The sequence below is a fragment of the Aquarana catesbeiana genome, linkage group LG10 (genome assembly GCF_042186555.1).
Source record: "Aquarana catesbeiana isolate 2022-GZ linkage group LG10, ASM4218655v1, whole genome shotgun sequence".
NCBI lineage: Eukaryota > Metazoa > Chordata > Amphibia > Anura > Ranidae > Aquarana > Aquarana catesbeiana.
In genome coordinates, this window is record NC_133333.1 from 15,849,046 (window position 1) to 15,993,224 (window position 144,179).

The following is a 144,179-nucleotide window of genomic DNA, read 5'->3' on the forward strand; positions in this document are numbered from 1 at the left end:
GCTTTCTGTGGGGGCACTGAACAGGAGGGAGGGGCCAGCAGCACAGAATAGGCACCCGAGTAGAGGAGGATCTGGGCTCCTCTGTGCAAATCCACTGCAACAGAGGAGGTAAGTATAACATGTTTGTTATTTTTATAGGAAAAAAACAAGACTTTACAATCACTTTAATCAAGTAGCTGCTCTTTACAGACAACCTACAGCCCAAATTAAAATCAATGGACTGCTTAGCGACTCTTTCACCTTGCACAGGACAGTCCTCTTTCCCCCTTCTCTTTGCCCTGTCCCTCAAACCCTTCCTATCCAGCATTAGACTTAATCCAGACATCCATGGTATCATTGTAGGCTCACGAGAACACAAATATGCTGCATATGCAGATGATATTCTTTTTTATATTTAACAACCTAAAGTCTCCCTACCCAACCTAATGTCCACATTCTCAGCTTTTGGTTTGGTTTCCAATTTTAAAATCAACTTCACTGGCCTAGTGCATTATCCAACATACATTTATTGAAAATAGTTAAAGTAACATAAAACTACTCACAAGTATAGATAGCAAACTCACTCATCAAGCCACTGCAAGTTGCTACAATCTCCCAACTTTGTCAAACCTCTAGCTCAGGGAGGACCTCACCAGGGTCCCTGCCAGCTGATGCGTTTCAAACCCTTCTTCATCAGAGCCAGATAACAACTGATTATACAGCCTATATATACACACATGCTCTCTAATTGCTGACCCTCCTACAACATGAGAGCCAAAGTTTCCTGCCATATTGAGAAGGGAGGAGGGGTGAAAATAAGAGGAGTACTTCCTTTTGTGTAAAGCCATGTTTTTAAAATGGAGCAATTGCTACATGTTCATACTTTAGAAATTTGCATTATAAAATAAGTAACTAGGGCTTACCGATATGTAGTCCCAGCACTGCAGTGGCTTAATGAGCGAGTTTACTACTTACACTTGTGAGTAGTTTTGTGTTATTTTAACTATTTTCAATAAATCTATGCTGGATAATGCACTAGGCCAGCGTGCCCTCTGTTTTTATAAATTTTTCACAGTTAGAGCTCTACTCTCTCACATAACTGGAGTTCCAATACCTGGTGACCCTTGGCTTGTGCTTTTCCACTTCTCCCCAAAAACCAATAAAAGGTATAAGTGTTCCATCATACCCCACATGTTAAATCTCCGTTTCCGCTGTTGTGGAAAAAGCCACAAATACCCACCTTGAAATTATGGTTGCAAACACTTGACCATACCTACGACATGGAAGATCTCACCTCAAAGCTCTGTAACACCCAATCAGTCTTCACCAAAAAATAGGCAAGTTGGCTGGGGTTCAGGTCCTCCCCTCAATATACAGAGATTATATCTTCAGCTTAGAGTTTATTTTGCTAGGATGTTATGCCTATACTTTGGCCAAATCCAGTTTTTTATCTCACTTATACACATAAATCAGTCCTAAATGTGTTGTTAAGTTACATATAGTGACAAATAGGGACACCGTTTTATAGAGATAAACCGGGACAGCTGGTTTATCTCGGCACCCTTCCTTCTCCCCTCCTTTCCCCCTACTGTAACTGTGTTTTTCTTTCCCACCTTTCCGTTCTTCTTCCTCCTTTGTACCTTCCACTCTGCTCTAGAGTAAATATAACTGAGATGATTTATTATCAATTTCAGCCCGTCCATTAGGGGCGCCACCCCCCTAATCCATGCACCCGGCCCCTAATCTACATGCAGGGTGCCCGAGGCATGGATTTTAATTTTTTTTTTTTAAGCATATGATTAGAGCCTGAAGCCAAGGCACAGAGCACTGCGCCCTGAGCCCTCCCACTTGTGTGACAATAGCAAATTAATATTTTCTATTGTCTTCCTGACTCTCCTCCCGGCCAATCAGGAAGCCGGATCGACCCGATTGGCCGAGAGGAGAAGCAATCGTATTGGCCGCCGAGGGAAGGAGGAGGGTAGCTGCCGAGGAGGAAGCCACCGTGAAGCCGGAGACGCCAGGTGAAACCTCCAAAGAGAAAGCTGTCACTGAGGAGGAGGAGACACAGGAAGGAGCAGAAGCTGCCCGTGACCTAGATGGGGTAAGTGTGGGGCTGGCGGGGGGACAAGCGAGCTACGGGGGGGCGGGAGTGGAGGGTTTGACTGAGCGACCGACTGACAATGTCTTGTTTGCCACCCCCACCCCCCCCACCCCAATTTTACATCACCAGCCGCCACTGTTTATCATACCTTTTCCCCTTGTATATGCTAATGGTAAACTTCAACTTTCTGTTATTTTGATTGTGTATGTATTGTTTCACATTATATTTCATCTCAATAAACATTTACTAAATAAAATTTAAAAAAAACACAAACTCTGCCTTTGCCCGGTATGAACTAATGTTGGTATCTTTTTGTTTAATAAACAGGTTGATAACAATGGACTGCTATCTTTTAACGCTTCAATTTCAAGATTTACACCCCGACAACTCCCTATAAATGAAAGTAATCCGTTCCTCGCCGTTTTCTGGGCCGATGTGTACAATGTGATCTCAGGGCAAATATATTACCTGCAGAGCACAGATCCAAGTATTTTGGCCCCGGCTACATCAGATATCAGAAACTACACCGCTGATCTGACCTTCACAGCCACATGGGTGTTTGTGGCCACCTGGGATAAAGTTCCGTACTATGGATCCTCATCAACCAAGGTATAGTAGCTCAGGTTCATGATTTCTGTGTTCTGTTGTAAAAAATCTACAGGTCCACTTGCGAGGGATTCAAAGAAGAACATAGAATAATCACAACTGAACCTTCTACAGAAATTTAGCAGGATTAGAAGCTCCAGTATAAAATAATGGGGCGGTAAGTCAGCTATGTGTAAGAAACGGTCTTTCTGCCACATTTCTCACAAGAATTTATAGATCTTTCATCAGCGTTGTTGTTTGATAAGCAGAATCAATGATTCAAAAATATTTAATCCATGTGAGGTCTCATCTAAAGGTAATCAAGCATTTTGGGAATTAATTGTATTGTTCTCCACAAAAGGACAATTTTACATCTACAGTATATAACTGGGTGCCTTTAACCACTTCAATACCGGGCACTTATACACCCTCCTGCCCAGACCAATTTTCAGCTTTCAGCGCTGTCGCACTTTGAATGACAATTGCGGTCATGCTACACTGTACCCAAACTAAATTTTTATCATTTTGTTACCATAAATCTTTCTTTTGGTGGTATTTGATCACCTCTAGGATTTTTATTTACTGCTAAACAAATAAAAAAAAAGACCAAAAATTTTGAAAAAAAAATGTTTTTTTTGTTTCTGTTACAAAACTGTAAATAAGTAAGTTTTCTCCTTCACTGATGGGCACAGATGGGGCTACACTGATGGGCACTGATAAGGCGGCACTGATGGGCACCGATGAGGTGGCACCAATGAGGTGGCACTGATGGGCACTGATAATGGGCACTAATATGCGGCACTGATGGGACACTGATAGGCGGCACTGATGGGCACTGATAGGTGGCACTGATATGCAGCATTGATGGGTACACATAGGTGGCACTGATGGGCACTGAAAGGCGGCACAGATGGGCACTGATAGGCGGCACAGATGGGCACTGATAGACGGCACAGATGGGCACTGATAGGCGGCACAGATGGGCACTGATAGGTGGCACAGATGGGCATGGATGGGCACTGATAGGTGGCACTGATGTACACTAATTGATGGTACGGATGGATGCCACTCCATAAACATGGTTCTCTTTTAAACTAACTTTTAGAACACTTCTCCCATAAACAAACACCACCATATTTTAGTTTTATCCTGTCTTTCTGAAAAAAATATTAAAGGCAGTAATATTATGTGGCCAGGCACGATTCTGCAATACAAAATGTGCTCTTCATGCATTAACCGCTTCACCCGAGTTCACGTCATATGACGTTAGGGAATTGAAACGGCGATAGCTAAATGCAGGCATCATGGAGATATCATTATTTTCAGCACAGTAAAAACAATAATATCGGCTGTTTCACCGCTTGATTGTTTTTACAGGCGGCAGGAGGGGGACCATAGAGCTGACCGAGGACCAGATGGTCCCCGATCCTCTCTATGACTCTCAGAGGCCAGAAGCGACGTCATGACGTCACTTCCGGCACTGGCAGATGTAAGCACTGCCTTTTTTTGTTAGCCTGAGATTGATTTATTTATTTTTTTATCTCAGGCTTTCCAGCCTAGAGGAGAGATGTGGGGTCACTCCTGTGCATGCGCACGGGAGTCACGGGATAGGCACAGGGCCCTGAAGGGACAGCATGAGTATGCCGTCTTTTCAGAACGGATGCGTTGGTGATGTCACCGGCTGCTGCTCACTGGAATATCTCCTAAACAGTGGACGTTTAGGAGATATTCATTTTACCTACAGGTAAGCTTTTCTATAAGCTTGCCTTTCATTAGTACATATCTACAAACCAAGGAAAGTATTCATTATAGGAAAACATGAGAAATGACTAATTAAGGTTCTGATAAATATGTACCATTGACTTGCATTGTTTTTTTTTTGTTTGTTTTTATCATTCCAACTCAGGTCAACACATTCCAGGTTGTATTGATCACTGATGGGAAGTCCACGTATGTTTTATATAACTATGCTGACATCCAGTGGACAACTGGGACAAGCAGTGGTGGTAATTCCAGTACGGGACTTGGAGGGGTTCCGGCTCTGGTAAGTAAATTTAAGTTGTTCAGCTTTGGGTCTGGTTATTTAAGCTTTGCTTATGCTTCACATGTTCCTTCATTATTTTACATCAATTCACAGCAACTAAATGGGAGAGTCCACCATATTTAAATTCAAACTCCAGTCAAAATGTTTGTGATTTATGCTTTCAATAGAGCAAAGAAGGTTTAAATCCCCAAGTTTTTATTGCTATTTTCCCTTGTGGAACTATTTGACTGACTGACAACAATAATAAGGGAACCATTCCCCCTACTGGCACCATCAATGGGGCACCATTCTTCCCATTGATACTATCACTGGGACACTATTCCTCCCATTAAAACCAACGATGGGGCACTAATGCCAGGGCATTTTCTACTCCCACTGACCACAGTCTGGCCCAACTAGGGCCTGAAGGACAGTAAACTGGCCCTTTGTTTAGAAAGCTTGGAGGCCCCTGGTCTAGAACATCTGACAGCGTTTTATTGCTATATATGCTTTCCTGTCCTGTTGATGACCACTTCCCCCATTTCTTTTATGGGTGTCACAAGGACTGGAAGTGAGAGGAAAATCTCTCCAAAATTATAATATAAAGGTTCTATCAGAATTATAATGAGCCAATCCGCTCATATGCTGTCAAAAAGCAAGCTGAGTGACAGAGGGATGAGCTTATTACTTTGCTGTTTCTCCTTTCCCCATCCAGTCGCAGGCTGGGGGTGGGTCCATGACATCCTGTGAGCTGAATGATGCCAGCTGTCATTCAACCCAGTGGAGCACCTAGTGGCGGAAAAGAAGTACTGCATGAAACAGCTCTGGTTTGGAACTGCTTTTTTATTTCATCTTTTAATGGACTACTCCTTTTTTCATTTTGGCTGGAGTTATGCTTTAAGAATGGAGATTCTTTTCAGATGGCTAATCATGACCATTTTGACTTAAGGGCGGATTCACACTGCATGCTGTCAGATTTGCCCTGCAGTGAGGAGGATTGTTTTCTATGTTTCCTTTTGGTGACTGGCATTTTCCCAGTGCAAAAAAACACCAGTCACCGCCAAGGCTTTTTTTCTCAGAGAATAGGTGCAGGAACTCCCCCTTTCAGAGTCACCCTTGTCTCCGCCCCCCCGACCCACCTCCGAGCACCGTCCCTTGGTTCCAACCCCTACCAACCTCCCAATACCGTCCCTATTGGAGAATACAGAACCAAGTAACATTTGTGGTGCCAACTAATTTGTATGGAATTTGTCAATGATAACAAGAAAAGCAGTAAAATAGATCCCCTGTAGCCAGCAACAATAGACCCCACCATCAACAACAGATCCCCCCCCCCAGCAACAATGGACCGCTTGCAACAATATACCCCCACAGCAAAACTAGACCCCCCATCAACAATAGATCTTCCCAACATCAATGGACCGCTGAAACAATAGATCCTCCCAGCAACAATAGAGGCCCAGCAGCAGAAACAAATCTCCCCACAGCCAGCATCTATAAACCCCTCCATCTACAGTCAATCCCTCCTAGCAACAACTGACCCCACAGCAACATAAGCCCACAATAGATCCCACCCCAACAACAATAGACTCCCTCCAGTGACAATAGATCCACCAACAGCCAGTATCAGCAGACCCCGCAGTTATTGGCGGCCCATATATTAGGAGCGTAGGGGAGCCACACCCCCCCTTCAATCCATGCGCCTGGCCCCTAATCTCCATGCAGGGCACCGGATGCATTGCGCCCCGAGTCCACACACTTGTGTGACATTAGCGAATTATTATTAGCTAATGTCTTCCTGCTTCTCCTCCCGGCCAATCGGGAAGCGGGTCCTGAGACCCGATTGGCCGGGAGTCTTGGGACGGGTCTCAGGACCCAACTCCTTTTTGCCAGCAGCCGTCTCTTCTAGGAGCCCTACCCCAGATTCAGCACCTCTACCACAGTATAAAGTAAGGCTATGGATCGCTGGGGGGGTGGCGGTAGTGCAAGTGGATCGCTGTCTATCGAGCACTGGGGGGGTGTAGTGCAAATGGATCACCGCTGTGATCTTTCGATCGAGAGCTGTGGGGGGAGGGGCAGACTGCTAGTGAGGGGACCAGAAAATTGCAGGGACGGAGGGGGGAGAGGTGAACCGCGGAGCCCCGAGAGGAAGTCGGAGCTGGGTGCCTGTAAAAACAGGGTACCTGCTCCTCCCCCCCAAAAAAATTACATGCCAAATGTGGCATATCAGTGGAGTCACCTGCACTTAAAGTGGGAGTTCCATTTTTGGGTGTAACTCCGCTTTAAGTTATACAAATTTTTCAAAACACATCCTTTAAATATTTCCAACAAACAAAAAGCTGGTGTTTGTTTTATCTAAATGTACTTTTTATTACATTTTGTTTCCACTTGTGCTTTTATGCTATTATACACTACACTAGGTGATATAGTGATTTTACACCCCACAGGCTGGATTAAACAATGCAAATGGCAGTGATTTCTATACTATCCCTGGTTCACTTACCCCATCTATAATCAATATAACATCCACGAGCAACGTGAATCTGCCGGGACGTTGGGCTTTTAAGGTGGATAAGCGAATCAAAGTGCTGGGTAAGTGGAAGAATTCGTTTTATCCATAGTATTTATACTAATACAAAACAATTTTTTTTCAATGCTCCTGCACAGTTGTCTTTTGCATGCTGTTCATTGAAAAGATTATGATTTATTCATGCATATGGCTGACTGTTGACTTTGGTTTAAACTAGGGCTGTCTTTTGGCTGGTGTTTTATCAGGTAGATACTTCCTGATATATATGTAATGATATTGTGAACTGTGCATAGCTGACTGCTCAAGCGCTTGTCAGTTACCCTGGAAATAGAACATGAGTTCTAGGAAAATCGAGACTCAAATAAAAAGTTGTTCGAAATTGGTTGAGTCTCTGAAGCCACCATCGAACGGTCAGACAAATTTTTATACTCGCTCATCCAAGCGGTCGAATAAATTTTACAGCCGTAAGGCCAACTAAAGTGGCATAGCGTGAATCTTACATAACAAGCATTATGTAAGACACGGAAGAGTGAGTGAATATTCACACATAGGGTTTCAAAAAACGTCTACTTTACATGTCTGGATTTACTTGTCTGGTTGCCCTCAAGCAAAATGAAACATGATATGAGAATTTTCTCATTAGAAGAGTGCTAAAGCCACAGCCTCTGCCTGTCAATCACACATTTCGCTTTATTTCAATAATAAAAGTACATTTGGTAAAATGTTGACGTCCTCTGCTGAAGTGAAGATATTTGTGAGAAATATGGCTTGCTGATTGTTCACATTCTGGTTCTTTCCCCATATGGGTCTAGAAGACCTAATCAGAATAGACACAATGTAAAAAAGGGATAGTTTGTGCATGTAACAGAGAGCAAGCACTTCAAAACACATTGACATGTGCACATTATTCGCAGTCCTTGGGTGCTGTGGCCAAGTTGTTACTTGCCTTCATGGCCTACATGAAAAAGTTGGGAATCGGTAACAGTGGTTCATAGCTGGTAGTCAATGTCATTTGACATTGCACACTTGGTTAGCACTTAAAGCAAACCTGTGCTTTGACCATTAAGGGCAAAGAAGGAGGTTCAGTTCAATGGTGGACCCCACTAGATGTCTATACGTACCTTCCTTTTGCTTCTTCACAACTCTCTTCAGCCACTGGGAGCAAAAAAAATTTAAAATACTTGGTACTGCTCCCACATGAGAATATGAGAATGTTTGGTGATCGGCCAACACAAACATCAGTTATGGTCATACAGGGTGGGGAAAGAGTCCTTCGCAACAAGTAAGCCCACAATTTATTGTTTACATGGTGCCTCCTCTTTTTACTCTCAAAAGTCGTTTTAGGGAAAGCCAACATGGGTAAATATAAGTAGCTGGTGGGACCATCATTGACTTGAACCTAGTGCTTCTCCCTTTGTTGCAAAGCAACGGTTTTCTTTAAAGTAGAACTTCACCCAAAACTTTTTTTTTTGGGTGAAGTGGGACATAAGTAGATTTTCTCACCTGACCCCACCACTACTTTACTTAAGCCATGGTCTTTGAATGTAGGGAAGGGAAGGGGGGGGGGGGTATTTCCCAACATCATGGATCAGTTGTAACTGGAGTTCTGCTTTCATTACACCAAAATAAATATGTTTGTTCCATGCACTTTCCAAACAGAATTTTTGAAGCATTCAAGACAAGAGTAGGCCAACAAAAACATTGAAATATTTTAAGAGATAACTGAAAATAAATTAATTAAAAACATTTTATTATTAATAGTATTGATATTTTGCTCAAAATCTCAATAAAGATCTGTGAAAGAAATAATAATGATATTTTATATTGAAATAATAATAATTATAATAATAATAATAATAATATTACTAACAATGATAATAATGATAATAATAATTTTAACCTACACTTTAAGCTGATCAATACAATATATTAGAAATAAACTATTTATTCGAATTTACAATGGCTACATTTTGTATCATATGAAAATATAATGAGTAAGTATTTAAAATCAGTACAAATACACCTTTTTGGTGGATTTTACACTTTGGATTTTTATTCTGTTTTTGTGCCTCTTTAATCTTTTCTCTCTGTTTATCTAATATAACGTTGTCCTGCTTACACCCCTAAGTCTACAGTGTCACTACCAGAAACAAGAATCAAAATTGTTTTAAATTTCTGATATGATATTTTTTTGGGTTTATCGTCCAACTGTAAGTAATCAGTGTTTATCTACTGTTTTCAATACATATTATTAAGGCTCGGTTCACACTATTGCGGGTGGTGAGGCTCACGTTTTCAGCAGCCCATTTACTGGCCCCTCTTTGAAAAACCCAGCCACATGGAATCACACAATGCTTTGGTACCATGTGTTCTCACGCACCTGAACACGCTCTGTATTTTCCAATGCATGGGAAATAAAAGTGCAGTGCGTTTTGGCTGCAGGGGAATTCAGGTTAAGAGAACACGTGTGATTTACATTCATTCCCACACCCACAATAGTGTGAACCTAGCCTAAAGAATTTTTTCAAATGTTTCTGTTTGATTATCACTGACCTGAAGTGTGAACAGCACCCAGTGTGTTTTGTGCCCTGGCCCAGCCCTATCAATCTCTGTGTCCCTGCTTTGCCCTGAAAGGTTGGTATATTAGCTGTTGACCTCAGTAATCACTGACCCAGTGACTTTATGTGTTGGAGCAGGATTATACCAGGCAAGCAGCCAGGACAGAGGTCAGCAATAGAAGCCTCCGTTCACTTCAAGGGGAAGGTTCCCCTGATATAGATTAGAATTTTTGCAGACCCCTTAAAGGGCAAAAGGGATTCCAGGGACAGGTGTTGTGGTGGTAAAGTACAGAGTGCACTAGGTGCTTTTTTCTTATGGGCTTTGTTGTTTCATTAGCTTTGTTTGTTGTTGTATTATGTTACCAGGAGCAGAGAAGAGCTCCAAACACATTTTTCAACAGACTGGGAAGGACCTTGCCATGGTTCTGTTGCTCACAACCTGCTGACACCACTGCAGAGACCTGACTGCACATTCTTAAAATTATATAATTAGGGGTCAGCTTCAAGTGTAGAGTTTGCAGAGAGGTAAAGTGCATTTAAAGGCTTCCCGACCATGTTTATTTATCACCATTGCATCATACACAAAGCAAAAGAGTTTCCCATACATGGGGTCTTTTTGGCTAGTTATGGGAAAATGTGGGTGTGCTTAGACCTGCAGGCAGTTCCAGCACAACCTTCATGCAGTTTCTGTACTTCTCCCTTACTCTCTCCCTCTCTCCCTCTCACTCACCCACCCCCACTCCCTCCATCACTCCCTCGCTCCCTCTTCCTCTCTTCCTCTAACTCCCTTTTCCATGCCCTCTTTTTTTCCTCTTCCTCTCCCTCTCCCTCCCCCTCTCCCATTCTTTACCTCTCTCCCGCTCCCTTTTCTCTTCCTCTCCCTATCTCTCTCTTCCTCTCCCTCCCCCTCTCCCATTCCTTCCCTCTCTCCCGCTCCCTCTTTCTCTTCCTCTCCCTCTGCCTCTTTCCCACTCCCTTTCCCTCCCTCTCTCTCTCTCTCTCTCTCTCTCTCTCTCTCTCTCTCTCTCTCTCTCCCTCTACCTCTTCTCCCTTTCTCCCTCCCCCTTTCCCTCCCTCTCTCCCACTCCCTCTTTCTCCTTCTCTCCCTCTCACTCCTCTCCCTCTCTCCCTCGCTCCCTGATACTCTCTCCCTCTCCTTTTCCCTCACTCTCTTCCTCTCCCTCTCCCTCCCTCCCTCCCTCTCTCCCTTTCCTTCCTTCTCTCCCTCTCCCTTCCCCCCCCTCTCTCTCTCTCTCTCTCTCTCTTTCTCTCTTTCCCTCTCCCTTTCTCTCCTTCTCTCCCACTCCCTCTCTCTTCCTCTCCTTTTCTCTTTTCCTCCGCTTCTTCCTCCCCCTCTCCATGCCCCTCCCTCTCTTCCTCTCCCTCTTCCTCCCCTCTCCCTCTTTTTTTCCTCTCCCTCCCTCTCTTCCTCTCCCTCCCTACCTCCTTCCTCCCTCCTTCCTCCCTCCCTCTCCCTCCCCCCTTCCTCCCTCCCTCTCCTTTCTTCCTTCCTTCCTTCCTTCCTTCCTTCCTTCCTTCCTTCCTTCCTTCCTTCCTTCCTTCCTTCCTTCCTTCCTTCCTTCCTTCCTTCCTTCCTTCCTTCCTTCCTTCCTTCCTCCCTCCCTCCCTCCTTCTTCCCTTCCTTCCTACCTCTCTCCCTCTCCCTCCCTCCTTCCTCCCTCCCTCCCTCCCTCTCCCTCCTTCCCTCCTTCCTCCCTCCCTCCCTCCTTCCATCCTCCCTCCCTCTCTCTCCCTCTCCCTCCCTCCTTCCTCCCTCCCTCCCTCCCTCTCCCTCCTTCCCTCCTTCCTCCCTCCCTCCCTCCCTCCCTCCTTCCATCCTCCCTCCCTCTCTCTCCCTCTCCCTCCCTCCTTCCTTCTTCCCTCCCTCTCCCTCCACCTCTCTCTTTCTCTAAAACACACCACCTCTAGTCAACCCAGAGAAGACTTAAACTATACCCCAGGTAGGGGTAGGAGTGTGGCCACTACTTAACTCCTGCATACCGCTACCCAGCCCTCCCATTACCACCATCTTATCTCATAAAATGGAAAAGTCTAGGCGGCAGGTAAACCTCATCCGTTAAGCTGCCCTAGTGGGGCTGTTTGTCACAATACATAAACTAAAAAACTATAAAATAGCAAAATTCCTTCTTTGGTCTCTTTGCAGTGGGCTTCCTGGTTGTGCCAACGCTTCCCATATAAATATATGATGTAACAAAAAGACACAAAACAACAAAGTCATATCAGTGTAATAATAAGAGTAAAATGTGTTCTTTATCTTTTTTAGTCAGATAAGCCTCATGTGTGCCCCTCTCTGATTTAGTTTCACGTCATCCCTTGTACAGTGACAGTGCCTTCCCTGGCCACTGATGTTTCCTAATTATCATATCATAAATGTTTACATTTTATGCTAAATAAAAGTTCAAATGATCCCATGTTGTGACCTATTTTGTGTGACATTCTAGTATTATAGCAGGTTTTCTCTACTCTTTGTTCTATTTATGGTATACATTCATTAAGTGTTTCATGTTCATTTGGATATTTGGAAGGAGGACCAATGAGAACATAACATGATCAACAAATCTGATGTTGTGAAATTACACACTCAAGATGCATAAGGGACTTTCTAACCTGCAAAAAGAGTTTTAAAGTGTTACTAAACCCACAACAGTAAAATCAGTCTGTATATGTAGTAAAGCATGCTTGTTATACTCACTGTGGAACCTAAGGGGTTAACCCTCTGCATTGTCTAAAAAGGCTGTTTGATCCTGTCTTCTCTGATCATTTCCTTCCTCCATTGTTCCCAATCCATCTGCTGATATTTACAGAGCATGTGCAGAGAGGCACTCTGCACATGCTCAGTTTGGTGTGCATTGTTGGAGAGTTTGTTTTTTCTTGGGAGGGTACATGTGATCAGCACAGTGCCAATCAGCACTGTCAAGACAGAGGGTCAGAGGTGTTGCATTCTCATAGGACAATCATGGGAAAATGAAAACCCCTCCTACAAGCTTTAACCAGACACTGATAGAAGTCACTGCCACCGCCGTGTTTCACTGTAGGCACCATGCATTTTTCTTTGTACTCCGCACCTTTGTGACGCCATACAGTTTTGAAGCCATCAGTTCCAAAAACATTTATTTTGGTCTCCTCACTCCAGAGTACAGAGTCCCAGTAGTCTTCTTTTTCAGCATGGTCCCTGGTAAATTCCAGGCAGGCTTTTTATGCATGGGCGTTAGGAGAGGCTTCCTTCATGGACGACACCCATGCCTGCCATTCCTCTGCAGTATACACCGTATTGTGTCACGGGAAACAATCATCCCAGTTTGGCTTTCTATTTCTTTAGCTAACTGCAGTGAATTTGCATGGCGATTTTCTTCAACCCTTCTCATCAGAAGACGCTCCTGTCGAGGTGATAACTTCCATGGACGGCCTGGACGTCTCTGTGAGATGGTTGCATTTCCACTTTTGTTACATTTTTGTATCACTTTTGCTCCAGTATTCTGACTGATAAGTAAAGTTTTGCTGATCTTCTTGTAGCCTTCACCCTTCTTGTGTAAAGAAATGATTTTCTTTGTTAGACCTTGTGACATTTCTTTTCCATGTGGTGCCATTGCTGACAGCAAAAAATGGGAGGGGCTCTCTTCGTTAGGTAACGTCCTTTTAGAATCAGCTGTCTGCTGGACATCTGTTTAATGAATAAATAGACTCACCTGTAGCTGAATTTTTAGGATTTTGTTGTCTAAAGTGTAGCTTTGCTCCTAAGACTTTCATTGGGGTGTATCAATTTTTGCAACATGGTCTTGAATGAACTTCTTAGGAAAAATACTTTTTTTGTGTGTACAAATGAACAAATCTTGGTTGCAATCAATGGGCCGCATTTGTGGGAGTATTTTGTAGTATAGTGTCCTATGAAAATAAAACAGTTGAAAGTCGAACATTTAAGATTATCGTTTTTCATTGTTGTGATTCATTGTTCTTCGTAATCTCTTCAAAAAGAGGTACAACTAATGGTCATTTATTTTACACTTTGCCACATCACAGGGTGAAAAAAATTGTGGTGTTCTTCAATAGGTAACTTTTCATTTCAACTGTTCTCCTATTCAAATGGCTCAAAGCATTTCAGATAATAAACCTTGATGGTAGACAGAGAAAATTATAGTAATAGTACATTCTTCCTTGAAAGAAAAAGCCTTTGAAACTTCGTTTGCAATAACTCCATCAGTATCACCAGCAAAGCAGCTTCATTATTATCCCATTAAAGAAGAAGAGAATTGTGCGGTACATTTGGAGATTTCATAATTTGCCACGTCACGAATGTTAATTCTCCATTACGAACGCTAGTTCACAAGACCGACCGCTTCTGCTTCTGAGCATGGGTGAACTTTTGTGCGACGGACTTGTGTACACACGATCGGAAATTCCGACAACAAAGCTTTGTTGGCGGAAAATTTGAGAACCTGCTAGCCAACATTTGTTGGGGGAAAGTCCGACAACAATTGTCCGATGGAGCGCACACACGGTCGGACTTTCCATCAACAAGCTCACATCCAACATTTGTTGTCGGAAAATCCGATCGTGTGTACGGGGCATTACACTTCGCATCCCAATTATTATCTTAATTTAGGAGGTTTTGCTGAAATTTTGGCACATATGGGAACATTTTGGTAAAATTTCACTGGTCCAAAAAGAAGTATAGAGGTCGATGAGATTGGATGTTAAGGATACAATGGAACTTCAGGTTGCTTCTGAGGCTCAAAAAAAACCCTTTTAACTGTCCTAGACCTGCACCAAAAACATTACTTTATGCTTTAACAATAGCAATGCCTATTGATGCAAGGGATTTGGAATCATATTCCTTATGCCGTGTACACACGGGCAGACTTTTCGACCGGACTGGTCCGACGGGACGAATCCGTCGGACAATCCGACCGTGTGTGGGCTTCATCGGACCTGCAGCGGACTTTTTCGAAAATCACACGAACTTTAGATTTGGAACGTTTCAAATCTTTCCGACGGACTCGAGTCCGGTCAAAAAATCAGCTCGTCTGTATGCTAGTCCGACGGACTAAAACCAACGCTAGGGCAGCTATTGGCTACTGGCTATCAACTTCCTTATTTTAGTCCGGTCGTACGTCATCACATACGAATCCGTCGGACTTTGGTGTGATCGTGTGTAGGCAAGTCCGTTCGTTCGAACCTCTGTCGGAAGTCCATCAAAAGTCCGTTGAAAGTCCGTCGGAAAGACCGTCAGACCTTTGATGCCGAAAAGTCCGCCTCTGTGTACACGGCATTAGTTCACATGAGGGCTGCAGGGCTTACCCATATGGAGTACATGCAAAATAAAAAACACAAAAAAAATTTACATGGTGCTCTGTGCTAGACTAAAGTGTATTAGTACAAACAGATGTACAAAGTAGATGGGTATAGAGATAAGTAGCCTTAATCTAGCAACAGGAAGAGCTTGTGGTACAAACTGACTGATTGGTGAGCCAAATGATAATAGACCATTATTATTCACCGGTGAAGGAGAAAATTTAAAAAAAAATGTTTTAGCCAGATGTATCAATATAGAATTTATGAGGAATGCTACTTATTTATCTAAAGTAGGAAATGGGTGTACGACCTGAGAACAATATTTCTATGGGTGAAGCCGGTTGTTTCTGAATTTAAAATTTTATAGAAAGAGATTTTGAATAAATGGTCTACTTACATAGAGATAAGAGTAATTTCTCCCAAATAGTGGGATGTCCCTGGAAGGAAATATTTTTGAAGATCCTCCATCATCTATCTAAGGATGCAATTGGTCTTTAAGTTGCTCCTGAGGTCTAGAAAAGCAGCTTTTTTAAAAATCCTGGACCGGTGCCAAACAATGTCATCCTAATGCCCCGTACACATATTTCCGACGGAAAATGTTCGATGGGAGCTTGTTGTCTGAAATTCCGACCGTGTGTAGGCTCCATCGGACATTTTCTATTGGAATTTCTGTCACACAAAATTTGAGATCTGGATCTCAAATTCTCCGACAACAAAATTGTAACTTCCGATCGTGGATTATTATTATACAGGATTTATATAGTGCCAACAGTTTATGCCGCGCTTTACAATATAAAAGGGAGACAATACAGTTATAATACAATAAGATACAGGAGGATTAAGAGGGCCCTTCTCAGAAGAGCTTACAACCTAATAGGGAGTGTGTACACAATTCCGACGCACAAAGTTCCACGCATGCTCGGAATCAAGCAGAAGAGCCGCACTGGCTATTGAACTTCATTTTTCTCGGCTCGTCATACGTCTTGTACGGCACCGCGTTCTTGACATTCGGAATTTCCGACAAGATTTGTGCGACCGTGTGTATGCATGACAAGTTTGAGCCAACATCCGTCGGAAAAAATCCATGGATTTTGTTGTCGGAAAGTGTGTACAGGGCATAACTCTGTAAAAAATATCTCTATTGCTGCAAGGGACACAGTTCCACATTTCTTAGCTCACGGTAGTCTCCTCCACTACCCATTGTGTGTACACGCAATTAAAAAAACAAAAACAAATAGGTATTAAGATAAGTAGACTTGACACATTTTATATACACAAAGTTTTTAGTTATTAGATTGGAGTACTTGATTTGTTAGTTTAGAAACAGAGCAATGGACTGTTTACATGGCTTTGCTTTTCAACAAAGTCATTGATCACAATTTCATCAATAACATGGTTACCCATTGGTCCATTGATAAACACAGCCATGTGATCACAGCTTGTAAATGTGTTTTCTGACAGTGACTATATCATAAAATGTTACTTCTTTAAACCCCTGAGTGAATTCAAAAATGTATCCTTTAGGAATAAAGAGTTCTGCTCAAATGAAAACAAAGTCATTGCTAACATAGTGAACAATAGCTCAGTAAACAAACAGCCATGTGATCACAATTTGTAACTGTGTTTCTTTATAGTGCTTAGCTCATGAAATAACACTTCTTTTAGACCCCTGAGTGAATTCAAAAACTAATAGTTAGAAATAATAAGATCTGCTCACCAAGGCCAAAGGTCCATGTTGGTAGTAAGCATATGCATCAGTGGCGGTGCGTCCATAAAGGGCGCATGGGCACGCCCCCTCTCTTCTGTCACCTCTCTCTCACCATAGATAGATGAATGCATTGCATGAATCTATCTATGGTCGCCGCTGCCGCCCCCTATTCAGGTGTCCAGCCCCTTGTCGTGCGCCGGGCAGCTGAATTACAGCAGCTGTTTTTTTTTTTTTTGGAAGTGCCTGATTAGAGCCGTAGGCTCTAATAGGCTTCCAAAATGGTAAACAGTGGGCTCAATGCTGTGCATTCGTTGTTTACTCAGTGTTGTGTTAGGAAAGCGAATAAATCCTTTTCCTAACACTGACCCGCCTCTCAACCAATCAGGTGCTTGGGTCTGGTTACCTGTCACCTGATTGGCTGACACAGCAGGCACTGTGATCGGACGCCTGATAGAGAGGACCGGAGACAGCGAGGAGCGTGGTCGTGGAGGACGCCACCATGACTGCATGGTAAGTCCCGACTCCCGGGTGATGCACACTGGCAGCATTTGATGGGGCACAGTAGCGGCAATTGATGGGCACACTGGCAGTAATTGATGGGGCACAGTAGTGGCAATTGATGGGCACACTGGCAGTAATTGATGGGGCACAGTAGCGGCAATTGATGGGCACACTGGCAGTAATTGATGGGGCACAGTAGTGGCAATTGATGGGCACACTGGCAGTAATTAATGGGGCACAGTAGTGGCAATTGATTTGCACACTGGCAGTAATTGATGGGGCACAGTAGCGGCAATTGATGGGGCAATAGCTGTAAGTGTGTGGAGCCTGGATTGGTTGTTTTGACCGGAGACTCGGAAAGCTCCACCGAAGACACCGAAAATTGAAGAAGTCAGAATTGAAAGGTCCACACATCCACACAATACAGGGAAGAGTCTAAATGGCATGGCTTTAACCACTTAAGTGGAACTATACTCCCCTCCCCTCACACCCCCGCCGCCATCAAAATCCAAAACCATGAGGTCAGACTGAGTGCACCCTCTACGCCTGCAGCCGTCCGACAACATAGCTAGACAGGTAATCTCCTGAGACAAGCAGCTGCAAGAGGAATGCAGAAGTACTGGGGGGCATTCCCTCTGCATTCCTCTTGTCACCATTTATCTCAGGAAAGTGCCTAGAACTGAGAAAAGTGGACATTTCCTTGCTAGGCATGTTGTTTGGGAGAAGTGTGGGGGCACCAAGCCTGACTACATAGCTAGGAAGGAGACAGGAACTCTCTGGAGACAAGTGGCATGTCTCAGAAAAGTTCTGAGGCTGCGCTCAGTCTGACCTCATGACTAGTCAATCAAGATGGCTGAAGATCTGGAACCTAGAAAGACAGTGAAGTGAAGATTTCGAGGGTGGCGGGGGGGTGAGCGGAGGAGAGTATAGTTCCACTTTAAGTGGTTTAAGGCATGCCATTTAGACTCCTCCCCCATAGCCCGCTCCTCCTCCACATTTCCTGCCCATTGTATGTGCAGCAGTGACTTTGGGAGTGATTGGGATAGGTTGCTCCCTGGAGGGGTGGAGTTTGAGATCAGACCTCAAATGACAAAGGGGGGGTTTTGCCTTCCTCTGAATCATCATAAGGTTTAGGGTTTTTGTAAAGGCTTCATCTCTGAGGAGTCAGAGATAGATAGATAGATAGATAGATAGATAGATAGATAGATAGATAGATAGATAGATAGATAGATAGATAGATAGATAGATAGATAGATAGATAGATAGATAGATAGATAGATAGATAGATATGAGATAGATAGATATGAGATAGATAGATAGATAGATATGAGATAGATAGATATGGGGAGTGCGTGATAGATAGATAGATAGATAGATAGATAGATAGATAGATAGATAGATAGATAGATAGATAGATAGATAGATAGAAATGGGAGGGTGGTCCTGGGTGAGTGATAGATAAAAAGATAGATATATAGAAAATTAAAGATAGATAGATATTAGATACATAGATAAAAGATAGATAGATAGAGATATGGCTAGATAGGAAAGCTCCAGTGGCCTAATGGTTAAGGCACTGGCTTCCTCGGCTGGGGATTGTGGGTTCAAGTCCCACCTGGGGTGATATCTTGCTTGTCTCTTATACCAGGATGTAGGGAGGATAAAAAATAAAACCATCAATTAGGAGATCTTCTCCTCTGTATTCAAGCTTCTTACCTGCCTGTCCATAACCCCCAACATTGGTATTAGTGGGGACAGTAATTGCCCCAGTTTAAGTGATCAATTGCAGTAATAATAACCCCCAACATTGGTTTTAGAGGGGACAGTAATTGCCCCAGCATGAGTGATCAATTGTTTTAATAATAACCCCCAACATTGGTGTCAGTGATTGCAATCAGAGGAAGTTTGTCTTACCTGTAATTTCCATATCTTAGAGTGTTGTTTCTCAACCTTTTGCATGACCTCTGCATTCCTCTTGTCACCATTTGTCTCAGGAAAGTGCCTAGAGCTGAGAAAAGTGGACATCCCCTTCTTAGGTATGTTGTTGAGGGAAGTGTGGGGGCACCAAGCCTGACTACCCAGCTAGGAAGGAGACAGGAAATCTCCGTAAACAAGCCGCTGCAAGAGAAATGCAGAAGGAGAGGGGGCATGTCTCCTGCATTCCTCTTTTCGCTGTTTGTCTCAGGAAAGTACTGAGGGTGCGCTTAGTCTGGCCTCAAGGCTAGTCAATCAAGATGACTGAAGAGCTGGAACCTAGAAGACGGTGAAGTGAAGATTTCGAGGGTGGCGGGGGGTGAGGGGAGGCGAGTATAGTTCCACTTTAAGTGGTTTAAGGCATGCCATTTAGACTCCTCCCCCATAGCCTGCTCCTCCTCCACATTTCCTGCCAATTGTATGTGCAGCAGTGGCTCTGGCAGTAATTGGAATAGGTTGCTTCCTGGAGGCGTGGAGTTTGAGATCAGACCTCTTTCTTAATGGCCTTCTGGATTGTGGGCCCTTGACGTTGGGGTCCCGTCTCTACATCCTGAACAATGTACAGGGAGATGAACTGGACACCCTAGACGGATGACTCAGGGATGATCCGACCGCCTCATGGGGTCAGGAAGGAATTTATCCTCCTTTGGCAATAATATGACCAAGGGGGGGTTTTGCCTTCCTCTGAATCATCAGAGGGTTTAGGGTTCTGAGAAGCCCTCACCACTGAGGAGTCAGAAGATAACACTGACCGACCTCTGGTGTCCATCAAAGCCCTAGAATATTCGAATATGTCATTCTATGGATTTATCTCAGATAAAAATTGATAGTACATTATTTTGTAAAATAATAACCGTTCCCCCAAAACAAACAAACAAACAAACAAACAAACAAACAAACAAACAAACAAACAAACAAACAAACAAACAAACAAACAAACAAACAAACAAACAAACAAACAAACAAACAAACAAATAACACAAGCAAAGCCCTGTGGCATAACGGGTAAGGTAATGGCATCCTAGGTCAGGGTTGTGGGTTCAAATCCCACCTAGGGTGCTCGCTTCTTTTTTGAACATAAAATACAGACAGAGAACTGAAACGCAGCCTGAGAGCTTCATTAAATAATCAGAAACCATAAAGACAATTAACATCTTGGTCAGGAGTGTACAGTACAGTATACAGTATATTGTATAGAGTATATATTGTATAGCGTGCAGAGGTAAGGAGCAGGGCTTTTTTTCAGCTGGAACTTGGTGGAACTCAGTTCCACTACCTCCGGCTCAGACCCTCTGCTCCCTGCTCACCATTATCACTTGGCTTCTGTGTTTACATGTGACAGCTTGTCTCCCAACGGCTCCCACAGATCTGATCTCCGGAGTGGATCCCACTTAATGCAGGATGAGGACAAGGAAGATGCAGGTGTCTGGGGTGCAGTATAGATGCCAACACCCCCCCCCCCACACACACTGGATGATCTCCCTGCAAGTGAGAGAGGCGGAGACACCTACAGTGTGTCAGGAGATACTAGAGTTGGCTGGGCACTTCGGGTTAATACAACAATAAAAGTAAAACATGTGGAAAATGGTGGCGCTTTTATAAGGAGCGGGAATGAAAGTGAGATATGGATGGGGGATGCAGAAGTAAGCAGCTGTGGAAGATGGCTGAACTCTTCACTCTGTGTGCAGCACATCCCTGAACTCTGCACTCTGTATGCAGTGCACCCCTGAATTCTGCACTCTGTATGCAGTGCACCCCTGAATTCTGCACTCTGTATGCAGTGCACCCCTGAACTCTGCACTCTGTATGCAGTGCACCCCTGAACTCTGCACTCTGTATGTAGTGCACCCCTGAACTCTGCACTATGTATGTAGTGCACCCCTGAATTCTGCACTGTGTGTAACCCCTCTGCACACTGTACATAATGCACTCCCGGTGTTTAATGCCTCCTACTGTTAGTGAAATTTGACCACACCCACTATTTGATGCGGTTTGGAGGGTGTGTGTGGAGGGGGGTTTAAGGAGTTGTGGTTCCAGCACCTATTTTCTGAGAAAAAAAGCCCTGGTAAGGAGTATATCATGTATAGAGTGCAGAGCTCAGGAGTATATAATGTATAGAGTGCAGAGGTAAGGAGTGTATAATGTATAGAGTGCAGAGGTAAGGAGTATATGATGTATAGAGTGCAGAGGTAAGGAGTGTATAAGGTATAGAGTACAGAGGTAAGGAGTATATGATGTATAGAGTGCAGAGCTCAGAAGTATATAATGTATAGAGTGCAGAGGTAAGGAGTGTATAATGTATAGAGTGCAGAGGTAAGAAGTGTATGATGTATAGAGTGCAGAGGTAAGGAGTGTATAAGGTATAGAGTACAGAGGTAAGGAGTATATGATGTATAGAGTGCAGAGCTCAGGAGTATATAATGTATAGAGTGCAGAGGTAAGGAGTGTATAATGTATAGAGTGCAGAGGTAAGAAGTGTATAATGTATAGAGTGCAGAGGTAAGGAGTATATAATGTATAGAGTGTAGAGGTAAGGAGTATATGATGTATAGAGTGCAGAGCTCAGGAGTATATAATGTATAGAGTGTAGAGGTAAGGAGTATAGGGTATGCAGGGATCAGGATGTGTGTCAGTGTCTGTGAATGAGTCTCTATGTATGTCTGACCATTTGTCCCCGGGCATCCCATATTTAAGTTGAATACAAGAGTTACGTTTCCAGTCTCCAAGTCCTTACTAGGAAGACTTCAGTATCATCAGAACTGAGTCCCTACATGGAAGCTGAAGATATGGCTTTTCATAAACTGTCTTAAAAGATTGAATAAGGTTGAAAAACTTCTAAGAATGACAACGCAAACTGTAATCCTGTTCTGTAACGTGACTTCACAGGTCAAAGGTGACTTGGCTACAAGTTTCTTTCTCATGGTTTTAACAATGTATAAAAGATAATATATAAATATTTAGCAAATACAAACAGATGCTATTAATTATGACTGATAATACACTAATCCTAACTAACAGTATTTAAATAAATAAATTTATTCTTTCATAGATTCTGTCTATTCTTGACTGCCAAGACATTGTACACGCACATGAACTTTAATGGCATCCCAGTCTTAGTCTGTAGGGTTCAATATTGAGTTGGCCCACCCTTTGCAGCTATAACAGCTTCAACTCTTCTGGGAAGGCCGTCCACAAGGTTTAGGAGTGTGTCTATGGGAATGTTTGACCATTCTTCCAGAAGCGCATTTGTGAGGTCAGGCACTGATGTTGGAGGAAAAGGCCTGCTTCGCAATCTCTGCTCTAATTCATCCCAAAGGTGTTCTAGGTCAGGTCAGGACTCTGTGCAGGCCATTCAAGTTCCTCCACCCCAAACTCGCTCATCCATGTCTTTATGGACCTTGCTTTGTACAATGGTGAGCAGTCATGTTGGAACAGGAAGGGACCATCCCCAAACTGTTGGGGGCATGAAATTGTCCAAAATGTCTTGGTATGTTGACGCTGTAAGAGTTCCCTTTACTGGAACTAAGGGGCCAAGCCCAACCCCTGAAAAACAACCCCACACCATAATCCCCCTTTCACCACCAGTTGAAGCTCTTAAAGCTGCAAAGAGTGGGCCAACCCAATATTGAACCCTACGGACTTATGCCTCGTACACATAGTACGATTGTTGGCAGGGGGTTTTCTGTTGACAGACTGTTGTCCTAAAATCTCACCGTTAGTAAGCTCCTTTTGACAATTGTTGTCCAACTTTCGGCCAACAAATTTGGATGACAGGCTAGTAAATTTTCGGCGGACAACGGTTTGATGTCAGATTTTCGTATGGTCAGTACACAAATCCGTCACACAAAAGTCGAAAGTACAAACACGCATGCTCGGAATCAATGCTCACCAAACATGAAATTAACAGGGGCAGCCAGAGGAACACAGGAGGACGCACCGCGGGGGGTGGAGGAAATGTGGGAACAGTTGAAATATCCATCCCCGGGCGCCAAGCTCGCAGGTTGTAACAGACCTTTCTAATGTGCTTAATCTTTCTGACAGAGAACTTACAGATGGAGAAGTATCCCTTTTATCTAAAGGACTAAACTTTTGTCCCCAGAGACACTTCAATCTATTTGATACAATTGTGGACATTAATAAGTTTGTGAGGAACCTTACAATAAAAAGACATTATCATTCAGTAGATGACAGTCTATATCTGCACCTGTTGATGTTGTACCGGCAGATGATGAATTTTCTCCATGTGCTATTTTGCTATTTTGTGCTATTAGAGATTTAGAAGAGTTGGCAGCTGAAAGTGATAGTTTCAAAGAAAGTGAAAGTTTTAAAGAAATATTGAACGGGATCTGACGGCCCTAGCACACCAGACACAGCAGGGTGAGACAGTATGGTATGATAACATCACGAGGGAGGAAAGGCTGGCTCTTAAAAACCTGAGTGAAGACAATACCATTACCATCCGTAATTCAGACAAAGGTGGGTTAATCGTGATTCTAAACACAGAGCAATACAGACAGCTGTCTAAACGGTCTACATATGACACATTAAGTGGGGACCCCACTAAAAAGTTTAGAGGTGTGCTTGTGGAATTGATACGTAGGGGTACAGGACTAGGTTTATTTAACACAAAGGAGGCAGTGTCTCTAGTATGCAGAATGTCCCGTCCTCCCCACGTTTTATCATTTGCCAAAAAACACATGTAGCGCTGGTAGATTTCTAATCTACCGCTTATATGTAAATTTAGTGGGTTATCTGTGCTGTACAAATTTAATCTAGGGCTAAATTAGCCTCTGTTCCAGCATTGGCTGTGTTGCGTGCAGTTCCGCACTGTTGCCTGTGGGTGTCGTTGTCACTATAGGTCAGTGTTGGAAAGCAACAAGCTGAAGTATATTGAGTGCTCTTCTTTCTCAGGGGCAACTCGGCAGAGGTGGTCCGCTGCTGTGCCTTCTGGGAGTAGGTACTTAAGGGGCAGACGCCATTTTTCTTTCTCTTTCACCTGCTGGCCCTCCTGGCCTAAAGGTATGTGATGGGAAGTTTTACTTCGTGGCCCTCCACGCCGGAGGGTTGCGATGCTGCAGCCGTGCAGGTAGGCCCAGAAGCCTGTCTGGGGCCTACTACTACGGGGATGGTCCTGTGCTGTCTGTCCTGCGGGAAGAAGCCGGACAATTTAGAAGACCCAGGGGCGGACCCGTCTTTGGAGAGGATCGAGCGGAATGCTGGTGTCTCAAGGGGGGCCTAGTGACTCGATTTGAGGACGCATCTTAATCTAACCTATCACACAAGTACTGCCGGGTCGGCTTAAAGGTTCTGGTACTGTGTTGTTATTCATCTAAAACTACTACGTCCTGTGGCAGAGGATCGTACAGTTAAGTTGTTCTTCTAAAGTCTGTGGCAGACTTTCTCAGGGATTTTTTTCTCAGAGAATAGGTGCAGGAACTCACTCTCCCCACTCAACTTCCCGCCCCCAACCACGCCCAAACTCCGCCCCCAGCCACACCAGCCACACCTTGTTTAGAGGGGAGAAGTACTGCGGCATCAAATAACTGTAATAAGTTAAGGATTAGAACTGCATATCACACAAGGCACGTTGTTCAGGAATGTGTATTGTGCAGTGGTGAGACGTGAGTATCATACAAGGCACAGAAAAAAAATCAGCAAAAAGGACAGTACTTACATTCAATCCAAAGCATCCCCTGTGCTCAGGTATATGCAGCATATAGTGTACAGAATGCAGGGGTCAGGAATAGGTAACAGAGGGTATCACACAGAGTGCAGTGGTAAAACTTATGTAATATGCAGACCAGCATACAGAAAGCAGGGCTCAGGAGTATATAATGCAAAACCCATTGTACAGAATACAACATGCAGTAGGACCATCCCGAGGCCTTTAATATGTGACACACAGCCATGCATTACATACTCTTGCTCACTGAACTCTGCATGTGTTACTGTCCCCCATCCCTGGTCTTCCCCAAGCAAAAATCCCCCTTCCTTCAAATATCCTATCTCTGTGTCCCCTCTTCCAAAGCTCACCTTTGGCCCCCCATCAACATCTCACTTCTGCACCCCTATAACCACAGCTTACACCCCCAGTCCACATATTACTAAACTCACCTCTGCACCCCCATCCACATATTATCTCTGCACCCCCATCTAAAGCTCACCTTAATCCACAGCTCTCACCTTTGCCACCCCCCATGTTCCACTTCTGCACCCCCAGCTTCCCCCATGGCTCTCACCTCTGCACAACCTGCCCCACCCTCCACAGCTCTCACTTTGCACAACCTGCCTTCTGCAGCTCTCCCCTCTGCACAGAGCTCCCCCTTCCCAGTTCTTCTCTCCCTCTCTGCACAAATCCACCCCCCCATCCACACTTTCCCAGTTCTCCTCCTGCACACATCCCCCCAGCTCTCCTCCATGTACAAATCCCCTTTCTGCACACATCCCCCCGCTCTCCTCCATGTACAAATCCCCCCCCCCCCAGATCCTCTCTCTGCACACATCCCCCCAGATCCCATCTCTGCACACACACTCCTGCTCTCCTCCATGTACAAATCCCCCAAGATCCCCTCTCTGCACACATCCCCCAGCTCTCCTCCATGTACAAATCCCCCCCAGATCCTCTCTCTGCACACATCCCCCAGATCCCATCTCTGCACACACACCCCCGCTCTCCTCCATGTACAAATCCCCCCCAGATCCCCTCTCTGCACACATCCCCCCCAGCTCTCCTCCATGTACAAATCCCCCCCCCCCAGATCCCCTCTCTGCACACATTCCCCCAGCTCTCCTCCATGTACAAATCCCCCCCCCAGATCCCATCTCTGCACACATCCCCCCAGAACCCCTCTCTGCACACATCCTCCCTAGATCCCCTCTCTGCACACATCCCCCCAGCTCTCCTCCATGCACAAATTCCCCTCAGATCCCTTCTCTGCACACATCCCCCCAGATCACCTTTCTGCACAAATCCCCCCAGATCCCCTCTCTGCAAACAAATCCCCCCAGATCCCCTCTCTGCACACACATCCCCCCAGATCCCCTCTCTGCACACATCCCCCCCAGATCCCCACTCTGCACACATCCCCCCCAGATCCCCTCTCTGCACACATCCCCCCAGATCCCCTCTCTGCACACATCCCCCCCAGATCCCCACTCTGCACACATCCCCCCCAGATTCCGTTTCTGCACACAAATCCCCCTAGATCCCCACTCTGCACACATCCCCCCCAGATCCCTTCTCTGTACACAAATCCCCCTAGATCCCCTCTCTGCACACATCCCCCCCAGATCCCCACTCTGCACACATCCCCCTCAAATCCCCTCTCTGCACACAAATCCCCCCAGATCCCCTCTCTGCACACATCCCCCTCAAATCCCCTCTCTGCACACAAATCCCCCCAGATCCCCTCTCTGCACACAAATCCCCCCAGATCCCCTCTCTGCACACATCCCCCCAGATCTCCACTCTGCACACATCCCCCCCAGATCCCCTCTCTGCACACAAATCCCCCAGATCCCCTCTCTGTACACATCCCCCCAGATCCCCTCTCTGCACACATCCCCCCAGATCCCCTCTCTGCACACATCCCCCCCAGATCCCCTCTCTGCACACAAATCCCCCAGATCCCCTCTCTGTACACATCCCCCCAGATCCCCTCTCTGCACACATCCCCCCAGATCCCTCTCTGCACACATCCCCCCAGATCCCCTCTCTGCACACATCCCCCCAGATCCCCTCTCTGCACACATCCCCCCCAGATCCCCTCTCTGCACACATCCCCCCAGATCCCCTCTCTGCACACATCCCCCCCAGATCCCCTCTCTGCACACATCCCCCCAGATCCCCTCTCTGCACACATCCCCCCAGATCCCCTCTCTGCACACAAATCCCCCCAGATCCCCTCTCTGCACACAATCCCCCCCCATCTCTCCTCTCTGCCAATATCCCCCCAGATCCCCTCTCTGCACACATCCCCCCAGATCCCCTCTGTGCACACATCCCCCCAGATCCCCTCTCTGCACACATCCCCCCAGATCCCCTCTCTGCACACATCCCCCCCAGATCCCCTCTCTGCACACAAATACCCCTAGATGCCCCCGTGCACACATCCCCCCACATCCCCTCTCTGCACACGTCCCCCCAGATCCCCTCTCTGCACACAAATCCCCCCATCTCTCTGCACACATCCCCCCATCTCTCCTCTCTGCTAACCCCCCTTTCACTGTTCTCTCTGCACAAATTGCTACCCTGTCTTCTCTCAGCACATATTCCCCCTTCCCCCACACCTTTACAGTGCACTTCTCTGCACAACTTCAGGCTTTGGTAATCCCTCACCTCTACCGAAGGCCACCGGTCTCTCTGGTATGCACAGGCTTTTTTTTTTTTTCAGCAGAGTACAGAGATCTCTGCCTGCTGTAGCAAAGAACCGAGGAGGAGTTTCAGAGCTCATCGGCTCCATGCTACAATGTCTCAGTAGCAGAAGCGTGCACAAGGGCTCGAGCCTCGAGGGCTGCAGCACTGAGTGCCCATAGCTAACACAGAAAAGCCAGTAGAGGAAGTGAGCTGTGCAGGAAAACTTCCTTTACTGGCTATGAGTTTACATGTCAAGTCGGAAAGGAGAGGGCTGCCAGAGGTTCCGGAACGCAGTTTCGGTGTCTTGCCGAGAAAGTTCCCCCGGCAGATAGAGACCCCCCCCCCAGCGCTTGCTCATTAGGAACAACAAGGGAGCCGCCGAAAAGAGCCGAAGCTGAACACCTGAGTCAGCTGTACACAGCGCCTGCGCACTACATTCTACCCTATGTCTACGTTAAAGCCCCACCATCTAAGTGGACATAGAGTTAGAATAATAATATGCCGAGCGCCGCAAGGCCGTGCCCGAAGCGTGGCGAGCGCAGCTCGAACACTATTAAAATAGTGTTCTCTTCAGGCTCTTTTCGGCGGCTTCCTTGTTGTTCCCACTGCGCAAGCGCTGCGCCTGCGCAGTAGAGGGGGGGTCCTTATCCGCCGAGGGGAATTTTCTCGGCAGAACACCGACAAGTTCCAGCTGAAAAAAAAACCTGCACCCTCTACAGGAAACCGCTCTCAGGTAATTCTCTCTTACTTGCCCAGTCTGGCCACCCAAGACACACTATCAGGGGCATCCTTGTTGGCCAATTTTTACGTGTGAGGCGCATTTGCAGTGACAATGACCAATTCGAAAGGGAAGAGAAATTGCTGCTCCAAAAGCATCAAACCTTTAGGAAAACCCACCCTATGATGAACTCGGAGGTGCTGGCTCTGCACAAATTTGGAAGGAAGGGAAAAACAGCTGATGAGTTTCACACCATGTGGTGGTGACTAATCATAGCTATGTTTAAGCACCACCACATGGTGTGAAACGCGTCAGCTGTTTTTCCCTGTTTCTCCTGCATATGAAGTGATTGTATTGGACTTTAATTTACTTTATTCATAAAGATGCCCTTAGCGGTGTGCGGCCGTCCAGGACTTTTTTCTTTCTCCCAATTCGAAAGGGAGGCAAGGTCTCTATAAGGGAGGTTTTTACAGCGGGGGTATCCCAGGTGGATGCTCGACAGAGTACTCACAATAGCCAGACATAAAAGTAGATCTGAACTAAAAATTAGAGTGAGGAAAAACAGTAGGAACAAAATAAGTAATCAATTAACACTGTCTACCCCCTTCAGCAGTGAATTTAACATGTTTAAACAGATCTTCAATAGACATCTGCATACTTAATTCTCGGGCGATACTTGTTCTGAGGTATTAAAGGGGGGTGTCAACAATGTGTCGTGTAGAGCCCTCTCTCTAGGGTTTCCACTGTCACCCAGCTTTTTTCAATACCAAAGCTCCCGGGTCGGTTACTTGGTTACACTGTAATGCCTCGTACACACGATCAGATTGTTGGCCACAACAAAACCGTGGAATTTTGTCCGAAGGGCGTTGGCCCAAACTTGTCTTGCATACACACGGCCACACAAATGTTGGCCGACAATCACGAACGTAGTGACGTACTAGACGTACTACGCTGTTTTTCAGCTCCTTAGTGCCACCCTTTGGGCTCCTTCTACTAATTTCGTGTTCGTAGAAGTTTGGTGAGTGTTGATTTGCGCTTTTTTTTTCGCGTTTTTCATTTGGCGCTTTTCATTTGGCGCTTTTCAGTTCATTTCTGAACGCCCGTTCCTCAACCAGCCATGTTGCGGAATTGGAGAAGGCAACGTGTTATTTATTATTGGCCATTTCTTTGACATTATTTTTTTGGTTGACTAATGATTTGATTTGGTATATTTTCTATATTTTTGGATGCATAGAATGCACTTTTTGGTTAAGTTCTATTGGCAGATAGCATGTCTAATTTTATTTTTTTTTAATGCACAATAAAAAAAATTGTGTAGAATAATACTAATATTCTAGCACTAGACCTCCTCTGTAACTCTAAACTGGTAACCTGTAAAAATTCAAAAATTCAAAGCGTCGCCTATTGAGATTTTTAAGTACCGATGTTTGGCGCCATTCCACGAGCGTGCCCATTTTTAAAGCGTGACATGTTAGGTATCTATTTACTCGGCGTAACATCATCTTTCACATTATACAAAAAAAATGGGCTAACTTTACTGTTTTGCTATTTTTTAATTCATGAAACCGTTTTTTTTTCCAAAAAAAAGGCGTTTGAAAAATGAATACGCAAATACCGTGCAAGATATAAAGTTGCAATGACCGCCATTTTATTCCTTAGGGTGTCTGCTAAAAAGACATATATAATGTTTGGGGGTTCTGAGTAATTTTCTAGCTAAAAAAATTATGAATTTTACATGTAGGAGAGAAGTGCCAGAATGGGCCCGGTATTGAAGTGGTTAATACCAAAATGGGGCACTATTCCTCCCATTGAAACCAATGATGGGGCACTATTCCTCCCATATGCCCACTGATGCCGGGGCTTTTTTTTTTTCACTGCCCACAATCTGCCCCCCTCCCTCAAAGCTTGAAGGACAAACTTTTGAAAGTTTGGAGACCCTGGCTCTAAGCCCTGAAAAATGACATAGGAACCTGTGAGAACAATGCAAGTTTACATATTCAGCTTATTTCAAGAATGTCTTGAAGAAATGCATAACAATAGCTTTGTCTATTTTTTTTTTTTTTTTTTGGTGAGCTGAGACAAAATACATCTGTAAAAATAACCAGTGAGGTCATATTTGTTTTTTCAAGGTGCGTCATTAGATGCTTTGACAATAACGACAACCTAAGAAAACTCAGGTCAGCAATAAAAAACAATATTACAAATGATATGAAAATTACACTGGGAAGGTTGGAAACCAAAAACAATTTGATTGATTTTCTAAACTTGCGGCATACATTGTGTGATCTTAAAGACTCCCCTCTGATCCAACGATGTTCACGATAGCCTTGGCTGGATGGGGACTCTCCTTCATCATTGGCCGAGACAGCAGCAGGAGCTCATTGGCTCCCACTGCTGTCAATCACAGCCAGTGAGCCAATGAGAAGAGAGTGGGGGGGGGGCAGCCGCCGCTCTATGGGGTTTATTTACTAAAGGCAAAAAAACTGTGCACTTTCAGAGTGCCATTGCTCTGTGCAATTGCTCAAGAGCTTAGTAAATGAGCTAAGGCTTCACTTTGCAAAGAGTACCCAATCCCATGCAAGAAAAATTAAAAAACAGCATTTTTGCTTGCACATGATTGGATGATAGAAGTCAGCAGAGCTTCTGCTCATTTACCAAGCTCTGGAGCAACTGCTCTTGAAGAGGGCAACTGCACTTTGCAAAGTGCACAGTCTTTTTCCCTTTAGTAAATCAACCCCTATGTGTCTTATGGACGCATAAAGCAGCAGCTGTACATGTGGGGTTCATTTATTTCCGAATTGAAATTCGGATAAATTTTCCGTTATTCGGACTTGTAACCGAATTTGCATATTACAATAGTAACTAATCAGAAATAATGAATCAAAATTTCGGACAAAATTCGAATTCAAATATTTTTCAAATCAAATTCGAATATCTTTTTAAATCAAATTTAATAGTTTTAAAATCAAATTTGAATTTCTGAAGAGAATAAAATAGAATAGAACGTAAAGGAATAGAATTGAAAAAAATAGAATAGAATAGAAAATAAAAGAATATAATATAATAGAGTAAAACAGAAAAGAAAATAAAAGAATAGAAAAAAAATGAATAAAAAAAAAAAGGGATAGAATAGAAAATAAAAGAATAGAGAAAACAGAACAAAATAGAATAGAAAATTAAAGAACAGAATAAAAATAGAATAGAAAATAAAAGAATAGAATAGAAAATAAAATAAAATAGAAAGAATAAAGCCATCTTCTAAAATTCGAATTTCGAATAGAATAAATTCAAATGCTAATTGAATAGAATAGAAAATAATAGAATAGAATAAACAATAGAAAATAATAAAACAGAAATAATATAATAATATAACCGTTTTCCGAAATTCAAATTTCGAAACAGAATACATTTTATTTAGAATAGAATAGAAAAGAAAAGAATAGAATAGAAAAGAATATAAGAGAATAAAAATAAAATAATAGAATAGAATGGAATAGAAAGCATTTAACCATCTTCCAAAATTCAAATTTCGAATACAATAAATTTGATTTCGAATGGAATCCAAATGAAATTCGAGGATTTGAATTTGAATAAACAAAACGAATTCCAAAAACGAATTGAACTAATTTAACTATACAAACTAATGTAACTAACAAATCTAAACAAAACAATTTTTTTCCTTCTGCACATGTCTAGCAGTGGCTTGGGAGCAAGCACGTAGCAGTGCCCCCAGGGCAAGTAGCTTTCTAGAGTTACTCATCCCCCTCCCGATCTGATTTGCTCAGATAGGAGGATGCAGAGTTTCAGTTACAGAGAGATTGTCAATCAAACATGGGATTTATCGGCAGTTTAAGAGGATGAGCACTTGTTAGAATCATATTTTTAAACATTCAGTTTAAGAAAGCTACTTCCATCAATCATACTGTAAAGTTTCCAACTTTTTACCAAATACATTTGTTTTGTTGCATGAAAAGTTTTTAGTAAATCGACCATTGAATACAGAAAATAACCCATATTCATTTTTTTATTTTTTTTTTAAGGCTGGATTAAACAGTGTACATCTCGGAGTACAGGAGAAAAGAAAATGGCAAAGAAGATTTGCTAAATATTAAAGGCTATTTTTAAGACAAAGATCATAGAAAAGATATAAAACAACAGTTTAAAAAAAAAAACTCTGTAAAATAAAAAAAATGAAAAGATTTTTTTTCTTTTTAAATTTAAAAAATAAAAAAATACATATCATTATCATTTCCATTTATTATTATTATTTTTTTACTTTTTTTAAGGCTGGATTAAACAGTGAATATAAAACTGGTTCTTACCAAGTTCCAAATTTTGTAACTTCAAAAAAATCATCAATATACAGTATATTCTACAAGGGATTATAGGGTAAGTTAAAAAATATCATTTTTTAGAGTATGTTGAATGTAAATTGGTGTTGAACTTGGCTACTTCTGTTACAGCCCCTTATTTGTTTCATGTAATTTTGAATTTAAACATGTTTATGCAATTAGAAAAATATTTTTTGAAAATCACGTTTGACAAAGTGTTTTGTATTCATACAATTTTTTTTTTTTTTTGTAAAATATGAAGGTTTTTCTTTTCCTTTTTTCTTACCAAAAATGCTCTTAAAATGCATTACAATAAAATGCATTACAAAATGCATTACAATATAAAATGCATTACAATACAATAAATGATTGTACCTTGGGCAAGGGAACTAAAGGGACAGTCAAAAAAATACATCTCGGAGTACAGGAGAAAAGAAAATGGCAAAGAAGATTTGCCAAATATTAAAGGCTATTTTTAAGACAAAGATCAAAGAAAAAATATAAAACAACAGGTTAAAAAAAAAAAAAAAAAACAACTCCTTCAATAAAAAATGAAAACTTTTTTTTCTTCTTTTTAAAAAAATTAAAAATAAATAAATAAAAACAAATACATATCATTATCGTTTCCATTTAATACATTTAGTCATTTTTTTGCTTTGCAATTATCATTGATGATACTTTCAAAGACTGCATGTAGAAAAAAAAAATGCCTCTATAAAAGTCTCACACATAATATGAATTGCTGTTTATTATTTCAGAGGAAAGATCTATGCAGGTTGTACTCAACCCACAAAGTTATACATGACAATGCACAATACAAACATACATTGGTAACAACAGGGGTACGAAAACATTACTGATTATTTTGAAATATTTTTAAAGTGGTTGTAAGCACTCCACTACAACTTTTGCTCTTTGTAATGTATATAGCACAGGCAGCTGATTGCTGCCTGTGAAAGTTCACTCGCTGTTTTTGTTGCAATAGAAATCGTCCTTCAATGTGCAGTGACGTCAGCCGCGCTTGCGCATTGCGTATATCGCTTAACGGCACACAATGTGTGCCGTTTCTGTCTCCTCTGCATGCCGGGTCATTATCTTACACTGAGGACGGCACAGAGGGAAGCCTCGCAATAGCGCCTTGCAAGTGATTTGCCGTCATCATTGTCTTAGCTCTGTTGCCGTAGTAACGGCAATCGAGCTAGAGGCTTGGTTTCGACGCTATGGCGCATTGCGCGAGATTTGGACAGGGAAACGAAGTAAGGGCGGAAATTACGTCCACAAACGATTCAACATACAGGAGTAAGAATGGCGCGGCCAATACCCGGCAGACACCAAATAATAAAAATGCAAAATAATGTATTTGCAAACCTCGTTTTTGAGAAATTTAAATGTGTGTGGTTTAGCAATCATTTACAGCATTTATATATTTTTTAAAAAAGAAAAAAGTTACGGGGTTTACTTCCTTTTTAAATAGTTAGCGTGCAAAAGCACATTAAAGCTCTTTGACATTTACATTCCTAGAAGGAAGAAGTCATCCAACCGTGTCGTATCTCGTCATGTTACTTGTAACGGACCAATGAGAATAGTGAAAAGGAATGAAGAGAAACAGGAGTAGCATGATACTTATATATATATAAGAGAGGCTGCTGAGACAGATTGTAGTGCGATTATCTTCGGATGTGCAGGACATGAAGCTCAGGTAGGATGCTCAAATTTCTAAAAGGAAAGTGGATTGCAAAAGAACAGCTTATTTGTGTTTGATTTTAATGTTCGGAGAAAAATACTTCCTTAAAACTAGAATGAAACTTTATAAATAATGACTTTTGATGACATTTGTTAAAAGGGAAGCATCTAACCGATTTTTAAATTACGCATTTGCTCTTGTTAATCCCTCCATGGTGGTGTGTTTCTGCTTAAAACTCCGGCTAGAAGCTTTTTTTTTTTTTTTTTTTTTTAACATTGGATAGCATGGGCAAGGGATAGTACCCCTCTTGGGTTTGTTGCTGTTGTCAATGTGCAGATTTGGCAGCATGAGCAAGGGGTTGTTCCTTTCTTGGGTGAGTTGCTGTTGTCGGTGTGCCGATTTGGGAGCAAGGGCAAGGGGTTGTACCCTTCTTGAGTCTGTTGCTGTTGTTGGTGTGCAGATTTGGGAGCATTGGCAAGGGGTTGTACCCTTCTTGGGTTTGTTGCTGTTAACGGTGTGCAGATTTGGGAGCATGGACAAGGGGGTGTACACTTCTTGGGTGTGTTTCTGTTGTTGGTATGCCGATTTGGGAGCTTGGGCAAGGGGTTGTACCCTTCTTGGGTGTGTTTCTGTTGTCGGTGTGCCAATTTGGGAGCATAGGCAAGGAGTTGTACCCTTCTTGGGTTTGTTGCTGTTATCGGTATGCAGATTTGGGAGCATGGGCAAGGGGGTGTACACTTCTTGGGTGAGTTGCTGTTGTCGGTGTGCCAATTTGGGAGCATGGGCAAGGAGTTGTACCCTTCTTGGGTTTGTTGCTGTTATCGGTATGCAGATTTGGGAGCATGGACAAGGGGTTGTACCCTTCTTGGGTGTGTTTCTGTTGTCGGTGTCCAGATTTGGGAGCATGGGCAAGGGGTTGTACCCTTCTTGGGTGTGTTGCTTTTGTCAGTGTGCAGATTTGGGAGCATGGGCAGGGGGTTGAACCCTTCTTGGGTGTGTTGCTTTTGTCAGTGTGCAGATTTGGGAGCATGGGCAGTGGGTTGAACCCTTCTTGGGTGTGTTGCTGTTATTGGTGTGCAGATTTTGAAGCATGGGCAAGGGGTTGAACCCTTCTTGGGTGTGTTTCTGTTGTCGGTGTCCAGATTTGGGAGCATGGGCAAGGGGTAGAACCCTTCTTGGGTGTGTTGCTGTTATTGGTGTTCTGATTTGGGAGCATGGGCAAGGGATTGTACCCTTCTTTGGTTTGTTGCTGTTATCGGTGTGCCGATTTGGGAGCATGGGCAAGGGGTTGTACCCTTCTTGGGTGTGTTGCTTTTGTCAGTGTGCAGATTTGGGAGCATGGGCAGGGGGTTGAACCCTTCTTGGGTGTGTTGCTTTTGTCAGTGTGCAGATTTGGGAGCATGGGCAGTGGGTTGAACCCTTCTTGGGTGTGTTGCTGTTATTGGTGTGCAGATTTTGAAGCATGGGCAAGGGGTTGAACCCTTCTTGGGTGTGTTTCTGTTGTCGGTGTCCAGATTTGGGAGCATGGGCAAGGGGTAGAACCCTTCTTGGGTGTGTTGCTGTTATTGGTGTTCTGATTTGGGAGCATGGGCAAGGGATTGTACCCTTCTTTGGTTTGTTGCTGTTATCGGTGTGCCGATTTGGGAGCATTGGCAAGGGGTTGTACCCTTCTTGGGTTTGTTGCTGTTATTGGTGTGCAGATTTTGGAGCATGGGCAGGGGGTCGTACCCTTCTTGGGTGTGTTGCTGTAGTCTGTATGCACATTTGGGAGATTTCTCCTTAGTGCCTGTCTTTTGGCAAGGTGTCAGACAATATCTAAGGTTCAAACCTTCTGTTCCCTGGCTGTCAACAAATTCAAAGTATAACTGAAGGCAATTTTTTTTTTCTTTTATATAGAGTATAGAGGGCTTAGAACACCCCTCATTGCTGTCTGTGCCTCTGTTAAGGAGATCCACCCTCTGTATTTGTCCTGGTGAACGTTATCACTGAAAGTGAAAAAAAAAATCCCAAATTTTGATCACCAGATCAGGAATAGACAAGAAATCTTGCAATGGGGAGGGGAACCAAATTCTGGTGACTACAAAGAGATTTGTTCTTGCTTTCTGTTCTAACACCCATTTTTTGCAACATTTTTGTTAAAAAAAAAAAATCCTTGTAACATTGTATATGAATATATATAATTTACTGTATTCTATATATTCTATTGGAAAAGTTGTTTTTATTGGTGTCTGTGTCCCCATTGGGGAAATTGCTTAATTTCATGTTGTGTCTGACAATTAAAAAAAAAAACAGGTAAGGAGAAATTTCCCAAACAGTAACAGATTGCAATAAAAAAAAGTTGATTGATGCTCAAACTCTTCCTAAAACTAAAAAAAAAAAAACACACATAAAGTTACAGGACTGTTCTGTATATATATATATTTTTTTAAATAATATTTATTGAATTTTTCCAGCATAGTACAATATAGCAAGGATCGAGGAATTCAAGTGTGCTGGGTCAATAACCAAGACCAAACATATCACAGAAAGTACATGGTGTATGAAATAATATTAGAAGAAAGAAAACTGTAAAAAAAAAAAATCTTTTTTTTATATTTCTAAAAAGTGATCTAATTTAAACAAATATTTGTACCTTGATGTCAGATAATGAAATTTTCATTCCTCGGTTGTTAAGTCTTGTTTTGTTAGGTACTGGAATTTTCTACAACCCAGACAAATGATGGACTTTTGCCTATCATGTTCACATTTTATATGAATGGCATAGTTTGAATTTTTCAGGATTTTATTTTTTTATCTCACAATTTCTGATTTTGACCTCACTTTCCGCCCTTATGATGGCTATCCAAGATGTAAAAGGAAGCAGTTGTCAAAGGAAAAGAAATGCACGGTCAGAAAACAAGTTATTGTCAGATGCTCTACCCTTTCTGCTCCCCTGTCCAGTGGCGGCTGGTGCTCAAAATTTTTGGGGGGGCGCAAACAAACTGAAAAATTCAGAAAAAATAAACATTTTTTTTGATTATAGTTACCTAGGTGGATGCAGCATCGGACCAATGTTGCATCTGTCCCTCGCCGGCTCTAAGACTGAGAACTGAGCGATCAAACACTGCTGATCACTCAATTCTCAGTGCTCTGTGAGTAGAGAGCTAGTGACTGTCAGTCACTGTCTCTCTGCTCTGCCCCCACCCCACGTGCTCACTGGAGGGCTGGGCTGTGAAGGGGCAGGAGCTGCTGGCTCAGGCTCTCAGCAGGTCGCTGAAGAGCCTGAGCCGAGTGGCCAGTCCAGGCATCTGGGTGGATCCCGACCATATGCTCGCAATCTTTTCCCAGCCTGGGCTGGCTCTGTGATTGTCAGCCAACAGTTGTCTGCAAAAACTGGAAGGAGAGAGCCTGAGAAGCTGATTAATACAGAGGGAAGGTTCGGTTCTGGCAGGAGAGGATTGCCTAGGAGATGTCCTGATGCTCTTCCACCACTCTGCTACCTGGCCAAGTTCTTCCTGTGTTAGCACCTCCATGGTGCAAGCCCCAGGAGCTGTGCACCTGCTCTTCATTCCAGGTCAGAACCTGCAGAAATCCCCATTGTACCATTCTCAGGCTCTCTCCTTCCAGTACTTGCAGCTCCGCCAGTTATCTTCCTGAACCTGTCAGTCAGACACATCAGCACTCTGAACGGCATTTCAAATAATTAACCCTGTGCCTGTCAGCTCCCTCGCTGCTTTTACCCACCAGCCCTACACCAACATTGTGGCCAGCAGATCAGCAGAGGACATTTAATTACTATTGTTACTAATAAGCATGAGTGTGCAAACTATTTCTTGCACAGCTGTACCTATTATTCCTCGCACCATGTTTTCATATGTTTATGTACTTACAGACCTTCCCGCTCCTGTGCTGTTCACCCTAAGGCTGCTGGTTTAATAAAAATATTTTTTAGTACACTAAACTTTGGTTTGGCCCTCCACAACAGTACTAGTTTCTCAACAGGTTGAGAAAATGAATTGCCCACCCCTGTTCTAATTCTATTCTATAGGAATAACCTACTAATAAGTAAAATAAAAATAGCAGTTTTTGCTTCAATGCTCACCTCCAATCTGGAGCTGCCTCATGCAGTTACATATAGTTACATAGTAGGTGAGGTCGAAAAAAGACCTTCAAGTCCATCAAGTGTGATTATATGTCAGTATTACATTGTATATCCCTGTATGTTGCGGCCTTTCAGGGAATTTTCCTTCCTATGGGTAAATTTCCTCTCACTTCCTGTTGTCTCCCTCTGTTTGTAAGTAGGAGTCCTTTGTAAGTTGGATGTTTGAAAATAGGGGATCGCCTGCATATACTATACGGCCTGCCCTATACACTCTGTGGAAAAGTGGGCCTTTGGTGTGTGTTGGTGGTACCAGAACACTGTAAGCCCTCACAGTTACTCTTGGTGGCGCTGTAACGGGCCCTGCTGTGAAACATTATATCAATAATTGTAATTACATGCCCCTGTTAAACAAGGGCAGAAAAAATGGGCCTTAGGCACTGGTGGTGGTGCTCAGAACCAAAAATATTCTTAGAAGCTATCAACATGAACATTGAGGAGGAATAGGATAGTCACTCAGCATAACAGGATAGTCACTCAGCATCAGCATAGGCAGTCTTGAAGGGATCTCACATTCATAAAAAAATGAATCGGTTACATCAGCATCAGGTGCTTGGTAGCTGGTGATCCAAGACTGATTCATTTTTATAAAGGTGAGCGGATCAACCGAGTCGGTGGACAGGCGCACTCTGTGATCGGTTACAAAACCTCCAGCAGAACTGAATGTGTGTTCCGAAAGAACGCTGGATGCAGGACAGACCAGTAGCTCAATTGCATAATGTGCAAGCTCTGGCCAGTGATGCATCCTCAAGACCCAGTAACCCAGCGGATTTTCGGTTGGAAAGGTCTCCAAGTCTGATCTTGTCCCTAGGTATTCCTGCACCATGTACAACAGACACTGGCGATGGTTGCTGGAACCGATCAGACCTTGGGGCTGCGGACTAAAAAATTGTCTGAACGCATTGGTCAGACGGCCACATTCTCCACCGCTCCTTTTGTAACTGACCAAAGCCTCAGCAACACGTTGTCCAGGAGTACCAGGAAATTGTACCCTCCCAGGCTCTGGAAACGCATTGCACAAACCTTTCTGCAAGGCCTCCCGAAGATTTTTCATCCTCTGCTCCCTCTGCGATGGCTGGATAAGTTTCGCCACTTTACCCTTGTACCCTTCTTGGATCAAGAAGGGTTGCCAGCCAGTACCAATCCCTCGCCTTGATACCACGAATCCGAGGGTCCTTTCGCAGGCTTTGCAGTATCAGGGAGGCCATGCAGTGTAGGTTTGCTGAGGCATTCAGTCCGGAGTCCTCTAGGTCACTAAGGACGACCTGATCCGCAGCCACCTCCTGCCAGCCACGTACAAGTCCATGGGTTTCTGGGGACTGGAAATGATCCCTTGAAGACTGCTGCTGCTGCTGCGTGCCAGGCTCCACCTCCATGCTGACACAATCCTGCTCCTCCTCCTCTTCCTGTGTGATAGGCGGGCCTGCAGGAATACTGTCTGGATAAAGGGGGCCTTGAGAGGTAAGAAAGTCCTCCTCTTCCTCCCTCTGTTCTGCCTCAAGTGCCCTGTACATTATTCCACGCAGCATGTGCTCCAACAGGTAGACAAGAGGGACAGTATCACTGATGTATGCACTGTCACTGCTCATGATCCTCGTGGCCTCCTCAAATGGTGACAGGACAGTGCATGCATCCTTGGTCATGAGCCACTAGCGTGGCGAAAAAAAGCCAAGTTCCCCTGACCCTGTCCTGGTGCCATACTTGCACAGGTACTCATTGATGGCCCTCTGCTGCATGTGCAGCCACTGCAGCATTGCCAACGTTGAGTTCCACCTGGTGGGCATGTCACAGATCAGGTGGTTCTTGGGCAGGTTGCATTCCTTTTGGAGGTCAGCCAGCCGAGCACTGCCATTATATGACCGGTGGATATGCCCACAGACTTTCCTGGCCTGCCTCAGGAGATCCTGTAAGCCCGGGTACCTGCACAAGAACCGCTGCACCACCAAATTAAGGACGTGAGCCAAACAGGAAACATGGGTGAAGTGTCCCTGTCGGAGAGCAGAGAGGAGGTTGGTGTCATTGTCGCAAACCACCATTCCTGGCTGAAGCTGGCGTGGAGTCAACCACCTCTGAGCCTGCCCTTGCAGAACTGACAGAATCTCTGCCCCAGTGTGGCTCCTGTCCCCTAAGTAGACCAACACAAGCACCGCATGGCATCTTTTTGCCTGAGTGCTTGCGTAGCCCCTAGAACGCCTACAGGGCACCGCTGGTTCCGAGGACAAATCTGCACAGGAAGAGGCCATAGAGGAAGAAGAAGAGAAGCGGGTGGAGGAGAGAGGTGTGGCAGAATCACCACTACCAGCATTTCGGAGGCGTGGTGGTGGAAAAAGCTCCAACAATACTGTACCCTGTCCTGCATCCTTCCCAGCTGCCAGCAGGGTTACCCAGTGCGCCGTGAAAGAAAGGTAACGTCCTTGTCCATGCCTGCTGGACCATGAGTCAGCGGTAATATGCACCTTACCGCTAACCGCCCTGTCCAACGAGGCCAAGACATTGCCTTCCACATGTCAGTAGAGAGCCAAAAAATTGGCGTTTGGGAACCTGCCACTGAGGTACCGCAAATTCCACAAATTCTCGAAAGGGGGCAGAGTCTACCAGCTGAAAAGGCAGCAGTTGGAGTGCTAGCAATTTAACCAAACTAGCATTCAGCCGCTGAGCATGTGGATGGCTGGGAACGAATTTCTTTCGGCAGTTTAGCAACTGGGGTAGGGAAATTTGCCTGCTACAATCGGATGTTGGTGTACCACTAGCAGATTGCCCGGAAGTGCTTGGGACACCTAACTCTACACCTTCATTCCTCTCAGTGCAGGTCTCTGAGAGGACTGAAGTTATAGTGGGGTTGGAGATTCCAGCTGATGAGGAGCAAGGAGAGGTCCGCTTTGTTCTTTGGTGTGGGTCTTTTAAGTACTGTTGCCAACGGACTGCATGGGAGCTCGACATATGTCTGGTCAATCATGTGGTGCCCAAGCGGCTGCTGTTTTGGCCACGCTTGATACGCTTCAGACATATGTTGCAAACAGCAACGGTGCGATCCGCTGCAAACGTATCCAAAAAGGCCCACACCAAAGAACTTTTGGAAAAACGCGTAGAGTCAGCAGCGCCCTGCACATGCGGAGCTCTGTGGTGTGATGCAGTCGGTTGCCTGCCCTTAAGCTGGCCCCTGGAGGGCATCCTACCTCGCTGGAGATGTGCCTCCTCCTCCTCCTCTCTTCTGTCTGGCATCCATGTAGAGTCAGTGACCTCATCATCCCCTCCCTCCTCGCCACTGGAGCAAACCTGGCAGTATGCTGCAGCTGAGGGTACATGACTGCCAGTATCTTGTCCTTCTTGGGCACCCTCTCTCTCTGGGCTTACGTTACTACCTTCATCCTCAACCTGGGTACCATCCTCAGAGCCTTCAAAACTCGAATTTGGCGCGAACGGCCCATAATGTTCGATCTTCGTCAAACGATCGAGCAGCCGATGTTCGAATCGAACTCATGTTCGACTCGAACAGACAGCCCATCCCTACTCATAACTAACATCCTCCAGACCCTTTATTAGCTTTGTTGCCCTTCTTTGTACTCGCTCCATTTCCAATATATCCTTCCTGAGGACTGGTGCCCAGAACTGGACCAGAGTCTTGTAGAGTGGGAGAATTATCATTTTATCTCTGGAATTAATCCCCTTTTTAATGCATGCCAATATTCTGTTTGCTTTGTTAGCAGCAGCTTGGTATTGCATGCCGTTGCTGAGCCTATCATCTACTAGGACCCCCAGGTCCTTTTTCAACCTTGATTCCCCCAGAGGTTCTCCCACCTTACCACCATAAAATGTCAGTTTTCCAGGTTGATTGGCAATCAGCATCAATCAATTCACTTCCTCTGAGCCCAGACCATCATGGACCTTTCCCCAACCCATGATTGGACAGTGAAGGAGATGCAGCATACAGTAGTAATTAGCTAATCTCTCTGTCAATCAGCTCTCTCCTCTATCACTGGTTGGCTCTTTCTGCTGTTTGTCCTTTACTAGAGTAGTCTGAATCCATCATGGCACCAAAACTGTGCTTTGAAAACCTTTGGTTTCTTTGATCATTTTTTTCCACAAGTATGTTGTTCCTGTGTATGTAGAAGGTTCTAATGCAGAAAAATGCATACAATCTATCGATCTATCGAATCTATCTACCCTAGATGACTGTACGGACCTGGAATGCTGAGAGTCAAGAATGCAGACAGGAATAAAGAATGCATAGCAAAAAAAACACGCTAGACTTAGAATTTTGTTTTGTCTTCCTAATTCAATGATGACAATAATTACACTTTAAATAAATGCATTCCACAAGTTGTGCTTTGTGCAGTGTCACTATTACTATACACACATATACAGTGCCTTGAAAAAGCATTCATACCCCTTGAAATTTTACACATTTTGTCACGTTACAACCAAAAACATAAAAGTATTTTATTGGGATTTTATGTGATAGACCAACACAAAGTGTCACATAATTGTGAAGTGGAAGGAAAATGATAAATGTTTTTCAAAAATGTTTACAAATAAATATCTGAAAAGTGTGGCATGCATTTGTATTCAGCCCCCTTTACTCTGATACCCCTAACTAAAATCTAATGGAACCAATTGCCTTCAGAAGTCACCTAATTGGTAAATAGAGTCCACCTGTGTGTAATTTAATCTCAGTATAAATGCAGCTGTTCTGTGAAGCCCTCAGAGGTTTGTTAGAGAACCTTAGTGAACAAACAGCATCATGAAGGCCAAGGAACACTCCAGACAGGTCAGGGATAAAGTTGTGGATAAGTTTAAAGCAGGGTTAGGTTATAAAAAAATATCCCAATCTGTGAACATCTCACAGAGCACTGTTCAATCATTCATCAGAAAATGGAAAGAGTACGGCACAACTGCAAACCTACCAAGACATGGCCGTCCACCTAAACTGACAGGCCGGGCAAGGAGAGCATTCATCAGCGATGCAGCCATGGTAAGTCTGGAGGAGCTGCAGAGATTCACAGCTCAGGTGGGAGAATCTGTCCACAGGACAACTATTAGTCATGCTCTCCACAAATCTGGCCTTTATAGAAGAGTGGCATGAAGAAAGACATTGTTGAAAGAAAGCCATAAGAAGTCCCGTTTGCAGCTTGCGAGAAGCCATGTGGGGGACAGAGCAAACATGTGGAAGAAGGTGCTCTGGTCAGATGAGACCAAAATTTTACTTTTTGGCCTAAAAGGAAAACTCTATGCCTGGCAGAAAACTAACACTGCACATCACCCTGAACACACCATCCCCACCGTGAAACATGGTGGTGGCAGCATCATGTTGTGGGGAGGCTTTTCTTCAGCAGGGAAAGGGAAGCTGGTCAGAGTTGATTGGAAGATGGATGAAACCAAATACAGGACAATCTTAGAAAAAAACCTGCTAGAGTCTGCAAAAGACTTTAGACTGGGGCGGAGGTTCACCTTCCAGGAGGAAAATGACTCTAAACATACAGCCAGAGCTACAATGGAATGGTTTAGATCAAAGTTAGAATGGCCCAGTCAAAGTCCAGACCTAAATCCAAGTGAGAATCTGTGGCAAGAATTGAAAATTGCTGTTCACAGACGCTCTCCATCCAATCTGACAGAGCTTGAGATATTTTGTAAAGAAGAATGGGCAAAAATGTCCCTCTCTAGATGTGCAAAGCTGGTAGAGACATCCCCAAAAAGACTTGCAGCTGTAATTGCAGAGAAAGGGGGTTCTACGAAGTATTGACTCAGGGGGGCCGAATACAAATGCCCCCCCACACTTTTCACATATTTATTTGTAAAAAAAATTGAACCCCATTTATCATTTTCTTTCCACTTCACAATTATGTGCCACTTTGTGTTGTTCTATCACATAAAATCCTAATAAAATACATTTACATTTTTGGTTGTAACATGACAAAATGGGGAAAATTTCAAGAGGTATGAAAATTTTTCAAGGCACTGTATAGTGCCAACAGCATACAAAGTGCCAACAGTTTACAAAATAGAGGAAAATGGCACAGGTACAAAACAATTCAATACAAGTGGGATCAGAGGGCCCTCCCTTCAGATATGTCCTGGGGCACAATTCAAAAAGAAAATGCTCCAAGTTGGATTTTAAATGTCAGCTGATATTTTTTTTTCTCTAAAAAGTTACAGAAAGTTTAGTAGGATTATTTTTGCTTCACTGAAAGGGTTGTGCAAAAGATCTTGTCCTTGTGCTATATCCTGACGTGGCTGTCTTTTGATTAGGTGAGGAACATCTGGGGTGCGCGCCCAATTATTGGCAATGGGAGAACCCAACATTTTTTCGAAGGGCCTCTACACTATTATCTTTCTTCTTGCGCTAGGTAAGTCCAAATTTATCCTGCAATATCTCTGATGATGTCTCTTTTCTAGGTTGATCTCTCTTAATAATCCACCCTTTTTTTTGTTTTTGTTTTTTTTTGCTCTGTGCCTCATATGAGTAGTTTACCACCTTTTCAACAGAAAGTGCAATCTCTCCAGGGCAAAGTAAAATCTACCCTGAGGCAGTTGTTAATAGAAAGAGCGTCACCAATAACTGATTCCTCTTACCTCATGTTCTAGTGACAAGTGTAACATTTTGTGTCATCATTTGTAGTTCCAGTGGCAATGGTCACCAAGACAAGAGCCAAGAGATTGTAACCCACAAGTAAAAGCTCCCTTAAAGTAGAACTAAGGGCAAAACTTTTTTTATTTTATTTTGTGCAAAATAAGGTGGGTTATACCCTGCTTCAGTTATTCAGTTCTTTTTTTTTTTTGCCAACTGAGTCCCATTAGAACGATTTCTCTTTAATTCCTGTCCCATAACCAAAAAAAGAAAGTGAGAGGAAATCCATCCAAAGTGAGGGAATCCCTGGTTGTCACCAGAACTAATCTACTCCTGTTCTGGTGAAATCCCAAAATTTGTTTTTTTTCTTCCCCTTCAGTGATAAAGGTAAACACGATAAACAGAGAGGGTGAATCTCCCCTCACCGACAGACAGCAATAAAAACCCAAAGAAAAGGGAGGGGGGGTAAATTGGCACTGCCAAACTCTAAGTGATTGTATTTTATTTATTCATGCAGGCATAAGTGACTTTGGAAGCTACTATATAAAGAAACAAACTGTTTTTTGAACTGTGATTTTTTTTTTTGTTTACACCAGAGAACTTTTTGTATCTTTTATGGAGTTTACTCAAGTTTTCATGTATTGAAATACCTTTATGGACACCTTTTTGCACTATAAGCACATTGCACTTTTTTCTATCTAAAATTACATGTTATTGGTATATTTTATTTCATGAGCATATATGGAGGATCATTTACATTGAGAATGCATAGGATTTAATACCATTTATGTATGTTACTTTAAGGCACAACACACATTTTTTTAAAACGATCCCTTATCGGAGTTTGGCAACGCCAATTTACCCCTCCCCCCCACATTTTTCTTTACAATTTCCATTAACTTTACCCAGTGGAGTTTCACCTATATATACCTATGACATAGCGCGTATTTAACAATTTAATTTATTTTAGCAATAGCAATCCTATGCTCACTGTTAATCCAGAGGAAGGCAAAACACCTCAATAAAGGATGATCTAATCTGTTCCAAGAGTCAATTGGATATTCCCTGGATCATATAAATATTTGTCATTCTAATCCTTCTCCACTTTATTTAAAACTAAAAAAAAGTTTTGTCTTTAGTTATACTTTAAGTATGAAGTGGATCACTCCTTTGGCTAACTGCAGATGCCTATAAGGGGCTCATCCTCACATCAAGCTATCAACACATTCAAAGAAAATCAGCTAGCGGCACACCATAACGTCCAAAACTTGTAAAACTTTATTATTTAAGGACATCAGTCTAGAAGCCCCTCCTGGAACCTCCACCACGGACCTGTATCACCCAGCACTGGGCTTAACTGTAGAGAATGATTACGGTGTGTTGTCAGCTGTTTTTCTCTAGTGATTATAATGCCCCAGGGACATCTGTTCCAAAAGCTACTGATTAAGAGGAAATCTCCCCCAGCTTTGGAGACGTTGTACACATTGTTTGTATTTTTTTTTAATATCATTTGTTTACATTTTTTTCTTTTTTCTTTTTTTTTTTTTATAGATGACTTTACCAAACGCACAACTTCAACATCTTCAAGTAAGAACCATAAATCTGCATTTGATATCTTTTTTGGAGAAGCGTTTTAAGATTACGTAAAGAAGATGAACATCTTTCTATATCAAAGAATTTGTGCAAAAAAATATTATTTTTATTGGTAGCTACATTTATGCATTTGTTATCTCTCTGATCTGCAGGTCTTTTGTATCCATATGGGAGTCTGTCATATGATACCATTGCTCCGCCATCGGATGATGGAGTAAATGGCCCAATAACACTTTCTACCAAGCTTACTCTCTTTGGAAATGCATCTACCATTATCTACGTGAGTGCTCTCTGTTCACTGTTATATGTACATTTCTTTGGCTTGGTCTCTTCCCTGCAATTTCCTGAGCCTCTCTATTCTTCAGAGTCCACCATCACTTTAATAGGATTGTACAGAGGTATTGAAAAATCATTTCTTTCTATATTTTAATTAAGTCTCATTTAATTAAATTCCACTTAATATATTACATTCTCCTTTTGAACCACCATGTAGGGTAGGCGGGTGGCACTTCCTCCATGTTCCCCTCTTTTATGGACGCCGAAGTGTGTTTCACATAAGAGACCTACCCTGGGGTGGGTTCTTCTGGGCTACGCTGGGCACCTCGAATAGGTTCACTGCTTTGTACGTGGGGTAACTTTACTTGAACAGATGACTGAACTGTAGTTAACTCTCTTGATGTTAATGTATACCACTACAGTCATTTTTGAATTTAGGAGGGACACACAGAGCTGATGCCCTCTCCAACTGTGCAGCGCATCTCCGCTTCCTTACTATCAGTAGTCGGCCCCACTGTGCACATAGCGCAGGGGGCCCCGCCATGCACCTGGTGCAGACTCTATGCGTGCTCTCACTTAACTCTTCCTCCTCCATGTACAGCCCGAGGACCTTTGCAGTGCTGATCTGCTCCTGTTGCTATGGGAGATAGACCGCTCACCGAGGCTTGCTCTCCAAGGTTGAAATCCTCCCCCCTCTCTCTTCTCTGTAAGCATCTGGAGATTACATGCTGTGGTTTGTTTGTGTCTTTGCTATGCAACAAATTGTGTCAGGGCAGAGCCCTCCCCCCTTTTATTAGAGCTCAGCAGAAATGACAGGAAACCAGGTTAACTGTTTCCCTCCTGGCTGGGACAGCAGCTATCTCACTAACCAGCATTTCATCCTGCTTACAAGCAGCCAAAGCTTCAGGGTCCTTTTCACACTTTCCAGGCTATCTCTTTGATGTAAAAAGCCTGTTACTTATAGAACTCAATACTCAAATGTAAATGTACGCATGCAAGCGAATGAATCGTAGGGGTTGATTTACTAAAACTGGAGAGTGCAAAATCTGGTTTAGCTCTGTATAATAATTAATCAGCTTCCAGTTTTTTGTTTTTTTTTGTCAAGGCTTGATTAAAAGTTAGAAGCTGATTGGCTACCATGCACAGCTGTACCAGATTTTGCACTCTCCAGTTTTAGTAAATCAACCCCTATGAATCAGTCCCTTGCATGTGTAAATTTAGGTTTGAGCATTGAGTTCTATAAGCAAGAAGGCTTACATCAAAGTGATAGCCTGGAAAGTTTGGGGGTATAGTGGGAGAAAGGACAGAAGACTTCAACTAAGACAGCAGCTTCCAGCACAAAGGACAATTCTCATGTAAGTACTGTGCCTTGTGCAGATTTAAAAAAAAAAGACCTAAACTTAGGTTTTAACATAAAACTAAAAGAAAATTGATCTAAAACCTTTTAGTTTCCATTCAAAGGACCAATAAGCTTAGAAGCTGGATTCAAGTTTGATTCGTACAGGAAAAGTCCAGATCTGCCTATAACTTCAGCTGCCTGTGCACTTGGCTGTACTCATTGTTTTGTTAGCTGCCCTACTGAAGCTTTTGCTTTCACTATACTCTAGCAGCAGTTTTAGAATGCTTTTTAAATTTTAACCAGTTGATTTTATGGAATTAAGTCTTATTTTACTATGTTATTTCATGAAGGTATTTCATTTGTTTTTTAGGTCGATAACAATGGTTTACTATCATTTAATACATCCATCTCAGCGTTCACACCCAATAAACTCCCAGTGCTTGGTGGCAGCAACCCTTTTGTGGCTCCGTTCTGGGCAGATGTGGACAATGCCATAGCCGGTGACATATATTATCGACAGAGCACTGACACCGACCTCCTAAGCCGCGCAACGAGTGATATCCGTTCTTACTTCAGTCTTCCCACGTTTTCAGCGACGTGGGTATTTGTGGCCACATGGAGTAATGTGGCATATTATGGATCTACAGCCGTATCTAGCACGGTATATCTATTTAAAGTATGCTGAATTAATCAATAAGTGCAGCATTCCACCATGTGGAAGAAATGCAAATTTCCCTTGGACTGTAGATATTCACCCTACTAAGTGGAGCAAGGAATGTGAATTGTTCCATTGTTTATTTCATTCAGTAAAGTATATTAAAGTGGTTCTAAAGTCAGAAGGTTTTTTTTATCTTAATGTATTCTATGCATTAAGATAAAAAACCTTCTGTGTGCAGCAGCCCCCCTAATACTTACCTGAGCCCCATCTCGATCCAGCGATGTTGCATGAGAGTCTCAGCTGTCTGGGACTCTGCCTCCTAATTGGCTCCATTGGCTCCCACTGCTGTCAATCAAAGACAGTGAGCCAATGAGGAGATAGAAGGTGCGGGGCCGAGCCGCAGCTTTGTGTCTGAATGAACACACAGAGCAGCAGCTTGGCTGGGGTGTCCCCATAGCAAGCTGCTTGCTGTGGAGGCACTCAGCAGGAGGGAGGGGCCAGGAGCACCGGCAAGGGAACCCAGGAAGAGGAGGCTCTGGCCTGCACAGAGCAGGTAAGTATGACATGGTTGTTATTTTTAAACAACAAAAAAAAAACAAAAACAAGACTTTAGTATCACTTTAATGCCCCGTACACACGGTCGGACTTTGTTCAGACATTCCGACAACAAAATCCTAGGATTTTTTCCGACGGATGTTGACTCAAACTTGTCTTGCATACACACGGTCATACAAAGTTGTCGGAAAATCCGATCATTCTAAACGTGGTGATGTAAAACACGTACGTCGGGACTATAAACGGGGCAGTGGCCAAAAGCTTTCATCTCTTTATTTATTCTGAGCATGTGTAGCACTTTGTCCGTCGGATTTGTGTACACACGATCGGAATTTCCGACAACGGATTTTGTTGTCGGAAAATTTTATATCCTGCTCTCAAACTTTGTGTGTCGGAAAATCCGATGGAAAATGTCCGATGGAGCCCACACACGGTCGGAATTTCCGACAACGCGCTTCGATCGGACATTTTCCATCGGAAAATCCGACCGTGTGTACGGGGCATAAGAAGGGTTAGGGACCCTTTGGCCTAAGTTTTTATTCTTCTCAAGTCTATCCAAAGCAAAAAAAAATTTCATTAATATGCACCAAAATAATTTGTCAAGGTAGGTTTATTGAAGCCAGGGACTTGCCAAACCAAGGAGTAATGTTGAGCTAACAAGGTTGCCAAACTTGTATTTTAATATTAATTTCATGTTCACTGAAATTTTTCCAAAAGCAGTCCCTAATTTCATCATGTAGCACTTCTGGGCAAAATAGGCTCAAGCCCTGGTTCACATTGGTGCAAATCGCATGCCAAATCGGCGTCAATGGCCCCGTCCTAATCGGTGAGATGCCGCATTTGCGGCGCCGCACCGATTTCCACAAGTAGTTTCTGTGCTACTTTTGGCAATTCCGGGGTGTGAGTTCCATTGACATCTGTACAGAAACCCGCACAGATGTCTCTGAAATCGTCCCCCGAATTTGGGACTGACATGCAGGTATGAAATTGTGCGAGTTCAGCTGAAAGCTGAGTTCCAGGTATGGCTATTTTTACATAACTATAGTGGTTGTTCTCTAACCCTCATGGGTGACTTAAAGCCAATATCCTCCTTATAATACCCTTGTCCAGCGTACGTTTTATCTTCCCCATGAGTTCCAATGCATTTTGCCAAAATGGCAGCTTTGGCATGTTGCCAAATTTTAGTTGAAACAAAAAAAAAAGACTCTTTTTTTTTCTTTTCTAAATTCACAGGTTAACACATTTCAGGCTGTTCTCATCACAAATGCAAGCCTCACTTTTGCGATGTTCAACTATGCCAGTATTCATTGGACGACAGGGACGTCCAGTGGAGGCGACAGTAAAGGAACTGGAGGAACCCCAGCCCTGGTGAGAATGCAGAGCAATGATCATCTTTCAGAGGGCTGAGCAAGCCTATATGCATAAACAAAGTTTTTTTTTTTTTTTTTTTTAAGTGAAACTCCACTATGGTTAAACAGACAAAAAAAACACTTGACCAATTATGCATGTTTTAAGTATTTTAGTAAACTTCTGGTTCTTATCTCATTCTTCTCTGTTGGTACTAAGAAAGGCCATTTTAATAACTTTCTCAAACTGAAGTTGCTGGAGGGTCTGCCTTCTTTGGAAATATGATCCATCCCAGTTTTGCAATAAGAAAATTGAAAAGATGGAACGCCACACGTAGCTCGTACAGTCCATAAAAGATTTATTTTGGCATCAAAAGCCAATGCATTTCAGGGCAAAACACTCCCCCTTTATCAGGGCTTGTAAAGCAATCACCATGGGGTGAGGGATACCTTAGGCTATCTTTTTTTCTGTGCAATAGATTTTATTGCGTTTCCAATCGATAACAGGCTGAAGTGGGCCTAGGCAGGGAGACAATACAATTACACAGAATGTGAAGTAGACAGAACAATAACAATAAGCATATGATCAACCATACAGTATACATTTAACTTGTTCGGGATCTTGGACCAATGGTATAGTGGTCCAAAGTCAATAGGTCTTCCAGAGCCAAGAATCCTGGCGTAGGCCATACCCAAGAGATAAGAAAAAGCCAAAAAGAAGAGAAGAAGAAAAAAAGAGAGGTAAGGGGAAAGGAGGGTAAGTGGTGGGGAATCCCCCGCCGACTCGGGGCCACCACAGGCATTGCATCATAAATGGCCTAAACTGGTTGGATGTAGAGAAGGTAGGGAATATTTAATCCAAGTTTCCAAACTTTAAATCCTGTACTATACTGGACATTTTTTCATTTACCATTAAGGTGGTCAAGTGGTCCCTGTAACGGGGCTGGTGGTTTCTTCCAGGCCTGAGCAATGGTCAGTTTAGCTGACAGAAATTAGTACGATGCTTATTTCTGTTGATATGCAAAGAGGCCCGGGATAGGGAAGGGCAAAAGGGCCTGTTTGGCATCTTTATGAATCGTCAAGCGAAATAAGGTGTGTAGCAGGCCAAAGACCCTGGACCAGAAACCAGGCAGTCATGGGCAAGACCACCAGATGCAATGCTTTTCTGCATTGACCAAAATTCCTGAAGCAACTACGAGGGGGTCTCCAAAAAGTTCCCTCACTTTTTTATATTTAATATAGTTAAAAAAAAGGGCAGAACTTTTTGAAGAACCCCCCCTGCATCACTGCACCCAGGATGTATATTGGCTAATCGAGCACCGAGCAGGAACCCAGGACCATCACATAAGAACTTTGTATATGGATTTTAGGGTGTTAAAGGAACATTATGAAACAGTTGGCCAGGCCTTACTCCAAACCTTAGGCTATCTTGTTCAAGCACCTGCATGATCTGTACTCACCTACTTGGGTTCCGACTTACAATCCAGGATGGTATCACCTTACAGTTATTAATTGACAAGCCCTGATGGGGGGGGGGGGGGTGTTGAGCACTGAAATTTGTTAGATTTTCTTGTAGAATAAAATATTATACACTGTATGATCAAGATTGGTGTTCCCATCTTTTCAATTAGGTTGGTGGGCGAGCTCCAGGACCGCACACTACATAAGACATTACAGCAAATAACTACAAGGTTCAACACTCCTATCCCCCAAAACAGACAATCACAAAGTAGGAAATGTTACTGTTTTTGGAGGCTTCTGTATAGAGTGCCCCGCTTGAAGCCATGTTTGCAGGGGGGGATGTGTGATCGCTTATTTAGAAAAATATTGGTTCCTAAACTTTAGAGCAAAAGTATATATGTTTTCTTTTTTAAATATACAGTGCCACAGTGGGCTAAATGTACTTATGCTACTGTATATAGTATGTGATAATGTTTATAAAAAAAATTTTCCCTGCATAGTTTGTATTTATATATGTATGTGGTAACAGTCATATTTTTAGACTCTGCTTCCTGCTAAGTCGTATTTCGCTTAATTTCATTTAATAGCATTGCCTAAAGCAAGCCTGACCTGATTCTGTCCTAAACACGGGTAAACATTGGTACATTTTAAGTTACCCCTTAAAGGTCTTAATAACACTTCACTTCTATATATATACTATCTATGTATATTCTGTTTTCTATTCCTTTTTTTTTTTTTTTTTTGGGGGGGGGGGGGATAAATTCTGGAAAAAAATATATATTTTTTAAAATACAATAGATTCTGTATCAATGTATATCTTGCAGGCTGGGGTCAACAGTGGCTATAAAGTCGGATACTATCAAATACCCAGTTCCCTGACTACTGAGATCATCAACATATCATCTACAAGTAATGTCAATTTCCCTGGCCGATGGGTCTTCAAGCTGGACAAACTGTATCCTGAGGATCCCAGCGGGATTATAGGTAAAAAAAAATTGACAAAATTACTGTAAGTGTTATTATTTATTATGTAATTATTTATTCATCTCTGTTATGCTTCAGCTTAGTATATTATATATTTTTTTTCCTTTATGTGTTATTTTGTTTTATGTCTTGTTGCCACACAAATCCATAAAAAATAATTCTGTAAAACAATTCTACATTAGAAATAACAGACATATTCTTTTGGCTGGTGTTTTATTAACCTAATATAATTGTATTATCTTCCTATAAAGAATATATATATATATATATATATATATATATATATATATATATATATATATATATATATATATATATATATATATCCTTTGCCTATTAAATATGATGTGTGTGTGTATGTGGAACTAGAGTGTTGCTTGAAAGATTTTCAAAACTGATACTAATGTTTATTCTTGAGTTTTCTTTGTTGGTTTGCTTGTTTGTTTGTTTCAACATAAAGATTGAGTTAAACTCAAACCAGCATTGCTCACACACATTAGGAGAAAATTCAATAATTTACCAAAAAGAAACACCCAACACAACATTTACACAACATACTTTGTTTTCCTAACCTGAATGATTGTTTAAGCTCCGCCCCCGAGGAACAAAAGGGGAAAAACACTTTGCGTCATAAGCGTGCGTATTTTAGATTGGATATGATCTTTATGTCCTTACATCAAGAATTCTGGAACTTTTTGAATCTAACCAGGAGAAGCAAACTAAGAGAGGTTTACAGTTAGTTCCTGAATGTGATCATCTTAAGGGTCTATGGCATTGTACTTTTTTAACCTCTTCTTTTGATATCTACTTCTCTACTTTCTGTAGTATGTACTTTTTAAGTATGCATTATCTGTCCCCTGACTAATATTTTACCTTCTTCTTTTAATTACTTCTACTGTGGCCTATTAAGCCCATTTAACATCACTACCTTACTTCTAATAGTGGCTCCTACCTAAAAACCTAATTTCATACTAATTCCAATATTTAAAAGTTTTTTTGTTTTGCCTTTATCATGTTCAAGTCTCAGTCTCAGAAACTAAATTGCTATGAATTCTTACAGTCTGTCACCGTTTTCGCCATACATTGACCGTTTCGTTGCATCTTTCGTCAATTTGCGTCAAGCCTTCTCAGATGAGTAGTTCCTTAGTAAATGTAAAAATGAAACCTTTCCACAATAATTCAGAAACAGGAAAAAAAATGCTCTCATCATATACACGACACAACAGATTTGAAAATATCTGCATATTCTTCAACATCTTTTTTTTTTGTTTTCAAAAAGATACATTGCAAATACAAATTCACAAACACTTTAACATAAAAAAAAATGTCTCATAGTTTCCTCATAGCTCCTGCTATTCAGTTTGTATTTCTAGTAAGTTACATTTAAAAAGAAAAAGATCACAAATATAAAATTTGTAAAAAAAGAATAAACAAAAAATGTATGTTTTAGCCACTAAAATATTAAAAACTTTAGGCTACTTTCTACACTGGCAGCGCTGGCCTTTAGCACTGAAGCTCCTTTTTGCTTTAGCGCTGTTTTATTGGCGCTTTTGCTGCCCTTTTTTTAGCTGCTAACGGGGCGTTTTTTAGCCCAAAAAAACTGTAAAAACTCCCGTTTTGCGGCGCTTTTAAGGCACTTTGGAAGCGCTGCCCATTTATTGCAATGGGCAAGGCGTTTTGGGAGAGCTAAATACAGCGCCCCCAACCCGCTCCCAAAGATGCTGCTTGCAGGACTTTTCGTATCGTCCCTCAAGCGCACCGCCCCCAGTGTGAAAAGGCACACTGGAAAGTATGGGAGGCAGTTTTCAGGCACTTAGCGGAGGCTAGTTCTAGCGCTAAAGAACTTGAAAACCGCCCCAGTGTGAAAGTAGCCTTAGTGTTTACGAGTGAAAGTATTGTGCATTTAAATATTTCGACTAAATATCTCTTTTTTTTTATATATATATTAAAAAATTTATTAAATAGCATTTTCAGTTTGCGGTACTGAGATACAGTTAGGTTCCACATTAACAACATACAGCATTGATACATACAGACATTTGTCTTTGGTTAGTACATTTTAACCTTTTGAAGCTTGTATTATTTTGTATTATTTTGTTATGTTTGACAACACTTTACTGCAGATTAATTATTTGTGACATCAAGTGTGATAAGTAAAAAGATGTCCATCCATATTGGATTTTACGACAAGGATAATGGGGGAAAAAAAAGCTATGCCTTGTCTCACAGTAAGTATCCTATACAAAGTTGTTTGTCCATTTAGAAAATGTATTTAATCCATGTATAAGCACGTCCCGCAAAAGGGGGCACGGAGCAGAGCAGAGCTCCACCCATATTTTTCAACAGACACAGGAAGGACCTTGCCGCGGTTCTGTTGCTCACAATCTGTGAACTTCACTGCAGATGAAATGGAAGAGTTCTTAACAGAGAACTTTAGCCAAAACTTTTTTGTCTAGTTCTAGAACATGTGGACCCCCTGTCAAGTTTTTTTCAACGTAAGGGAAAAAAAAACGCGCTAATATATCAATAAAAATTAATCACTAAATAACCGAATGAGCAGCAGCTTAATGTGAGATATACACAGATAAAACATAAAAGGAAGAACCCGTGCTAATAAGTCCAATTTATAAAATTGATTGTAGAAATTAATATCATCTCTCATATGGCAAAAAAAATTGTTGAATAATATTCAAATTTTTCTAGTAATAACAACCACAGTGAGTTTGTTCAACAAAAGTGTGCGACCACCTTTAGAAAAAATCGCTTACCAGATGGCAAGCAAAACCAGGCATACGGCTATAGCCCAGCCAAGGCCTTTGCTTGCACAGAAGATCGTGGAGATAAGCTCTGGATGGATGGCTGCATAGATATATCCAAACACCGATGATACCGCTCAATCCAGGACCATTAGTTCAGCAACCCACTCAGCAGCAAACCCAGAAAGAGAGAACTACCATAGTGTAATATTGCCTAACTTGTTATTTATTGTGTAAAAAACAACATTGCACTTACATTGTACTCAATTTAAAAATTGCGCATAAAATAGTAGAGCCGGACGGATACAAACAAACTCCCATCCTCCTAACGAGACAGCATAGTGACGTCAACGCATATCTTCTTCCAAGACGCGTTTCGTCATATGTGGCGTTGTCAATGCTGTCTGTGTTTCCATTTGGGGGATTTCTCCTCACTTCCTCACTTCTGAGGAACCTCCCAAATTTCTAAATTTTAGAGCAGAAACCTAAAGCTCCAACTGTAAATTTGAAGACTTCTCCGATGGAAGTAGAGACAACAGTAAATACCAGATAGGTTTTGTAACCCTTTCCTTAATCTATACAAAACTAGAAAAAAAAGTTTTAGTTCTTCTTGAACCCACTTGCAGTATGGTATAAGCCTTCAGGACAATACTGTTTCTAAGACCGTGAGACTGCTGCGTCGTATACAGATTGTGCTAACGCTTCCTGCACCATTGCATAGATATTATATCTGAGCACTATCACCAGCGTCGCCGGGTTTTTACTTCTGTCTATGCCGGTGATGAGATTTCTGCTCACTTTCTTAAAGGACATGATTTCTCGATGGCAAATCTCTCCAACCAGGACAAAGATATAAACAAAACCCATTTTATTATAGTGAGAAAGGATTCGAATTTTGAAATTGCTCTTGTTGATATCGCTGCCTTTGTGCCCCAATGATGACTGCTCCCTCTCCTCCCATTTTCTGTATAGGCATGATAAGAATAACGAGCAATCAAAAAAATCCCCAATGAGGTCAAGGACAGAAATAAAAGCCTGAAACTTTATCCAAAAGCAAAAAAATAAAAATTTGACTTAAGACTGATTTCCACAAATTCAGCTACTTTTTAAAAACTACAGGCATACCATGAGTTAGGTCTAATGAGGTGTCTGCCGCCTTATAAACTTATCTCTATTATTCACATCTGACAAGTTTATTCTGCTCCCGAAAGATAACTGCAGGAGCTCAGGCGTGGCTTACTGTGGTCTCAGTTCCTTAAAGAGCAGATTCACTGGAACTGTTATGCCTGACCCTTCCCTCTTTCTGCCCATTCACAGAAGGCTTTGCATTATGTGAATTAATTCACAAAATACAAAGGCTTCTGTGAATGGGCAGCAGGGGAGAGGGATGGGCATAGCTGCTTTGTGTGCTTCTCTCCTCTTTATACAGTCTTGAGCAACCTGTGTGCCTGTATTTTTTTGCAAAGTTACTGAATTCTTGGAACTCAGCTTTAAGTTAGACTTTAAGCTAACCAAAATATTTAACATTGAATATCTCACCGTCATAGGGTTTCGGATATTTGCACTCTTTTTATGTCATTGTCCATAATATAAAATATATTATGGGCCTGTGTTGACAGGCTTTTTTGTCTGCATGGGAATCAGATGGGTTTTGCATTTCCACACAAGTCTATGGAAATGCAAAACCCACTTGAAGCACATCAAAAGGAGGGCAGTTGCAGGTAAATGTACCTGACCATGAATACTGAAAGATCTCAGAAGTATCTCAAACTGATGCCATGAAACAAAACCCAAAGCCCATTGACAAAGGCCCTGAAAACCTTACAAGGAGCATAAGTATTCCTTAAAATGGGCACAGTAGGGGTACAAGCCTGGAAAGATACACAGAGCTCACCATAAAAGTCCTTGAGAGACATAAATATGTGGTAGGTGATTTAACTCTTTAGAATCTACAAAAAAAGGAAATCTCATACAGTCATCAATATATCAAACTAAATTATGAGTTAGCATTAGCCCTCTTTAACCAATAAATTTAAAACAAGTGTACAACGTATTTGACAAAAAATGACAAAAACATGATATATTTGCTCTATGATTTTATTGCTTTAATTTTTTTTTCTTTTGACACAGAATAGTGCATTGGGTTTCTAACTTACAATGGTCAACAGCACTGCTGGCACCATAACAGTAAGATAAGCCAAAAGTCCTTAGTGCTGTCATTTTGTGTATTGACCTTCCATTTCATGAAGGGTTTTCCAAAACAAAGGTGTGAGTTGGGTCTAGAGGTTGTTGTCACAATGCCATTGGAGGCTGTGTTCTTTCTTTGCTGAGTGATTTATGCATAGAATGTATGAATTTGATGATTTGTCAACTTATCCCGGGTGATATTCCCATGGGATGAGCTTAAGCAGAAGATCACCATTCAATTAAAAAGCACTGTGCTGATCGAAGGAACGTTGTTTATTGAAGGCAGTCACCTTTGGCTATGGTCTCCTGGATCCAGTTTAGGTAATTGCACACTCTAGTGTATATTCCCGGGTGATTGGGCTCTCCACATGGGATGTGTCCCCAGGATGTGACACCATAGAGTTTAGAATTACACACCAAGGGCCCACCAGAGTCACCCTGCAGGAACATAGATTGAAAGTTTACTTCTGAATTGGAAACACAAGGACTAAAAATATTAAAGCTGAACTTCAGGCAAAGAGCTAACGACACACGGTAAATAGATATACACATATGGGAGTTGTTTGGTTTGTTTTTGCAAAATCTTTATTTATATAGAGATGTAAGAACAAAACAGTTGAGGCTTTCCACTAAATAAAGGCCATCAATTACAAGATACGGGAGAAAATGACAACCCCATAACCCCAATGTACTTAAAGTTCCCAGGATATACTAAGGAAACACCAACTTATACAAGCCAAGTGCAGTAAACATGTGTGCAAAAGAATATAAAGGCCAGTCAGAATGAGGTTCCACCACAGGCAGTGGTTTGTTTGTTCCTGGGGGAGACACCAAACCTCATGCTACTATGGCCTATTTATGGCCTGTTTAAATATACCTATGGAGCCCATATGGTTATACTGACTGTGGGCAGGTATAGGAGAGTTTGATATATCCAGTTTGGAAGGAATACATATCTGTCCATATGGATTATTGCTGAAGCCCTTGTTACTGTGGACTGATAACAGGTGGAAGGGTGCTGTTTGTTCTACCCTTCTCCTCTCTATTACTCTCCCCCTTTAATTATTTGGATACTCACGGTGTATCTCCTTCCTCCCTCGGTGAACCATATGAGCTTATATTCATATTTATATATCCTTACGCCATCAGCCCTATACACGGTCGCTGGTATTAATAAGAAACTGCCTCCTGCTTTACATGGTGATTCCTGGGTGATCATCTGGGAGCTCTCCATGTGGAGATATTTCTATGTTGACAAGTGAGACCTGTTCCTTTCAACTACCACCAAGTGTGTCCTGACGAAGCAAAACAGCGAAACGCGTTGACGCACAGGGGTTCACTGTCATTTATTTGGTGTCCACTCTCTTGTTTACACTCATACTCATTACTATCATATGCCTATCGCATGTTTTTAATTGTTTTTTACTTGACCTGTTTGACTTATTGTTAATAAAATATATTTTTTGCCTGTAAAGTCCGATTTAGGGCCCTGTGGCCCTTTACCTTTTCTCTCTTCAGCTTGGTCTCCTACCCATGGGAGAACCCTTTCTAATATGTTTCGTCCAGTAGGGGCTTAATCATAGAGGCCTCTGATGGCCGAAACATGTTAGAGGGGGTTTTCCCATGGGTAAGAGACCAAGCTGAAACCATTTTTAAACTAGGAGGAATTAACTACATGCTGCGGAAGTGTGCAGAGGGGCGCCATTTTGTTGTAGTCCTTTATGGGTAACATGTATTATAAACTCTGTCCATGAAAATTAAAATTCATGACATTAAAACAGATGGGTATAGACCAGGGGTGCCCAACCAGTGGCCCGGAGACCACATGTGGCCCGCGGAGCCCTCTGATGTGTGCAAACTCATGTCTGCTCTGGGATGGCAGGTTGGCAAGCCCAGACTGCAGGTCACCTGCCCGCCATGTTAGAGCATCAGTGTTGTGAATGAAGCCAGTGGTAGAGGAAGCAAGCAGCTGCAAAGCAGAGCCACTTAAGTCGATGCTTCCTGTATAACACCAGCTCCTGTCATAGGCGGAGTGATACCAAATGCACTCTGCCTGGGACAGCAACAGCCAGCGATAGCTGAATGGAAGACTGTTATTAAAGGTAAGTTTATTACTACAATCATACTGTATATATGGGCATATCTGTTCTGCAGTGGTTACTGGGCTGCTTTCAAACGCAGTGCACCTGTGGCTTACCTGCACTGAGCCATAGACTTGTGGTTTTATCTTTAGGTTTGGTGCACCACACCTGCAGGATATAATAGGATTCTAAGGCAAAGTACAGCTAACCTGCAGTAAAGCCACAGGTGCACTGCGCTGCACACGCAGTGTGGGTAAACCTCAAACCATCAGTGTAAAAGCAGCCTTAGGCCCCTTTCACACAATAGGTCTTACCCAATCGGACCTTCCATTCACCTCAGTGGAGCGGCAGATGTAAACAGACTTGTGTCCGTTTACACTCGCCTAACTCCAATCCGATCTACTAAAAAAAAAACAGAAGTTCATTCGTCCTCTTCCATCTGATCGGATCAGAGGGCCCGTTGAGTAGAGTGGGCTGTGTCTGCTATATGTAGAGTGGACGCACACCTGTCATCCGCCCACTCCACTCATTTTGGCCAGCGATTGGTTACTAAGTCGCTTAAGTGGCCCTCGCTCCTCAAAAGGTTGGGCACCCCTGGTATAGACCTTTATATTCATTAAAGCAAGATGGTTCAGTTTTTGTGGAAAAACCACGTTGACATTAGTGTACGGTCTTATCTTTAAATGGAACGCTTTCATTTATTATTTCAGTGTGATGGTAACTATTACCTGACAGGTGTCCTTGCCTCCTTCCTGGATTCCGGCACACAGCATGTTGTCTGTTATCACATCGTCTGGATACGCATCCTTGCAAGCAGAGGCAGAAACAGTCTTTACCCCTACACATTGCAGGATAGGGGGATAGTTTGCTGCACATACAGAAAATTTGTCAAACATCTATGGCATCCAAGACCGATTAAAGATAAAACATAATACAGAATATCCAATACAAGAGTACATTTTGTCATTATCTGAGGGCAAGGTGCTCATTGTTTATTCACAAAAGTAGTGGTACATGTTTGCGATAGCTGAAATGGGATGTGGCCATGGTGAAGAGAATGGCAAAAGAGGGACCATAAAGACTAGAAATATAATAGAGTCCAAAAGGACCAACTATTGTGGAGGTCACTTAACAGGCTAAGAAAAACGGCACTTAGGTAACAAAAACAAAACTACAACCAATGGAAAACTGGAAGTCTAGAAAAATGTGACACCTGGTCTCTCCAAGTCCTAGAAAATTGGAACAATGACAACTGAAGTTTAAGAACAATGACACACTCATAGCAGAGGTTTCAGATTAATACCCCACTGAGGGCTGAGGGTCTCATAAAAATGGAACGCTGACCATCCTGGTCTCAGAACAATGATTTACATTGATTACTGAGTTCCGATAATGATGTTCTACTGGCGTCAGGGAGCCAGATGAATAACATAATGACACTTGGTGTGTCACAAGCATAACATGTTTGCATGGGACATATGAAAAGCAATATTCAGCCAACTTAAACGCTTTCAACTGGCCTTTGATTACAAAGTTGGCCGGGTTGATGAATGTGACCTACCACCAACGGTTTCTATCTACAACCAGGATTAATCTAAACTGTTGGTGTAGGCTTCCTTTTTTCATTTGGATGTTTTTGGAATTTAATGCTGGTTAACAGTGATTGAAATTGTCTGAAAATTGATGCATGGTCCTCATTGCATCTCAAAACCAAATAATAGTGATTCTGATCCTAGAACATTTATCCACTGGCACCTCAGTTCCTAAAAACTCTGAGTTGGAGATCCATAAGAAGTGCATACTGACATTTGGATCCAAGTGAGAAATTGAAATTTGGTGAGCCTACGACACCTGGGTTCCTAGACCACCAATACGGCGAAACCTGAGGATCAGGAGAACTGTATAATGGAATTTGGCTCTGGAAAACTAGCACACTGAATGTGGGGTCACAGAATATAAAGACCATGGGGCCCAAGTCAATGGTCTACAGAAACATTATTTCTTTGGGCAGGAATATTAAGTTGGAGATTCCTATAAAACGTTTGTTATCTGATATTGTTCAATGACATCATTATAGTAGTTGGGGTTATATATACCAGAGCTCATTTTTTAAACATTATGTGTGTTAAATTTTAAAACAATTTTGTAACTAAAAAGTTGTATTTGCTTTGGTATACCAGTTTGATTCTTTGCTACACAAAAGCCCTTGGGAGTAATCTATTGTATTTGTAGTATGTAATTAGGGCGAGCAACATTGTTTCTACCCAGGCTAGTGGGTATTTTTTGCTGTATTTACTAAAACTGGAGCACTAAGAATCTGGTACAGCTGTGCATGGTAACCAATCAGCTTCTAACCTCAGCTTGTTCAATTAAGCTTTGACAAAAAAAAAAAAACTAGAAGCTGATTGGTTTCTATGCAGAGCTGCACCAGATACATAAATATATATTAGTAAATGTGTACTTTATAGTCTTATGACCATTACCTGCTGGACTGGTGGTGGTCCCCCATCCAGACGCAAGACATTGGGTCCCATCAGGCAGGGCAGTGCAGCCAATGGGAATAGTTTGAACGTAAGCATTCAATGTGACCGGCTTCGGCAATTTCAGCAACATGATGTCGTTAACATATGTTGTTTGGTCAAAGTTTGGGTGAGCACATATCTTATCAGCATAGGAGAACTGCTCGGTTCCGTCATAATTTTTTATGTTATGATCCCCAAGTTGAATCTCAAGGCTTCTATATCACACAATGAAAAGAATGTAAATAGACATATCAAATGTGGTTAATTCATCTATCTATCTATCTATCTATCTATCTATCTATCTATCTATCTATCTATCTATCTATCTATCTATCTATCTATGAAGGCTCATTAAAAACAAATTGTTATTGTTTCATTGTACACCTGTACACTTTGCTATCGGAAAGTCTTGTTGTATATTTCTTTTCATGAAAAACAGTAAAAAACTATTGCAATAAAAGATTCATTCAAATATTTTTTATTGTGCTTATGCAGTCAAACAAAAGTATTTTGTTGTCCATGGGTCTACACTCCAATGCCATAGAAACTGCTAAAGATCTCACTGCTGATCTACGACAGTTGCAAAGAATGGAACGTAATGGATTATGTGTAGGGCATGTTTAGGGGTGAGCAAACTTGAAGGTCTTAATTTCTCTGAACTTTCAACAAAAATCTGAAAATATTCACAAAATATTGCATTTTTGCTACATTGAAGTCAATGTAAAAGGCACAATTAAGGTGTTTTTTGGTGTTTTTTAAGGGGACAAAGAGCTTCAATTGCCCTCTAAAGGGTTATGGAAGCTCATTGTTAGCCCCATTATTTAACTTTTTTTTTTTACAAAAATGAAAAAAGGCAAAATATTCTTCTAACTGAAAGAACTTATCCAACATATTTTGTCTGAACGACATAGGGTATATAGTTATCTATATATGAGCACAAAGGTAATTTAATATGAGAAAATCTGATTGTTTCAGGTTACCTGGCCATTTACATGCTTGAGAGTCTATGGTCAATCAGGCCAGTTTGTTTCTTCTGATAGTCAGACTAGAGCAGTGTTTCTCAACCTTTTTTCAGTCAAGGCACCCATTAAAAATTGGACAATCTTGAGGCACTCAATACTAAAGTGTGAAAAATCGAAACTAAAAGTTTTAGATAGCACAGCACCATCCACATAGGACACCCAACGTTGGAGGTTGTTTATTCTTTCAAGGAAATACACCTTTGCACACTAGTACTGACTAGTATTCCAATGTTTCTCTTCTCGTTCAGCTTCTGTCCCACCTCACTCAGCTAATATGACCCAAGCAAGGGCCAGGACAAGGAGAGGGCAGGAGGGGCAGCTGCTCTGGGCAAAGTGGAGCAAGGGGGCAGAGAATGGCCAGAGGGCAGTAAACCCATTCTACAGCATGCATTAACAGTATGGGAAGGGGAGCAGATCAACTTGCCCTGGACGCTAGCTCAACCTGTCCCGGTACTGGACCCAGCGCTGATGGAGAGGGGCAAACAAGGATGCTGTGCAAGTGCCCAATGTCCTCCTAATCAACCGATAATGTCATTAATTATTAGGATGCCAGGGGCTAGAAGGTTGTAATGGTGCACAATGAATATCTGTGGCTTTGTGTAACTTAAAGGCAAGCTTGATCCACCTGCTGGCTTGTATACAATTTTGGGGCAATTTTTAGGCATTTTGCCAAGGCACCCCTAAAAAAACCTGAAGGCACCCCAGGGTGCCTGGGCACCCTGGTTGAAAAAGGCTGGACTAGAGCATGTAAGGGTTGATTTACTAAAGGCAAATAGGTTGTTCCCTTTGCAAGGGAAGTTGCACTTTGAAAAGGAATTTCGCCTTTACCTTAGTGAGTTAAATGAAGATCTGCTGACTTTCATCATCCAATCACGTGCAAGCAAAAATACTGGCTTTGAATTTCCTTGCACGTGATTGGGTATTATTTGCAAGGTGAAATTTCTCCACATTCACTGAACTCTGGGGTAAAGCGTAAGTTCCCTTGCAAAGTGAACAGCCTATTTGCTTTTAGTAAATCAAATTCATAGAGTTGTCCACCAGCACCTCCTAATACATTGTGGAAAGGCACATGCCTTGAGGGAAAAAGGAGTGGAGGTTGTTCATTTCCATGCATCTAATAAAAGAAAATGGTCAAATTCTGTTCTCTTTTATGTCAGTTTATCACTTGGAGAGTCAAATAAACTTTTAATTGATGCATACTAACCAGTTATTTCTCAGCATCTATGGAACATTAATTGCATTTACACTTACGGCAGTTTACAATGTGCTGCTGTTAAGACCCATTGCTTATCTATTAGAACTCCACCGCATGCGTGGTCACCAAAGTACTGAAGGGTAGCTTGCCAAGGAACGGAGTTGGCTTTGCAGTCATGTCCACCAATGATCTTGATAGAAAAATGACTATTTACTGTGGGGGAAAAAAAAACAAGAGTACAGAAGGTCACTTGGAAATATTAGGCTCATTATGTTTAACCCTATGATCGAAACATAAAAAATGTGCATGTTGTAATGAAGGTAGTTGTTTGGTTGGCAGCTTTAGATAAATAGTTCTACATGCTAAAAGTAATTAAGATCATTTTGATATCCATATTGGGGCCTGGATAGTGCCTCCTAATTAGCCTCATTATAGGTTTTTCAACATCATAAAGAATTGGTCAAAAACATGTAACATCCACTTAGTTTAGTGGAGATGGTTTTGAGTGTGGGGGTGCTATGACTGGTCTTGCTCCTTCCTTTCCTACACCCTGCCCTTTGCCCCCACCCCTCTCCTTCCCTTCTTCTCTGCTTCTCATCTTTTCCTGAATAATACCACTTTTGTCACTTTTCTCAGCAGAGTTGTGGAGGAAGGGTTCCAGCTATTGGGGTTCTCAAATTGTAATTATGCTGTGTTGTCTCTGTCTTCTTCTTTGCACATCGCACAGAACTTTATGTACTCTGATTCTCTTTGCATTTACATGTATCAATGTTGGAAATGTTTTTTTAACTATAAACCCATTCAAAATGAAAACATTGTATATGGTGGGAGTGCCTGAAGTTGCGGAGTTTCTGGAATAAGGTATTTGCTTATAAGGGTTCTGAGATTTCGGTCCCCCAACAACCCCGTATTGCTCTGTTAATTAAACCAGTTGAGGACCTTTCCTTCTCTAAGCACCGATTCATCTATTTTATGCTCTTGGCAGCAAAACTTACAATAGCAGACCTCAGTGTGTAGCTCATTTCATAGACGAAAAGGTGTCTTGGATAATGCTCAATGAATAAATTGCCAGTGTGGTCAATGACTCTACTAAGCGATTTGAGGCTATCTGGAGACCGTGGGCTGACTATGTTCATGTGAACCTGTAGGGGATTCGAACAAGCTAAGTTCACCTCCTGGGAGCTTCACTTATTCTTCTCCTCTTTGGGTTTCTAGAGCTCCTCTCTTTCATTCCCCCTTTTGTTCTCTTTATTCCATTCTTCTCTGGCTTTTCTGAGGTTCCTCCTGCATGAAACTTCTTGTCTTTTTGATTGGTTGCAGTTGGAACTCTTGACACTTCTTTTGTGTGCGTCTTGCATAGTGAAATTAATGTTTTCTCACTATTGTCCTCTACATGAGCTTTGAAACAATTCTTTTAGATGCTTCGTTTTGTCACGCCTACATTCTGGATGGACATAGTTTGAGGCTACTTAGCTTTCCAATGTTTGTTTTTTTTATCAAGTGCTCTAGTTATGGACAAGTGTATTTCATTTACTGTATTTGAAAAGCCTGAGCCAGAGTCCTGGCTGTTGTAATGATCACGGTGATTTCTATTTGTCTGACTTTAAAATTTGAATAAAAATGATTGAAAGTAAAAATAAAAACATTGACTTTTTACTAAATAATGGCTTTACATGTCTTAATTGGTGGAAGTGCAAAATTAAAACAGGAATGCCCCAAAATGACCAAATGGATCCAAACTGTACTGGAAGTTGACACTTTCAAAAGTAGCATTTGAATTGAAATGGTTACATAATTACATAGTGAAGTTGAAAAAAAAGTCCATCTAATTCAACCATTAGAAAAAATAGAAAGAATAAATAGATCCCTCCAAAAGGCAATCAGATATTCCCTGGAACAATAATCTCTAGTGTTATTACATCACCTATATTTTGTGCACTTAGGAAAGCATCCAGCCCCTTTTTTAAAACAATCTACTGTGCTGATCAGAACTGGTTCTCGAGGGAGTGTAATCTACATTTTCACAGCTCTTACTGTGAAGAAGCATTTCCGTATGTGGAGATTAAAGCTTAATTCCAGGAAAGGGTGCAGGCACAATATCAGTTAAGTCCAATTAGGTACATGACACCTCCGAGCCTTATCTCTATTACTTACTGTATATGTGACAGGTTTATTGCACTCCCCGGAGGACACATTCTGGCTGTGAGAACAAAGAGGCACACACACAGCAGCTATGCCCGCCCCTCCCCTCTGCTGCCCATTCACAGAAGCCTTTGTATTGTGTGAATGAGTTCACACAATACAAAGGCTTCTGCGAATGGACAGAAGGAGGGGAGGGGTAGCCAGCGACTTGCTCTTGAACAAAGACCACACTTAGCAGCGTTGGAGATCCAGAAGTCATCTTCCTGGAGCCCCAAAATACAATATATCTCCCAGCAGCCAGAATCAAGAGACCCTTCCCTCAACAGTAGATCCCTCCTAGCAATGATTGCCCCCCCCCCCCAGCAACAAAATCCCCCAGGTGTGAATAACAGAGATAAGTCTATGAGGTGACATGCATCTCGTTAGACTTAACTCATGGTACCTGCAGTTTTTACAAAGTAGCTAAAGTCCTATAATTCAGCTTTAAATCTTCTCAGATGAAAAGAATGCCCCCTTGTCCTTTGTAATGACCTTACAAAAGTAGCATTTCTCTTTAAATGGTTGATCTGGAGCAGTAAGGATCATCCCTTATTAACCTTTTATCCCTTGAGAAATCCTAAAAACTATTATACCTACAGCTACATCTCCCACTCTCTACAATAATTTGTTTTCAGTAATAGATATGAAATTAAAGAACTAATAATAATGACCAGAAAAGAAAGGCAGATAATGAAAATCATAAGTCCACTTTACACTAGAGGCCAATGTAGGAATGACCTCCCTACATTGGTGGTTGTTAAGGATCATCACCCAACATTGGTGGTCAATGTAGGCAGGAGATTGGTTGACCACTGCTACTTATCCTAGCAACCTGTGGATTACCTCTGGGGTTCTATGAAACTTTGGTTAAAAAGGGAAGTTTAGACAGTGAAGGCCAGGGCTTTTTTTCTCAGAGAATAGAAGCAGGTACCCCAATTCCAAGTAACCCCTTGCCTCCACCCCCTACCCAACCCAGAACAGTGTCCATTGGTTCCACCCCCTATCCACCTCCCAGTCCTGCCATTTTAAGAGAATACAGAGCCAAGTATCAATTTGTGGACTTTGTGGTGCTAAGTAATTTGTTAACGAAAACATGAAAAGTAGTAAAATAGATCCCCTGCAGCCAGCAACAATAAGACCCCTAACAACAATAGACCTCCCACAAAAAAGACCCCCACCAGCAACACTATATCTCCCAGCAGCCAGAATCAAGAGACCCTTCCCTCAACAGTAGATCCCTCTTAGCAATGATTGCCCCCCCTCAGCAACAAAATCCCCCACCAAGAAAATCCCACAGCAGCAACAATAGATTTGACCAGCGACGATAGATCCCCACCAGCAACAATAGATCTCAGCAACAATAGGATCCCCAAGTTGCCACCATCAATAGACCCTCCAGCACACCCCATCATGCCAGTACATACATTCAGTGCGGGAGGTGCCAGAACTGCATTCCCCTGCATTCCCACTGAAAAAATGCCCTGGTGAAGACTAAAGGGCTGTACACATTGACCAAATATTGGGTGGCCGACACAGAGCGGCTGAGAGAGCTGACCAGAATGTTTTGGCGGGGGGGGGGCAGTCCCCTGTCAGAATACAATAGTTCAGTGGGGGAGATCACTGTACTAACATCGCATAGTTAGTACAGCGGCTCCTGCACAGCTCTTCAGGTTTTTTTTTCGTTCAGCTCACTGGGTTGAATGAAAAAAAACTAATATTCTGTACTAGGTTTAGGACTAAGACTAAAACTAAGGCTAAGTTTGAGCTTGCAAGATAAACACTTGACACATTAGCGCTAAAAACTCAGAGAGAAGCTGGATGTAAACGTATTTCCAAATGTGACTGGACTGGATGACACTAGTGTTTCAGCCCTCTTAAGATTGAGGAATCTTTATCTGTACAAACAAAAAGGCAAAAGGGTGCAAATGCACTAAAGCACTTTATTAAGAGGTAAAAGGTGAAAACATACTCACAAACCCACTGTGAATCATCGCATTTCATAAATTCAGATACAGAAGTCAGCACTTGAACCTCATAGATCCAAATGGGTAACGTTAACAGCTGACGCGTTTCGGGAGACAGACCCCCTTCCTCAGAGCAGAAACTGGTTTGACACCCTCCTCCATCTCCTTTATCAAGATGACTGAAAATGTATCCCACCTCCACCAAGGAGGGGAGCGGAGGGGGAGAGGGAAGAGGTCAAAGGGCAAGGCCGCCTCTGATGGTCCTTTAGGCCAGGGGTCTCAAACTGGCGGCCCTCCAGCTGTTGAAAAACTACAAGTCCCATGAGGCATTGCAAGGCTGACAGTTACAAGCATGACTCAGGCAGAGACATGATGGGACTTGTAGCTTCACAACAGCTGGAGGGCCGCCAGTTTGAGACCCCTGCTTTAGACCCATTAAAAAGTAGCAGTGGCACAAATCATACAATACAACAAAGCAGCTAAAATACAAAAAGAAGCAAACAAAAGGACAGGCACAACAATGCCCAATAAAGGACTTCCAATACATTTCACCAAATATATTGCCTATGTACAAATATTATAAATATGTCTCTCTCTCTCTCCATATACCTTACCTTCCAACCACTTCACCAAGGGGGTCACATTGCTATCTTTATATGCGGTCATAGTGGATGCTTGTGTTCATGAAATGGCAGGTGTACAAAGCAGAGAGCTTTAAATAATGCTCTAAGCATTGGCGCCCTTTTTGTGTTTTTGTTTGTATATATAAGGTTAAGTTTGCCCTGAAGAGATATGAGAATATTTTCAGGAAATACGATGTAAATAATTGAACCAAAAAATGAAAATAACCAAAGAAGGAATTTGGCAACTGTTTCATCAACTAATCAGAAACACTGTAGTTGAGTAGAATTGACGGGGCACAGAAAACTGATCCTACAGGAAACTTCAACACAATGTGTCATCTTTCATTGAGTTTGTTAAATTTTACATTGCATTATTATGTTCTGCTCTAGACTTTCTATGTTTTTCTATATAGCCAAAAGACTTTTCACACTTCCCTTATCCATCTGGCTAAAGGTGTGAGAGCAGAATTTGCTATAGAGGAAGAACTTGGCAATCAGCAGAATATAACAAACAACCGCACCCTAAATTTAAAAAAAAATTAGTTGACGGCACGTCTTATTTAATTTTTTTTGACCATCAAAACCTTAATTGTTCTTTAACGTCTAGTCATAGTAAATCCACTTACCTGCTGTTACCAGCAGTGCTGCAAGAAGCAGGAGGAACATTCCGAAAGTTTGGAGTATTCAAAACTTCCCAAAGCGAGCTCCTTCTTCCTAGACTTCGATTAGAGAGTCAATTATTAACCTGATCAACCCAAGCTTCAGAAGACTCCAGATTATGGAGAAAGCTGGCAATTCTAAGTTGTGTGCACAGTAACTGCTGCTTGTACAGTACATGCAGAACAACACGTGACTCGAAGATTGACCTCCCACAAAAATATACTACAGACAATTAGAACTTCCTTGTTATGTTTTTGAATCTTTTCCAAGCATACACTGCGGTAATGTACCAAATGAAGCAATAGCTTCTAAATGACCCCCCATTGCCCAATAAATCCATCCAATCCATGGATCTATTGGGCAATTCTTTATTGTTACTGTTAAAATAGTAATGGAATGTGCTAAAGTAAACTTGATTATCTTTGTTTTATCAGCTGAGATAATGAGAACATCAAACAATAAATTCCATATAAGGAGGTTTGCCAATGTGTTATAAGTAGGTAATCTACCATTACATGGCATATCTGCATTTCAGCCATCTTGATCTGTGTGCAGCCTCCTAAAATAGATCTATCATCAGATATATATTTCATGTTAAGTGCATCAATAACAACTGTCCCGGATTTGCCGGGACAGTCGCACATCTTTGACCTTCTGTTCCACAGATGCTGTGACTTGGGCCATGTCCCAGAATCACAGCGTCCCCCTTATTTGAGTGACAGCATATGGGCTGTATTTCGAAAAGTCATTAAACCGGACCTTCAGCCTCCTGAGGACATTCCTGCCTCTCCATCCCTTCTCCCTTCCTCTGCAGGAATAGGGTTTTTCTCTTTTTTTTCTTTTGTTGTTGTTTTCTTTCTTTCTTTTTTTTTATTTAAAGTCTGTCCCGCTTCCCCATGCACGTCACTCAACATAGGCGGATAACGGGCCACACTGTGCCTCCTGGGATATGTATGACACATATCCCAGGAGGCATAGACTTTCATTCAAGGAAAGGAGGAGGGGGCGGGCCTATTGGCACGTCACCGAGAGGCCCGCCCCGCCGAACCCAGAAGAGCCAACGGGCCTCTCGATGACGTCAGAGAGAACGTGGCAGAGCGGGATGGAGCTGTGGCCGGCCATGAAAGGATCTCAGTGGGACAATGTTGGACTTATTGGATGGGTAAGTATCTGAAATGTGCAGATACCACCTTCGGGGAGGTCACCCAGAGTTCCTCCTTAAGTAGGGGTTCAGCCTGCAAGTGGGCAGTTGGAGATGCAAGATGGGCCGCATATGTAGAGGTGGGTTCTGGGCAGGACCAGCCCAAATCTACTTTCATGAAAGCACTGATTCTTGCATTAATGTGAAGATGACTCTCAATACGTTTTCCAGATTTAAAAGATCGTCTTCATCGGGAGGAGTAGGAGGTACATCGACAATATCTTATGGAGAACAATAGTATCACATAATGACTTATTATTATTTTGTAAGCAGGTTGGTAAAAGAATTTACATAACTCAAACTCAGTATATGAATGACCAAACATACGAGGGGTCTTCAAAAAGTTTCCTGCACTTTTTTTTATTTAATAGAGTCTTTAGAAAGTGTGGAAACTTTTTGAAGAACCCTCGTACAATGAACTGAGCGTGCACCTATCACAGGAGGTCACAAAAGGGGTCTGAGATCACCATAGCTCCTATGGGGCCTGAATGTATCTAAACTAAAAAGCATAACATATATTATTTTCTGGGGATGTGCCCCCATACCTGATCAACTGAGCAGTGCACCCTAGGACACAAAATTGTAGCTTACCAATTCGTAGATGTAGTGTTTGCACTCATTTTTACCCTGGTGATCCTGCCAGTTTCACATTTTCTATCCTAGGGTGACTGTTCTGCCCTTACTTTCATGTAATTTTTTCTGGGTTGTATTGAACTGCATTAGGTTATTATTGTTTTGTGATATGACATCTACTGTATGTTTTTGGACACTACAGCTTCTTACTAATGTGATTTCGGTATCTACCTCTGTCCTCCCCTCCTGTTTAGTACTAGTTAGTTTAGAGCTAGACAGACCCTTCCCACTTCTATGCTCCAACAGTCAGTGTTAGTATTCACAACCATGCTCAGGAAAGTAATATTCTTCTTACACTTAAAAAAAAATGGAAAAGCACCCTCTGTCCTGCATTTAGCCAAAGGAAAATTGCATTGGATTCAACTTCTGTGACTTACTGAAGGGTTAAGCTGCCTGTGGGTGGTGTCAAGTCAGCAGTTAAACAGACTGGGTCTAATCAGGTGTGTCAATGCCAGGGGCGGACTGACCATTCGGGCTCTCGGGCACTGCCCGAGGGCCCCATGCCACTAAGGGGCCCCATCAGGGTTGCCAGCCTCAATAAAACCAGGGACCTTATTTGCTCATTATAATGTATCTATGGAGAAGCAGTATTGTCACTAGGACAGGAAGCGTGCTGGGACTAGAGAACACCTCCCCCTCTTCTCTCCTCCATTATTTAATCGGGAGGGACTCTGTAGTTCACAGATGTGAATTGGACAGGGCTGATAATGTTTGAGATTTCAGTTCAGCATTGTCAGCTCACTACAAGAAGACAGAGGCTCGATAGATTTCTGCAGGTCAACAGTTTTGTTGGGCACTCATTGAACACTTTCCATGGTATACTTAACAGACCAAAACCGAGCAAATACGAGAAGATCAGTGTTAGGGTTTACATATACTTTAAATGGTACGCCAGCAAGCTTTGTGACTTTTAAATCTCCACTAGTAAAAATCTGGACACAGTTCTCCCTTCCCCAGTTGGTATTTTTATCTTGAAGGCTAATAGCCAGATTTTGGTGAGAAGGTGGCATAGTCCCATTGATCTGTACACCTGTTGTTTTCTCAGGTTAACATGCTCAAGGATAGAGTTTTCCACAACGATACACTATGAAAAAATCCCTACTGAGACACTATGGAGGCTACCCTCTCTGACTTCCCAAAATCCTTGTTGCCCAACTAGGGGCATAAGTACCGATCATGGACCCTCATAGCAATGTTGGGACCCCCAACCTCATAGTCAGTAAATGACTTGGTACCTGTGCTGGGGGCAGGCATTGTCAGGGAAGAGGAGGTTAACTTCTAACCTTCATTTTCCAGCTAAGCGCTCAGTCCTCAGTGACTCCCCAAATTTTTTCAACATCTCAGATCTCAGGAGCTTAGTGTAAATGGTAAGTCTACCCACCGCTTCCACCGCCACAGCAAGCAAGTGGTGGTGCAGTAGTAAGTACAAGTAAAAAAAGAGTTTTAGTGGCAATAGGAATGAGCATCACAATATTTTATATTATGACATCATTGTTAGTACTCCTGCACACAATTACTCTATAGTCCTAATGCAAACTTCTCAAATATGAATTCCAGATATAGCAACTTTTACATGGTTACATTAGTCAAGCTTGGGCCAATGTAAGTAAACACGTGCCGTACATGTGGGAACTCTGTGGAAGCTGGAAATCACTGTAGTAGGCACTGCTTCTGGGCCAAGCAGCTGCCCTGCTGCATTGCGAATACAGAAGACGCATGGGCACCATTGAGGAAACACTTTTTTTCAATTTTTTCAGAAAATGAAAAGTGTTCTGACTGCATTTATAAATATATATAATATATTCGAGTATATTCGTATATACTCGAATATAAGCCGAGTTTTTCAGCACATTTTTTTTGTGTTGAAAATGCCCCCCTCGGCTTATACTCATGTCAAGCACTTTTCTGCAGCAGAGAATGACATTTTCCCAACCGACTTTGGGGCCCCGGATCTCGGGGTCACTTGTTGCTAAGAACCCCATTTTGGAACTAGCACTAGAACATATCCAAAGCTGGGGTTCCTAGCACCAAGTGGCCCCGAGATACGGGGCCCCAAAGTCGGTTCGGAAAATGTCATTCTCTGCTGCAGAAAAGTGCTTGACATTTTCTGAACCAATTTTGGGGCCCCGTATCTCTTGGCCACTTGGCTCTAGGAACCCCAGCTTTGGATATGTTGTAGTGCTAGTTCCACTGGGTTTGGGCACACCAAATTTGGGGTTCCTAGCTCCAAGTGGCCCCGAGATACGGGGCCCCAAAGTCGGCCAACTGTGTCCATCTGCAGCAATGTCATTTCGGGACCCTTTGGGTCCAGAGACCCCAAATTTTGGCTGCAGCTAGGGGGCATCTAGGAACCCTTAACTACCGAGTTTGAAGTTCTGGGGACCTATGGCTGCAAATGGGCACAGTGAGGCTGCAAATGGGCACAGTGAGGCTGCAAATGGCATTGTTGACCCTCTTTTCCACTTACAGTAGCTGCGCATTTCTCACCCTAGGCTTATACTCGAGTCAATAAGTTTTCCCAGTTTTTTGTGGTAAAATTAGGTGCCAGCTTATATTTGGGTCAGCTTATACTCGAGTATATACGGTGTATATATATATATATATATATATATATATATATATAATTTTTTTTTTGTCTGGAGCTCAGCTTTAAGTTTAAGCTAGTTAGTGGCATTGATAATGTTGAGGAGGAAGTACAAGTCAAATAATATGGCTGGGCACCCACTAATTTTTCGTTTTTATAACTATTTTCTTTATTTATAACAATTTACATTTGGTAGTTCACCAGACAAGGACCAAAGATGTTTTATGACGTTTATTTTCCAATAGACTTTGCAATCTATTATTAACTCCTCTTAATAGCTTTCCATACTAGCGAGCTACTTCCAGGCAGATTTCCGGGGGCTCGTTCTCTATTATATCAATAATCCAGTTGATGTAATTAAACACTTTGGTGTAGACTCCCGGCTTGTTTGGCAGTGCACATATAGGGTCTCCCCAAGATGTGATTCCTTGTAAGATTAAGTCGCATGACAGGGGACCTCCGGAATCACCCTACAAAGAAACAAAATACATGAGGAACAACAGCAAATGTTGGCAACAAAGGATCACCTGAGATAATATGGGATCTATTTGGTTGGAATCGCTGGCCTTGAAGTAAAAATGCAGAAGCCTTAACCACCCCCTGCTCTTTCCAAATTGGAACGATTTGACTGGAGTTCAGCTTGGAGGAATGTTTTCATTTTTCTATTGTAACCCACAAGCTTGGCTATTGTTTTTTTTTTTTTTTTTGGAAGAGAGTGAGGGAGCCATCCCGCTTCAAACTGTTGTAGTAATCTTGGCTGTGTGAGTGTTTGTAACTTAAACACCCATCAGCTTTTTTTGACCCACCTGTTGCAACAGATCTATTAGGAAGCTTCACTCTACTTGTTAAAAAAAACAGGGAGGGGGAGGCGCAGACCTGAGTGTAGTATTGTGGCTTGTGTGGTGGCCTGCGCTGCCGCCCCTGACTCATCATGGTGGGAGCCGCAATGCGCACTGCGGGGCGTCCCTCCCTCCGCCCCATGTGAGGTTCGGGGGGCGGAGGCCCAGTCACTGCGCATCGACGTCATGCATTGCGTGCTGGATGTGCGGAGTCCCTCTGGGCGCTGCTTCCCCGGCAGGCATCTTTTGATGTCCACGAGGCCTGAGCTTTGACTGTGTTGGCGCTGGTGCCGGATGGTTATCCACCCGGGTACTGGCGCCTCCCTCTCCTTACGGCACTCGTGCGTGTGACGTTGGGGGTGGTCCAACGACAGCGCGTGACTACTTATGGGTGGCCGCACTGGTGGGACTGGGACACTCAGGGCTCTCATACACAATAGATCCTCTGTTTATCCTGGATCAAGACCCATTTCCTCCTTTTCTCAGCACCAGGTAATTCCCTACACACAGTAGTCACTCTGTTTTTTTGGTTCCTTTCCATATTACTTTTTCCCCTCACGTGTCTTGGTGGCAACCTCTCATCATGGCTGTCCACCCTCACTCCTGTCCATTTACCTGCACTAGCCACCCCTTTTCTCCCCACTCCACCCCCCTTACCTGCACCAGTTTCACCATTTAGCACTGTCCTCACTGTCATTACATTCCCCTTCACATAGTTTCTATATACACACACACTTATTTGGTCAATTCACTAAATTTGCTATCACATACTGTATTTATTGGCGTATAACACTTATTTTTTCACCATGAAAATCGGGTGCAAATAGCGTGTGCGTGTTATACGCCAGTACTTCAATTTTAGCTGCCTCGGAGGGGACAGGGAGGGGGCGGGACGAGCGCCGTCAGATTACATACAGTGAGAATCTCCTGTTTACTTGGCATCCTCTGTAAAAGGAAGTCCCGTCTCCTGGGCCCCCATTGGACTGGTGTTCTGTCTATCATAGGAGATTCTCACTGTATGTAATCTGTCGGTGCTCGTCCCACCCCCCCTCCCTTTCCCCTCTAGGCTGTAGATGGGCATCGATCAGACAGCACTGATGGCATTGGTAAGGCTGTTGCATTGAAGGCATTGGTGAGGCTGCTGCATTGATGGCAATGGTGAGGCTGCAGATGGGCATTGATCAGGCTGCATTGATGGCACTGGTGAGCCTGCAGATGGGCACTGACCCTTATTTTGTTTCAAAGTTCCTTATTTAAAATGTAAGATGTTTTCCTGAAACTTCCCTTTTAAAATGAATGTGCGTGTTATACCCCTGTGCATGTTATACGCCGATAAATACAGTATTCACTTTAGGAGCCTCTGTGTGCCTGGGTCCTCCCGGGTTGCTGCCTGTGATGTGTGCCACCACTGGATGTGCCCCCTAAGTTCCCAATCCTGGTGCTTTTTGGGTAGCCAGTGATCTCTGACATCACATCTATGACTGCATACACACTTGTAAGTGATTTATAGATGGGTATCCCTAATCTTCCTCCCCCTCTATTGATACAAGATATTTAATTAGATATTATTCCCTACTTTCAGATAAACCACGTGCTTGCTCCTGATGAGTGGCACCATGCCGCAAATCACGTTGAGCTACCAGATGCCGTGTATCCCAGTATTTCAGTCTTAATACTATATGCCATTCACCTACACCACTATTAGGGACGAGTCCGAGTCGAACACAAGTTCGACTCGAACATCGGGTGTTTGCCTGTTCGTCAAATAGCGAACAATTTGGGGTGTTCGCGGCAAATTCGAAAGCTGCGGAACACCCTTTAAAAGTCTATGGGAGAAATCAAAAGTGCTAATTTTAAAGGCTTGGTATTGTCATAAAAAGTGTTTGGGGACCAGGGTCCTGCCCCAGGGGACATGTATCAATGCAAAAAAAAGTTTTAAAAACGGACGTGTCCATAGTATGCCTGAAAAGTGGCACATTTTTCCCATGTTTAGAACAGTCCAAGAGCAAAATGACATTTCTAAAGTGAAAAAAGTTATTTAAAAGTACTACGGCGGGTGTCTCCCATGGAGGCGGGTCGGTCGCAGCTTTTTTTTTTCCGGTCTGTCGGCGGAGCAAGAGAAGAAGATGAATGGACTTTGTGGGACATTTTTATTTTTTTATTTTTTAATAAAGGACTTGTCCCAAGCCATGTCTTGTCATTTGTACCATTTTGACACTTTTTTGTGAAATGGTAGGGGTACATTTGTACCCCGTTACCATTTCACACAGGGGGGAGTCCCGGGATCTGGGGGTCCCCTTGTTAAAGGGGGCTTCCAGATTCCGATAAGTCCCCTGCCCGCAGACCCCCACAACCACCGGGCAAGGGTTGTGGGGATGAGGCCCTTGTCCCCATCAACATGGGGACATGGAGCTTTGGGGGGCTACCCCAAAGCACCCTCCCCATGTTGAGGGCATGTGGCCTGGTATGCTTCAGGAGGGGGGGCACTCTCTCGTCCCCCCCTCTTTTCCTGCGGCCTGCCAGGTTGCGTGCTCAGATAAGGGTCTGGTATGGATTTGTTATAATTTTTTTTTTTTATTTAGGCGCGGGGTTCTTCTGGTCTGGTATGGATTTTGAGGGGGACCCCCATGCCATTTTTTAAAAAATTTTGGTGTGGGGTTCCTCTTAATATCCATACCAGACCTGAAGGGCCTGGTAATGGACTGGGGGGATTGCATGCCATCTTTTTCAATGACTTCTTTTATCTGTATTGCCAGAACCGACAATTCATTATAGCCGCAAGTACTTTTAAATGTCTTTTTTTCCTTTAGAAATGTCATTTTGTGCAGGGACTGTTATAAACACGGGAAAAATGTGCCACTTTACAGGCATACTATAGACACCCCCCAGGTACGAAATTTAAAGGAATATTTCACTTTTAGTGTTTCACTTTAAGCATTATTAAAATCACAGCTCCTAAAAAAATGGCCGTTTTTGAAACATTTTTTTTTGCATTGATACATGTCCCCTGGGGCAGGACCCAGGTCCCCAAAAGCTTATTATGACAATAACTTACATATAAGCCTTTAAAATTAGCACTTTTGATTATTCATGTTCGTGTCCCGGTGTTTAACGGTGTTCGCGTGTTCGAACAAATTTTTTGCCTGTGTTCTGTCCACCAGATGTCTTGCTGATTATTTGTACCTTATTTGTACCTGTGTTGTTAAATTTAAATGCAAAATGTGTAATTTACTTAAGACAATCATATGTGGTGTCCAGGCTCCATCTAGCATTCCTTTTTGGTATTGCTGCAGTTCTGTTTATTTGTTTTAATGTATGTGTAATTAAGGAAGTTGTCGGCAAGCAGGGAATTCTGGGTAGAATCTTAACAGGAAGTGAACCAGCCACCATTCTGTTTAACACATTGCAGGAAGCAAGACATGTCTTTCTCAGTCTATCGTCATCACCCCTTAGAGAACTTAAAATGTAAGTTTTTATTATCTCATCTTCTACTGTATATCGTTGTTTCTGCAATGTGTGCTGTATTGTACGCAATATTGTACTTATTGAAGTCTGTTTCTGTTTTTGTAGTTTCACCTGGCTTGTTCTAATAAAACTGAGATCAAAGAAATATGGTATCTGAAGTTATTGGGATAAGCAGGTTTAGCTATCTGTCCCAGAGACAGAACAGCCTGTTCGCATGTTCTGCTGCGAACCGAACCGGAGGGTGTTCAGTTCATCCCTAACCACTATACCTTGTGACAGGATCAGGAAGGTCATAGGCCATGCAGTCATTACCTTGTGGTATATGTGTACCCCATTATGACCATTGGTGGACGCTGTAATTTTATTATGGTATTCATTTATAACCATGTTATTATCAGTTACCACTGTTGTAGAAATCAACACTGTGAATAGTATGTGTTCTATATATATGGAATAAATGTATGTAATCATGTATTTACAGATTATTAAACTTCTTAATATCCACCATTGTATTCTATTCAACCCCGTGCTTCACTCAAAGTCCCACCCTTTTGCTCTCAATTTCTCATATTGACAGGGATGGAGGTGCATGACCTCACCAGATCATGGCCTCATTAAAAGTCCCAACATTCCCCATTCCCCTAATTTTTTACAACAAATAGAGGTGAAAAAAATAATTAAAAATCTGCCCAGCCAGCAGTTCACTCAATTAATTTGGACAATTTGTTTTTTTCAGGGTTCAGAACATTTTCTTTTCATAAATTAAAAAAAACAGTTGCTCCAACCCTAGAAAGAGACAAGCTCTGCACACCAGAGATGAGGTTGATGCTTCAATAGCTTGAGAGCTACAATCGTGTTGACCTCCTATAACAATCATGCCCTCAGCCCATTTAGGAAACCCCTTTAGTAATGCACATGGCTGCAGTAGCAACTTGGCAAGTTAGTTGCACATAAACCTCAATATTCCCAAGCACAGATAACACAGAGTCCAGGTTTATGTTTTCTAAAGTTAGCCCTTTTTTGCGGCCACCATGTGGCCTCCACCCAGAGCTAAGGAGCTAATGAGCTGTAAAAAATATGGCAGAGGACCAGCAGACTCATGCCCATCTTACGGTTAGGATACCATATATGTAACCCATATGTCTGGTGTGCTGTGCTGGTATCTTTAGGAGGTGGGCCATGTTTCTTTTTCAATTTCAAAAACCTGACAAGAGTCTTCCCCGCCTTCAAGGTTTCCAGCACACAGCATGTTGTCCGTTATTGAATCATTTTCATAAAATCCCTGGCAGTCACTTGCAGGCACTGTGGTGACGTTCAGGCACATAAGGACATCCGTATACATCTCTGAGAAACACAGAATTCATATATTTATAAAGTATTTATAGACTCAGCTTTGGACATTGTTGAAAGGAAAAACGTCACAGGGCCACTGCTAATTGGTGAAAGTCTGCATCTTGTCTGCATCTTGGCCAATTGAATATGGAACTTTCACACTATCATTCATCATCAAATAATTGGGCAATTCAGCAGTTGGGCCTAGAGGGTTACCATTAGGGATGAGCCGAACACCCCCCTGTTCGGTTCGCACCAGAACATGCGAACAGGAAAAAAATTCGTTCGAACACGCGAACACCGTTAAAGTCTATGGGACACGAACATGAATAATCAAAAGTGCTAATTTTAAAGGCTAATATGCAAGTTATTGTCAATAAAAGTGTTTGGGGACCTGGGTCCTGCCCCAGGGGACATGGATCAATGCAAAAAAAAGTTTTAAAAACGGCCGTTTTTTCAGGAGCAGTGATTTTAAAAATGCTTAAAGTCAAACAATAAAAGTGTAATATCCCTTTAAATTTCATACCTGGGGGGTGTCTATAGTATGCCTGTAAAGGGGCGCATGTTTCCCGTGTTTAGAACAGTCTGACAGCAAAATGACATTTTGAAGGAAAAAACTCATTTAAAACTACCGCGGCTATTGCATTGCCGACAATACACATAGAAGTTCATTGATAAAAACGGCATGGGAATTCCCCACAGGGCAACCCCGAACCAAAATTAAAAAAAAAAAATGATGTGGGGGTCCCCCTAAATTCCATACAAGGCCCTTCAGGTCTGGTATGGATATTAAGGGGAACCCCAGCCAAAATTTAAAAAAAAAATTGACGTGGGGTTCCCCCTAAATTCCATACCAGACCCTTCAGGTCTGGTATGGATTTTAAGGGGAACCCCGCGCCAAAAAAAAAAAAAAAAAACGGCGTGGGGTCCCCCTAAAAATCCATACCAGACCCTTATCCGAGCACGCAACCTGGCAGGCCGCAGGAAAAGAGGGGGGGACGAGAGTGCGGCCCCCCCCCCCTCCTGAACCGTACCAGGCCACATGCCCTCAACATTGGGAGGGTGCTTTGGGGTAGCCCCCCAAAGCACCTTGTCCCCATGTTGATGAAGACAAGGGCCTCATCCTCACAACCGTGGCCGGTGGTTGTGGGGGTCTGCGGGCGGGGGGCTTATCGGAATCTGGAAGCCCCCTTTACCAAGGGGACCCCCAGATCCCGGCCCCCCCCCTGTGTGAAATGGTAAGGGGTTACTTACCCCTACCATTTCACTAAAAAACTGTCAAAAATGTTAAAAATGACAAGAGACAGTTTTTGACAATTCCTTTATTTAAATGCTTCTTCTTTCTTCCTTCATCTTCTTCTTCTTCTGGTTCTTCTGGCTCTTCTGGTTCTTCCTCCGGCGTTCTCGTCCAGCATCTCCTCCGCGGCGTCTTCTATCTTCTTCTCCTCGGGCCGCTCCGCACCCATGGCATGAGGGGAGGCTCCCGCTCTTCTCTTCATCTTCTTCTTCATCTTCATCTTCTTCTTCATCTTCTTCTTCTTCTTCTCTTCTTCATCTCTTCTTCCTTCTTCATTTCTTCTGCGGGCCGCTCCGCATCCATGCATGGAGGGAGGCTCCCGCTGTGTGACGGCGTCTCTTCGTCTGACGGTTCTTAAATAACGGGGGGCGGGGCCATCCGGTGACCCCGCCCCCCCCTCTGACGCACGGTGAATTGACGGGACTTCCCTGTGACGTCACGGGGAATGCCACAGGGAAGTCCCGTCATGTCCCGTGCGTCAGAGGGGGGCGGGGTCACCGGGTGGCCCCGCCCCCCGTTATTTAAGAACCGTCAGACGAAGAGACGCCGTCACACAGCGGGAGCCTCCCTCCATGCATGGATGCGGAGCGGCCCGCAGAAGAAATGAAGAAGGAAGAAGAGATGAAGAAGAGAAGAAGAAGAAGAAGATGAAGAAGAAGATGAAGATGAAGAAGAAGATGAAGAGAAGAGCGGGAGCCTCCCCCCCATGCCATGGGTGCGGAGCGGCCCGAGGAGAAGAAGATAGAAGACGCCGCGGAGGAGATGCTGGACGAGAACGCCGGAGGAAGAACCAGAAGAGCCAGAAGAACCAGAAGAAGAAGAAGATGAAGGAAGAAAGAAGAAGCATTTAAATAAAGGAATTGTCAAAAACTGTCTCTTGTCATTTTTAACATTTTTGACAGTTTTTTAGTGAAATGGTAGGGGTAAGTAACCCCTTACCATTTCACACAGGGGGGGGGCCGGGATCTGGGGGTCCCCTTGGTAAAGGGGGCTTCCAGATTCCGATAAGCCCCCCGCCCGCAGACCCCCACAACCACCGGCCACGGTTGTGGGGATGAGGCCCTTGTCTTCATCAACATGGGGACAAGGTGCTTTGGGGGGCTACCCCAAAGCACCCTCCCAATGTTGAGGGCATGTGGCCTGGTACGGTTCAGGAGGGGGGGGGGGCCGCACTCTCGTCCCCCCCTCTTTTCCTGCGGCCTGCCAGGTTGCGTGCTCGGATAAGGGTCTGGTATGGATTTTTAGGGGGACCCCACGCCGTTTTTTTTTTTTTTTTTTTGGCGCGGGGTTCCCCTTAAAATCCATACCAGACCTGAAGGGTCTGGTATGGAATTTAGGGGGAACCCCACGTCAATTTTTTTTTAAAATTTTGGCTGGGGTTCCCCTTAATATCCATACCAGACCCGAAGGGCCTTGTATGGAATTTAGGGGGACCCCCACATCATTTTTTTTTTTTAATTTTGGTTCGGGGTTGCCCTGTGGGGAATTCCCATGCCGTTTTTATCAATGAACTTCTATGTGTATTGTCGGCAATGCAATAGCCGCGGTAGTTTTAAATGAGTTTTTTCCTTCAAAATGTCATTTTGCTGTCAGACTGTTCTAAACACGGGAAACATGCGCCCCTTTACAGGCATACTATAGACACCCCCCAGGTACGAAATTTAAAGGGATATTACACTTTTATTGTTTGACTTTAAGCATTAATAAAATCACTGCTCCTGAAAAAACGTCCGTTTTTAAAACTTTTTTTTGCATTGATCCATGTCCCCTGGGGCAGGACCCAGGTCCCCAAACACTTTTTATGACAATAACTTGCATATAAGCCTTTAAAATTAGCACTTTTGATTTCTCCCATAGACTTTTAAAGGGTGTTCCGCGGCATTCGAATTTGCCGCGAACACCCCAAATTGTTCGCTGTTCGGCGAACTTGCGAACAGCCAATGTTCGAGTAGAACATGAGTTCGACTCGAACTCGAAGCTCATCCCTAGTTACCATACTCCCTTTTTTTGCCTTGTCTAAACACAGTATAAATTGAAATATGCTACAATGACTCAACCTGAACCCAAGGGATTAGAAGGTGGTTGGCCAGAATTTATGATGAAGATGGAAAGATCCGTAAGGAAAAATAGAAAATGGATTTGAAAATGTCTGAGCTCGGTATCTACTGTACAATTATGTACCCAATATTACCATTATCACCAGGGCCGTCTTTAACGCAGGGCAAATGGGGGAACCTGCCTCGGGCCCAATCTTTGTTGGGGGGGGCCCAAAGCATTGAGCCCGCAATCTCTTATTGTCTCCTGTAGCATGTCCGCAATCTCTGATTGTTACCTGTAGCATGTCCGCAGTCTCTGTCACCTGTAGCATGTCCGCAGTCTCCTACTGTCACCTGTAGCATGTCCGCAGTCTATGACTGTCACCTGTAGCATGTCTGCAGTCTCTGATTGTCATCTGTAGCATGTCCGCAATCTCTGATTGTCACCTGTAGCATGTCCGCAGTCTCTGATTGTCACCTGTAGTATGTCCGCAGTCTCTGACTGTCACCTATAGAATATTCGCAATCTCTGATTGCCACTTGTAGCATGTCCGCAGTCTCTTATTGTCACCTGTAGTATGTCCGCAGTCTCTGATTGTCGCCTGTAGCATGTCCGCAGTCTCTGACTGTCACCTGTAGCATGTCCACAGTCTCTGACTGTCACCTGTAGCATGTCCGCAGTCTCTGACTGTCACCTGTAGCATGTCCACAGTCTCTGACTGTCACCTGTAGAATGTCCGCAATCTCTGATTGTCACCTGTAGCATGTCCGCACTCTCTGATTGTCACCTGTAGCATGTCCGCAGTATCTGACTGTCACCTGTAGCATGTCTGCAGTCTTTGATTGTCACCCGTAGCATGTCCACAGTCTCTGGTCATCTCATGCAGTATATTTGCAGTCTCTGATGCTCTTTTGCAGTATATTTGCAGTTTCTGATCATCTCCTGTAGTATTTGTATTAATGTGCCACTTTACTTGCTCAATTATTTGGGATTGCTCCACTTCTCAGTGAGTGGTAATAATGTGCATTAACCTGTAGCAACCAATCAGTGAACAGTAGTAATCTGCTGTAATCTCTAGCAACCAATCAGAGAGTGGTAATGATGTGCTGTAACCCATAGCAACCAATCAGTGAGTACTAATAATGTGCAGTAACCTCTAGCAATCAATCAGAAAGCAGAAATTATGTGTTGTAACCTCTAGCAACTAGCCAGTGAGCGGTAAGGATAGGCTGTAACCTCTGGCAACCAATTGCAACCGCTGCGTGATCTTCTGCAGTAAACTGATTCTGTGTCCACTTGCTATTTTTTGTATGTCTCAGAATGGGGGGGCCCAAAAATTTTTTTGCCCAGGGCCTAATCAATGTTAAAGATGGCCCTGAATATCACTAGCAATTCTGTTTTATTTTAAAGTCTCACTTTATGCAAACTCCAAAATCAGCTGGAGAAGAGCTAAGAATCACGGTGAGGGGAACTCATTTTACTCCCTAGGGACAAAAGAAGGCCCAAACCCAACAGGTTGAAAATTCACTTTTAGATCAAGTGATCTTTTACTCTATCAAACAGATTACCTCCTGGAGAAATGGTGGATCCCCATCCTGAAATGTTACAAATGGTGTTGTCTGCCACTGGCTCAGTGGGTAAGGTGATAAGTTTTACATAGTCATTAATCACGACTGGTGAATTCATTTTCAGGAGCATAATATCATTGTCGTACGTGATGCTGTTAAAGCTGGGGTGGATACACATCTTAACAGCATGTCGCCACTGTTCAGTTCCTTCATGGACCATGCGATTATGATCCCCCAGGCATATCTGAATATTCCTAATAAGCCAAAGTCATATGTCAGTCAAGTTGTGTCTGAAATTTGTTAGAAAATATTAACTCTGAGTATTAACCTATGTAGAAGTTTTCAGTCACAGAATTAAAAAAGGAGCTTAGCATGACTTTCTCCTGTAACAGGAAAGTCTATTATTTTCAATAAAATATTGTACATTTTAACCATGTTCCTCAATCTGCCATCTTCAAAAAATGCTGATTCTGTAGCAAACAAATATACACTGCTCCCAAATCCTTAAAGTGATTGTAAAGTTTCGTTTTTATCTTTTTTTTAACCAGTTATCCCAACTGGCCGTCATATGGCGTCCTTCAGGATAACAGCCGCCGTGCGCCCCCGCGTGGGGGCGCGCATCGCTGTGATCGGTGGTGCGGTGTGTCAGTCTGACACACCGCTACACTGATCTCAGTAAACAGCCGCCAACAGAGGCTCTTTACCACGTGACCAGCCGTGTCCAATCTGATCACAGTATAAACAGAAAGAGCCGGTGATCGGCTTTTCCTCACTCGCGTTTGACAGACGCAAGTAGAGGAGAGCCGATCGGAGGCTCTTCTGACAGGGGGGGTCTTTGCTGATTGTTTATCAGCCCAGCCCCCCTCGGTTGCCCACCCAGGACCACCATCATGCCTCCCAGGACGAACAGGGAAGGGGGCAACATGTGGATGGCCAGGTATGTACCCCATGGCCATCCACATATGAAAAAATATGCACAATAGATGCCAATCAGTGCCCACAAATGGGCACTGACTGGCAACATTATGGTCCAGATAAAACAAGTGATTTCCAGCAATGCCACCCATCAGTGTCATCAGTGCAACCCATCAGTGTCATCAGTGCCACCCATCAGTCTCCACCCATGCCCATCAGTGCCCACCTATCAGTGACAATCAGTGCCCATCTGTGCCACCTATCAGTGCCACCCACAAGTACCCATCAGTGCCACCCATAAGTACCCATTAGTGCCACCTACGAGTGCCCATCAGTGCCGCATATCAGTGCCGCCTATCAGTGCCCATCAGTGCTGCCTATCAGTGCCCATCATCAGTGCCACCTCATCAGTGCCACCTCATCGGTGTCTATCAGTGCAGCCATATCAGTGCCCATCATTGAAGAAGAAAACTTACTTAGTTACAAAAAAATTTAACAGAAACAAAGAAAAACTTTATTTTTTTCAAAATTTTCAGTCTTTTTTTATGTCTTGCACAAAAAGTAAAAATCGCAGAGGTGATCAAATACCACCAAAAGAAAGCTCTATTTGTGGGAACAAAATGATAAAAAATTTGTTTGGGTACAGTGCAGCATGGCCGCGCAATTGTCATTCAAATTGCGACAGCGCTGAAAGCTGAAAATTGGCTTGGGCGGGAAGGTGCGTAAGTGCCTGGTATTGAAGTGGTTAAATAACAAACATGTTATATTTACCTGCTCTGTGCAAGGGTTTTGCACAGAGCGGCCCCGGTCCTCCTTTTCTGGGGTCCCCCCCAGCGGCGCTCCTGACCCCTCCTCTTCATCGAGTGCTCCCACGGAGAGCCACAGACAGCAGGACTCAGCCCCACCCCCGGCTCCCATGTTACTGGATTGGATTGACAGCAGCGGGAGCCAGTGCTGCTATCAATCTATCCAATGAGAATCCGAGACAGCGGCTGGAGCTGCTGGGCTTGTCCTCGATGCTGGAACGATCAGGTTAAGGTAAGAAAAAGGATGGCTCTGGGGAGCTGCAGCACAGAAGTTTTTTTCACTTTAATGCATATGCATTAAGGTAAAACACCTTGAGACTTTACAACTCCATTAAGCTGACCATAGATGGTTCTAATCTTGGCTGGTTCAGCAGAGACTGGCCTCGATTTGATCCACCTGTGGGCAGGCTGATTGTACCCAAGTCAATCCATTAATGGACTTGGGTACAACCAGCACGTTGGATGTCCAGCATGCGATTATTGCCAGCGGCTATATCTGCTAGCAATTGTGTTCTCCTGGCAGGGATACCTCTCTGCATCCTCTCCTCTCCTCCCCCCCCCCCCTTGGTCGCAGGAAAGGAAATTGCATTATCTATTGCCTGCTTTACTACTGGTCCCCCCACCCCCTGTAGACTTTGTGTCAATTCCAAGCAAGAACTCATCCTATGCCCCAAATTGCAAGTCTAAAAAATGCAGGTGGATTTCTTGTTAAAAAAAAATGCATCACAAAAAGCAATTTGAGTCTACACCAGAATTGGAGGTCTGGTCAGTAAAATTTGTTTACAAAAGAGATCCAGATCTCATTGTATGTCCAAAAATGTACCCCCTTACGTTAGGTGCCCCCATTACTGGGCCCCCCCTACATAAGGTGTCCCCATCCGAGTGCCCCTTTCAATCAGGTATCCCCATAGGAGTGCCCCCTTACATCAGGTGTCCCAATCAGAGTTCCCTCTTCTATCAGGGGTCCCCATTAGAGTACCCCCTTACATCAGGTGCCCCATCATGATTTGGAGGTCTGGGCAGTAAAATTTGCTTACAAAAGCGATCCAAATCTCATTGTATGTCCAAAAAATGTACCCCCTTACATTGGGTGCCCCCATTAGTGGGCCCCCCTACATCAGGTGTCCCCATCCGAGTGCCTCTTTCCATCAGGTATCCCCATAGGAGTGCCCCCTTACATCAGGTGTCCCAGAGTTCCCTCTTCCATCAGGTGTCCCCATTAGAGTACCACCTTACATCAGGTGCCCCATCATGATGCACCCTTACATCAGGTGTCCCCTTAGTGATGCCCCTTATATCAGGTGTCCTCATCATGATGCTCTCTTACATCAGAGGCCCCACTGCCTTAGGTGTCCCCATCAAAGTGTCCCTTTACATTAGGTGTTCTTATCCCTTACATCATATGTCCAACTCGGAGTGTCTCCTTTTATCAAGTGTCCCCTTCAGAATGGCCTTATACATCATGTCATTGGTTGTTAGGAAGTTGATGGTTCCAGCAATGAATGACTACAGAGGAGGGGGGGACTGGCTGGCTGACAGCCCAAATAGGACAATCTCTCGATCCAGGTCCAGACTGCAGTCCATCATTTAGTGGTGGCTGGTCTAGAAAAGCATGAAGCCCTACCTGAGACAACCTCCTCTGATGCGTTTCACCAAAAGACCCAGCTTAATGTTAACGATTTTGTGTACTTAGAATTTTGAACCTGTCCTGGATTTTTATTATTTTTTCAAAAGGGGGGGGGGTGATAGAACCTCTGTAGGGTTTTACTGCTGTCTGTGTCACCCATTGTGAAGATTTTATCTTTCTTTCTATTCTAGGAAGCACCAGTACTTGGAATCAGAGAGTCCCCGTATAAGATCACAAAAGGTGTTTTGATTGTTGTCAGGCATCATTCCACCCTTACTTCCCTTTTCAAGACTAGGGGGTGGAAACTTCTCCAAAGGGGACACAGGTAAAATAAAAATCTGCAAGAAGTTGTAACCCTTTTTCACTCTATTTAAAACGAGAACATTGTTTGAGCAGATTCCTTATTCACATTTTAGACAAAAAAAGAAGCGCATTGAATACTTACGACATTTTGCAGTGAGCTGCCGTCAGTATCCAAGTCTCATTTATAAGGATCCCGCCACAGATAAACTTATCAAAGTAATACAAAGCCGCCTGCCATGGCTCAGAGTGCGGAACACATTCTTCTCCTCCTATGATCCGTCCAATAGAGGAGGATTCAACTGGAGGAAATAGAACTATAAAAGGAAAAGGCTCAAAAACAATGCTGGGTAACTAATCAGGAATCTACCACAAATAAATGGAACTGAGGACTATGAAAATATAAAGCTGTACTGACTTTAAAATATTTTTTTTCTACAAAATCACTCCTTCCTTCCATTTCCTTTCTTTTAATTTTCCTTCTTTTCCTTCCTCCCTTCCGTCCTCCCATCCATTTCATTCCTGTTCCTTCCTTCCCCTCTTTCTTTCTTTCTTCCACCTTATCTTTCCTTTGAGCCTTCCTTTCTTTCTCCCCCCTCTTTCTTCTTTTATATATCTTTCTTCACCCCAGGTCTGTTCCTCCTTGCTCCTCTTTCCTTTTCCTCCTTTTCTTTGCTTTTCCTCTCTGCCTTCCTTTCTCCCCTTCTTTCTTTCTTTCTTTCTTTCTTCCTTCCTCCTTTCCCTTCCTTCATTTTTTCTCCTTTATCTTTCCTCCTTTCCTTTCTCTTCATTTCATTTTATTCCTCTTCCTTCCTCCTCATTTTCTTTTCCTCCTCCTTTCCTTTTCATTATTCCTTTCCTACTTCCTTCTTTTTGTCCTTCTTTCCTTCCTTTTGTTATTGGTTCCTAGTGTTCTTCCTTCCTTCCTTCCTTCCTTCCTTCCTTCCTTCCTTCCTTCCTTCCTTCCTTCCTTCCTTCCTTCCTTCCTTCCTTCCTTCCTTCCTTCCATTTCAGTCCTGTTCCTTCCTTCCCCTCTTTCTTTCTTTCTTCCGCCTTATCTTTCCTTTGAGCCTTCCTTTCTTTCTCCCCCTCGTTCTTCTTTTCTCCAGCTTTCTTTACCCCAGGTCTTCCTTCCTTCCTTCCTTCCTTCCTTCCTTCCTTCCTTCCTTCCTTCCATCCATTTCAATCCTGTTCCTCCCTGCTCCTCTTTATTTTCCCTCCTTTTCTTTGCTTTGCCTCCCTGCCTTCCTTTCTCCCCTTCTTTCTTTCTTTCTTTCTTTCTTTCTTTCTTTCTTTCTTTCTTTCTTTCTTTCTTTCTTTCTTTCTTTCTTTCTTTCTTTCTTTCTTCCTCCTTTCCCTTCCTTCATTTTTTCTTCTTTCTCTTTCCTCCTTTCCTTTCTCTTCCTTCAATTTTATTCCTCTTCCTTCCTTCTCATTTTCTTTTTTTCCTTTTCATTATCCCTTTCCTATAGCCTTCTTTTTGTCCTCCCTTCCTCCCTTCCTTCCTTCCTTCCTTCCTTCCTTCCTTCCTTCCTTCCTTCCTTCCTTCTCCTTTCTATTGTGTCCCTTTCAATCTTTCATTCCTTCCTTTTCTTCCCCCCTTTCTTAACAGTCACATGTCATCCCAGTTGGTACACCTGGTCTGTCTATAGAGGGCCCCCTCACTGCCCAGGTTGGAAGCCCCTTAGACATTTAATTCCCTCTCACCTGCCGTCCCCAGCAGTGTGGCCAGCAGAAGCACAAGCATTTTCTCTCCTGATGTTTAGAGCAATTCTGTACAGACCATGCTACTTAACCAACTCTTAGATTACTCCATGAATTATTAACATGATAGAATATGAGGTTTGGAAGCACCCACTGGTAGTGGGAGCATTAACTGTGCCAAAACCCCATCAGCCCCCATGACAAATCTACATTGTAAAATGTGAGTGGGAGCTATGTAATTTTAAGCCCCTGAGCAATACAAGAAGTTGGCCGGTAGCCTGCCACCAGTGTACACACCTGGATGAAATACTATTTGTATCCGGAGTTGCCCTTTAATTTTGCAAACCACATATCTAGAGACAACACCTCCCGCTGTATCACTAAGTCCTGAACACACACCTGGGGAATTAATGGATCAGCTAGCCAGGTTTTCCCACCTGCTGCTTTCCCAGGGTCTGGTAAACAGGAGTGTGACCACGTTCAAGGTCCCAGGATAGAGAGTTGGCACAAGAACAAGGTTCGGTGTACACAGAGCCCAGCTATATACAGGTGGGATGGAAGAGAGTGTCACATTACATAATCCGAGACTTGTCCTTCTAAACAGGAAACAATTGATCAAGCAAACAACACTTCACATACGTCAACATTGACTTTAACATAATCCTGTCCTTGACGTAGCTATTCTTTTCAACTTGAGTGTCTTCATGAATACATTCCTGCCATGGCACAATACACAGCAACAGTATACATTTTTAACAAAGCTGTACCTTTTATCCTTAAAGTGATTGTAAAGGATCGTCTTTTTTTTTTTTTTTTTTTAAATAACAAACATGTCATACTTACCTCCACTGTGCAGCCCCGAACATCCTCTTCTGGAGTCCCTCAGAGGCTCTCCCGGCTCCTCCCCGCATCAGATAACCCCCTAGAAGAAGCGCTCTGCCGAGGGGGTTACCTTGAGCGTGCGCTCCCGAGTCCAGCGTTTGCGTCCATAGACACGAATTCCGGACTCGGCCCCGCCCCCCCCCCCTGGCGCCCGCGTCATTTGGATTTGATTTACCCCTGTGTTCATCACTTTTTTGTATCTTTTTGTTGAATGTGTTAAGCCGCGTACACACGAGCCGAATGTCCGACAGAAAAAGTCCGACGGAAGCTTTTCATCGTCTTTTCCGATCGTGTGTAGGCCTCATCTGACTTTTTTTTTTTTTAATTCTGACGGACCTAGAAATGGAACATGTTCTAAATATTTCAGACGGAACCAATTCCTATCGGGAAAACCGCTCATCTGTATGCTGTTCTGACGGACCAAAAACGACGTATGCTCTGAAGCAAGTACGAGACGGAAGCTATTGGCTACTGGCTATTGAACTTCCCTTTTAAAGTCCCATCGTAATTGTTGTATGTCACCGAGTTCTTGACGGTCGGACTTTGGTTTGACCGTGTGTAGGCAAGGCCGCTTGAATGGAATTCCGTCAGAGTTCCGTCGGAGAAACCTTCAGAGTTTATTCCGACGGCAAAACCGGTCGTGTGTACGCGGCATTGTCACAGTGTGATTAGTAGGGTGTGGGTCCTCAGGCATTCCCTGAAAGTTTTGGGAGGGGGTGGACATGGCCTTCTGGCTTGGCTGGCCCTCTCTCATGGGGCTTACCTTTGGGGGAGCCCCACCGAGTACTTGGGTGGGTCTCTTTCTGCACACCCTCCAGAGAAAGGGGATCCGTCTGGTTTCGGCCAGATGGGCCCAGTGAGTACCTCAGTCCCCGTCTGGAGCCTAACGCCCCGGGGGATCAGGGTAAGGTCCTTCCTAGGGAATTGCATGTTTTGTGTCACTCTTTATGTGTGTGCACTTTTTTTGGGACCGGGTGGAGTTTTTGGGTGTGTTTCACACGCCACAGGCTTTTTAAAATTTAAAAAAAAAATGGATTTGATTGACAGCAGTGGGAGCCAATGGCTGTGCTGCTATCAATCTATCCAATCAAGAGCCGGGACCCCGCGGAAAGAGGAACAGATGAAGGGGCTCAGTAAAACAAGGGGCTGGTGGGCCGGCGACTGCCAGGTGTTAAGGATGCATTAAGGTGAAAAAACACGAGGGTTTACAACCCCTTTAAAAAGCCATTGCTATGCTGCAGTCAGTGACTTTGCCTAGGCTTAGATGATGTCATCATCTGATGACATCATCTCAGCAGGCTGTAACCAGTCTCCTATACCCTCATGATCACTCAGACGGTAACTTTTTTGTTGCAAATACTATTTTGTACAGCAGTAATGAGATACAGAAAGCGAAAGAGCCCTGTATGGTAGAGAGGGTTTGCTAATGATAACATATATGATATTGTTAGAATACAAGAAGATGAGAGCAGGTGATCCTGATAGGACTTGGATCACCTGTTGGTGGCACTGTGCTTCCCAGAGCGAAAGGTTGTAGTTCTGGTGTCCGCAGCGGGTATCTCCCAGCAGATTCCAGCAATCAGTCTCTACCTGATGGTGGCTGATGGGAAGTTATTTAGTCGTTCCTCTACTTTTACACTTCGCTTCAGTGTTTTGCTTTTGCTAGCCAGATACTACTTGCCATTTATCCTGCTCATGATCTTGCTCTTGCCCTGCATCCTGTACCCTGTGCCCTGATGCCTTATATCTACCCCCCCCCCCCTTGTTCCTGATCCTGGTCCTTGTTCTCTCCTCCTCCTTGCATCTCTGGTATTACCCTGTTTAATTGTGTCCCCCATTTTTGAACATATTGTATATATACCATAGTTAGCTTTCTTAGTTAGGCTTCCTCTAACTTTTTAGCCTCGTACACATGATCAGATTGTTGGCCAACAAAACTGTGGACTTTTGTCCGAAGGGCGTCGGCCCCAACTTGTCTTGCATACAAATGGCAAGGACTTGTTGGCCAACAAATACGAACATAGTGACGTACTACATTGTTTTTCAGCTCTTTAGCGCCACCCATTGGGCTCCTTCTGCTAATTTCATGTTAGTAGAAGTTTGGTGAGTGTTGATTCACGCTTTTAATTTCACGCTTTTCATTTCGCACTTTTCATTTCGTGCTTTTCAGTTCATTTCTGAACAGCCGATCGTCAACCAGCCATGTTGCGGAATCGGAGGAGATAACATGTTATTTATTATTGGCCTTGGAATTATTGCTTTGACATTATTTTTTTGGTTGAATAATAATGATTTGATTTGGTATATTTTCTATATTTTTGGATGCATAGAATGCACTTTTTGGTTAAGTTCTATTGGCAGATAGCATGTCTAATTTTATTTGTTTTCTTTTTTTTTAATGCACAATAAAAAAATTGTGTAGAATAATACTTGGCTATGTGTTTTACTTCAAATGACAGTTTGGGAGTCGGCAGTTACATTTAATAAACTGCAATGTAAAATTGACAAGGGACACCAACATAGTTGTATCTATGATCTTAAAGCGGAGTTCCACCCAAAAGTGGAACTTCCGCTCATCGGATTCCTCCCCCCCTCCAGTGTCACAGTTGGCACCTTTCAGGGGGGAGGGGGGTGCAGATACCTGTCTTTACTGTACAGTTCTTACAGTAAAAGAACCCTCTACGTAGTTTAAGGTTAAACCTCTTTTCTTCTAATTTTAATGAGTGGCCGCGAGTCTTGTTAAACTCTCTTCTGCGAAAAAGTTTTATCCCTATTGTGGAGTCACCATACGGTGTTTGTATATTGAAATCATATCCCCTCTCAAGCGTCTCTTCTCCAGAGAGAATAAGTTCAGTGCTCGCAACCTTTCCTCATAGCTAAGATCCTCCAGACCCTCTATTAGCTTTGTTGCCCTTCTTTGTACTCGCTCCATTTCCAGTACATCCTTCCTGAGGACTGGTGCCCAGAACTGGACAGCATACTCTAGGTGCGGCCGGACCAGAGTCTTGTAGAGCGGGAGAATTATCGTTTTATCTCTGGATCGAGACTCATCAGACCAGGTAACGCTGTTCCAATCTTCTATTGTCTAATTTTGGTGAGCCTATGCGAATTGTCCTGTCTGACCTCCAAGGAGGGAGGAGGGGTGCCTTTTCTGATCTTCATGGAGGAAGGAGGGGTGCCTTGTCTGACCTCAAGGAAGGGAGAGGGGTACCCTGTCTGACCTTTGAGTATGGAAGAGGGGGGCCCTTTCTAAATTCCAAGGAGGGAGGAGCGGTGCTCTTTGTGACCTTAATGTAAAGAGGAGGGGTGCCCTGTCCAAACTTCATGGAGGAGTGCCCTGTCCAACCTCTGAAGACCTGTCTGACCTTTATGCAGGAAGGAGGGATGCACTGCCCAACCTTGATAGAGGGAAGAGGGGTGCCCTGTCGAACCTCCAAGGAGGGAGGAGGGGTGCCCTGTCTGACCTTCATGCAGAGAGGAGGGATGCCCTGTCCAACCTTTGAGGAGGGGTGCCCTGTCCAACCTTCGAGGAGGGAGGAGTGGTGCCTTGTCTGACCTTTGTGCAGGGAGGGGGGATGCAATGCCTGACCTTAATGGAGGGAGGAGGGGTGCCCTGTCAAACCTCCAAGGAGGGAGGAGGGGTGCCCTTTGTGACCTTCATGTAAGGAGGAGGGGTGCCCTGTCCAACCTTTGAGGAGGGGGCCCTATACAACCTTCGAGGAGGGAGGATTGGTGCCTTGTCTGACCTTTGTGCAGGGAGGAGGGATGCAATGCCAGACCTTGATGGAAGGAGGAGGGGTGCCCTGTCGAACCTCCAAGGAGGAGTACCCTGTCTGACCTTCATGCAGGGACAGGTGCCCTGTCCAACCTCTGAGGAGGAAGGAGGAGTGCCCTAGACAGACATCCTTCGTAGAGGGAAGAGAGTTGCCCTGACTGACCTCCAAGGAGGGAGGAGGGTGCCTTTTCTGACCTCCGAGGAGGGAAGAGGGGTCGCCTGTCTGAACTTTGTATAGGAATGAGGAGTGCCATGTCCAACCTCCAAGAAGGGAGGAGGAGTGCCCTGTCTGACCTCCAAGGAGGGAGGAGGGGTGCCTTGTCTGACCTCCAAGGAGGGAAGAGGGGTGGGCTGTCTGAACTTTGTTCAGGAAGGAGGAGTGCCATGCCCAACCTCCAAGGAGGGAGGAGGTGTGCCCTGTCTGACCTCCAAGAAGAGAGGAGGGGTGGCCTTTCTGACCTCCAAGGAGAGACAAGGGGTGCCCTGTCTGACCTTTGTGCAGGGAGGAGGGGTGCCCTGTCCAACATTCATGAAAGGAGGGTTGCCCTGTCCAACCTCCAAGGAAGGAGGAAGGGTGCCCTGTCTGAGCTTCATGAAGGGAAAAGGGGAGCTAACCTTAGACAGCCCATAGGAAAATGGGACAAAGTACTACATGTTCTTTACCCCCTGGGGGACGAAACACATTAATAAAAATGGAAGCAAGACTTCCTTGATATTTGCATACATTATATTCAAATTTAATAAAAATCTAAATTTATTTTTAAAAAATTAAATTTTTGTACCCACCATAAAATCTTTTTCTTGTAGCCCATTGAGGAGCACAAGATTGTAAAATAGTCTGTGTCAAGTGTGTCAGGCGGCAACATAACCCATTCATCAAAGACTATTTCACAATCCTGTGTCCCTCAGTGGGATCCAAAAAATATATAATGAATGGTGGGTACAAAGACTGTATTTTTTTCTTTTTTGTACCATAAAGAAAACAGTATTACATCTGTAGCTGTAGGAGCCTCTGAGAAAGAAAGAAAAAAAAACAATTAAAGTGGAATTGTTATCTCTCTAATCTGCTCTCTGAGTCACACCAGCCACTTGAGCGTCGGATAGATTTTATTTACCCACCTAAGGACACGGGAATGTTTATTTATACCATGAAATAGATCTGAGTCATTACTAAGTCTATAACGGATTCCATAAGCTCCCGTGTATCAATGTGACTTTGCATGTAACACGCTGATCTGTCATAGTTCTCACCGGGGAAAAAAGAAACACAAACAAAATGGAATTAAAGGATAAGTACCATATTAAGATAAATAGGAACTCACGCCAACGTCATGATACCTCTGTACACAACGCAGGCACCATTGAAGAGACAGTAAATATTTTTAGAGTTTCTTAACTTTGGTGTGAAACGGTAAAAGAAACTTGAATTGCAACTTTAATTAATAAAAAGAAAAAAAAAATTTTGTTTATTATTATTTCATTTATTTTAACGGCTTTTAAAAGTCTTGATTTACGAAAGGGTCAGTTTATGGAGCGGTATCCCTCCCTATATTTATCTGTGAGCAGCGAACATTATAGACTCGGCTCGCAAAAACATAATGAGGAAATTGTGCGCGGCGCAGAGAGATAAATAAAAGCGGCACCTTTACTGCATCCGAGTTTACTGCTGATAAGGGAGCGAGGACCAGACGTCGGATAAAAAAATAACCGGCGGTATTTACTGAGCTGTCCATTTGCTGATCTTGCTTCTTACAGATCTGGCCTTGGGAAGTTAAATTTTATATTTCTTTTCTGTTTTTTTTTGTTTTACTGTTTAAAAGACATGCCGCCCTCCAGGGACACCGGCCCAGGATAACAAGTATAAAAGCCTGTAATATTAATGTATTTTTTGCTGCACAATATTATTAAAACCTTATTGATGAAGGTAAAAAAAAAAAAAAAAAAAAAAAACCTTAAAGTGTTACTAAACCCACAACAGTAAAATCAGTCTGTATATGTAGTAAAGCATGTTTGTTATACTCACTATGGAAGCTAAGGGGTTAATCCTCTGCATTGTGTAAAAAGGCTGCTTGACACTGTCTTCTTGGGTCCTCCCCTTCTTCCACAGTCCCCAATCCATCTCCTGATAGAACAGAACCCTTGGAGGCACTCTGCACATGCTCAGTTAAGAATCGTTATAGCGATTTTTTCTCCCTTGGGATCTTGACAAAGTATTTCCCGATTCTTTCTATGCAGAGAATTCTCTCTGCTCTGCTGAAGCCGACAGCTATCAAAAGAAAGAAAAAAAGAGAAAAAAAAGAGTCACAACATTCTTTAGCAGTGGAACTTAAATATAAACAGTGAGGGTTATTTACTAAAGGCAAATCCACTTTGCACTACAAGTGCAAACTACAAGTGCAAAGTGCACTTGAAATTGCACTGAAAGTGCACTTGGAAGTGCAGTCGCTGTAGATCCGAGGGGGACATGCAAGGAAAATAAAATACAGCATTTTAGCTTGCACATGATTGAATAATAAAATCAGCAGAGCTTCCCCCTCATTTCAGATCTACCCCTCAGATTTACAGCGACTGCATTTCCAAGTGCACTTTGCATTTGTAGTTTGCACTTGTAGTGCAAAGTAGATTTGCCTTTCATAAATAACCCCCAATGTAACAATTTGTTCTTTAGATCAAAGGAATACACTTTGGTGTGTAAATGAGGGAAGTTTAACCACTTAAACACTAAACCTTTTTCTGACATTTGTTGGTTTCAAGTTACATTTTTTTTTTTTGCTAGAAAATTACTTAGAACCCCCAAATATTATATATATTTTTTTAGTAGAGACCCCAGAGAATAAAATGGTGGTTATTGCAATATTTTATGTCACACCGTATTTGCGCAGCAGTCGTTCAAATGTAATTTTTTTGGGAAATGAATGAAAAAAAAACTAACCAGTAAAGTTAGCCCAATTTTTTTGTATAATGTGAAAGATTTTACACCGCGAGAATCGTGATCTTTTTATTCTAAGCAAAAAAAAAATGTGATTCTCATTTTGGCCAGAATCGTAAAGCTCTACTAAAGAGTTTTTTTTTTTTTTGGTTGGGTGCATGTGATCGGCACAGGGCCAATCAGCACTGTCCAGACAGAGGGTCAGGGGTCATGCAGCCTCATAGGACAGTCAGAGGAGAATGAAAACTCCTCCTACAAGCTTTACAGTGGTCGTAAACGATCACCTTGTAAAACAACCCATTCAGTTTAAAATTGAAATGAAAGACAAAACATTTTTGTATAGATATAAAAAACATTATAAATACCTTTTTCCTTTTTCTGCAAATGATTATATGACCCCTGTTCTCAGCAGCATAAGAGCTGGGGGAGGAGAAGCAGCAGCACACTGAGCTTGCCAGTGAATGGCTGTGCAGCGGGGGGGGGGGGGTGTCAGGACAAGTCTGATCGATACCGAGTATTTGCACAAGTATCGGTACTCGTGCAAATGCACCGATACCTGAAACCGATACTTTCAGGCCTGGATCTTTGAGCTGTCGGTGGGTCTCCCCAGTGTTAAAGAAGTGCGGTAATTGGAGCTGTCAAAAATTTAAAAAAAAGCAGCCGGAAATTTTTATTAACAACATTGCTCAGCCCTGAAACACTAAAATAAAAATAAACATTGTTTCTTTTTGTATATTTCTAGTTCTTCATCTGCAGATCAAAGGGATGAACAAATGTTCCTCTGTTTAACCCCTTAATAACCCTTAATTTACTCTAATCAGCCTTAATTAATTCCCTATTCTCCTCCATTTCATTATTATTTTCCTGTTTTTTTTCTTTTGTTCACGTCTATTTTATAAACGATAAAAAATTAAAACTTTTTTTTTTGTTTGCTTTGTTAATGAATATTTTTACACATATATATTAACATATATTTACACATTTCACATTGAAAAGGCGCTAAATTAAAAAAAAAAATCAGTTAATTTAATTTGTAATTAACTTTTCAGTGCTTTGTACCATTGCTGACAGCTGAAGTTAAAACAAAACAGTTGTGGTAGGTATCGGTAATCAGTATCGGCGACTACTAAAAAAAAAAAAAGTATCGGTACTTGTACTCGTTGTAAAAAAAAAAAAAAATGGTATAGGTGCATCCCTAGTTTAGATATATTTAAAATTTATGACCCTGGGAAGATATTTTTTTTTTAAATGAATTTATTTCCTCGAATTGCTGTACTTGAAAAAAAAGAATTAAGCCAGACAGACATTGATATTCAAACAACCAAATCCCATCACAGTTCTCAAATATTTTATTAAGCTTTGCTGTTGTACCCAGAAGTAGGCAAACAGTAATTTTAGCTGTAAGCTGTCCAAATAATGATTATGGGATTGAAGTGGAGTGGACGTCTCTAGGTGATGTCTGTAACCATCTATTCATGGTTTGATAGCTGAAACTGCATCTGCTTCTGTACGAGATATGTAAAAGTAGATGTGATATATTGAAGAAAGGAGTTTTTTGATCACAGATAGACCAACTTAGTAATAGTACCACATCCCTTGATAGATTATATATGGAGAGAGGAAGATGGGACTTTTAAGGTGCAAATTAATTAGAAAAATAGTACCAACTAAATTATATAAGAATTTTTTTATTTTTTTTATTTAAGAAAAAATAAAAAATTATTATTAAAACACAGCAATTGGCAAGTACAGATCAACAGGATTTTATGCATACAGCATAGAAAGATGTAATTCCCAACATGTTTCACCCATATATCTGGCTTCCTCAGGGGATGCTGTCCAGCTAGAGGTACAAGCCTTCTATTGAAAAAACATATAATAGTTACATCAACAGTAAATTCATAAACATAATATCACATACATAGTACTTTAATTTCAACTACACAACAACCTCAATCTATACATGTGCATTTCTATATATATATATATATATATATATATATATACTCTATATTGCCAAAAATATTGGGACATCCCCCCAAATCATTAGATTCAGGTGTTCCAATCACCTCCATTGGCCACAGGTGTTAAAAATCGCACACCTGGGCATGCAAACTGCTTCTACAAACATTTGTGAAAGAATGGGTCGCTCTCGGGAGGTCAGGGAATTCAAGCGCGGTGCCGTGATAGGTCGCCACCTGTGCAATAAGTCCATCCGTGAAATTTCCTTGCTACTAAATATTCCACGGCCAACTGTTAGTGGTATTATAACAAAGTGGAAGCAACTGGGAACAATAGCAAGTCAGCCACGAAGTGATAGGCCACGTTAAATGATAGAGTGGGGTCAGCGCATGCTGAAGCTCATAGTGCACAGAAGTCGCCAACTGTCTGCAGAGTCAATAGCTGGAGATCTCCAAACTTCATGTGGCCTTCAGATTATCACAACAACAGTGCGGAGAGAGCTTCATGGAATGGGTTTCCTTGGCTGAGCAGTTGCATCCAAGCCTTACATCACCAAGTGTAATGCAAAGCGTTGGATGCAGTGGTGTAAAGCACACCGCCACTGGACTCTAGAGCAGTGGGGACGTGTTCTCTGGAGTGACGAATCTCACTTCTCTGTCTGGAAACTTGATGGAGGTGACTGGGTTTGGCAGTTGCCTGGAGAAAGGTACTAGCCTGACTGCATTTGTGCCAAGTGTAAAGTTTGGTGGTGGGAGATTATGGTGTGGGGACGTTTTTCAGGGGTTGGGCTTGGCCCCTTAGTTCCAGTGAAGGGAACTCTTAAGGCATCAGCATACCAAGACATTTTGGACAATTTCATGCTCCCAACTTTGTGGGAACAGTTTGAGGATGACCCCTTCCTGTGCCAACACCAGCGCACAAAGTAAGGTCCATCAAGACACGGATGAGTGAGTTTGTGGTGGGGGAACTTGACTGGCCTGCCCTCAACCCAATAGAACAAGTTTGGGATGAATTAGAGTGGAGACTGCGAGCCAGGCCTTCTTATCCACATCAGTGCCTGACCTCACAAATGCTCTTCTGGAAGAATGGTCAAACATTCCCATAGACACACTCCTAAACCTTGTGGACAGCCTTCCCAGAATAGTTGAAGCTGTTATAGCTGCAAAGGGTGGGCCAACTCAATATTGAACCCTCACAGTTTATAAAGGAACCCCACAAGTCTTAAACATCTTGGATAACTAAGCACAGATCTTCTGTGGATGTCGGCTGCCTCAAATCAATCTGTCTCTTCATGTCATCCCAGACAGACTCCACGATGTTAAGATCAGGGCTCTATGTGGGCCAAACCATCACTTGCAGGACTCCTTGTTCTTCTATACACTGAAGATAGTTCTTAATGACATTGGCTGTATGTTTCCGGGGTCGTTGTCCTGCTGCAGAATACATTTTAGGGCCGATCACACGTTAAAGAATACAGAGGTGTCCCTGCCCAGAGCCTGTGATTGGTCAGCAACACATTAATAGGTCATCAGCTTTGCTCACTCTACGCTCTCCTACTGTCAGTATGTTCCCCACCAGTATCTGGCAGAGCCTGATTGGCTCCTAGTCCTTCCCAACCCTCTCCCCATCTGCAGGAGATGGCAGAAGGCTGACAGATCCAGCTACCTATACTAGTTGTATAGCAAAAAAAAAATCCTTAATCTTACGGTTGAATGAGTCAACGGTGTCACTCAACTCTGAAGACTGAGAAAATGATGTGAGTAAAAGTATCATGGACTTAACCCCTGAGGGGGGGCACCGTAGCATCCTGAACTCACTGTGTAATCACATCAGCACCACTGGGCAGCTCATTTCCATAAAGGAGGAAGACCCCCTTGTCTTGTCATGTGATGAGCATGTAAGGCATATGTAAAACAAAGTCAATCAAAAAATGCATGCATGGGTGCCTTCCCGGGGGGAAGAGCGGACAGCAGTGGCGTAGCTAGGGGGTGGCTTTTGGGGCTATAGCCCCGAATCTGGGGCCCATAGCCCCGAGTCTCTGCAGGGGTCACCAAGGGGAGGGGAGGCTCTCAGGGGACCCTGATGTAAGTGGGGGGCTCTCTGGGGACCCTGATGTAAGTGGGGGGCTCTCTGGGGACCCTGATGCAGGGGGAGGCTCTCTGGGGACTCTGATTTAAGGGGGAGGCTCTCTGGGGACCCTGATTTAAGGAGAGGCTCTCTGGGGACCCTGATTTAAGGAGAGGCTCTCTGGGGACCCTGATTTAAAGGGGGGGCTCTCTGGGGACCCTGATTTAAGGGGGAAGTTCTCTGGGGACCCTAATGTAAGGGGGGCTCTCTGGGGACCCTGATGTAAGGGGGGCTCTCTGGGGATATATACACACACACATATATATTATATACATGTGTATGTCCTCCCAAGTGTATGACTTTCTTTACTACGCTGCTATGGGCTCTAGACTTAGATCTTTTGTAGACCTAGCAACGCGGACAGTAATGTAGTTGAGGGCAAGTCCAAAGTTGGTCTTTAAATTATGTTGGGTTTTCTTTTTTTTTTTTTTTTTTATCTGGATGGAGTTCAAATTTAAATGAAGATTAAGTCAGATCAGAAACAGAGGTATAAGTGGTGCCGTCATGGCTACAAAAAATATCATGACTAAATGTTTAATAAAGGTGCACCTTTAAGTGTCTGAGGCCAAATAAAGCATTTTAATACAAAAGCCGTACATAAATATTTTTATAAGCCGCATGCATCAACATTTTTCCCAGCACTTAACACAAGAATAAACCTTCAATGATGTTTAAGATCTGTTTAAACATGAGAGGCCCCGCCCCTTTCACGAAACGTATAAGACTCCGCTCCCCTATGCTGAGATATGACTGTGGAGCATCAGACCACATAGAGGTAAGTCAAAGGTTCCATCGCTAGATAACGACTTACATTTTAAGGGAAACTCTTTGCTCTCTGGGAATTAGGTAGATGAGATGGTGCGGGAACCTAGAGCTAAGAGTAGGTAATAGTTCATATTTGTTCTCTTTGTTATGGTAACATGATCCATGTGGAGCATCCAATTGGTAGGTAGGCCGCTTCTGCACACCGGGTGGTCACCACCTTCACCGTGGGTTTCATGGGTAAAACTCTGTTTCAGGAATTGAAGAGCTGCACCAGTCAGAAAGATGTTTGGGTGTAGTGGCCAACGCATTTTGTAGGCTGAAATCAGGGCTTAAACCAGTAGCCGGAGGGCACTGTGTGCACACCTGAAGCAAAAGAGAAGTTCTGGACAGCAGCACTCCGGAATATAGCCTTTATTGTAAAAAAATCCAAGAAATACAAGCCACAGCAGAAAAAGGGACAAACGAGCTGACGCGTTTCAGACTAAGCACTGTTAAGTGTGAAACGCGTCAGTGCATTTGTCCCATTTTCTGCTGTGGATTGTATTTCTTGGATTATTTACAATAAAGGCTATATTCCGGAGTCCAGCTGTCCAGAACTTCTCCTTTGCTTCATTTACTATATGCTTAGCCTGCACCTGGTGTTCCAGTTCTGTGGAGAGTCTTGTATCCACATATCCACCTGGAGTGGTGGTCCTTTTCCCTTCCCCTACTGTGTGCACACCTACAATCTAAATTACCAGATTCCCCTGGGTTTCCATATTTTTAACCCTACATTTTTAAGCCCTGGTAAAGGCGGTGATTTGTTCCCTGAAATGTGTTGGCCACTACACTCAATCAATTATCTTTTTTTCTATATTTACCTTTATGGTGTGTAGCCCTTCAGTCTCCGGATCAGAGTTTTCTCTCTGGGAATATGACATTGGACCTGTCTAGGCAAGATTACAAAAAAAAGGACAGGGGAACCGCTCACCATATAAAAGCCTCAGAAAGTTAATTGAGTCCTCCAGCTCCATAATTAATCCATCCAATATACAGACCAACCAACGCGTTTCACTGTGTCAGGAACTTAATCATAGGCCGTTCCTAATATTGAGCTCCTGACTGAGTGAAACCCTTCCGCTTCCATTTTTTCACTCTACAACCCAACTACTCTAAGGGCCCCGTTCACACTGGTGCACTTAAACACACAGTATGTGTTTTTGAAAAACGCATATTGTGTTTTTTACCATTTTTTAATGCATTGCACTAAATTTCCACGTAACTCGTATATTGCCATTTTCAATGCTTTTTTATGTGTTTTTTATGCATTTTCTTACTGTAAAGAGACACTTCCTAAATAGATGCAACCATACAAAGATTGAAGATTGCTACAACGTATATGAGAATTTGTATACTACCCAAAACTGCATAATATGCTGATGTTTTATGTATAATCATAGGCGTGCGCACAGGGTTTGCCAGGGGTGCCTGGGCACACCCTAATCACCCTGTGTGGTGCAGGTATGCCCTGTTTAAACCCCTGATATTTCAACAAAGCCCCTTAACGGGGCTTCTAAAAAAAAATGTAAAAAAAATAATTAAAAAATAAAATTGGAAAAAATAATAAATACCATCATAAAAATAATACATGGCACAAACCACCATTCCGTGTCTATTCGTACAACCTTCCGTGAGTCACACATGACCAATAACCAAATACTTATTTCAATTCTTCCTCAGAGTTCCGGTGAGCTGACACCATGAAGACAATTCCTTTGCTGCTAGCTGGTAAGTTCTGTACAACGTCTTACCTATCACAAAATGTAGAGGGCTGGAAGACCTGAGCAAATTCCTCTGTTCTCTTTTTCAGTTGTTTTCGCCATATTTGGCCACGGATCTACTTTTTCAGGTAACAAGTAGGAGCATATACTGTAAATACCTGTAATAAATATTACTAAATAATAAATATTATTTTTTGGTAAGGCTGTGGAGCAATCTCTCTGCAGAAGCTGTAGTCCAAGCAAAGATATCTTATGTATACGTATCTTATGTATGTATGTATATTTATTTATCAACATCAAATATTTATTGCCTGACAATTATTGTATGCCTGTCAGCTACCACTGATGTATTATTATTATTATTATTATTTATTATTGTTATTATCATCATTATTTAAATCTGTGGGATGCAACTCCAAGCAAAGATATCTGTCTACAAATATATATTTATATCTATCAACATCAAATATTTATTGCCTGACAACTGCTGTATGTCTGTCAGCTACTACTCATGTATTATTATTAGTAATATTCAGGGCTTTTTTTCAGCAGGAACTTGGGGGAAAGCAGTTCCGGCACCTCCAGAACTGAATGGCAAGGGGTGCTGGGGTGGGCTGGAGAGTCTATTGATGCTGGCTGTTGAGAAATCTATTGTTGCTGGAGGGGATCTATTTTGGGGAGGAAGGAGGTCTACTGTTGCTGGGGAGGACTTCTGTTTCTCGTGGGGGAACTATTGTTGCTGGGTGTGGGTCTTATTTTGCTGGGAATCATTGCTGGGAGAAATCTACTGTTGAGGGAGGGGTCTTTGTAGCTGGCTACTGAAGGGTCTATTGATGCTGGCTACTGGGGAATCTATTGTTGCTGGATGGAATCTTTTTTTGCAGGGGGGGTCTATTGTTGCTGATGGGGGATCTATTGTTGCTGGGGGTGGGTCTTATGTTGCAGGGGGTCAATCGCTGCTGGGTGGGATCTACTGTTGAGGGAGGGGAGGGGTCTAAAGTTGCTGGATGCTGAAGGGTCAATTGATGCTTGCTGTTGGGTATGCATTGTTGCTGGAGGGGATCTATTGTCGCTTGGATGTCTATTGTTGCTAGATCTATTTTATTGCCTTTCTTGTATCATTAACAAACTCCATATAAAATATTTGGTTCTGTATTCTCTGAAAGGGGCAGTATTGGGAGGTGGGTAAGGGTTGGACCCAAGGAACGGTGCTCGGAGGTGGGTAGGGGGCGGAGTCAAGGGATGACTCAGAAGGGGGGTTCCTGCACCTTCTCTCTGAGAAAAAAAGCCCTGGTAATATTAGAATATTATAGTGTTATTATTATTGTTATTATCATTTAAACCTGTAGGGGCAACTCCAAGCAAAGATATCTATCTATAAATATGTATTTATATCTTTCCACATCAAATAATTATCACCTAACAACTACTGTAAGACTGTTAGCTGGTTCGGGCTTATTATTATTATTACTATTATGATTAATATTATTTTAATTATTTTGATTTTATTATTATTATTGTCATTATTTAAAGCAGTGGGGGCAATTCCAAGCAAAGCTATATATCTATAAATAAATATTTATATCTATCAAAATCAAATATGTATTGCCTGACAACTATTGTATGTCTGTCAGCTACTACTGATGTAATAGCATTATTAATATTAAAATATTATATTGTCATTGTTATTATTAATATTATAATTTAAAGTTGAAGGGGTAACTCCAAGCAAAGATATCTATCTATAAATATATATTTATATCTGTCCACATCTAATATGTATAGCCTGACAACTAATGTATGTCTGTCAGCTACCACTGATGTATTATGATTATTATTATTATTATTATTATTATTATTATTATCATCATCATGATTTGAAGCTGTGGGGCAACTCCAAGCAAAGATATCTATAAATATATATTTATATCTATCTACATCAAATAATTATCGCCTGACAACTATTGTAGGTCTGTCAGCTACTACTGATGTATTAATATTATAATATTAGATGTTTATTATTATTATTATTATTATTATTATTATTAATATTATTTTAATTATTATCATTTTTTATTATTTTTATTGTCATCATTTAAAACTGTAGGAGCAACTCCAAGCAAAGATATCTATCTATAAATATTAGTAGCAGTAGTAGTATAATTTAAAGCTGTAATATTATAAAATTAGATTGTTATTATTATTATTATCATCAGTATGATCATTTAAAGCTGTAGGGGCAACTTCAAGCAAAAATATCTATCTATAAATATTAGTAGCAGTAGTAGAATCATTTAAAGCTGTAATATTATAAAATTAGATTGTTATTATTATTATTATTATTATTATTATTATTATTATTATTATTATTATTATTATTATCATTTAAAGCTGTGGGGGCAACTCCAAGCAAAGATCTCTATCTATAAATAAATATTTATATCTATCACATCAAATAATTATCGCCTGACAACTGCTGTATATCTGTTAGCTACTTTGGACTTAATATTATTGATATTATTATTAATATTATTTTAATTATTATTATTATTTTTTTCATGTTAACATTATTTTTATTATTATTACAATTTCAAAAGTCATTTTTCATAATTTTTAAAAATGTATCTCAACCCATAAACAGATATGCACTATATATTACAGCTTACTGGTCCTTAGTTAGATGTAATGGCAACATTTGTTTTCTTTTGTAAAGGCTTTATTTCTGTTATTTTCACCTGGTGATCCTGCCAGTAACAAACTTCCTGTCCTAGGGTGACAACCTTCACTCGGTACACTGAATATATAGAAAAGCAACTTTGTCACCCTAAACCAGTGATGGAGAACCTTTGCACCCCAGACGTTTTGGAGCTACATTTCCCATGATGCTCATGCACTCTGCAGTGTAGTTGAGCATCATGGGAAATGTAGTTCCAAAACATCTGGGGTGCCAAGGTTCGCCATCACCGCCCTAGGCTGTTCTCTCAAATTGAATTTCAAAATATTACCCCCCCCCAGCCCCCCCTCATTTACATTAAGTAGAGAAGAGGTGTTTTGTAGTACACAGAAAAAGATGATAGCATTGTTCAAGATATGAGGTATTTACAAGGACACTGGATTTCTGGCAGGATTGAAAGACATTTTTTCAGGGCTTGTAGAAAATGTACAGTATATGGATTGTCACCCAACTGCTGTCAAACTTAAAAGCTCTCTTTGCCTTCTTCTGTAGTGCCCTACTTCCCGAACCGGCCCGTTTCCAATGCAATTGATGGTAGGTGACATATATATATATACATAGATTTGGGACAGAGAGAGAACCTCTATCCATTTAATACTATAAGATTAAGCAGGATTGCCACACCTTAATCCTAAAGTCCAAAATTATATGTTAATTCCATTGCGATTATCCAAAGACATCCCTAATAAGTGTATCCAATTCATTTCTTTTACAAAAAAGTTTATTGAGATTTTCAAAGAAACAAAGATGCAAATAGACATTGGTGAAAACGGGTGAGAGTGAGACTATAAAATACAAAGAAATGAAGGAAATGGGTCAATAGGCCTATTGTTACAAAGGCCGTACAAAGACAGAAGGGCAATACAACAGAAACCACACATGGTCTTTCAAAGAAAATCTCAGGTACGTGGAATTGGAACGTCAGACATGATGTTTGCAACCCAGAGGGAGAGGGTGAGCCAGGTTTTCCATACAAGGCAGCAAGAGAGAAGAGCTGAGGAAAGCCCAAAACCGAAAAAAGGAATAAAAAAAACGTTCAATAAAAAAAAAAAAAAGAGGAGAAAAGAAGGCGGAGGAAAGAGAAAAGGGGGGGGGTAAATGGAATCTCGTGGGATACAACTATAGTTCCGTGGCAGAGAGTCACATCTATGTATCTAAATTATTTCAGGAGTTTACGGATACCCCATTCATCAAGGATTCAAATATTGGTAGATTTCAAAGTTTGGACACTGGGGTATAAGAGGTAATCAGTAAGTAATGAATTGCTAGCCAGCATGCTCCTCAGCAGATCCATCTTTTGGCTTTTACTAATATTTCAAGCCCTGAGGAAGGAGGCATCCTTGAATCCCCGGAACGAATTGACTACACTTTTTAGCTGCACATTGGTTGCACTTATTTAAATAGGATAAATGTACTTGTCCATCAATTTAATCTGAAGCATTCTGTAGTCCAGACATCCTCAACCAGGGTTCTGTGAAACCCTAGGCTTCCTCCAAAGGTTGCTAGGCATGCCTTTGAGCTGTGGCTGAGTGACCTTGCATCTGATGATGCTTGCTTAAATCCAGATCCAATGCCACTTGGCAAAGCCAGCAGCACGACACCAAAAGGTCCTTAAAGGTGGCATTCTGAACACCACTGTGAGGGTTGTATTCTTCCTACTGACCATCAGTGATGAATTGGTTTTAGTAATGGTTCCTCGAGACCTGAAAAAAGGGTACAAAAAAGGGTAGAAAGAAAAAAGGTTGTGAAATGCTGCTGTAGGTCCTTCTACACCCTTCTATACAAGCTGCCTGTCCAGTGTAAATGCACTCCTATCTTCCAACCCCAACCTAACCTGTAGAGTTAGACTTACCTTGGAGGTCCCTCACCATCTACCTATTGTTTTGTCAAGCTTTTAAAGTGAATGTAAAGGAATTTTTTTTTCTAAAATAACAAACATGTCATACTTACCTTCTCTGTGTAATGGTTTTGCACAAAACTGCCCTGATCCTTCTCTTTTTGGGTCCCCTGCTGGTGCTCCTGGCTCTTCACCCCTTCCAAGTGCCCTTATAGCAAGCTTCTAGCTATGGGGGCACTCATGCGGGCTCAATCCCGACATTGACACACACAATGTAGCTCGGCTCCGCTCTCTCCTCCCAGACTGTGATTCACAGCAGCCAGAGCCAATGGCTCCCACTGCTGCCTCCATGTCCAGTGAGGAGAGAGAGAGAGGAGAGAGCTGCTGCTCTCAGGCACTGCACTGGATTGAGATCAGGCTTAGGCTCAACTTCTTTTAAACTTTTTGCAGTGTATGTTGTGTTCACCCAATTATCTCTTCCACGTTTCCTGTAGATTCAGCCCAACAGCAACAGCAGAATTCACATGGTAGGCAAAAATTATTTTATACTGTATATAGAATACATACGTATATCCTTTTTAAGATCTTTTTTCTTTATTTGCTTATCTACCTATATAAGTTTGTTGGTTTACTTTTTGGCTAGGGTACAGATTTAATTATTTATTATAGGCATTTATACAGTGCTCTACAGACTAGACGTTCCCATCAGTTCATGCCCGAATGAACTCAAAATCTAAGGTCCCTATCTCACATACTAGGGCCAATTTCTCAGCATGTCTTTGGCATGGAGGAGGAAACTAAAATGTCCTGCAAGCATGGGTAGAACATGCAATTTCTATGCAGATAGTGCCCTGCCCAGGATTAAAACCAAGGACCCAGTGCGAGGCAGAAGTGCTAAGCACTAAGCCACTATGATGTCTGCTCAATAGCATTCCTGATAAGTACTTTGATTAAAGACTAACTCCAGCCAAAACTTTTTTTTTCTAATTTGGATAGAATGAGAATCTCTGTCAAATGTGTGTCCTCATTTGGGAAACTTCACATCAATCCCTGTCTATTTGAAAGGTGTCAGATAGGACAGGTACTAAGGAAAAAAAATCTCTCCTTTTTAACTAGACAGTAGAGAAAGTGATAGAATATTGCCCTAATGAGGACATAGACAGCAATCAAAACACATTTTCTAGTAGATATGAGGAAGGGTTGGAAACTTGGCCAGTATTTTGTTGTCAGTTTAGTCCCCGTGAAGGAGATTTCCCCTTGCTTCCTGTTGTCAGACAAAACAAGAAGAGTAGAGAGATTCTCCTCAAATGATTCTAATCTATTCAGACATCCTTGGGCCAACCCATGTTGAAGGAACATCAATTCCTAAGGTCAATGCTCTTGCTGTGTGAAAAAAATGCACACTGGACTTGATCTACAGAAGGATTATAATAGGGCATCTTTTATAAATATGAAAAAAACATACAATAGATCTCTTCAACTATGATGCTAATCTATGAAGACATCCTTGGGCCAACCCATGTTGAAGGAACATGGATTCCTAATGTTGAAGGAAGATGGATTCCTAATGTTGAAGGAACATGGATTCCTAATGTTGAAGGAACGTGGATTCCTAATGCCAATGCTCTTGGTGTGTGAATAAAAAAGGACACATGACTTGATCTATGGAAAAAGATGATGGGGGGTGTGGGACTATGATGCTAATCTATGCAGACATCCTTGGGTCAAACTATATTAAGGGAACATGGATTCCTAAGGCCAATGCTCTTGGTGTGTGAAAAAATGCACACATGACTTGATTTCCCATAGGATTATGATGGGGGTAGGGGACGTTTTATAATTATGAATAAACATATGATAGATAGCTTTAGTCACCATGAAAGAGATTTCCCCTTTCTTCTTGTCCAGGGGACAGTTGTCAGACAGAACAGGAAGAGTAGAGAGATCTCAACTATGATGCTAATCTATTCAGACATCCTTGGGCCAACCCATATTGAAGGAACATCGATTCCTAAGGCCAATACTCTTGCTGTGTGGAAAAAAAAGCACAGTGGACTTGATCTACAGAAGGATTATAGAAGGCCACCTTTTATAAATATGAAAAAAACATACAATAGATCTCCTCAACTATGATGCTAATCTATGCAGGGATCCTTGGGCCAACCCATGTTGAAGGAACATGGATTCCTAATGTTGAAGGAACATGGATTCCTAATGTTGAAGGAGCATGGATTCCTAATGCCAATGCTCTTGGTGTGTGGAAAAAAAAGCACACGTGACTTGATCTATGGAAAAAGATGATGGGGGTGGGGTACCTTTTATAATTATGAATAAACATACAATGGGAAGCTTTTTAATCTATATAAACCAAGTCAAGAGAGAACAATGGTCTTGGGCGGCAGGTACTTTTTTTTCTACTGAGAAGGCCTTGATACCAAAGAAACTAATTAAACCACGAGTAAAAAGTAAGTAAGTAAATAATGGAAGGCTGTAAAATTTATACTGTACATCCCATTATATGTAGAGGAATGCTAGGTGTCCTCCGACCATTTTTTTTTTTGTGGATATTTAATCAGTATTAACAAATCTCCCAACAATTTCACAGTATGTGGTGTGTTCTGCAGAGTGTATCACATGAAATTCAAATGGCCACCCAATTACTGTCATACTAAACTGATCTATTTACTTTTTTTTTTTTTGGTAGAATCCTTCGAACAGGACCAGCAGGTTTCATATGAAAATGATGGTAGGCAAAAAAACAATTATTTAAATATATTAATACGTATATTCTTTAGTTCATTTTGTACATTGAAATTTATTTGAAAATGAACATAAGTGGAAAATTAGCTAAGTATATTATGTTAGTTCTTTTTTTTTTTTCATTTTTCATTCATGGCTAATGTTAGACTTTAATTACTGTGATTCTTCTTTTTTAGCTGTTAATTAAAGCAAAATACTGCACGGATCTTGATGTTCTTCCTTTCTTGGGTTAATTTATACATGATTGTAGTAAATAAAAAATAATTAGGATTTGAAAGTATATCTAAGTCCATAACTTTTTTTTACATAATTAGGTTGCAAAAAGACAGAAATTCAACCAATAGAAAGAAAATAAATAACATAAATAAATATAAAACCTTCATATACAGAATCATATGCACACAGTTTCTCCTGAGGAAGGCAAAAAAAGTATAAAGCATGGTCCAATTGGCTCTAGTGAGGGGAAAATACCTTTCTCCCTGATTTCCCAGAAAGCAATTGGATTTTCCCTGGATCAACAATCTCTGGTGTTACTATATTACTATAATGCCCCGTACACACGATCGGACATTCCGACAACAAAATCCATGGATTTTTTCCGACGGATGTTGGCTCAAACTTGTCTTGCATACACACGGTTACACAAATCTTGTTGGAAATTCCGAACGTCCAGAACGCGGTGACGTACAACACATATGACAGCACTAGAAAAAGGAAGTTCAATAGCCAATGCGGCTCTGCTGCTTGATTCCGAGCATGTGTGGAACTTTGTGCGTCGGAATTGTGCACACACGATCGGAATTTACGACAACGGATTTTGTTGTCGGAAAATTTGAGATCCAGATCTCAAATTTTGTGTGACGAAAATTCCGATGGAAAATGTCCGATGGAGCCTACACACGGTCGGAATTTCCGAAAACAAGCTCACATCGAACATTTTTTCGTCAGAAAATCCGACTGTGTGTACGGGGCATAAATGTCAATATCCATTTATTTTTTGTGTATTTAGGAATGCATTTCTCCTTCATCTCTATGGTCAGCCAATGGAACTGTAGGCTTTAGTCCTGGGCTCCACAGTGGAACATGAGACCTCAGGAATGTGGTAGAAGGCAACGTGGGCACCTTCAGCCCCATATAAAAGCAATACAGCAGCTCTACAACCGGTTGGCTTTCTATAACATTTTTCACCATTGCTGGCTGAAAAGATTGATAATGGGGTCATGACTGCTGCGGCAGCCATGGCCCCTGGACAGGGTCCCAGTGAGTCCATTGGACCCATGTATAATGCCAAATAAACTATTACTAAGATATAATACCAAATAAACAATAAAACACACATAAAATATTCATCTAAGGCTTATATCAATATATGGTGCACAGTGAAATTCTCATAAATGATATTCCTTATAAACATGGGTTCATGCCCAGATTGGTATATGTGAAAAGAATAAATATATAACACAAATAGTGAAAAAAAAATAAAAAGTTCAAAAAATGTGTCCCATATAACAATGTCTTAATTCCAAAGGAAATCCAAAAAAAGGTTGTGTTGCAAGGTTCGGGAATACTTGATCCACCTCTCGTGTAGCCCACCACCAAATGATAGAAATGAAGGCTTACCGAAAAGCCTGCTTACCGCAAATTGCCCCGATTTTTTCAATCTACACTATTGGAGTCCTATTCTATTTTTTCTTGGGAGTTGTGGCTTATTTGCACCTGACCTTGTCTGAGATGAAATATTGAAGGAATCCTTATGAGTATACTTCCACATCGGGGTCCCCGTGGCTGTGGGCTGCCTATCTGATGAGGTGAGAGAGAACTCGGAGGCTTCATCATCTCTGGATTTTTCCACAACTAAGCCTGTTTTGACCTTAATGTTTAATGTTTTGGCCTTAACTTCTATCATTTGGTGGTGGGCTACACGAGAGGTGGATCAAGTATTCCCGAACCTTGCAACACAACCTTTTTTTGGATTTCCTTTGGAATTAACACATTGTTATATGGGACACATTTTTTGAACTTTTTATTTTTTTTTCACTATTTGTGTTATATATTTATTCTTTTCACATATACCAATCTGGGCATGAACCCATGTTTATAAGGAATATCATTTATGAGAATTTCACTGTGCACCATATATTGATATAAGCCTTAGATGAATATTTTATGTGTGTTTTATTGTTTATTTGGTATTATATCTTAGTAATAGTTTATTTGGCATTATATCTGGGTAATATCAGAGATTGTTCACTAATTTTCAGTCACTAGTAACATTTCTTTTGTCCAGCGCTACACTGATTGTTATGTATTTGATTTTTGCCTTATATCGAGGTTTTAGTGTTTAGCAGCAGGATTTTCACAAATTTGGTCATTCACGATTCATTTTTATGTTTTCACACTTATGCATGTAGCGCGGTTCTTTATCTATTTTTTAGTCCATTGGACCCAGGCAACACTACCATAAAAAAAAATTAGGCTAATGAGGGACGGGTTTTTGGAACTAAAATAGGTCTGGTTGAATGGAGCCTCTTTAACCCTCAGGAGTTATTTAAATCCATTGCTCCTTTAAAACCACCAAAAACCACTCTTATTTCCATACTGACTACAATACATTATGAGATGCCAACATGTTGGCCGAAATCTTCAACTTTGTTCTGAAATTTCAAGGAAATGAAAACTCTCAATTTGAATTATTCCTTTAAGGATTCTAGCCATGATTCAGCTTTATGACTGATATAGATGCTATATTAAGAAATTTTATTAATACGGACTGATTTTTTCTTTTCCCCAGACAATATTCTTTATCCATTTGGGGAAGAGCAGGGTGACAAGGTAACCCCAGTAGGAGATGATGCCTGCTCCGAACAAGAACATCTCGATGAAGAATTTAAATTCTTTGGGAAATCCTACAAATGTCTGTATGTAAGTACAGCTTTATTTAAAGTGAAACTGTCATCTAAAAATAATTTCCAGGCAGATATAAAAGACACACCTGCATGCAGTTCTGTATTAATTCATAAATCATTAAATGTATTTTTTTTAATGCATCTAATATAAATGCTAGACTTGGCATTCGCCTCTTACAATCCCCTGTAAAGCAGTACTCAATCTGGGACGGGGCGGGGGGGGAGGGGGGGGGGGCAGGACTGGGAGAAAATTAGGTGTTCTGCCTGGAAATATGCTTAGAAGCAGAACATTGACAGTGAGCAGGGAGACTGCCCCATCACTCTGCTGCTGCTCCTTCATAGTCCGGTCAATGGCATGTAATTTTTTCAATGCAACTACCCTGTTTCCCTGAAAATAAGACCTAGCGTGATTGTCGGTGATGGCTGCAATATAAGCCCTACCCCCCAAATAAGCCCTAGTTAAAGTTCTTGTAGGTCTTATTTTCAGGGTAGGGCTTATTTTCGGGGAAACAGGGTAGGGCTTATTTGGGGGGTATGGCTTATATTGCAGCCATCACTGACAATCACGCTAGGTCTTATTTTCGGGGAAACAGGGTAGTAGAAATTCTAGATTAGCATCTAGATTAGCATTAGCCTCTTACAATCCCCTGTAAAGCAGCACTCAGACTGGGAGGGGGGCAGAGGGGCGGGACTGGGAGAAAATTAGGTGTGCTGCATGGAAATATGCTTAGGATCAGAAAATTGACAGTGAGCAGGAAGATTGCCCCATCACTCTGCTGCAGCTCCTTCATAGTCCAGTCAGACCGTTGGAGAATAGGTGAGTATTTCTTCCTTGAGTTCCACATCAACTGTATCAGGGGAAGCTGATTGGCCTGGTTGTGCCATGTCCTGGTAAATTCCGGGGGGCTGCATGGACAGAAATGCAAATCCATTGGCAGCACCTTTATATGTATTTCATCTGTATATTTAGCTGTTTGCCCAGAGTTAAGCTTTGCGGCACCTTCCTCTACTTTAAGTTCTGGATAGGTCTCCTTCGAGGTTACCTGGCAGTCCCTCGAGGTGGGCACACTCAGCAAGCTGGCCTGGGCTGGAATTCTGACATACCAAGCATTCTCCATCCTGCGGTGCCATGCAGGTTCCTCCCCACTGGGCAAATTTAATTGATAAGCTTTTCTTTTACAGGTGTGCAACAATGGCGTGATCTCCTTCAATACTGCAGTGTCACAATACACACCTGATGCATTCCCTTTGACAGATGGGCAAGTCTTTATCACACCATTCTGGGGGGATGTAGATAATGAGTTGGGAGGATTTGTATACTACAAAGAGACCAAAGATCCTGCCACTCTGCAAAGGATCACATCCGATATGGCCAAACATCTCCCACACCTTCATTATGTTGCAAAGTGGGCCTACATCGCCACCTGGCATGACGTGGTCTTTTATGGGGCAGCTGTTAGAAAGGTAAGTGTCTCCTAATAGGACTTGTACATTTTCTCTTCAGCGGCTACAACTGCACACAAAAAAAAATGAATGATATAGTCCTAAAACTATATATGAACCTACTGTCTCAACTATACAATGCTTCGGTGTTGACTTGTGTGGAATGCGCTCTGTTTGAATTGCCTTGATTCTAATGACAGACAAATGGATCTTAAAATATGGGTTGAGTTGGGTTGGGTTGGGCTTACCCAGATAGCAAGGATAACTTGCCACAAATTTGTGGCAGTGTTGAATTATAAGTCTGGTAACTTGCTACACATGAAGCACAAGTTCTAGTCGACACTTTTCCAATTTGTAGCAAATTTGCGCGGTAAGTCTCTAGCAAGTGCAACGTTGCAGTGGTGAGTCTATAGCAGTGATGGCGAACCTTGGCACCCCAGATGGGGGGTAATATTTTGAAATTCAATTTGAGAGAACAGCCTAGGGCCGTGATGGCGAACCAGATGTTTTGGAACTACATTTCCCATGATGCTCACCTACACTGCAGAGTGCGTGAGCATCATGGGAAATGTAGTTCCAAAACATCTGGGGTGCCAAGGTTCGCCATCACTGGTCTATAGCAAGAGCTCTGCAGGTCTACAGCATGACAATTCAGCCACAGTGACCCCCTGTGGTGGGATGACTATTTCACAACATAACTGAACCAGAACTTGCAGCAGACTTGCAGAATGTTTGCAAAAAAAAAAGTTGAAATCTTGAGTCATGCAATGCGGACTTGCTGCAATTGTGCAAAAAAATTGTAAAGCCTGGCAGGTCTAGCAATAGCTTAGCAAGTCATTTTCAAACTTGCAGCACAATTGCTTGCTATCTGGGTATTTACGATTGGATAGACGTTGATTCTAATTACAAATTAGGGGTATACATACGGTATAGTCTAATTACAAATTGAGATGTTAAAATGGGGAGATGATGAGGTGCAGGCAAGTTGGGAGAGGTGGTCTACTCTATGCTATCACATCATCATTCTCATTTGGCATATAGCACCTGTGCAAGAGGTTTTGGTGTTTAGATGCAGGCAGAAGTCATAGGTGTACCATGGCAGCCTATAAAACGCTGACATACTAGCAGCTGCTGCCACTGGATGGGGTTGGATGGTGCGCCTAGCGGTACTAACTTTTAGGAAAGTATGGGCCCATGGAAAAATGACCAAAATACAAGCAGACTGCGTTCCGAACGTTCATCTCTTATAGAGTTTTATAGGCTGCCAGAAACAGGACAGTGCCTTCTGTATGCACCTAAACACAGGACTAAGCGTCTGGTGTGCACGAGGCCAAATACAAACAAATACTAAGGCCTTCTGTTGACTCCCATTAGGTGGGTCCCAGCAAATTGCATCCATGCTTGTGGGATTACCGAAGAATTGTCCAAGCTTTTCATTGTCCTTCGCCCCTGGCATGTGTCCTTTAATCCCTGAAGATGGCAAAATGAGCTGAGATAGTTTTTTGTGCAAATGGCCGCCCCAGATAAAACTATATCCATATGAGTTTTCCCTAGCAGCTGTCCTGCAATAACGAACAGGTGTCGAGGTTAAATACCACCGGCGGTCCCGCTGGTTAACATGCTAGCAGGATTTTTTCATGAGCGTGTTGCGTTAAAAATGGCAGAGGGTTAATGGTAAACTCTCCTAGGCGTCAGAAAACCAAGATCAGTTGATGAGAAAATAACTGTTAGTAAGATACTTTATTGAGTTGCATTAGAAGAAAACGGAAGCTGACAAATTTCAGGTTCAATGTGCTCCCTTCATCAGGGCTTCAAAGCTGCTACTTTCTTTGGGACAGTCCTTTTCATTATCGATATTTGTACTATTTATCACTGAAAATTGTGTCCCTATAAACTTATCCATACTAGCTGCCAAATTTACTATTTTATTTTATCTATAACTTATAAATTACTCTAATGTACTGTGAGTTTTAGATATCATCATTTTTAGCAAGGGATCCCTTGAGTTATTTTTAGGGATCCTCTGCGGTAAGAAGGTTGAAAGGCTATATTGTAGGATAGAATTATACAATCTATACAATATATTTTGTTGTTCTTGTCATCCAGAGAAACACATTCCAGGCTGTCCTTACCAGCGATGGATACCAGTATTTTGTCATCCTGAATTACAAGAAGATCCAGTGGACAACTGGAACTGCCAGTGAAGGAGACCCCAACAACGGTTTGGGTGGCACCCCAGCTCAGGTATCACCTAATCACATCAGTACAAATTTAAAAAGGAAATAAACATTCAAGACAGAATTTACAATTCTGATAAATCAGAAATGATTATAAAAGGAATGCATAGTAGTTTGTACATTCTTTCTTCGTCATGGTTATGGCTAATATATACAATTCTTTTGCTAGGTAAATAAGACATATAGCCTTTGAAAATGTTCTTGTTTCCATCCAGCAGGTAGTGTGCTCTGGCTCCCTTTTCAGATGTTTCCTGATCCTAATATAGCATCTCTATTGAAAAGAATATCTGTTGCCTACAGAGCTCAATAGCTCAGGCTACGATTTACATGCAAGCAAAACATATTCAGCGCAGTAACTTATTTCCCTCTGTTTCAGATGGGGACCTTCAGATATTTTTCAGTATAATACTAACAGCATCTCTATTTAAAAAAAAAAAAGTAGCGACAGGTTTTGCTTCAAAAGTTCAAAAGTTATCCATATAAAAAAATTACCATTTAAGAAATTAGAATGAATTTAATCTAAATGTTTAATTATTGTCATTATTATTTATAAGTCAATTGCATGTCGTTTTCCCAGGCTGGATTTAACAGCGGCGATGATAAAAACTACGTCAGCATCCCTGGATCCAGAACCAACGAAGTGCTGAAAATCACATCCACATCCAACGTGAACTACCCTGGACGCTGGATATTCCAAGTAGATGAATTCAAGGCTCCAGGAGGCTGCATCTTTCAAGGTATTTGGGAAATTTTGTAAAAGAGAGAATAACTGGCCATGTGGTATTTTTGGGTGAAATTGATTCATTTAATTTTTTTTCTTTTATTCATTTATTTATTTTATTAATATATTATAATATGTTCACAGCTAACATTTTTTTATTTTGTTTCATTTTTTTTTTTTTATTTATTTATTTTTTTATAGTCAGATTATTTTTTATCCTTAGTTAGATCACATGAGGATATTTCAAAATGACCATTTACAGTTAACAAGTCGTGAGTGTAAGGCTACGACTCTGGGTTCCCTGAAACTCTTTAGTACTATGCTGTGAATAGCATAAAAAGCCTCTAGCATAAATAGACCATAATAGCAGGGTTTCAAATTACATACTTACAGCTGAATGATTCAGACTAGGTACACACTGCCCTCTTTTGTATCTGAAAGTCCCAATATTGCTCTGCAAATACAATATATCATGGAAGAACCCCATTAACTTATTTGTATTTCAGTCAGATTTTATCTCTTTTAGTTAGGTTACATTTACAGTAAGGCTACTACACTAGATTTTCTTAAACCTCATTTAGTACTACGCTGTGAATGGCTTAAATAGCCTCTAGCATGAGTAGACCTTAATAGCAGGATTTCAGATTACACACTTACAGTGGAATGACTCAGAGGAGATACACGCCACCCTCCATTGCAAGATTGTTTCATTAAAAAAATGAAAAATCACCTGATAACACTGTAAATATTCAATATTCCAAATATTCCACCTAACTAGTCTTCCAAAATGTCCCCCTCCCTCCCTTCACATATACTGGCTAACCTGTGTAAGAAAGATACTTACCTATCGTCTACCCGCTCCAGTCTGGTCACAAGATCCGGTTCCCCTGTGTCAGCCAGTGGCAGCTGCAGGGGAGAGGATGGAGCGTTGAGAACAGCTGGAAAAGCCTAGGAGCAAAGAGGTCATGCACAGACTTTCTATGACCCATCCATTGTCTGTGGTCCCTTCTCTCCCCTGCAGCCACTGATGGCTGACAGAGGGGAGCCAGATCATGTGAATGGACCAGAGCGGGCTAAAAATAGGTAAGTAGAAAAATCTTTCTTATACAGGTGGGTTAGTGTTAGGAGGTTAGGGTTTGCCTGTCCAGCACTACCCCCAAAGGAGCCACTAGATGGGTCCTCTGTTAGGGAGGTTCTTAAGAAGGTCAAGGTAAAGAGCAAGGGCCCTCTGTCTTTCCCTGAAAGACTCCAGTGATCAGCGGTGGGAAGCAGAGGGTGAGTGGATGCTCCGGTCTCCCTTCAGCAGCGGTGCAGATGCTGTGATGTGGACGGTGCTCCGCTGCCCCCCAGGTGTCACTCCCAGTCTTAGGATTGGATCTCTGCTGGTACGGTCTCCTGCTGGCAGTCAAATATTCAGACAGAGGTGCTCTCTCACTAACTCCCTTGGTGCCAAGAGGAAGAGCTTTCCCAGGCAGTTTAACCCCTTTAAAGTGCCTCCCAGCCCTTTAAGGGGTTTAAGATAACAGGAGGCGGGGTTTATGATCATGTGACCACCGTGATTGGCTGTCACCACGGTCACATTATTGGAAAGCTCCCAACCATAAGCAGCTCTTGGCAAAACTGTTTTTGCAATATTGCACGCAAATATGTGGTCACTCGGTACCAAGGCCCACCTATGGAGAGGCAGCCTATTTGCGTGCTGTCGACGCCAAGAGGTTAAAAAAAAACATCTCTCTACTCCTCCTACTGCACAGTGCCTATTGGGATCTGTAGTGTAAGGAGCCTATTCGTCCCATTATATGGCTGCCGTTTCAAACTAAAACTCCCAGGATTCTCAGCGCTCTGCATAGAGGTCTATGGGCTTGTTTGGCTTTAGCCCCCCCCCCCCCCCCGTTGGCTGGAGGAGAATGGTGCAGCATAACATCAATAACTCAGTAGAGGGAGAGAAGAATAAAAGGCAATGGGCTTGATTTACTAAAGGCAAAAAGACTGTGCACTTTGCAAAGTGCAGTTTCACTCTGCAAGTGACGTTGCTCCAGAGCTGAGTAAATGAGCAGAAGCTCTGCTGACTTTCATCATCCAATCATGTGCAAGCAAAAATGCAGTCTTTTTCCATTCTCCTTGCACGTGATTCGGTGTTCTTTGCAAGGTGAAGCCTTACCTCATTTACTAAGCTCTGGAGTAGCTGCACTTGCAGAGGGCACATAGGCGTGCGCAGGGGGTGTGCCAGGCATGCCTAGGCACACCTTAATCACACCCTAATCACCCCGTGTGGTGAAGATTCCCCCTGCAGAAATTTCACCAAGCCCCCCAAAGGGGCTCCTAAAAAAAATTGTAAAAAAAATTTAAAAATAATAAAAAAACTACTGACACTGTTAACTGCTCTACTGACACCAACCTCTGCCCTACTGACAAGTCCACTGCTCTACTGACACCAACCTCTATCCTACTGACAAGTCCACTGCTCTACTGACACCAACCTCTGCCCTACTGACAAGTCCACTGCTCTACTGACAACAACCTTTGCCCTACTGACAAGTCCACTGCTCTACTGACACCAACCTCTATCCTACTGACAAGTCCACTTCTCTACTGACACCAACCTCTATCCTACTGACAAGTCCACTGCTCTACTGACACCAACCTCTGCCCTACTGACAAGTCCACTGCTCTACTGACACCAACCTTTGCCCTACTGACAAGTCCACTGCTCTACTGACACCAACCTCTATCCTACTGACAAGTCCACTGCTCTACTGACACCAACCTCTATCCTACTGACAAGTCCACTGCTCTACTGACACCAACCTCTATCCTACTGACAAGTCCACTGCTCTACTGACACCAACCTCTGCCCTACTGACAAGTCCACTGCTCTACTGACACCAACCTCTGCCCTACTGACAAGTCCACTGCTCTACTGACACCAACCTCTATCCTACTGACAAGTCCACTGCTCTACTGACACCAACCTTTGCCCTACTGACAAGTCCACTGCTCTACTGACACCAGCATTTGCCCTACTGACAAGTCCACTGTTCTACTGACACCAACCTCTACCATACTGACAAGTCCACTGCTCTACTGACACCAACTTCTACCCTACTGACAAGTCCACTGCTCTACTGACACTTCCCGGCCTACTGACTATTCCAGTCCCGGCCTTTAGTTCTACTTTAAGTTATTGGTCGCTGACAACATCCTTTATCCATTTTGCAGCCAAGTTTGCCAGCGAAGGAGTGCCATTCTGGAAAGACTCCATCTGCAGCAGCAAGTGTCTTTGCCAGGATAACAAAGTGACCTGTGTGGCCCAGGACTGCCCCGCACACAGCACCTGCGAGTTGTTGGGATCCTTCTACACCTGTAAAACCCAAACACAGGTGCCAGAAGTCGATCCAGAACCAGAACCAGAACCAGAACCGCAACCAGGAAAGACCTGCGTCTGAGAACAGCCGTGTCTCTTGGATCTTGGCCCAATCCACCTAAAATTTCAACTTGATCAAATCTCACTTGTGCAATATAGAAGGTCGTAAATTGAGCTTCGGAAAAGGAAAACGTCCAACCTGAAGGCAAATCAGTCACAAAGTGCAATGCTTTTAGGAGAAGCCTCTGATGCAAGCTGCAGAATCCCAAGCTACATACTGGTTCCTGTGACCTGTGGTGGAGCTAAATAGGTTTACCAACATTCCCTGAAACCGTTTATGGAAAAGTAGCTTCCACCTGAGGTTTCTCCTGCCTTGTGACTGATTCTTTCAAAAACTTTCATTGTTCTGAATACTTTAATCAGAATACATCTGAAATCTGATTGATTTATGTTAGCTATTCTTGCAATTGTTTGCTTTGCTTTCATTAAATACAATAAATTGAAATCATTTAGATCAACTGTTGAGATGTCATTAGTTCTTCTTATTGCCAGGTTCACGGCAAGTGAATGTACCATGGAAAATATAAATACAGGTCTTGCTGAATTTCATTAAATACACTGAATAGCATGTTTTAAATCACTTAAAGGGTAAGTTCACCTTTACAGAAAAATCTGTAAGGTGAACTTACACAGAATGTCCCCCCCCCCAGTCCTGCTGACCTGGAGCACGACCATAGATATCCCGCTATGAGCCCTGGTATAGCCGCTTAGAAATCCCCTTGGCTTAATCTCCAAAATGTACCCCATCAGGAGGTGTGTTTAGGAGCATTCGGATTGGTCGGCGCCGTCACATGGGATTTTAGAAGTAATCAGAACCAATTAAAACATTTAGGGGCCAATGACATTCCCTCTCTAAAAAGGTTATTAGGGTTTGGAATGATCTGTTCTCTGTTCCAACTAGTGGTCAAAAAATGGTATCGTTTTCTGAAACCCCTCTGAAAAATTATACTGCAGTTTGGCCATTAGATGGGATTGAGATCACAGGAATTAATCATAGGAATAAATCATAGGAATAAATCTATTAGAGAAAATACAGGGAGAATGCATCCACCCTCCATGAATGTGTGTGACATTTGTCCAACAAATGTTTTATAAAGAGACCCCTTTAGGCCTCTTGCACACTACAGTTTGAAAAAGCTCAGTACAGCTTATTGTTTTACTGAGCTAAAATTACAGCCCGTTAATTGTAATGTGCCTATGAACACAGGCGCGTAAACAAGCGCCATGTATTCTTCGGTAAAAAAATAATAGATGAATCATTTTTGATTTTTGGTCAGTAATTTACGCTTCATGCGCGCATTCGTGCGCGTTTGCGCCCAAATTCGTACAGAGTGTCCACTGACATTGCCTACATGGTAACATGCTTTCTGTGCATGCACAGAAATGTGCACGAAAATTCAACAAACGCATATGCGCGAAAATGCACGAAAATACATTTAAAAAAAAAAAAAGTCTGAAAAAGTAGATGCTCAGACAGGAGTATCGTGTGCAAGAGGCCTTGGTGTCATTTTAGATGGTTTATAGCATACAATTTATACTTTTGATTTATATTAAAAGTATAGTAAAAGTATTCTTGTTTAAAAAAAAAGTAACACTGTTCGAAGTAGAAAAGAAAGCATTTTTTACATCTTTTTAAATAATATTGCCAAAAGAAAGCCTAAGTTGTCCCCCCAAAAAATAGTGTGTGCATTATTTTATTATCTTAAACAGGCCCATAGTGGAAATTTAAAAATTGCTCTGATCTATTAGGGAGTAAGGGTAATATTGCCAAAGCAGTTAAATAAAAATCCTAATTTGCTTTATATTAATTTATTTTTTGTTTTTATGAAAAAAAAATTGTATTCACTTACCTTGAAGCAGTGGCTTCGCTAGGGGGTGGCTTTTGGGGCTATAGGTCAGAATCTGGGGCCCATAGCCCAGAGTCTCTGCTGGGGTCCCCAAGGGGAGGGGAGGCTCTCTGGGGACCCTGATGTAAGTGGGGGGCTCTCTGGGGACCCTGATTTTAAGAGGGAGGCTCTCTGGTGACCCTGATTTCTCTGGTGATCCTGATTTAAGGGGGAGGCTCTCTGGGGACCCTGATTTAAGGGGGAGGCTCTCTGGGGACCCTGATGTAAGTGGGGGGCTCTTTGGGGACCCTTATGCAAGGGGGAGGCTCCCTGAGGACTCTGATGTAAGGAGGAGGCTTTCTGGGGACCCTGATGTAAGGGGGGCTCTCTGGGGACCCTGATGTAAGGGGAGCTCTCTGGGGACCCTGATGTAAGGGGTGCTCTCTGGGGACCCTGATGTAAGGGGAGCTCTCTGGGGACCCTGATGTAAGTGGGGGGCTCTCTGGGGATATAAACACGAACACACACGTATATTACTGTATATACATGTGTATGCCCGGCCAAGCTTATGACTTTCTTTACTATGCTGCTATGGGCTCTAGCCCCAGATCTTTTGTAGACCTAGCAACGCCCCTGCCTTGAGGTATACCAAGCCAACACACTACAGCACTACAGGGATAGCAAAAGTGCCAGAAGTGGGTAGATACCAACTGATACCAACCTGAACATACCAACTGAACTGATACCAACCTGAACATACCAACTGAACTGAACTGAACTGATACCAACCTGAACATGTGTTAGCAATAAGTCATGGTTTCAAGAAGAGGGCTTAAAAAAAAAAAGCAAAACTTTCTTTGTAAGACATCAATTAATACAAATTGTTACCATGCAATTGAATGCCCGCAATTCCGAAATTGTATTTCAATTTTCAAGAGTGTGTTTCTCATTTCTCTACATTTCTATTTGGAAAATGAGTGGTATTTGTGCATTTACTCCACCTTGGAAGCAATACCAGGACTTGATAATGAGTATGGAACAGCAATAAATATGGGTATCAGGATCAGAGATGTTTTTAACGACCATAGTAAAAAAAAAAAAAGAGAAAAAAAAAAGTAACACTTCTGCACCATAAATAGTCTTTTGATGGTACCTGAGAGTCAATGAAAGTCCAAATCTGGTTGCAGCTATTTTGAAAATGAACCAGGTGATGCTTGGGAAACCAAAAATATTTATTAAAATGCTTTATTAGAGATAAGAGCAAAAAAAAAACACAAAATGTACTGTAAGACGGTAGGTCACTCTGCACACAGTCATATGCCAAGGGGGAGTACTGCCACTGCAGCCAGTGGTGCAGTGAAGGTGTCAACTCAAACCTACTCTACCCACCATGGATGATGGAGAGGCTGACAAGAGGCAACACATTTCAGTGACGGGTCCCCCTTTCTCAAGCCTGAAAGAACACTGAGATTGGGTTTTTTAAACTGGGGCTGCTGAGAATTAACTTCTAATATGCTGTGATAATACACCATATTACCAAGAGAATTTGGAAAATAGAGACTTTTGTGAAAAGTTGTTGGGATCTCTCAGCAATAAACATTCTCTAAATAAAAAAAAAAATCTATAAAACTGAGTGGTAAAATAAAATGTAATTATAATAATAAAATAACTTAAAATTATTTTTCTTAGTAGAATAACTTAAAGCGGGGGTCCACCTATCTATCGTTTTTTTTTTTTTTTTTTTTTGAGTTAATTCACAAACTTTTCTTCTCAGCATTACATACTCACATATTGTGTGTAATATGTCCGCCTGTGTCAGATTTCGTCGGAAAGAATAACTTATATTATTCACTGCAGGTGGTTTCCATCTTCATTGTGGGCATTTGAAGCCCACAAGCATTTATTTCCTGGATGTGGTGAATGCTGTGCTCCCAGCATTCACCGCTCGTTCCCGCACATGCTCAGTGGCATCCTGGGAAGCCTGAGACTAGCTCCCAGGAGTCTGGGAGAGGCTAGAAACACGCCTACTCCCACGGGAAGAGAACCAGGAAGTGCAAAGAAGAATAGAAAAATAAAAGGTAATTACGGCGATTTAAATTTTTTTAAATGGCATGTCAGCGTCTAGGCAAGGAAGAGAATACATACAGATATTGTTCAAAATTTGGGTGGAACTCTGCTTTAAATAAAAGGAGAGGAGGTTATTGGAAGATTGCACAGTTGAAAAAAATTTACATGAGCTATAACAAAAAAAAAATATAAAATAAAAAATATATATAAATATAAAAAAAATATATTTTAATACATTGATAATATAAAGAAATAAAAAAAAAATAAGTCATTGGGGTATGCAACATTATTAAGCATTTAAACAAAATAATAGTACATGACAGAACAACCTGCAGATGGCAGCAGATTGCCAGTGAACAGTATTTTCTCTGCTCAAGACAACCAAGAATGAACGAGAGGATACTTTATATCAGAATACTTCCAATTGTTACAATTTACTACACTATATATTACAAAATAGATTTAGAATTTTTATTCTGGTCTTTTGGGGTCCATGCTATTTAACATAAATATTGTAAATGTTTCTTTTTTGGCATAATCTTGGAAACTACTCTTTATTTGTAAACTTATCACGATGGCCTGAATGTCATCTAACACAAAATCCTTTTTTTTAAACAGAGAATATTGTTGCATACCAAAATCACTATTTTCATTTATTCATATTATTTTATGTTATTTAGATTTTCATTTATTATTATTTCATTAGATTATTATTATGTAGAATTTTTATTGTTTTATCAGTGGAGGGGAGGTTATTGGAAGATTGGACATTTAAAAACTGTTTCGTAAATTCCACACAAGATATATACAGTATCTCACAAAAGTGAGTACACCCCTCACATTTTTGTAAATATTTTATTCTATCTTTTCATATGACAACTTTGCTATGATGTAAAGTACTGAGTGTACAGCTTGTATAATGCCTCGCGCACACGATCGGACATTCCGACAACAAAATCCTGGATTTATTTCTATTTCAAACTTGTCTTGCATACACACGGTCACACAAATGTTGTCGGAAATTCCGAACGTCAAGAACGCGGTGACGTACAACACGTACGACGAGCCGAGAAAAATGAAGTTCAATAGCCAGTGCGGCTCTTCTGCTTGATTCCGAGCATGCATGGAATTTTGTGTGTAGGAATTGTGTACACACGATCGGAATTTCCGACGACGGATTTTGTTGTCAGAAAATTTGAGATCCAGCTCTCAAATTTTTGTTGTCGGAAATTCCGACAACAAATGTCCGGTGGAACCTACACACAGTCGGAATTTCCGACAACAAGCTCACATCGAACATTTGTTGTCGGAAATTCCGAGGGTGTGTACACGGCATAACATGTAAATCTGTTGTCCCCTCAAAATAACTCATAACACACAGCCAGGGGCGGACTGACCATTCGGGCACTAGGGCAGTGCCCGAGGGCCCCAAGGCCACTGGGGGGGCCCCATCAGTGTGGCCAACCTAAGTAAAACCAGGGACAGAATGTAAAAATCTGTGTTTTTTTTACATCTGTCCCTGAAATGTCCCTTGCCGGCATCATTTTGCTGTGAAAATCCCGAAGCTATAACTTCCCCGCCTCTGCACTGCCTCCTCAGCCAATAGGAACACAGTGTGCACGCCCCCCCCCCCCACCTTACCCACCGCAGCTCATTAGATTTCAGAGCAGGAGATGTGGACTGCTGGAGGAGAGGAGAGGGAGGAGGGGACACAGCCTGCAGTGTGAAGTGGACTGCAACCTGCTGGAAGGTAAGCTTGCTGAGCTGAACTGAGTGTATTTTTGTCAGTCGCTTACCCTGATGAGCAGAGAGGGAGAGGGAGGATGTGTTTTTTCTCTAGCAGAGCTCCTCCTCTCTCTGAAGCTGTTAGATCTATTTTCTGTGTGAGAAGTGCCATGCTTCTGGAGGAAGGACATGTTCTGAACTTCTCCCTCAATCTCTACTACCCTGTCTACTCATTACCTGCCCACCACTACACAGTCCCCTCCTCTCCCACATTACCACCTAATGTGTCTGTGAGCTGCTGGGGCACTACAAGTCCCAGCATGTCAGGAGATGGGGTCAACAGTGTCAGGCTGATTTTTGGGTGAACAGTGCTGGTGTGTGTCTGTGTGTATATGTATATATGTATACTGTGTGTCTATGCCTATATGTATATATGTATACTGTGTGTCTATGTGTGTATGTGTATACTGTGTATCTATGTGTGTATATATGTATACTGTGTGTCTATGTGTGTATATGTATACTGTGTGTCTGTGTGTATATATGTATACTGTGTGTCTGTGTGTATATATGTATACTGTGAGTCTATGTGTGTATATGTACACTGTGTGTCTGTGTGTATATATGTATACTGTGTGTCTATGTCTATGTGTGTATGTGTATACTGTGTATCTATGTGTGTATATATGTATACTATGAGTCTATGTGTGCATATATGTATACTATGTGTCTGTGTGTATATATGTATACTGTGAGTCTATGTGTGTATATGTACACTGTGTGTCTGTGTGTATATATGTATACTGTGAGTCTATGTGTGTATATGTATACTATGTGTCTGTGTGTATATATGTATACTATGAGTCTATGTGTGTATATGTACACTGTGTGTCTGTGTGTATATATGTATACTCTGTGTCTATGTGTACAGTGGGGCAAAAAAGTATTTAGTCAGCCACCAATTGTGCAAGTTCTCCCACCTAAAAAGATGAGAGAGGCCTGAAATTGTCATCATAGGTATACCTCAACTATGAGAGACAAAATGTGGAAACAAATCCAGACAATCACATTGCCTGATTTTTGAAAGAATTTATTTGCAAATTATGGTGGAAAATACTTAAGTCAGTACATGTCCGGGCCCATCTGAGGTTTGCTAGCGAGCATTTGGATGATCCAGAAGAAGATTGGGAGAATGTCATATAGTCAGATGAAACCAAAGTAGGACTGTAGAACTCGTTGTGTTTGGAGGAGAGAGAATGCTGAGTTGCAACCAAAGAACACCATACCTACTGTGAAGCATGGGGGTGGCAACCTCATGCTTTGGGGCTGTTTCTCTGCAAAGGGAACAGGACGACTGATCCGTGTACATGAAAGAATGAATGGGGCCATGTATCGTGAGATTTTGAGTGCAAACCTCCTCCCATCAGCAAGGGCATTGAAGATGAAACGTGGCTGGGTCTTTCAGCATGACAATGATCCCAAACACACCGCCCGGGCAACGAAGGAGTGGCTTCGTAAGAAGCATTTCATGGTCCTGGAGTGGCCTAGCCAGTCTCCAGATCTCAACCCCATAGAAAACCTTTGGAGGGAGTTGAAAATCTGTGTTGCCCAGCGACAGCCCCAAAACATCACTGCTCTAGAGGAGATCTGCATGGAGGAATGGGCCAACATACCAGCAACAGTGTGTGACAACCTTGTGAAGACAGAAAACGTTTGACCTCTGTCATTGCCAACAAAGGATATATAACAAAGTATTGAGATGAACTTTTGATATTGACCAAATACTTATTTTCCACCATAATTTGCAAATAAATTCTTTCAAAAATCAGGCAATGTGATTGTCTGGATTGGTTTCCACATTTTGTCTCTCATAGTTGAGGTATACCTATGATGACAATTACAGGCCTCTCTCATCTTTTTAAGTGGGAGAACTTGCACAATTGGTGGCTGACTAAATACTTTTTTGCCCCACTGTATGTGTGTATATGTATACTGTGTGTGTGTCTATGGGTATATATGTATACTGTGTGTCTATGTGTATGTGTGTATATTTATACTGTGTGTCTATGTCTATGTGTATATATGTATATTGTGTGTCTATGTGTATGTGTATATATGTATACTGTGTGTGTCTATGTGTATGTATACTGTGTGTGTATGTATGTATACTGTATGATCCATGTGTGCCTACTTCCGCTAAACGCAAGTCGATCTAACAATCCCATGGCCGTGAAAAGTCCACTTGTTGCCATTCGGAGGCAGCTGAATGGTGAACTGCAGAGCTCGGCCTCGGATCAGGCAGCAGGGCAGGGCTGGGCACACACCTGTGCAGTGATATCATGGCACACATCAAGCATGGCTTTTATTCACATGCCCCACTGCCAGATCTGAGGCCAACCACAGCAGTTCACTATTCCACTGGCTCTACAACTCACTTGCGCAGTTCAGAGGCTGCAACAAGTGGATTTTTTTTTTCTAATTTAAAGGCCTGTTCCTGATAGCTACCTGCCACACCAAGCACTAAGGTGCACAGGTGTGTGTAAGGGGACACTGATAGAAGGTGACACACTGGGGGGGCTCTGCCATGTGATATTTCAGTTTTTCTTTTTTAATAAATCTGCAAAAAATGTCAACAGTTCTGTGTTTTTCTGTCAATATGGGGTGCTGAGTGTACATTAATGAGGAAAAAAATGAACTTAAATGATTTTATCGGGCGGCACAGTGGTGTAGTGGTTAGCACTCTCGCCTAGCAGTAAGAAGGGTCACTGGTTCGAATCCCAACCACGACACTACCTGCCTGGAGTTTGCATGTTCTCCCTGTGCCTGCGTGGGTTTCCTCCGGGTACTCCGGTTTCCTCCCACACGCCAAAGACATGCTGTAGGTTAATTGGATCCTGTCTAAATTGTCCCTAGTATGTATGAATGTGCGTTAGGGACCTTAGATTGTAAGCTCCTTGAGGGTAGGGACTGATGTGAATGTACAATGTATATGTAAAGCGCTGCGTAAATTGATAGCGCTATATAAGTACCTGAAATAAATAAATAAATATTATACTCAGTATTCCTTCATTTAATCTATGATTTTTTTTTTCCCTTTTTTTCTGTACAATAGATAGATTGCTGTATATTAGTTTAGACCTTCTTACTACTTACCAATACATTTTTGTTATTGTGTTAAAGCTTTCACTCACGGTCAAAGAACTCTCATTGACCCAAATCATATCTGAGAGATATTATATCACCTTGGGGATGGAACGTGTAAAATGTATTTTGGTAAACAAATGTATTTCATTGACCAACATTAGACATGAAGTGGAAGCTCCAACAATGACATCAAATACACAAAGTAGTTTTGTGACTGCTGGATATTTAATAATTTTATTGATTATCGATAGGCACATATGAGCCACCTCATCACCTGTCATAAAGGAGCCTAAAATAGATCATCTTGGCATTCACATTTGTCCGGAACAACAGATATTGTTTAAAATATCACACAACAGATGTACATTCAAAATCTCCAAAATCTGAACCAGGGAGCTTTGATATGCAAACATTGATGTTATATTAAGTCAAGGATTGACTGTCCCTCTCATGGCTCCAGAGCATAATTATTGCTTGCTGATACAAACTATTAAGGAGCCTGAGATATGTACCAACATACCTATATTTCTTGTACTTTAACTTTTAAAAATGTTGATCTCATCTTTTACTTTAACTTTTAGAATGTGTATATATATATGATCTTTAACATTTAAACATTTTTTTTCTCAATTTCTACTTTAGCTTTTAAAAACTTTTATCTTATCTTTAACTTTTAAAATCTTGTATCTCATCTTCTGCTTTGCCATTTCAAAACTTTTATCCACATCTTCGAATTTAGCTTTTAAAAAAAACTTTATTTCATTTTCTATGTTAACTTTTAAAACTTGTATCTCATCTTCTACTTTAACATTGAATTTTTGTATCTCATCTACTATTTAGATTTTCAAAACTTGATCTTGTTTTTTACTTTACCTTTTAAAAACTTTCATCTCTTATTTTGCTTAAACTTTTAAAACTTTTATCTCTTCTTTTACTTTAACTTTTAAAAACTTTTATCTTCTACTTTTACTTTTAAAACTTTCATCTCCATCTCTCTTTTTTTTTTTTTTTTTTTATTAAACCTTAAAAATTGGTGCTGTCACCGTTGTGAAATTACTTTTATAAACCACAAAAAAACTGTTGTAGAATAACAAAAAACAGTAGAGATGGATACAACCAGAAAGGATTTAATAGACTTAACCCATAACCCATAATAGACTTAACCCATAAGATAACCCATAAGATAGAACTTCTGTGAATAAAATAAAATAAAAATTGCACTTTGGATGTAAAATTTAAACAGATAAAGCACTGTGGTGAAATGAATACATGCATTTAGGGAACTAACACCAGAGATGTCAATGCAATGGTTTTCTCTGCAGTTTTTCTGCAGTTGATTTTGTCTTTGCTCCCCCCCCCCCACAGATTCAAAAAATATATACTTATCATACCCCAGCTTCTATCGAGCAGATTGTGGCACCATACTCCTTCTGGCAGGAAATGAAGAAAGGAAGGCACACCACAGTGGAGTCAAAATCTTAGAAGTTCTTTATTGTCATCCTGCCAGACAAGAACACAGGGACATAGTTGAAACGTTTCACATGAATCTCTAATGCTTATTCATGTTATTAGTGAGCACAAGTAATTTGTGTGAAACGCGTCAACTATGTTCCTGTTATGAGTAAGCACAAGGTATTTGTGTGAAACGCGTCAGTTATGTTCCTGTGTTCTTGTCTGGCATGGTGACAATAAAGAACTTCTAAGATTCTGACTCTACTGTGGTTTGCCACCATCTTCCTTTCCTCATTTGCATTTTTGGTTGCGAGCCGGGGTGAGCACCTGCAGCGATAAGCAACCTACTGATTGCCTGTGCGGTATACACATTTTGGTTGGGTTGTAAGATCTCAGGAAATGCAGAGTATCTCAAAATCTCACTGGAAGATGCTCTAGAACGGTGCAGGAGAGGTTTTGGATAATTAACATTCCCTAGGATGTTACCAGAAGAATAACCTTCACCTAGGTGCCACAAGCAGAATTCTGGTTAAGATAAGCATATTAACCAACGTATTTCCCTATAGACTTTTTTAAACTTTTAAGCTGACTTTTTTTTTATAATAGGGGAGGGGCCCTTGCTTTTTAATGCAAAGTCTGCTTTCGTCCCAGCCTGTAACAGCAACTATGATGGTTCAACAGTTTTATGCTCCTGACAGTTATTTTTGTAACCAAGAATGTTTGTTTTTTCATCCCACCATGTCACCATATGAATACCTATACAGTCACTTTCTACAACGATCACTGACAGCAGTTTCATCTACAGCTAAGGAAGACCCACTCTTGCAATGGGTATCAGTTGTAACAATACTTTTTTCCTATCCTAAACCAAGCAACAGCAATGAAGGATGGGGTCAGTCTGCATTCTACAGGTGCAAGAAATCTTACCAGTAATATGTTGCATAAAGCCAAGTTTGAACTTCTACATTTCAAAGCATTGTCAAGAGGCATCCCAGTTGCACACAAAGGGGGAAAAAAAAACGGTTCCTTCACCAGTAGCTAACATGCTTTAATTTTATTGATTTTACCAAGATCTTGAAACTGCTACATATGGATTTGTGGGTTCTACAAGTAGCTCTAACAAGAACTTTTAGAGATCCTCCAAAAATGTCACTGCAGAATTTCAAGAAAGTTGAGAAGAGTTGGAAAGAAATGATCAAGGAACAGAAAGGGGCTCCAAAATGGAAGCACTGATGGGCTTAGGGTGACCACAACAGTAGATTCCGGACAATCAAATTACAGAACATGATATTATCGCTAAGGCACAGTGAATGTCCATTGGTGGTCTTAACTTGCCCAATGTTACTATTTTGTTCTGGATCACATGGCTACATTTTTAGAAAGGCTGCTTGTATGTAACAGTTATGCCGCGTACACACGATCGGATTTTCCGACGGGAAATGTTGGATGTGAGCTTGTTGGCGGAAAATCTGACCATGTGTATGCTCCATTGGACATATGTTGGACTTTCCGCCAACAAATGTTGTCTAGCATGCTCTCAAATTTTCCGCCAACAAATGTGTGTTGTCGTATTTTCCAAGCATGTGTACACAAGTCCGTCGGACAAAAGTCCAAAGTACAAACACGCATGCTCGGAATCAAGGATGAGCCGGAAGCGCTCGGTCTTGTAAAACTAGAGTTTGTAATTGAAATATCACATTGGCTCGCCGTACGTCTTGTACATCACTACGTTCGTAAATATTGGCCAACATTTGTGTGACCATGTGTATGCAAGACAAGTTAGAGCCAACACCCTTCGAACAAAAATCCAGTTTTGTTGTCCTGGAAAGTGCGATCGTATGTACGAGGCATAGGAGTTATAGTGGTTCTAAAGCCTAAAGGTCTTATGCAATAAAGGGAGCCCTTCATGAGTGCCCCAAAGAAAGCGGATTTCTGCGGGAACACTCACTGAAGAGGAGGAACCAGGGGAGCCAGTGGGACCCCAGAAGAGGAGGATTGGGGCTGCTCTATGCAAAATAATTGTATGTATGACGTTTGTTGTTCTATTACAAAATAAAATAAAAGCTTTACAATACCTTTAAAATATATGACAGTGGTAAGGATGGTAATGAATGGCGAGGAGATGGCAGAGGTGGCAGATTCATCAACATCCAAAATAACTATCCCAAGTTCTGTGACTGTGTGATGTTGGCCTATCTTCTGCCAACCCATGTATGGTATTGGTATATTTTTCTTTGCTAAATCTAGGTAAAATAGTGAGGATTATTGAGTTTTAATTTCTGAATATTGAATTTTGGAAGGCTGTGATGATTTCATTCAAAGAATCTACATTGTATATTTGTATAATTATCTGTGGATTGGATGAATCTGCAAGCATATGTTCAAGAGGAAAACATTTTTTTGCAGCTGGCCAATTCCTCCGACATGCAAATCAGCTTGCTTGTAAATACTGGCAATTATGAAAATGAATACCTTTGTGCAATTGTATCTAAAAACATAAAGGAAATGTTTTGTTTGGGTCTCGAGAACTACGGTGGAACATATGCTTACACTATTCGCATTGCAGGGGAAAGAAAAAACAAAGTTTCATTGGATTTAGGACAATAAGGTGTGACGCTTTTGTTTGCCTTAAAGCAGTGGTCATCAACCCTGTCCTCAGGGCCCACTAACAGGCCAGGTTTGCAAGATAACTGAAATACATCACAGGTGATATCATTTGCTGCTCAGTGATTGCAGTATTCTAGTCTGCATCTCCCCAAGGTAATACATAAAACCTGGCCTGTTAGTGGGCCCTGAGGACTGGGTTTACGACCACTGCCTTAAAGTATCAGTCAATCCAAACTTGATATCTGAGTGTTTGGTGATTCCTGAAGCTTTGAACTTAACATTTTATTGTATCATTGGGAAACTTAAGATCTCTGCACTGAGTTCCCGAGTCTGCACACCTGCAGTGCCCTATTAGGGTCTACCACCGTCACTGATGGGTTCTGGTTTATTTTAAATTATTTATCAGGAGGAACCGCACCACACAAAGGTGGACAGGAACGCTTCAAACTCCCAAGTCAGGAACTATTTTAGGAAGACCTTTTTGTCTGGAGTATCCATACGAAAAGCCAGAGACTAGATTACTGTCTGCACACCTGCAGTGCCCTATTAGGGTCTACCACCGTCACTGATGGGTTCTGGTTTATTTTAAATTATTTATCAGGAGGAACCGCACCACACAAAGGTGGACAGGAACGCTTCAAACTCCCAAGTCAGGAACTATTTTAGGAAGACCTTTTTGTCTGGAGTATCCATACGAAAAGCCAGAGACTAGATTACTTGGCTACACGTATAGCATTACTTTTGAGAGGACTGACCCTTTAATAACTGACTGTGGGGGAGATTTGCTAAAACTGAAGCACTCAGAATCTGGTGCAGCTGTGCATGGTAGCCAATCAGTTTCTAACTTCAGCTTGTTCAAGTAAGCTTTGATGATAAAACTTGGAAGCTGATTAGCTTCTATACAGAGTTGCATGGGATTTTGCACACTCCAGTTTTAGTAAATCAACCCCTGTTTGCTTATTGCTTGTCTTAGAACCACAGTTTAAAGTGGTCCCACGTTTTCAGATTACATGAATTTACCACCTGTCCATGCCGTAAAATCAGCTCTAAGCATTGAATTTTCTTTCTAGCACCCTTCTGTGTTCCTCAGCCATTTCCTTTCCAACCTCCAGCAAAGTGTTTTCAGTTGCACTGGAATATAATGTAAATCTGCCCTGGAATTGTATTCAGAAACAGCAAAGCCAAACCATGTCCCAGGTTAAGAGAAATAAGCAACCTTGAAGAACTGAAAAAAAAAAAAGAAAGAAGGAAGCTACCAAAGAAAGGTGGAATATGTAGACAAATTGCAGGAGAATAGAGCACAAGCCAAAAGATCAAAGTCATCTGCAGTGTATGCCCTATTTTCATCTAAAATCTTTTGCCCAAGAAAGCGGAGTAGTGTGCAGTGACATGATTGAGTCTCTCTTCCAAGTTTACAATGCTGTCTAAGAAAGATAATTAGCTGAAGAAGAGAGGCGAGCAAAAAAATGAAGGTCTTTGGCCTTGAGAAGGGTCCCTGCATCTGGACGCCTGGGAGTCCTAACAATCTACTTCGTTGATCTGGCATAAGTAGTTGCGTCCGGCGGGCAGACAGACGAGATCCTCGTCACAGCCTATATTTTCACACTCAACTTGCCCGTTATGCCTGCAAGAGCATTTATTTGAGCACACGTCGTCCATCCACACAGTCTGTCCCCGATTCAAGAAACTGTCTGCAAAGAGAACAACCACAATGAAAATCAGACTAAAATACAAGATTCGCAATCACTATCCTGTTCATAGAACCCAGATTCTACTCATCATTTTTTTTTTACGTTCTGGATAGAATAGGGAAAAGTAAGATTCTTATCCTTGAGGAAATAGGTGGCTAATTATCATCAGGACAGGAAGGCAAAAGATTGTCAAACGTTCTAACCCAGCCCCACGCTATTGAAATGTGCTTTTGTCTGTGTCCCCTTGCGGAGATTTACATTCACTTCAGGTCTTGCAGAAGTGTTGAGAAGCATTTTCAACAGGGACACAGATAGCGATACCTTTAAAGCATAAAAAAAAACACTTTTGGCTAGAGATACACTTTAACAGACAGTAGGCTCCAAATCATAAGACAAAAATATAAATTAAAGTGTCACACCACTTATAAAAAGTCCAGACACAACTTTATTCCACTAAAGGTCAGAGGAACAAACCAATTTGTCAGGGTCCAGATCTGAACCTGCGACCTCTGTGATGTCTGGCTGTGGCTCTTTTCACTGTGCCACCTGGGATGATGGACAGCTCCCTCTCTGTTCATTGGTACAATCTTGCCTTTTCTCTTGTCTCTGCTGAACCTTGAACTCTCCCATGAGCTTCCTGAGTCTCCGCACTTCCTGCTTGTCAGATTAATGTGCTCTTTCAGCTGATATCTTGCTCTTTTGCGTACCTGCAGTTGTCCTTATCTCCACTACTACTTGTTACTGACCTTGGCTTGTTCTTTGACTACGCTTCTGCTTGACCCCAACCTGCAACCATTTGTTACCAACCTTTGGCTTGTTTAATGACTACACTTTTGATGGGAGCCGGGAGGGTTAGGGAGGGAAAATCTGTTGGGGAATCTTTTGAGGGGGTTTGTTTTAACGCCATGGTTATCTACAAACGACACTGGTGTTCAGTTGTGTATGTATACTTTAACAACGCTTTTTTGGTCCTACAGTCTTTAAAATCCAAAACTGAAATGCATGGATTGATGGTTAAAAAATCAGAGATGTTTGTACTTTGGTGTATTTCTCAGGGTTCGCTGGACCTCGTCCGGGGCTGGGCTCCGGCGAGCACTGAGAAATGGGCTCAAACAGTTATAAATTGTTTATACGCATGTCTAAACTTCGTGTAGTTTCATGGAATGTCAGGGGGCTTAAATCCAAGGTCAAAAGGTCATTGATGTTTGAATATTTGGCAAGACACAGTCCACACATGATCCTCCTCCAGGAAACCCACCTTCAGGGATCAAGGGTAATGGCCCTAAAGAGAGCAAAAATTGCCTACACCATACATTCTACTTATTCCACGTATGCCAGAGACACGTCTATTCTTATAGCAAAATCAGCACCTGTCACCACAAAACATATTAAAACTGACCCTAACGGGTGTTTTGTTATTGTAGTACTTGAATTATGGGGTAAGCCCTATACGGTTACAAGTCTATACGTCCCACCACCCTTTACTAAATTGTTTTTCGAACGGGTAATGAGTTCCCTCTTGGCAATAGCAGAAGGCCCTCTGCTGATAGCAGGGGACTTTAACACAGTACTCGATAATTCTATAGACAGATTCAAGTGTTCCACATTACCCCCCACACCCCTATGCTCTTTTTTAACCCAATTTGATCTGGTGGAGACCTGGAGGTGGAAGCATGCGGATGGGAGGGAGTACTCGTGTCAGTCTGAAACGCACAGTACTCTGTCCCGGATTGATTTGTGTTTGGTTTCATCTGAGCTGCTGAATAAGGTGGTTGAGGCCAAATATCTTCCTATGGCGGTGTCTGACCACTCCCCTTTAATGGTGGACCTTGCCTTGGGCCCCCCCACCTCATACCGCATGTGGCGATTGAGCCCATTGTGGCTAGCAGACCAGGTGGTGATAGGTCAAAGCACAGCGGAAATGAAGGCATATTGGTTAAGTAACCGTCAGAATGTTTCTGTCCCATTGACCTGGGATGCCTTTAAGGCTACCACACGTAGCATCTTTGCGACGGCGATTGGGCAGGCCCGCAAGGCATCCCAGTCCAAATTAAAAGACGCGGAGAAGGATCTCAGGGCAGCGGAAGCTGCTTATTCCGCAGCCCCTACCCCAGCGACACATAATACCTGGAAACATAGATCCAGAGACCTAGACCTAGTCCTTTTAGAGCGCGCTCAGAAAAAATTGCTGTATCAAAACCAGCGAATCTTCGAGTTTGGAGACAAAAATAGCCGACTACTAGCTTATTTGTCTAGGCCTGATTATCAACCGTGCAGTATTCCTAGAATTAAGAATATAGTAGGTAAAGTGGTGGAACAGAGTGGGGAGATAGTAGATGCTTTTGTGAAATTCTACTCTTCATTATATGCTACCAAAGCCCATTATACTATTGTAGAACTAGATGATTACTTGGCTGACATCTTGCTACCAAGGCTTCAAGAAGAGCAGGCCTCACTCCTTGACGATCCTCTGACAGAGGAGGAGATTGGGGAAGCCATACAGTCCTTTGCCAGAAACAAAACACCGGGACTGGATGAATTTCCCATAGAATGGTACATACAATTTAAGGAACTGTTAATACCCCATTTACTAAAAGTTTATAATTTTGCTATAAAAACAGGGCAGTTACCACCCTCTATGTCAGAGGCACTGATTGTCCTCATCCCCAAACCTCATAAAGACCATTTACTTTGTGAGTCATATAGACCAATATCATTGATTAACTCAGACGTTAAGATTCTAGCCAAGGTGCTTGCACGGAGATTGAACTCAGTCATTACCACCATTGTTGGGGCGGATCAGACTGGATTCATTCCAGGACGATCAACGTCCATAAATTTATGAAGACTGTTCAAAAATTTGGAAGCCACCCATGATGTTGTGGGGACCAGAGCGGTGCTGGCCTTAGATGCGCACAAGGCATTTGATTCGGTCGAGTGGCCGTATTTGCTGGAAGTCCTGGCGAAATTTGGGTTTGGAAATACCTTTATCAAGTGGGTTCAATTGTTATATTCAAAACCTACCGCTAGGCTGAGGATAAATACATCAGTAACCGATCCGTTCCTGATCAAAAGGGGTACCAGGCAGGGCTGCCCCCTATCGCCGTTGCTATTTGCAATTGCGATAGAACCTCTGGCGGCACTGATAAGATCCAGCCGGGAAATAAAGGGACTGACGATTGGGGGCCTAGAAGAGAAAGTGTCGTTATACGCTGATGACATGCTAATATACCTGGCGGACCCCCAGTCGTCTCTCCCAACCCTGCTGGAAATTATCCGGCAGTTTGGCCTCTTCTCAGGGTTTCAAGTTAATTGGGATAAATCCCTTATGTTTAAAACAGATAAGGAGGCGGTGTTTACACTCCCTCCCTCTTGCCCGCTACAGATAGTTGACTCTTTTAGATACCTAGGGGTCATGATCCAACATCCTTTTTCCTCCTATATCAAATATAATCTAGACCCACTTATTAACAGAATGAAGACCACATTAAAGACATGGACCAACCTCCCCTTAACGATATTAGGTAGGATAAACATTTTTAAAATGATATTCCTCCCACGCTTCCTCTACCTCCTGAGCAACTCACCAGTATACGTTACAAAAATCAAATTTAAAGAGATTGATTCACTCCTTGTCGCCTTCATTTGGAAGGGGGGAGCAGTGAGAATTGCAAAAGATACTCTTCAACTGCCGGTGTTGGAGGGGGGCTGGCATTACCATGCCTCCAGACATACTACATTGCCGCACAACTGGCTCATGCGCATTGGTGGTTTTTCCCTGAAACCAATAATGCGGCTACGGCCCTGGAAGCAGCCATACTCACCTCCGAATCCCTCCAGTACCTGGTCCACCGTCTATCTCTTAGAGGGAGGGAAAGCACTAAAATCCTTGAAATGACTTTACGAATTTTTAAACTAACTAAAATGCTGCCAGCCACAGAGCATCGTACCTACTCGCCGAATACTCCATTATGGGGGAACCCAAACCTACAGGAATTCGCCCGTAGGACAGATGGGGAATTCTGGTCGAAAAAAGGGGTAAAAACCATAATGCATCTGTTCTCGAACAATACATTTCGGTCATTTGAGGAATTTCGCCAGGACTATCAGCTGCCACGCACAGCCTACTTTCTTTACTTGCAAATACGCCACACGGCTACCACGCAATTTTGGTTGCGCAACATAACTGTTCGATTATCTCCGCTAGAGCACTTACTAATAGATCCTTCCCATGACAAATTGGTTTCCACATGTTATAAAACTCTATTACACACCACAACGCTCAGACTCAGTAACACGCTTGATAAGTGGAAAGCAGACATCCCCGAGCTGACGGAGGACATCTGGCAGGACATACTTCCCCTCCAGGTCCCCTCTGTCATCTCTTCCAGGGATAGGGTCATACAGACCAAACTATTATACAGAGCATATTTTACGCCATCCTTATTATTCAAACTCAGCAAACTTCCATCGGCATTGTGCTCCAGATGCAGCAATACGGATGCTACCTTTTTCCATCTGATGTGGGAGTGCACTGAGATCAGGCGGTTCTGGTCAGGGGTTACTGCTTTTATCAGGTCCTTGACTCAATTGCCTAATATCTGCAACCCCCTGAGATGTTTACTAGGATATGTGGACGATGAGAGTATATCTAAAAATAAGCAAACACTCCTGAGAATCGTAATGTTTTATGCCAAAAAATCGATCACTATTCACTGGAAATCACAATCCCCACCTACGATAGCATTCTGGCTGAACATTGTTAATCAGGCTATACCATTGTACAAACTAACATATGAAGCCAGAGGATGCCCCAAAAAAATTCACAAAATATAGGATGTGTGGACTAGCTCTGAAAATACTATTGCACCTCCCATATAAAGCTTATACAGAAATTCCAATTAATGCTACTAAGTTTAATGGAAACTGAACAGACATATACAACTGTACAATATGATAACATGTATGCCAAATGTATACCAGTGTCCTACACTCTGTACTGGATTGAGCGATGTTCGCTCAGAGTATGTGTATTTATGTTTGTTTGTTTGTTATGTACCAAAAAACCAAATAAAAATTTACCTTTAAAAAAAAATGACTACACTTTTTCTCTACCCATTATATCTGGTACTGGACCTTGGCTTGCTCACCTCCTAGTGGGGTGATCCTAAAGACCGTAACCTGGTACTAACATGCAGCAAAACTCATCTCCACTATCAGCGCTGGCGGCTACCGGTTGGAGCTTAGACCCCACATCTTGGGTGAGCATGCATCATCTGCCAGGGTGACTTAATTGTATACCTTATCCTGCTGTTCTGTGGGAGCCTCTCTACTGCTAAAACTAATGGTCTCCAAGCCTGGCCCTGACTGTGGCACAGTTGCTGAGACCTGTGTCTGTAATCACACTGGAAGAAATTGCAATAAAGGCCCAGTTTATTTCCAGTCCATTTACACGTTTTTCAATCCCAAGCCCTGATGAAGGGAGCAGTTTTGGGCCCCTGAAACATGCTGGGTATTCTTTCTATTTCCCCCTGACCTTTATTGGAATAAAGTCCTATCTGGACCTTTTAGCAGTGGTGGCCCTTCAATATACATTACACCACAAGCCAAGGAGACCATGGAGATCCTCTGGGGTGTAGAAGTTGCCTGCCCAGGGACCAGATCACATTTATGAACATCAATACCTTAAGATAAGTTAAAAATGCACCACAATACAATTCTTACGGACCCAGTGTTATTTTTCCACTGTACTTAGTTTTCCACAGTAAGGTCAATATAGAAACCACATTTTTTTATACGGATATTTTTGTTCCTGATTTTGGTTTCTTCTTGTTTTATATAGAGTACTGTAATATTTGATGAGCTTTTCACTTTTTGTTGACATATAGATAACCCCTGGGGCGCCCTTCAATATGGTTTTCATTGTAACCTAAACAACGGTGCATTTCCATATCCAATGACCGATCCTGGTCACAACACACCGTGGGAACTCAGAATTAAAAAAATATATTTTATCACAAATCAGTAAAAACAGGCAATAGAATACTGTAAATTGCATGAGCAAAAATATCCTTGACCACAAACAGGGAATATTGAGACATCCAACGCAAAATAGGGTTTTGTAGCTCTTCTATAGGGATGCGCGTATATAACTACAAGGATGTTCCACCTGGTATTGAATACTTGAACAAGCTCAGCCGCAAAGAGTTAAAGACCATGGTGGAAGTATGTCGCTGCTTCCCAATAGGAAGACAATTGCCCCAGGATCTCGGTTTAATGTTTGCTGCTCTAAATGCTGATCCAATCACAATCAATTCTTGGCTGATTTTATCTGGATGCATACCTTTGAGTAATTCCCAGCAAATGTGGTGTTAAACTGGTGACTCCTTCTGTCTGCTAACGACCTCAGTGGCCTTGCTGGCCCAGGTTTGGTGGTGATCTCCATTCATGGGGGTTAATCGGGAAGCGGCGACATACTTCCATCTTGGTTTGTAACTCTTTGCGGCTGAGCTTGTTGAAACATAGCTAGAACATCCTTATACTTATATTTGAGCATCCCTGAAGAACTACAAAACCCTATTTTTGAAACACGTCGAATGTCTCAATATTCTCTGCTTATGGTCAAGGATATTT

The 144,179-nt window shown here is 42.2% G+C and overlaps 5 protein-coding genes across 7 annotated transcripts in view; 2 read left to right on the forward strand and 3 right to left on the reverse strand.

The window, feature by feature from the left end:
• The first annotated feature begins 34,305 nt into the window (after positions 1 to 34,305).
• Positions 34,306 to 65,229, forward strand: LOC141110379 (sushi, nidogen and EGF-like domain-containing protein 1). 2 transcript variants are annotated; one of them, XM_073601698.1, is made up of 8 exons: positions 34,306 to 34,373; positions 44,743 to 44,840; positions 46,613 to 46,648; positions 46,807 to 46,934; positions 48,640 to 48,930; positions 50,716 to 50,850; positions 53,114 to 53,273; positions 61,008 to 65,229. In XM_073601698.1, the coding sequence occupies exons 2-8, from the start codon at positions 44,780 to 44,782 to the stop codon at positions 61,010 to 61,012; spliced, it is 816 nt and encodes a 271-aa protein (XP_073457799.1). In that variant the 5' UTR covers positions 34,306 to 34,373; positions 44,743 to 44,779; the 3' UTR covers positions 61,013 to 65,229. The 2 variants fall into 2 exon arrangements, with proteins under 2 accessions (XP_073457799.1, XP_073457798.1); XM_073601697.1 differs by lacking the exon at positions 61,008 to 65,229 and adding an exon at positions 54,334 to 57,375.
• On the reverse strand, positions 58,111 to 70,677 carry LOC141110380 (trypsin-like). Its single transcript, XM_073601699.1, has 5 exons — positions 70,431 to 70,677; positions 65,093 to 65,249; positions 62,781 to 63,034; positions 61,026 to 61,165; positions 58,111 to 58,654 (listed from the first exon to the last, which is right to left on the reverse strand). The coding sequence occupies exons 1-5, from the start codon at positions 70,468 to 70,470 to the stop codon at positions 58,490 to 58,492; spliced, it is 756 nt and encodes a 251-aa protein (XP_073457800.1). The 5' UTR covers positions 70,471 to 70,677; the 3' UTR covers positions 58,111 to 58,489.
• Positions 70,678 to 75,088: 4,411 nt separating this feature from the next.
• LOC141109802 (trypsin-like) lies at positions 75,089 to 91,223 on the reverse strand. The gene is made up of 5 exons (XM_073601073.1): positions 90,776 to 91,223; positions 89,214 to 89,370; positions 85,421 to 85,674; positions 80,391 to 80,530; positions 75,089 to 75,352 (listed from the first exon to the last, which is right to left on the reverse strand). The coding sequence occupies exons 1-5, from the start codon at positions 90,813 to 90,815 to the stop codon at positions 75,170 to 75,172; spliced, it is 774 nt and encodes a 257-aa protein (XP_073457174.1). The 5' UTR covers positions 90,816 to 91,223; the 3' UTR covers positions 75,089 to 75,169.
• An 11,915-nt stretch (positions 91,224 to 103,138) lies between these two features.
• LOC141110383 (alpha-tectorin-like) lies at positions 103,139 to 123,492 on the forward strand. Its single transcript, XM_073601700.1, has 11 exons — positions 103,139 to 103,222; positions 104,932 to 104,979; positions 105,062 to 105,100; positions 108,199 to 108,240; positions 110,038 to 110,070; positions 112,248 to 112,289; positions 115,095 to 115,225; positions 116,392 to 116,673; positions 118,759 to 118,896; positions 119,467 to 119,626; positions 122,830 to 123,492. Exons 2-11 carry the CDS (start codon positions 104,952 to 104,954, stop codon positions 123,054 to 123,056), a joined length of 1,122 nt encoding a protein of 373 aa, XP_073457801.1. The 5' UTR covers positions 103,139 to 103,222; positions 104,932 to 104,951; the 3' UTR covers positions 123,057 to 123,492.
• A 10,795-nt stretch (positions 123,493 to 134,287) lies between these two features.
• Positions 134,288 to 144,179, reverse strand: part of LOC141110384 (alpha-tectorin-like) — a 29,620-nt gene continuing 19,728 nt past the window's right edge. For both annotated transcript variants that reach the window (XM_073601701.1, XM_073601702.1), the window contains exon 8: positions 134,288 to 137,546. In XM_073601701.1, the coding sequence (XP_073457802.1) occupies positions 137,374 to 137,546 (173 nt within the window). In that variant the 3' untranslated portion in view covers positions 134,288 to 137,373. The remainder of the gene's footprint in view (positions 137,547 to 144,179) is intronic.

Excerpts from the sequence above, each read along its gene's own strand:
- LOC141110379 (XM_073601697.1), top strand. The coding sequence starts at position 44,780 with ATGGGAGAACCCAACATTTTTTCGAAGGGCCTCTACACTATTATCTTT. Across the intron at positions 46,935-48,639 it reads ATGCATCTACCATTATCTAC|GTCGATAACAATGGTTTACT; the intron begins GTGAGTGCTCTC and ends TTTGTTTTTTAG. Across the intron at positions 53,274-54,333 it reads GGATCCCAGCGGGATTATAG|TCTGTCACCGTTTTCGCCAT; the intron begins GTAAAAAAAAAT and ends GAATTCTTACAG.
- LOC141110380 (XM_073601699.1), bottom strand. The coding sequence starts at position 70,470 with ATGTTCCTCCTGCTTCTTGCAGCACTGCTGGTAACAGCAG. Across the intron at positions 65,250-70,430 it reads AGCACTGCTGGTAACAGCAG|TAAATAGTCATTTTTCTATC; the intron begins GTAAGTGGATTT and ends TTTCCCCCACAG. Across the intron at positions 61,166-62,780 it reads GACCACCACCAGTCCAGCAG|CAAACTATCCCCCTATCCTG; the intron begins GTAATGGTCATA and ends CTGTATGTGCAG.
- LOC141109802 (XM_073601073.1), bottom strand. The coding sequence starts at position 90,815 with ATGCTTGTGCTTCTGCTGGCCACACTGCTGGGGACGGCAG. Across the intron at positions 85,675-89,213 it reads GCAGCTCACTGCAAAATGTC|GAATATTCAGATATGCCTGG; the intron begins GTAAGTATTCAA and ends TTGGCTTATTAG. Across the intron at positions 80,531-85,420 it reads ATCCACCATTTCTCCAGGAG|AGATGTATACGGATGTCCTT; the intron begins GTAATCTGTTTG and ends TGTGTTTCTCAG.
- LOC141110383 (XM_073601700.1), top strand. The coding sequence starts at position 104,952 with ATGAAGACAATTCCTTTGCTGCTAGCTG. Across the intron at positions 108,241-110,037 it reads CGTTTCCAATGCAATTGATG|ATTCAGCCCAACAGCAACAG; the intron begins GTAGGTGACATA and ends CGTTTCCTGTAG. Across the intron at positions 119,627-122,829 it reads AGGAGGCTGCATCTTTCAAG|CCAAGTTTGCCAGCGAAGGA; the intron begins GTATTTGGGAAA and ends TCCATTTTGCAG.